This window comes from Mesoplodon mirus (assembly GCF_964341445.2).
Source record: "Mesoplodon mirus genome assembly, chromosome: 8".
Taxonomy (NCBI): Eukaryota; Metazoa; Chordata; class Mammalia; order Artiodactyla; family Ziphiidae; genus Mesoplodon; species Mesoplodon mirus.
The window spans coordinates 107,195,590-107,339,768 of record NC_138984.1 but is presented as its reverse complement, the minus strand read 5'-3'; the positions used below and the strand labels follow the sequence as shown (position 1 = coordinate 107,339,768).

At 37.4% G+C, this 144,179-nt stretch overlaps 1 protein-coding gene across 1 annotated transcript; it reads right to left on the bottom strand.

Moving 5' to 3' along the window:
* Positions 1-81,254: 81,254 nt before the first annotated feature.
* On the bottom strand, positions 81,255-84,895 carry LOC309809724 (zinc finger and BTB domain-containing protein 11-like; the record flags this gene model as incomplete). Its single annotated transcript, XM_082631120.1, is given in 4 exon segments — positions 81,255-83,346; positions 83,350-84,585; positions 84,587-84,832; positions 84,836-84,895. Coding segments are annotated over 4 exon segments (3,198 nt in total). The 3' UTR covers positions 81,255-81,690.
* Positions 84,896-144,179: the final 59,284 nt, after the last annotated feature.

Here is a 144,179-nt window from a genome sequence, read left to right as displayed (position 1 = left end):
GTAGCTGCATTTCAAAACACACAAAGCACTATGATTTTCTAGAAATTCTGCAAACTGATTAAATTGAATTAGTTCAAGATGATCACCCAGCAAAAAAGAGAAATATTAAACACTATATATACCAGGCAATTTCAAAGGTCCTGACTTTTGGTGTTTAAATGTTATCTGGTTTCAAAAATGGCACTCCAGTTAAAGCCACAGGATAACAAATAAATAGGATCAGTGATGATAAAAAAATGATACCTTATATTGTGAAATAGTTCCTAGGACTGGTGTTGTTAATAAAAAATGTAAATTACAACTAGATTTATAAAATTAAAAAAAAAACTTGGAAAATTAAAATGTTATGCTGAAATTACCATCTTCAAGAAAAAAAAAAACAAGGAAGAGAAAGTGAGAGAATATTTTTGTTACATAACCAAGTCAGAAGCGCACAGTGAACAGACTTGCTGCTAAAAGAGTATACTTATTTGTGAACAAGCTGATAGCAGCTCTTTAAAATATTTTAGGTTCTTCTATTCGTTAGAATAACTGAGAGCCCTTTCACATTGTAAAATAAGTCAAAATAAATAGTTCATTTTCTTCTGGCCAATTTAAATCCATAGACAACATAGAACTTGATTTATTTGACGAACACTTGGATACCAAAAGAACCTTGAACATATTTATTTCTCCAGACGTTACTAAAAACATTTAATAATGGTTATTTCACCAATACAGTCCATCTGAATCACCTCTCTAAGTCTCAGTTAATTAAAATGCTTGCAACTTTTCGTACAAGTGACAAATTTTTTTTTTTTTTCAGTACAGGGGCCTTCTGCCTTCCACTGCTGTGGCCTCTCGCATTGCAGAGCACAGGCTCCGGATGCACAGGCTCAGCGGCCATGGCTCAGGGGCCCAGCCTCTCTGTGGCATGTGGGATCTTCCTGGACCAGGGCATGAACCCGTGTCCCCTGCATCAGCAGGCGGACTCTCAACCACTTCACCACCAGGGAAGCCCTACAAGTGACAAATTTTTGATAATTCTCCCCAAAATCTTTACACCGTCTCCATGCTATTTTTAACTTTTCTATCCAGTGCTTAATCCATATGCTCAAACTATATCTACAAAGGCCCAGGGAAGTGAAAAAAGCAGACAATTATCTGGATATCTCAAAACCAAATTTCTACTGGAATATAAAGCTTTCTAAGGGCTTCCAAATAAGTTAAATATATTTATCAAGCTAACTACGGTCAAAAGTCTACTTGCTTGTTTATTGGCTAAAGCTGATTCTTACAAAACCTTCAATCAAACTCCAGAAGTAATTGCTAGCTCTAGTCACTGAGAGGAATGGAAGTCATGAAGTGGAGTGGTCATTGCACTAATGCTCATCACTATATACCCAAGGGAGTATAACAAATACAATTTGTTATTCCATTGTGTCATGCATAACGTTCAAAGAGATCTGTGAGACCCTAAATTCCACAATCCCAAAGCCACACTGCTCTGTGTGAGACAGTGTAAAAGACAGCAGTGTCACAGGAGTTTCAGACTCCCAGTACTCATGGAGTGCCAAGGCCTATGGACTCTATGGCCCCAGATGCCCTTGAGTCTGCCAGAAGTATGGTCTTGGTTCTCCTTTTCTCTGTCTATATTTGGTGAAGCAGGTTGTGATGATTAATTTTATGTGTAAACTTGACCAGGTTATGCTGTCCAGTTGTTTGGTCAAATGCCAGTCTAGATGTTGTTCTGAAGGTATTTTTTAGATATGATTAACATTTAAACCATTAGACTTTGAGTAAAGCAGATTACTGTCCATAATGTGGTTGAGCCTTATCTAATCAATTGAAGGACTTAAGAGAAAATACTGAGGTCTTTTTCACTTAAAAATAAAGAATTTTTCCTTGAGAAAGCCTTCAGATTTGAGGTACAATATCAGTTCTTCCCTGTACCTCCATGCTGCCATCCCACCTTACAGATTTCAGACTTGCTAACCTCACAATCATGTGAGCCAATTCCATAAAATTTCTCTCTCTGTATTTATATTGATATCTATTAGTTATACCTAATAGATATCTATATCTAATAGATACAAACATATAGACACATGTATCTACAGATATAGATATATAATTGCTTCTTTTTTTAACTGAATTATAGTCGATTTACAATGTTGCATTAGTTTCAGGTATACAGCACAGTGATTCTGTTATGTATTTATATTCTTTTTCATATTCTTTTCACTTAAAGTTTATTTTAAAACACTGAGTATAATTCCCTGTGCTATATAGTTGCTTCTTTTTCTCTGGAGAACCATGACTAATACAAAACCATTCCACCTCTGATCTGGTCCAGTCCTGTGCACGTGCTTCACACTCTATTTAAGCATACCTTGAATTAAGCTGTTACAGCTTTGCTAGGTCTTAGTTCCACATAACTTTCAGGTCCTCTGAGCTTTCAAGTTGTTCTACTATCCCCACATAGCTCAGTATACATAGACTCCTCTAACTCTAGTGTGCTCCCATCTCTCAGCCAATCTGCATACTTTACCCTCAGTAGTCAAAAAATAGTTTCTATCCTATTGCTCTGCCCACTGGCCAAAAGGAGACTTGTTGGCACATGAAGCCCTCTCGCCTTTTAGCTCAAAGCCCTCTCACCTTTTAGCTCAAAGCCTTGCAAAATGATCCTTCTAATGGGACTTTGAAGAGGTTAACCAAAGAACCCCAAATGTAGCTAGGTTAATACCAAAGCTCATAAGCAAGTATGTACAGTGACCTTGGCTTATAATCTTATTGTAATCAACATTCTTTTGGAAGGAAAGTAATGTCCCACATCTACTAAATGAATGAAGACATAATAGTATAGCTGTTACTAGGCACATACATATGAATATCATAGAATTTTTTTTTAAAAAATAACGTCAACCTCCAAATTTGAAAGTGCTATACAATTTAGTTTACCTAACCTTAAACTCAAAAGCTTTAGAATATATCATATAAATATAAATGTGATTTTAAAAAACTCAATCCATATAAGAATAATCTACTTTTCAAGGAAGCTTTTACATATTTGAAAATGCTTTAATGCAAATGATACTCCAATAACTTTAGTCTGTGTTTTCTACTAACTAAAAGTTAATAGTGATTATACAGGATACTTATGCTTATTTGTATTTGTTTGTTTAAGTTTGAGGGGATACAGAAGGAAGGAAATATTAGTGATTACACAAGAAAGCTGATGAAATCATGGACGTGGGTAATAATAATAGCTATGGACTTACCATGGGCCTGGCTTTTAAAACCTACTGATGGCTAAACCTCACCCCAAACCATCAATGTGAATCACTGCAAGGAGGGACCAAGTAAGGCATTAGAGTTTCTAAAAACCATCTGAGTCATTCTAATGTGTAGCCCTTTGCACCAGCTAGCCCAACTTGTGGAAGCTTAGAAGGTGCTTTTCCTGTGAGGATAGCATGTCGAAAGGCCAAGTACCAGGTGAATGGTGAAATCTGGCCATCATAGATGTGTGTAGATGAAGAGGTCCACTAAGTGAGATACCTAAGAGGATACTGATGATGCCTTTCTAACAAGGGATATGCTTTAGAGATAAAGTATCAGAATGCAGATCCAGTCTGGCAAGTACAGACAGGCAAAAAATTCCCCCAACAAGCCTTGTAGAGGGAAAGGGAAAGCTGGTATACTAGGACCACCTGTCTAGTGAGGCAAGATGTGTTCAGGAAAGCACTAAGGAGAACTGGGTCCCTGCCTCAAATGCATTTCAGAACAGGCAGCCTGCCTAGAATTAAGCCTCATTTTCATTAAGGCAGACAATGAAGTCTGAAGGTTCATGCCGTCAGCCAGCCTCTATGGAGGAAGCAAGGGTATTGGGAGGACCTTGCATCTGGACGGGAGTGAGTGGATGCTTCCCCTCAGTACATGCTCCCAAAGTGCTTTCTTTCAACAATAAATATAGATAAAATGTTGATATAATGTTTGAGGATAATGAAAATTTAGCTAAGGTGTAGAAAAAGTCAACTTATTCAACACATGATTGAAACCACAGGAGTTAGACCTTGAGATATGAGGGAAAAGTAGTCAAAAAGTGGTGCCTGTGCAAGGTACCAGCTTTCCCACCAACCAGCGGGGAGAGCCTTCCATATCCTACCCCAACTAGCTCTACTTCTAAGCTTTCCAGCTTGATGTAAGAAGATGAATTTCCTTCTGGAGATATTCCAGTTAGACGGCAAATTCGAGAGTTCACTGTGTGTGTGGCATGGCACAGATTCAAGATTTTACAAGCCTTCAAGTGTCAGAAGGAAGCCCAGCAACACAAGTTTGCATGTGCCCGTGATGATGGCTGTGGTCTGTGAACTTCCCGGCTGGAGATGCTGACTAAAGGCTTCTACCCAGGCTGCAGACACTCCAGTGGCAGCTTTTATCCCAGCATCAGCAAAGAAAGGCCTCCTTACATGATTCAGAAGCAGTTCTTAGAAGAACAGAAATCACATGGTTCTGGGTAAGTTAGATGAAAACTGGAAAGATTGGACACCTATTTTGGGGCTTGTAGAAAGAGAATGTGATCATGAATCAAATAAGAATCACATCTACAAAATGATTTAAAAACATTAAAGACATGTTGACAGTATCTACTATACTGGAAAGGAAGAGAAAATTTTTAAATAATTTTCTTCCATTGTTAACTGCAGTTTGTCCTTCTGTGGACTGATGCTGAGAATAAAAGGAATTTATATTTGTAGGTGTGATAAACATCAATTAATGGTCACTGCTCTGGATGAAGTTTCCCAGTGAGGGCAAGACAAGTGTTTCTATCTCTTAAAAGTCATGATATTATCAATTTCAAAAAACAATTTAGCACCCAACTGCTCAATTTCAGGAAAGTGTCATATAAAGGAAGTTTAACTCTTCCGGGTATTGGGGAACTTCCAAACTTATAAAAGATCATCACCATGAGAAAGAACGTACAGAGACTAACATCAGCACCCAAAGATGATATCCAAACAGTGTAATTTTATAGCAATTTGTAAATATGTGCAAATAGTTAGATCTATTTTTACAACATTCAGTTTAGCAGCACATGTATAAATAGACTAATTCTAATATTTAAAAATTCTAATTAATTGACAGTTTCTCCAAATTTTAATGTAAACATGATTTCTGTGTAATTGTCAACATCTAATTATTTGTCAACATCTAATATTTATGTAGTGTTGTTACTAGCCCCAGCCCAATACATATACTAAAAAAAAAAAATAAAGATCATGTTTACAAAGAATTTATAATCTAACTTGGGAATATATGAATTGCAGATTAGAAATACAAACTTCAAATCACCTAAGGGATAATTAAAGGAAGATTGGAATCATGCCTAAATATCAGTGCTAATAACAAGGGATGTTTCTGAGTTTCCATAAAGCAAAAAAGAGAATGATAATAAAAAGCATTTATCAGCATTGAATTTACAAAGTGAAAAGCTATAATGGAAAGGAAATAAACATTAATGAGGTGAGGGAAATTGGGCTTTATCGATTTACAAACTAACTAAATAGGTAACTAACCATGCATATTTATATTTGGAATCAAGAACCTAAAAGGTTTGGAATCAGCAGTCATCAATAATTTGTACTTATTTAAATATAATGAAAGGGCTGTTCTAGCTATTAAAAGGCTATTCATGCCTTGCATGATTAAGAATTTTCAAAGAATCATATCACTACAAGTGATATTTAACAAAAAATTTAACTGGGCAAGGTGACCATCTTTGGATAAGGCCAGTTCCTTAAGGTCATTATAAACATCAGCTGTTGTTCAGTCTTCCTCAACACTGTCACCTGAGCACACATTCACTATAGAGTACTTATGTGAAGATGTGAGTTAAATGAAAACAATCTTTTGGAAAACAGAGAATTTCATGTGTTATTATAACTTTTTACTATGTCTAATTAAAAAACAATGGCTCACAAAAAAAGCGTATGATTAAATGAGAGTCCTTTTTTAAGGGAATTACAAACATATTCTTTACCTTTTTTTTTCAAATAAAATGTACTTTTTTTAGAACAACTTTAGATTTACAGAAAAATTGCAAGGATAGGACAGAGAGTTACCATATATTGCACCCCCAGTTTCCTCTATTTTTAATCTTATTTAGTATCATACATTTGCTATAATTAATGAAACAATATTGATACATTATTATTAACTAAAGTCCACACTTTTTCACATTTCCTTAGTTTTTACATAAAGTCCTTTTTCATTTCCAGGATCCCATTCAGGATACTGTATTACATTTAGTTGTCATGTCTTTTTAGACTCATAGTTGAGACAGTTTCTCAATTAATAATTATCTCAATATTAAAAGTTTAATTTAAGTATTTCATCCTTGTTAGTATTTAGTTCTATAAGTTTCTACAAATGCTTACAATTCTATGACCACCACCACCAGAATCAGGATATAGAATAATTCCCTCAGCCCTCAAATATCCTCATGTCATTTTGTTATGAAATCTTTCCTCTAGCTACAGCCCCTGATAACCACAAATTTGTTTTCTGTTCTATATTTTACCCATTCCAGAGCATTCTAATATCTTATAAATGGAATCATATAGTATACTGCATTTTAATTCTGGCTTTTTGCTTTAACAAGCATCATTCTCTCTCTTTCCCTCTCTCTCCTTTTCCCAGCTTGTAACAAGATACAGATATGTATTTTATCCTTCCATTATTCAGATCTCACATAAACAGCAGTCTTAGGTTTATCTGAAGTCTCCACACAACACACTTTGATCTGAAATAGTGAATGAGCACATTCATTGGAAGATGAACTTGAATGATTTTCATCATTTAAGAATCCCCCAAAAGACAACATTATGGCTTCCCATCAATGCTAAATATACCACTGACTCCTTCACTCCTGAAAACTCGGCCTTGAAACATTGCATTTGACTTTCGCAAGTAGATAAGTGACATTATTTCACATTAAACAAATCCTAAGCCACATTTGATGAGAGTTAGGTTTCTGAGAAATGATCCTTCTATGTCTACCTGTTTTGAAGACATGGTTTAGAAACCACTTTGCTACTTTACACACCCAATGTGTTTTTCTATTTCCTGTGTCTTGTTTGTTGGGAGGTATAGAACTTTATAGTCAAAGTTCTTAGTTTGTTACAAAAATTACTTCTCAAATATGTGATTTTAATAAAAAGCAGAGCATAAATTGATCCACAAGTATATCTAATGACCTTATTCGAATTTCATGAGATTTAGTTTCTAATTCAGTATTGCGGGCATTCAGCACTGCCTTCAGCAACATGTTAGGGCCCAAGCACTAATAGATGACATTTGGTGTATAAAAAATTCTTGCTTGTCACTGAGTTAAATGTCTCTTTAAGTCATCTTCCAAATATTCAAATGCATTCCATTTATCTTGAAGGAATTTATTAAGCTCAAAATCTTTGCTAAAGTGGCTGGAGAAATAAAGAAAGACTTGATGTTTGTCTTCAAGCAGCTCATAGTCCAGCAAAGAAGAGAAACAAGTAAAGAAATAATCTATATTATCTGATGAGTGGCAGGTGTTTCCAGGGGAATCTCAAATAACACAAAGAAGGGACTTTTAACACACTATGCTAGCAGTCACATATCTTGGCTATGTGACAAGTCCCTATGCTGGAACTTTACTCATAATAGATAGAAAAAATATTTTATGCAACAAAGGAGAATGTGAGCAAAATCTGGGATTTCAATGGCTGGAATATAGATTGGTGAGAGGATAGAGGGAACTTGAAGAACAGGAGAGATGATGCAATATGAATACACAGGATTTGAAAGGTACATTGAGGGCTTGGCTGAACTTGGTGAATATTATTTCGATTTGACTACACATTTCATGGCAGGGTAAACTTTTTTTGCATGGGACCTCAGCAGCCTAAGCATAAGCGTACAGAAGAAAGATGATGGAAAGAAAGTAGTGATAGAGTTTTTATGTTAATCTGTTGGCTAGTTTGTAGTTAGATAGAAAGATAAATTGTAAATCCCACTGCCTGAGGTTAATATCATGAAATGGGAGCAACACAATCCATTGCAATCAGTTCTTTGTCATCTTTTTTAATGAAAATATTTTAAAGACTGTCAACACCAGTATTTTCTTTTAGAAATGAGCTGTCCATACTATTTGAATTACTAGTGATAATGCAAAGATCTCTGGCAAACTCTAGAAAAAGTCATCTTTCATCAATTCCTGGATATGGTGATGACAATCTAGAGCACAAGCCTTAGAGATAAAGTAGAACTAATTCAGGCTTAACTTTTGGGAACTGAAAGTGGAAAAGAAGAAAAAGCATAAGCAGAGTGCAGAAAACAGAAAACAGAAACTTAGAAACAGAAAAGAAACAAAAATGGAAAAAGGACAACACAAAAACGAAATTGCTATGGGGTGTAAATATCAGAAATGACAATAGAGAAAATCCTGTTTGAAAACCCAGTTTTTAAAATTTTCTTTCATATAGCTTGTTTGTTTTGTTTTGCATTATATTTGAGGAATGCAAAGAAGCAAATATACAGGTAGAAAAAAATTTTTGGATGGGTTAGGATTCTGGGTACCAAAATATGACAGAATCTAGCATATGTAGTGCTACTTGCAATTATTAATACCAAATATTCTCTTTTCTCTGAACAAGTTCCATCCTTGTGATATAAGCATAAATAGAATTTAAAGGCTAGTGAATAATTTTTGGTAGGTGATTAATATTTTATAAATCTTTATCAAGCATGAGAAAATGTACTTTTGGGGTTCTAGCATGATTAGAGGACTATTTTCTTCTTAATCAACCAGCTGTATAAAAACTGACTTTGTATATTAGACAGACAATTTCAATTTTCAAGGGATTAGAAAATAATAAATAAAACATGTAATAACAAATTAACCCAGTGCTTAATAAAGGCATTTAATGATTCAGAAGCATTCTACCTTAGATTGCTTCATGTTCATTATGAGGAATATCAATTAATATTGCACTGGAAAACTGCAGAAAAAAATAACCCACAGAAGGCTTTAGTTGAGAGGATATTAGCTAAACCACATTTTTGTGATTTTTTTTTTAGATAACGTGTTGAAAGTAAAAAGCAACTTGGAGATTTAAATTACCTACATCTTTTCTAAAACCATTAAAACCACTTCATGTATCCTGCCCTATTGCAAATAATTAATTACACAATGGTCATGTCTTCTTGACCTTGGGCTCCTTAACAATAAGGAGTGCTTCTTATTTATCCTTTTGCCTAATACTGTACTTCAAATATAGGTTCTTCATTAATTTGTTGACCAAAACTAATTAACAAAATCCAAACAAAGTACATTTGAAAGTGATGTTGGCCTATTAAAATGGAAGTGGATGAAGGGATTTCTTAGGAGATAAAACAATGCAAAATATCCTATTAATTTGTTTGGTCCTCAGTGATATAGCAAATGAACAAAAGTCAGTATAGAACAACAGCAGGATAAAAAGCTGATGATATGTTTTAATGCAGCTGACAGATAGTACATTGAGAACCTGTGCTACCAAATGCTTAATCAAGCTTGGATCAGATGGAAGACTCAAGGTAAGTTAACCTGTGGTGTGACATTTTATGTATGAGTGCTATGGGTAAAATCACCATCTGGAAAGCCTATGGTAAAGTACTCAACCCAAAATCATAATGAAATCTAAAGATTTATAATAATGAGTGTTTCTGCAGACTCTGTAGTTTTACTTTTAATTCATATGCCTCGATGTTTTCCAGGAGATCTAATTAAAACATAAAGAACATAATAAAATTGCAATGTTTCTACAGAAATGCATTTGTTTCTTAAAACACAACTCTATAGAATGATAGGTTCTATATAAAGTATCATTAGGTCAGGGCATAGGTTCCCAGCACTTATTAGGCAGGGTTGGAAGGGGATTGTCATTACTTTGGCAGTTGCATGGTAGGTTTCAAATTCAGGTCTAAATGCACTTTAATCATTAGTAATTTAGCAATTATAATTTAGGAAGACAAGTAAAAGAACCACAACTGTTATGACTATAGAAATATTTGAGTATAATTTTGAGCAATATGAATTTTTGAGCCACTTCTGCATTTGTTGTAACAATAATCACAATTATGGCAATTAATAGTAAGCATTCCATAGCTGTGGAAACCTTATTGCTTCAAAGTGCTGATGCATCCATCTTATTTGATTCTTATAATTCTCACATGGTAAGGCCACTTCCCAACCATTTCACATAACTCAGAAGGGCAGGAGTAGGGGCTGCAGACTTAGAAGCCTGCTGCAAAGGATCACACTGTGTAATACTCTGAAAAGTCCTTTGAGCCTTCTCTATACCCTCAAGGGAAGAGAGCAAAACATTAGCATTGTACCCATACTTAATGGGGAGAAAACATTTTTCAAGTTGGTTTCCACCTTTTTACTAAAAAACCTTTGGCTCCACTACGTTGTTCCCATTATTTCCTTAAAAATCTTCATGTTTTCTTTCCTCCTCTTCCTCCTACCAGGCTGTTGTTTCTTTGTTGTTTAATTACTTCATTAAAAAAATAATCTTGAGTGCCAGTGTGTGTTGAACAAAGATCAAGGTTTCAGCATGAGAGCATTGGAAATACCTTTCTAAAAAACATTAGAAATTTCTATCTTCTTTTTCCTCCTCATCAAAGCTCTAAACATGCTATATTTTCATAATACTAAGTATGAAAGAATAATCTATTTTATTTATCTTTTTATATGAAATGTGTTTTAAATAGTAGTTTAAACTTTGTGCATGCACGTTTCAGTATATCTACATGTGGAAATAAGTAACAGTGATATAGACATTACTCTGCTCCAATAGCTTCCTTTATGACAGCTTTTTTTCTAATAAAAAGAAAAAAAAATTTTAATTAACATAATCTCTAAAATGTTATTAACAATATTTTATTATTAACAATATTCTTTAGTACTACTAATAATGATATCTTCCTAACAAAACTAAAGTATAATAATGCCTTTAAAAATATATTTCATATAACCAGCAAAATGTATGTCATACATTCAAGCATGAAAACATCTAGGAAATATAGAGATATAGTATGATATTTTCCAAGGATAAAAGAATGTTCTTTCTATTGTATTCTCTGTCTCACTGTCTCTCTGTCTCTGTCTTTCTATATACAGCTGATCCATGAACACCTTGGGGGTTAAGGGCACTGACCCTCTGCACAGTGGAAAATCCATGTATAACTTTATGAGTTGGCCCTCATATCCACAGTTTCACCTCCTCGATTCAGTGTAGTACTGTAGCATTTACTATTGAAAAAAGCATATAGTTCAAAACCCATGTTGTTCAAGGGTCAACTGTTTATATGTTTGTGTGCATGTGTGTGTGTGTGTGTGTGCTCACGTGCACAGGTGAATTATATATGTATAGATGTGTGTATGAATTTGTATTTATTTATACACTTACATAATGTATATGTGCTCATACACACACATTGTATATAGCAAATTAAATTAATAAGAATCTTTCCACTTTAATATCAATATAGCTAACTCTTGACTATCCAGAATGTGGATATTCTCATTTTTGGCCCATTTTTTTCTCATTCCTTTACTTATTGTCAGGCATTGTATTTCTTCCCCAATCAGCAACATATACACAGAGAGTAAAGCGAGAAACAGGACGAAAAGGTGACTTTACTATAAATCTATTTTTCTGCTACTGAGAAAAGTTTTCAAGGAAGAGATGTTGACGATTGGAGATAAAGGTGAGCTTTTATCTATGGTTGGCATTTACCTTGTCTCTAGCTGTCCCTCCCTTCTATGGATCACGAAAAAGAAGACTCTATCCAAAGTCTTCTAAATACCTTCCATCTCAGTACCTCATCCACTGGTCTATAGTTTTAGGAACTGGGAAGTACATTCTAAGATTGTCTAATAATAGCTGTAAATTTAAGGCCACATTTCTTCATTTGATAGATTAAGGAAACCACAACAAACATATCTAGCCCTGAGTGGTGGGTTTTAAGTAAAGAAGGTGGTAGTGATTATGTAAATTCATTGCTATCAAGCCCCAGAAAACATACAAGAATGTTTCCTAAGGAAGGATAATACCTTTAAAATTCTTATAAATATCACCATGAAACTAGATTATTTTTTTTCAGAATTTTCAATTTCCCTGAGAATATTTTGGTCTTTAGTAATGTGTCTTTGTACATAGTGACCTATAATCCTATGTCTTTTCTAAGTTTATCTACATAAAGATGTTTTAATAAAAAATACTTGTATAAAAGTTCCATTAGTTAACACAGTAACATAGATCGCTTTAGTTGGGTCTCTTCAAGTAGGCTTTATCATTTTCTAGAAAATAATCAGGTATTAAGTTTTCTAAGATTGTCTGATAAGGGTGTTTTTGCTTTATTTTGTTTTCACCATTGATATATTTTGTTAGATTAGAATCCAAATAAAATTCACACATCACATTTATTTATAATGTCCCTTAAACATCTGTTTATCTTTTATTTTCTTGCAATGCATTTGTTGAAAAAAATGGATTTTTTGTTTACCAGAGTTTTCCACAGTCTTGATTTCACTGATTCCACACATGGGGATATTTTACTATGGATTTTAAAAATACAAATATTCTGTGACCAACATTTGCTTTAAAAATTAGAAATAAGGCTATAACAGCTATGCCATTGATGGCTCTGCAGCTGGTATAGAGGATCCCCTAAGTTGGAGATGTAAAGAGAGAGAAAAACACATCAAGCCACAGCATTTTTCAGCTATTAGGAGCATGTATGAAGCATATGCTGTGTTTAATTATAAAGGAAAAAGAATTAAAATATGGTATTAAAAAGTGTGTCTATTTGACTGCTTGAATGCTGTGTGAAAATATCTTTGGACATGTGCAGAAATGGGACAGCTGAAAGGATGTTTCAGTGAAAGACAACTCAGGAATATAAGAAGAAAAATCTTTATTTGTAGTTTTTTATGGTACAATGACATTATGCACAATCACCATTTTTCTAAACCTTCTAAGCATCCAAATGTATTAATCCATCCTTCTATCCATCCACCCATCCATCCCTCCATCCATCCATCCATCCATCTATCCAGTCAGTGATTATTGAGTTCTGCTATGTGCTGTGTACTAAGAAAGTAGAAATGATTTAATTAAAACAAGCTAAGTCCCTAGCCTCATAAGCCTTACTTACATTCTGGTGGGAGAGAAAGGTTACTTACAATTGGAAAAAAGTAAATGATATAATTTCATATACTGATAAGTGTGATGCAGAATAATAAAATCAAGAAGATAAAATATTATTAGATGTTAAGATGTTAGGGAAGAACTCTCTGGGAAGACAACATTTAATGAGAGAACTAATGATATGGAAGACCAAAACAACAATATCTCAGGGGAAAGTTCAAGAGGTGAAATCAATTGCAAAATTTTCAAGGTAGGAAGAATCTTGACCTGAGCTTTGGCTTTAATATTTGAGGCTAAAAAAAAATGAATTAATGATGATGCCATTTTTTGAGATAGCAAAAACTGTAGGAACATCAGGATTAGAGCTGGGGGAGAGGCGACCAAGAGTTCAGTTTGGGAAATTCTCAGTTTGGGGGATCTTTTAGGCATCCAACTAGAAATATGAATTTGGCAACTGGAACTCAAAATTAAAGGTGGAGATAAATGTTTAAAACATTCCTGATCTTAAGTAGTTAGGATTTAAGGGATTCTAGACATTGAACTTCAAGTCACATTGTTGCAGATGTGACTCTGACTTTTCCCTCCAGTCCTTTCCTTAGTCCCCAGCTCTGGTAACTAGGTTCTGATCTTTTTCCCTTTGCCTGAATACCTGAGTGGGTCACCTACCTCTTACCCAGACCTTGCCTTAGGAGCAGAGACCTTGCTTAGCTCCTGTGTATACTGTCCCCAGGACAAGGGTCCCATTCCTAATATACTAACCTTGCTTTGCTTTAAATGGTGTATCCCCCCTACCTCTCCCTCTTGCAGACCTTGGGAAGAGTGAGGGAATTTCTTAATGTACAGTCTCAGAAGATAGACCTATAAGTTTAATGCCTGAATCTGGCTGAAGGAGAGTTGTTCTTAAATCAGCCACCAGAGCAAAGGAGGGAGATGTAAGCAAGAGAATATTAGAGCTGAGGTGCTGAACGAAACACCAAAGAGCAAGGAAGGAGAGATTGAAGAACAGCAAGTCAAAGGGGTTGAATGTCAAATTTCAGAGACAATAAAGGAAGACAGGAAGACTGTATCTTTCAATAGAAACTAATGTTTTAAATAAGCTGGGTCAGATATGTTGCTGTGAGTATCCCCAATAAAAAAATTGCACATTCCCTTACTTCATTCCCTAAATATCCCTTACTTACATATTTCCTTATGCAGAACTCCACTGTCTGGTAGGACACCCTGTTATATTTTGAATTATTTTCTTACCAGATGATATACTAGGTTCACCTGTTTTCAACAGCCAAACCATGTCTGTTTGTGTTTCTTAAAATGTGTCCTGTGGAAGGTTAATCTTGTGAGATGTTCCAGGAAAGGTTCTGTGGTTCAGTTTGTTCAGGAAACACTGTTTGCATTATCACCACTTGAAGCATCCCAACACCTAGTAGAATATTAATAAAGTATGTCTCTGAAGCCCACTGAATTTTGTCCACAAGTTTTATTTTTTCTTCAGGAAACACGTATTAACCACCAATGGAAATGATACCTGGAGAGCAGTCATAGGTAATGCAACTGCCAGAAAAACTAGTCTTTTCCCATGCCTACGCTGAATCAGTCAGCCTAACAGCCATGCATCTCAGTCAGAAGGTCCACACGCTGGTCCCTCTCATCTGGATGTTTTAATTGACTGGTGCCCATTGATTTCATGTGGTTTAATAAGAACACTGCTAACATAAGAACCATAATGCTGAAGACATCCAAATGAATCACATCTGCTCCATCAAGCCTTCACTGAACACTGTTCTTATTAGTTTTCCTCCTTTCTAAACTCCCATAATACTCATAAGCTCTCATAATACTCAAATATTGAATGGGTAACTATTCAATATTTCATTGTACACAGCCTTGTATTTCTGGCTCATTGCTCCTATTCTTATAGTTAATCATTCCCCACTGCTACATGCATGCCCCATATGTTTCAGTCACAACAAACTCTCAGAGTCCCCAAGCATCTCTGGGTTTTTTCACTTCTGTGCTTTTAAATAAGCTGTTTGGAATATCATTCTCCCTTCTTCTCATCCTGGCCAATTACTACTGGCTCTTCAAGGCCTTAGTCAAATGTCACCTCAGCTGCAAAATTTCCCCTGGCACAGGGACTCACTCTGTGCTCTGTTTCTCGTGGAATTTTCTATAAATCACACTGTCATACTTAATATGTTATACTTTGCTATATACATGAGCCACTGTGACTATCCCCCATCTCTTGCTAGGAAAGGCAGAACTCTGTCTTCTTCAATTGTGCATCTGTTTTGAAAAGTTGACTCTTCTGGGAGAGTCAACTCCTCAGGAAAAAGGAGAGAGATAAACCAACTGATTTGGGGGGAAAATAAAAGCATGGTATATCAATAATTGTTGCTTTTTAGTGACAATTCTTGTTTTTAAATTAAAATTGTGTGGAGGAAGAGTGGCTTCAGGTTGTAAACTTTAATTTTAGCTCACAATGACACTTGGACATTCAAATAAGATATAGTTTCTTTACTCTTGATTAAACCACATATGTTCTTTTATACAAGGCTTCACACCCCGATTAGCAAGAAAAATTTACTAAATATCTAAATGGACTAAATTTTAGTCCAATTCAATAATTAAATTTCCTTAAGGGTGAGTTTTCAGTCTCTCTGGCATAAAAGTGCTCACTCTAGAATAGCCTCTTGAACTCTTTTTCCTGGTATCTAAACACATGGTAAAGCAGGCTCCATATGCTTCAGGAAGTGGAATGTAAGGGTTAACTCTGACCTCACTCCAGTCCTTGGATCTCCAGGATGATATTTCTTTGGCATTTCTGGTTGTTGCATGCTTTGCTGACAGGTGAAGAGACCTACAGCCAGTTTGACTCAGAGTCTGATCTCTCCGGGCTTCAGCAGTAGTTTGGGGCACTCTCCGTTGACTTCACTTCAACTCAGCTTTCACTGGCCCTTGTTCCTGGTCCATCCTCTATCTTGTCCCTTGGCATGGATGTCTACCCACTTTCTCCCTCTGGAGGTTACCTTTTCCTCCCACCAGTATTCATCCTCCATAGGCTACTGGCTGGCAAGTCAGCCTCCATACTACATTGGAACTGAAGGTGACCCAGAGGGCTAAGCTTCTACAGCTCCCTCTACTCAACAGTACTGCCCAATGTGACTGATGGAACAGGAAGGTTCATAAGATGATCTCCTTTCAGTAGCACAGCAAATGATTTCTCAGTGCTTCTACCACATTATCCAAGTCAGCTTTCTCTCTGAGTTAGAAATTTATCTGGCTTTTTCATTCTCCTCCTCATTTCTTTCCTTTCCTTAGTTCAAGAAAGGGCCTAATTTTCACTCTTCTTTCCATTTATCTTTCCTTATATAAAATCTAGCCTGACATGCCTGTCTATTAATATGCTTAAAGAGGAAAACCAAAAATAGAATGTAGGTAGTACTTTCTCAAGAAAGTAACTTAGATCGAACTTAACGGTCTTGTTGTAAAATCCCATTTTTAAAGGTAATAGGCTGTATATTAAAATTCCTAATTCTCTGTCTCCTTCCCATATGCCCAGAGATATGGATACCATGGGTCAATTAAGGTGAAAATCATGTAATCAAGAAATCTAAGGGAAAAAAACCACACTAATAATTGTTGAAACATTTTTTCTATTAAAAAAGTGAATTTTCTCTCTATAGAGAGGTAATCTCTGGAACAAAAGGGCAATGAGTTATTGGGTATACATCCAATAAATTTTACTAAGTACCTACTATGTATTTGAACTGTGTTAAGCTTCACTTTGGAGAAATCCATTATATATGGGTTATTATAAATATAGGCACATTCCTTCCCTCTACACTGTAACCTCTGGGTAGGATTCCAACAAGAGAATGAGCAGCACCTATGCAATATCATTCTACCAACAGATTTTACTCATAATTGTTGTTAGGTAAATATTTGTAAGAATAAACTGAACTAAAAAAGACAATGACCATGTTTTCAAGATTGAATAGCGACTTAATTCCACCAATCCATGAATTTATTCTTTGGTCTTTTGCAGTTTGAACTTCTAAAGTCTAGACTAAATTTCCCAGCATCGTTTCTGTTTTGGCATCTCCTGCTCCCATATAAGACAAGGTCACTCCTTATTTCTCATTTCTTATCTCACACAAGTATTTGTTCATTGAACCCAGAACATAACTTGAAGGGATCTTGTGAAAGCGTTTCATGAAAATACAAGAGAGAACTAGTCTGTTACTAAACATTTCTTACCAAATTTTTACAGACTAAGAACTAGTCTTCAGAAGAAAACTCAACCATATTAGCTTTCATGCCTAAGCAAACACCTGTTTCTGTGTGATTTACAGATGTTGGCATATACCTGCATTTATGTTTTCATTGTAACCCAATTCTAGCATCGATAAAGAAAGCCATTAGCTTTCCTCATTCCTGTTTAAAAGGGAGTTTATATGCAACAAAGGCAACATTCAGAAATGTGTTAGGAACTGATTATATCAAAAAAGCAAACGAGATAATCTACAAAATAAATTACATTCATGCAGAATTTTCTCATTTCCATTTGATTTGCACTGCTTCCAAAATTTCATTTTCCTTTTATTTAATTTTTTTTTCCTATCTGGTATCATCTATCATCTAGGAATGTATGCTATCTGGTTGTGAAGAATATCCACACCCCACACTGGCTTAACTCCAGGTGACAGGGCCAACGTCTCCGTAGCTAATGAAAACGCTCCCCGAATACATCTGACATACAAAGCCTCTTCTCTATTTGATTATTTTCCAGACAAACTATAAAGTCAAAATGCTGAAACCCAAGTAGAAGACACACAAAATGAATCTAATGAGAACATGTTTCATTGCCAAAGATGGGTAAAAAAAAAATACAATAAAATATTACAGTATAAAGACTGTAGGGGTTAAGAACATGGACTTAGGCCTTGAAGTACCCATGTTTATTTAAATCCACCACTTAGAAGCTGTGTAATATTGAGCAATTGAGTTACTTAGTTAACCTCTTTGAGTCTCATTTTCTTTTCTTAGAAACATAAGACAGTACGTTTTTTATTTTATAGAGTCTTTGTAAAGACTAAATGAGTGGATCTATATAAGGTGCTAACCATACTAAGACCTCAGTGTGTCATAACGACTACTCATCATGTCCCTTTCTTGCAGTCTGTACATCTTTCTTTAATTGTCAGCTTAAAGCCTTGGAGAGGAAGTACTGTGGTATTCAGGAAAAGCTGTGATATCAGTGGATGCACATGAAGCACAGAAAATCTTTGGACAGTATGCAGAATGCTTGGGTTATTTTTTGACTTTTTTCTCTAGAAATTCACCCATAACCTTTGGCATTTATTCAAATCCTCTGAGGGAATGAGAATAGATTCGGTAACCTGTGACTAGAGTGCAATCTTGAGACCTCCTTGCCAAACTACCTCATTGAGATATAAAGAATTTATAGCAGTAGAAGGTAGCAGTAGAGGGTATAGAATGAGGGAAAGATGAGACCTACAGATAATTGCAAAACGAGATGAGACCGGCCAATGATTGCAAACTCCTTTCTTGTGAACACAAGTGCCTAAGTATCATGAAAATATGCACTGCCGTTTCCCATATTTTAGAACTGTAATTCTACCTAAGTAGATAGTATAACCAAAGTTTTAAGCTTTTGTGAAAAAAAAAATAAAAATGAAAAACAAAAACAAGTCATTTTATCTGTGTGTGCTTACTTGTTTAGGTTTTTTTTTGGTGGGGGGAAATGTGATGGACATTTTTACTATTCATTTCCACAATATGAATAATTTAACTTGAGTGCTTTGTAGTGATTGTTACTGCCTCTAAAAGAGAGTTCCAAATATATATATATTCTAAATATACATTCTAAATATATAACATAAATATATATTTATATACATATATACATACATATATATATATATATATATATATATATATATATATATATATATATATATATATATAAAGCTTTTAGTTTTCTCTCTTTTCTCCCTAACTAACATTTCTATACTCTCATGTTTTAGGTCAGTGGATGAATACTAAAACTATTATCTTTCAAGTAAAAAAGTATATTTGCATATTTAATATTTGCTTTCATTTTTGATATGGCTTTAGAATCACAAACTTTATTAACATTGAATTCTTTTTTCTCTTGTCTTTAGCTAATTGTTTAGAATTAATTTTCTCTTTTCTCATGGTAAGACTAAAAACTCTTCTAAGGCAAATTTAAAGTATTAGTTGACTTAAACTTATTTTTTACCTGACTTCCTACTTCCATCAGTATTCAGAAAAGTACTGTAGTGGAATATTTTATTATTTTGGTTGCCATATCCAACCTCTCTTCCTATTTTATAAAAATCCCCATTGCTTATAACAGTGGTGGGACATAGTGTCTTCCTTCATTCACCAGAAATTGAAGGAGGATGTACTTTTACCTCCCTGCTCCCTGGCAGAAGCATTTGATCCTTGATTAACCAATTAGCCATTCCCACTAAGTAATCTAGAATCTACAGCAAGCACCACAAGCGAGTTAACAGATGGAATGTGTCCTCTATTGCCATCAAGCTCATAAAGAAGGCAGCAGCAACATCCTGGCTCAATTGCTTTTGTTGTCAAACTCTGGAATGTTTCATTTTCATGCCTCCCTCCAATTCTAGGTTCTTACAATAAATCTCCACTTTACCTAATATACCCAGAATTTGTTTCTGTTTAAAAACAATTCTGAATAATAAAAATGTTCCTCTCAAAACCATTATTGTGTGTTTAACCAAAACACTGCCTAATTCTTAGTACTGCTTATGCAGCTTTATACCTTCATTACTTATTCATTTATATCATTCAGATCATTCATTTAGTGTGTATCACTATGATTTGGTAAAAAAAAAAAAACATGGGTTTTACTATCAGGCAGGTCTGGGTTTAAATTCTCATTTAATGGGACAGCTGCAATTAATATGTACTCTTCAGTAATGTGTGACATAAGCATATAATTTATTTTGAGACTCACTGTATAAGAGAAAGCGACAAATTTGGGATCAGAAAATGCATCACTACCTCTGCCTCTAATCTAGGGTAAATGATCAGTTCTGATCTTATTGACCTTATCTGTAAAGAAAGTGTTGTCCAGCGTGATTTTCAAGCTGATTTCTAGTTCTAAAATTCTATAATTCACATAAAAATCTTACTTCACATTTCAAGACTGTGACTGTATTTTGCAACCATTCCCTACGTGTTCATATATGTTTGTGCACAGGCACCAGATGTTTTATATAAACTCATATTTTTGGTCAAGTTCCCCAAAAGTATCAGTATCATGGCATTTCATGGAAGAGGCTATTTATACCCAGAGGGCTAAGCAGCTTGCATGGCCTCCAGACCCAGCATGTTCTGGGTCTACTGACCACACTTATCAGAGCAATCTCACATGCCATTTTTTCTGCCTGGAACGATATGATCTTTTTTTATCTTATCCTTACATAACTTGTCTTTAACTGACTTTTCAAGTGTAGATTTATTTTTATTTCTCTAGGGAACCCTTCTTAAACCTCTCCCAACCTCTCCTCTTAACCTAGGTTAAGCTTCTCATGAGGAACATTTTTAAACACTCTGCTTCTGTGAAGCAGTCATCCCAATTGTATCTCAATAATTATTTTTATCATTGCTCCATTAAGCTCTATGAAAGCAGAGTCTTGGTCTTAATTGTATTTCTAGTACTTTGCACTGAGCCAAGTCCATAGTGGGTACACAACAGGTATTTGTTGAACTGAAAAAATGAAAATTACTGCCAAAATTCAAGCCTGAGTGTCTGATTCCAACTTCCAGCTCTCTATTCAACTGTGATGATTTACACTTCAGACATGTATCCTGTGCAATAAAGCCTTAGTGATATTTGCCATGACTTTGAATCATAGTCTATTTATTCCACTAATGTCCTGGCAATCCTATATTATATATCTTGGCCAGCATCTCAACCTGCAACTGCTTTCACTGTTCTCCCGGTGGCAAGCTCATCTATCTTTTGACAACTTGGATAGGCTGTCATGGTTCTGTTTTGGATAACTAATGACAACATAATGTGTAAAGACACCCTGGGGTTATGAGCCAAGGCATGGGAGCAATTCCAGACTCCATTACTTTAATTAAAGGAATAACTTTCTAAGGGTAGAATTCACAATTCCCAGGAACTGGTGGGTGATATTGGCATTTGACTAAGTCCCCTGGATTATATAAAAATGAAAGCCAACACAAATCATCTCTTTATAAGAAAATGAATAGCATTGTAAAGGAAATAAAAAGTCCATTTGTAAGTGACTTAAAGTGCCAAATAATTTGTAAGCTTCCCGAATCTTTATAAACAGCTAGAGGGCCTGATATTTTATAGGGACTCAATCAATGCTACTGAATTGTAGATTTACTAAAATAGTTATACTTAAGAGGGCTATTTCTCTACTATGTATCCCTTATTGATACTAAAGTCTTATAGAAAGAGTATTAATTTAATTCAAAAAAAGAATGAGAAGAATAAATGTGATAATAAAAGAAACAAAGTCGAAGATACATAAAAATGTGGTTAAACACTTCCAATCTCCAAGGATAAAATGAAGTACATCCAGGTGACTAAAATGATGATGGTAAAGTACCTGATACACAGTGTAACTGTGTTCATTCCTTCACTGAAATGTGATACTGACTTGTCTTATACTTGGGAGAGTTAAGAGTTTACTCTCAGGGCTCCACTTTTCATTCCAGTGTAAAACAAGGATAGCTAAAATGGAGACAAACAATAATAAACCTACAGCCACACTCAAGCACAGAATGAACTTTAGTGAAGCAGAAATGCAAAGAGGAAGGGAGACACCTGCTTGGTTCCAGGTCCATAAACTAGCAGAGAGCTGGGTATTAGCCCACAGTGGATAAAGGGACTAAAGGTATGCCCCTGGAGGGGATGACAGCTCAGAGCTCACCTTTTAAAAGGCTAGAGCTGAATTCAATCAGGAGAAGAATTGAACCAAGCTACCCACTATGATATGGCCAACATGAGTTTCTGGGGCTCTGGTTTCTGTCGACACCATAGTCTCCCCTCTTACTTTGTTGTCTCTCTGAGTCCCTTTTGTTCTTATAGTCTCATTATTTTCTTTCTCTCTCCTTTTTGCTAGAGTTTTTCTCTCACTCTTCTTCCCACATCCATCTCTCTTTTCTTCAATCTCACAAAATTTCTCGCATACAGACTATTATTTGACTCATGGAAATTAAAATTAAAGTTATAATGGCCACAAAAGAAATATCATAATTGATGAATAAAAACTATTTTGGTCAAAAAACTTATTAATACACCAAATTTTCATTAGTAATTTAATTGAGAAAATATTTGCAATAATGAAAATAATTTTAGCAGAATAAAAATTAAAAATGTTTAACTATAATGTATAGGCAATTAATCAATGAAATACAATGGTGTAAAGGAATCTTTTCTGGAAAAAGCTTTCTAGATGATATTTATTTGGCTTTATACTATTTAGGTAAAAATGTTTGTTCAAAGCACTCTCAGGGTTAAAACAGTCTCAGCTTGAAATGACATGGAAAAATGTCACTCAGGAATCCATAGGAATTACTCAAAACTTATTTTAGAGGTCAAATGAGATGACCTCTAAAACCACTTCCACTAGTGAAACTTTGTTTTTCCTATTTCCCATTATTCCAATAAAAAGTTTTTCAGTAGATAGAAAGGCAATGTCCCTTGGTAGATCAGTACATTTAAAAAATCCAAGCATTTTATTTTTAAACTCCCACAGTTCAGTGGTGTGAGATGTGAACACAGCCTGATCCTTAAGGAAATTATAAACACACGGGGTTTTGCAATAAGTTTTTCAAATTTAGATTGCCTAAACTTAGAGTCAACAAAAATTATCTATAAAAGAGAAAATAGCTTTTCTTAGAAAGAAAAAAAGTTCTCTTATAGCTTCATTCCCATTTTGAAAGCTGCTATTTTTTTTTATCAGATCACAATTGTCTCTTATTTTGCCTGAAAATGTTCATTACCAGTGGAGAAAATGAGGACGTTTCAACCTTACAAAGATGCACAGTTCCTCAAGCCAGCGTTAGCTTTCCCTGTTGGGGAGATGGAGGTGCATGATCCAATCAAGCCATCAGCAAGGCCTAGTTGTTATGATGTAGATGAAACACATGTCCGGAAGGCTGAGTTCTCCTCAGATTTGTTACAGAGAACAAAAATTTTCCTTTCAACCTAGGAAAAAATCATCAACTATTACTTCCACTTGGGAAGTCATTGAATAGATGTGCTGTTAGTTCTCGGGAGAAAAAAAAAAGCAGATTTACCAGGAAAGATATGTCAGTCATTTTTTCCACTCCATATCAAAAGTTAATGTATGTTCAAGAACCTGCTCAAAACATCTTCACTCACACTTCAGAGAAAAAAATATAGCCTCGTTGAAAATGCATCTGTTCTGTGGCCTTACCCCTTTGGGATGTCCTCTGGTCTTGTCAACCCACTGCTGTCCATATGAGGTTCGTCTTATCTTTCCCCACCTCTCATAACCCAGAAGCATCCATTATATATGTGATCTGCATCCTTTTTTTATACACAGAGGAAAGTTAAATATCTGAGTAAACATATCTTATACAAGGTTCTTAATATAACAATTGTTACTTAGGTAAGGATTGGATTTTTAGTAGTGTTATGTTTGTAAGCAAGGTCACTTCTTGTTCACGATGGGGAAGCACAGCTCAGTATGTCCAGATTCTTTCCTAACGCAGAGAATTTTCATGAGGAATATTAAATAAGTGGAGCTTGTAAGTGTATAGATGACTCTCTATGAATTAACCCTCCATGAAAGGTTAGTGGATATCTTCAGATACTTGGATAACTGACTCACAGAGCAACGAGTCTTTATTTTTTATTTTATTTTATTTTATTTTTTTGTAGTACATGGGTCTCTCACTGTTGTGGCCTCTCCCGCTGCGGAGCACAGGCTCCGGACGCACAGGCTCAGTGGCCATGGCTCACGGGCCCAGCCACTCCATGGCATGTCGGATCCTCCCGGACTGGGGCATGAACCCGCACCCCCTGCACTGGCAGGTGGACTCTCAACCACTGCTCCACCAGGGAAGTCCACGAGTATTTATTTTAAAAGCAAAAGATTCTCATTGAAGATACTTTAAAGAGAATCAAAGACCATATCCATATTATCTTTGCTTCTCCTATAAATATAAATTATCACAATTCTAAGCATATTATAGATTCCCAATATTTTTGTTATATGGATGGATGACTTACCAGTCAAGACTGCACATGACTATGAGGAAGAGAAAACCTGACAAAATATGACCTAAACAAGTAGGAGGTTTATTTTTTCCTTCCAAAGAAAAAGGTTTAGTAAGAGGTAGTTCAGGGATGATGTGGTGGTTCTGTGATGTCATAATGAGACCTAGATGTCTTCTTTTTTTTTTTATCCTGCCCCATCACCTTTAGTATTTGGCTTCCAGCTTCATGCTCTCAAGACGGCAGCAATGACAGTTGGTATTATGTCTTTGTTCCAGGAAGGCGGAAGTAAAAGCAAAGAGTAAAGGGGAAAGAGATATGAGTCAGCTCAGTCTGTCCCCTTTTATCTGAAATATAAAAGTTTTCCTAAAGGTCTTAACCAGTATTTCCACTTACATTTCACTGCCAGAATGGGATCTTATGACCAAACCTAGCTTTAAGATAGCAGCTGGGGAAACCAAAATTTTATTCACACATATTGCCTCTTTCCAGTTGAAACTGAATAAGAAAGAAGGGCAGAAAAAAATTATATATATATATATATATATATATATATGTATATATATATATATATATGGCATATATATATATATATATATACATATATATATATATATATATGGCATGAGACTCGAAAGAAAGAAAAAGAAAAAAGTCAGACTGAATGGATATAGGATGGACAATTAAACACTGAGAACTGTCTAGATGTAATGACTGATGGGTGGACAGCAGGCTGGAGGAGCATGCCTTAGCATGGCAGAGAAGACCCTTTATCATCTGGTCTCAGAGATTCAGAGGTACCCGCCTTTCACTGAAGAAGTCATGTATGTGATTGTTGACGCATATACTTCCCTGTACCTGGAATACCCATTTCTTCCTGTTCACGTACAAAACTATTTGCCATCAGGACTCAGTTTGGGTATCTGCATGGAAGCCTTATCATTCTGTATTAGAAATGGTTTGTTAATTACCTACTAGAAAGTGAGCTCATTGAGAACAAAAACTGTTTTATTTTCTTTTGTGTTTTCAAACTCTTAGACCAATGTTTTGATAGCTTACTTAGTTCTTATTACATGTCTGGAGGGCAGATATTACATGTTTCTGGTTCAGGTGCATGAATGAATAGTTATCTCACATAATCTGTCAGGGCTAGGGAATCCACAAGAAGGATCCAGATCTTTCTCTTTAGTTTTGAATCTGTGCAAATACATGAAAGAATGGTAACCAGTGCTCCAATGTTATACACAATAAAGCAAAGTTTAAGTAATCAAATACTTTGGGGGTATGAAAGGTAACCAAATGTGCAGAGAGAATGAGTCCATGGAACAGGAGTAGTGAGTGCTGTGCTGAACCAGTAGATACACACCACACCTAAAGATATTGAAATGCAAGGATGTTTATCCACTATGCCAGCCAAACAAAACTCATCTGTGGCTGAATTTGATCAGTAGGCCAACAGTTGGCAACATCTGGCAAAGGATATTACCATTAAAATGTTAGTTCAAAATTCTTGAAAAAGAGAACCTACCAATTTCACTGACCACAAATTATAAACAATCTCAGAAAACATGCATAAAAGATGCTTACTTTTACTTCATGTAGAATCCTGGTGAACTCTCTAAGAATGATCATTTGTAAGTCATATATCTAGGTCACTGAATTATTTTTTTCCACTACAGAGAATCGTTGGGTACAAGACAATTAAATTTTGGAAGATACTTACAAAATAATGTGACATATCGTAGAGGCTCAAAAATGATTTTTATTCAATGCATGAATAAGTGAATTAGTGACTCTAATTTAGTTTTCAAAACCAGAGTCAGTCTCACACTAACTTCACAGAAGTACATGACATCCCTTAAGTACCTGTTTGGTTGTTGATGTCATTACTGTGTAAATGAATTAATAAATTTTTTAAGCCTGTGGTTAGTCATGTATTAATTAATCTCACAAAAATTCATGATACCTGTGATAGTTTAAACTGTTGCTTCATTTCTTCACTTCTCCCTGCAGCCATACCCTCTGATGGCCTCATTGGGGGTGACTGTGGGTTTCTGATCCTTTTACTGAGGACCCAGCTTTCTGATTTGCTTTGGCCAGTGACATGAGGGCAAAATGACAATATGCCAGTTATGATGGGAGACCTTAAAAATTTTGGGGGGGGCTTCCCTGGTGGCGCAGTGGTTGAGAGTCCGCCTGCCGATGCAGGGAACACGGGTTCATGCCCCGGTCCAGGAAGATCCCACATGCCACGGAGCAGCTGGGCCCGTGAGCCATGGCCGCTAAGCCTGGGTGTCCGGAGCCTGTGCTCCGCAACGGGAGAGGCCGCAACAGTGAGAGGCCCGTGTACAGCAAAAAAAAACAAACAAACAAAAAAAAAACAAAAAAACAATTTGTATTTTCACTTCTTTATTTGCATCTGTGATATTTGTAGGGGTGAAAAACCTAATATATAAAGTTTTGATCAGTTTAAGAAGAGCATCTTTTTCCTTCTTTTATTTTATATTTTAAAGAAACATCAGCCACATTTAAAAAAATCATTACATAAATATTGAAACTGGAGTCCCATGAAAGAGCTAATAATACTTTTAATAAGTTTTGTTTCCTATTGAAATTTCTTGTGAGGCTTTCTCCATGAATCTTATTATTTGACAAGCAAGAGGTTATGGAAAATAATTTTAGAGAATATATGAAAAATTAATGAGCTTAATTCATTCTACATTTTTCATCCTAAAAATACCAATGTCTTCTAAATATTCTATAGTTTTGCAAAGAAAAAAAATTAATTCCGCTGTTGCATAAAGGATATTTTTTGGTTACTATTTTGATTCAAAAAATAATTTATGAGGGGAATGGAATTAGTATTTTAGGACAAAAATTCAATACAAAGCATTGTTCATAGGTTATTTTACTTGATTCCTTACTATAAATTACTGAATAAGCTTTGATATTTGAAATTAGAAACTTGAGGCTTAGTGAGTTTAAGTAAGTTGTCCTAAATCATGCAGCTGAAAAAGTATACAGGTGAGATTTGAAACCAAGGCTATCTGACACCAAAGTTTTTCTTATTTAACTGTATTACATCATAATGTCAGAAAATGAATTGGGTATAAAAGGATAAATAAATACAATATAAATTAAATCATGCCAGAAATAATATAGTCTCCTTTGTGAAGTTTTTAGGAAAGGAAAGCGGTTAAGAATGAAAAACTTATTCATTTCCCCAAAACTGAGAACTCTCAATCTGTATACAGAAATAAGGAATAAAAGAAGGTATTAATATTTTGGATGAGAAAGACCTCAGTCCAAGAAGTTTATGATGTTGAGACACAGGTTCTACATCCCCAGAAGTTGACAAGTTGACTTTCAGCTGTAATGCCATGTTCCATGGTATAGGAGATAAGATGATTCTAGGTGATGCAAAGATGTAGCTTTAATAACATGAATCACTTAGTTGAAGACATACTCCAGTGCAATTTTAATACAATATACAGAAGAGAAAATGCAATAATTTTAGGAGTACAACTCCATGAATATTCACAAGGTAAATCTTCCACTGTGACCATCAACTGAGTCAAGAGTAAGAATATCACCTGAAAAGCCCTAGTTTGTGTCTCTCCCATTCTTTATCTCTTTCTCCTTTTCAAAATCAACTACTAATCCTAATTCTGAAACCACAGATTAACATTTCCGGTTTTTGAGCTTCATTTATATTGAATCATATAGTATGTATTTGTGTCTGGCTTCTTTCACACAACATTATTGTTTTGTGTAGCAATCCATTCTTTTAGTGTATAGTATTCTATTGTTATGAAACTGAAAAAAAACAATATATGTATCCAGTCTATTGTTGATAGCTATTTATTCACATTTTTTGCTATTATGAATAATGCTATTATTAAAACTTTGATACATGCCTTTTTGTGCATACACATGTACATGTCTGTTGGGTAGGAGTGGGAGTGAAATTACAAGGAAAAATATATGCATATGTTCAACTTTAGTAGATAATAGCAAGCAGTTTTTTCAAATGTTTGTAGCATTTGAGCTACCTCAAGTAGAACAGAGGAGTATCAGTTGGACCACATCTTTGCTAAAATTTGCTATTTTGATTTTTAGTTTTAACAGTTTTGGTGTGTACCCCATTGCATTTTTTATTTGAATATCCCTGCACATTTTTCTGTTTATTAGCCATTTGGGTAATGCACTTTTTGAAGCGTCTTTTCATGTCACTTGAACATTATTTCAATTGTTTTGTCCTCTCTTACTTATAGATCTGTAGAAGTTTTTATATACTCTAGATATAATAACTTCGGTAGATATATTATTTGAAAATATTTTCTCCCAGTCTGTGGCTTGCATATTTACTTTCTTTCTTGAGTCTATTAATAAGAAGAAGTTCTTAATTTTAACAGCCTAATTTATCAATCTTTTACTTCATGGTTAGTGCTCATTGTGTCCTATTTTGGAAATCATTTCCTTTCCCCAAATCATTGGAGATATTTTTCTAACTTCTGGAAGCTGTACTGCTCTCATTAGAATTTAGATCAACAATACTTATGAAATTACTTTTATATATTGGTTGAGGTTCATATCTGCTATGGATATTCAGTTGACACAGCACCATGTATTCAAAAGACTATCCTTCCTGCCACTACTCGTCAATGATACTGTGGCATAAATCAAGCATTTCATGAATCTTAACTCACTTCCATGGATCTATCCCATCATTCTAGTGCTGAAACTACACTCATTTTTTTTTTTATAAATTTATTTATTTATTTTTGGCTGCATTGGGTCTTCGTTTCTGTGCGAGGGCTTTCTCTAGTTGCGGCGAGCGGGGGCCACTCCTCATCGTGGTGCACGGGCCTCTCACTATCGCGGCCTCTCTTGTTGCGGAGCACAGGCTCCAGATGCGCAGGCTCAGTAGTTGTGGCTCACGGGCCTAGTTGCTCTGCGGCACGTGGGATCTTCCCAGACCAGGGCTCGAACCCGTGTCCCCTGCATTGGCAGGCAGATTCCAAACCACTGCACCACCAGGAAAACCCCCTACACTCTTTTAAGTATCAGATTTTTATAAATACAGGGGAAAAATGTCTTCCCATATTTAATTATCAGATTTGCCATTTTCTATTCTCTGTCCTTTGTATTTCCTTTTACATTTTAACATTTTAAAATTTTCTAAACAATCGACTTGGAAAGAATTAACATCTTCACATTATTGATTCTTCTAATACGCTAACATAAAGTGTAAATGTGAGTCTTTGTATCCATTTAGCTAATTTTTAAAATTTCTCTCAATTATATTTTATAGTTTACTGTATTGAGGTCTTGTACCTATTTTGTCCTGGGTATTTGACTTTTTATACTACTGTAAATGGTACCCTTCAAATAGAATCCTTGGCTTATTTGTGGTGGTATTTAGTTATACACTTGATTTGTATACACTAATATCATATCTAGCAAATTTGATAAATTCTCTCATTAGTGTTAATAGTTTATGTGTAGTTCCTTTTGGAATTTTCAGTGTATGATATAATTATCTGCAAATAATAGCAGTTTATTTCTTCTTTTCCAATCTGATATGTTTTATTTCCTTTTCTTTTCTTTTTCTAATTTCTTCTAGCTTTATTGAACTGGCTGGGAGACTCAGTAAAATGTTGAGTACAAGTTGTCCTAGTGAGCATATTTTTCTCGTTCTCTATCTCAACACTTTACTATGATGGACACTATAGGTTTTTTAGAGTTTAAGGAGAAGAGAGTCCCTTATGAATACTTGTCCAAGAATTCGTTCTGTTTTGTTTTTTTCTTTAAATTTTGAATGGATGCTGAGTTCTCTCAAGTGTTTTGTCTAATCTTTTGAGATGATCATATGATTTTTTTAATATCTTTATTGGAGAATAATTGCTTTACCATGGTGTGTTAGTTTCTGCTTTATAACAAAATGAATCAGGTATATGTATACCTGATATATACATATATCCCCATATCTCTTGCCTCTTGTGTCTCTCTGCCTCCCACCATCCCAGCCCTCTACGTGGTCACAAAGTAACAAGCTGATCTCCTTGTGCTATGTGGCTGCTTCCAACTAGCTATCTATTTCACATTTGGTAGTGTATATATGTCCATGCCACTCTCTCACTTTGTCCCATCTTACCCTTCCCCCTCCCTGTGTCCTCAAGTCCATTCTCTAGTAGGTCTGCATCTTTACTCACGTCTTGCCCCTAGGTTCTTCATGGCAATTTTTTTTCTTTAGATTCCACATATATGCGTTAGCATATGGTATTTATTTTTCTCTTTCTGACTTACTTCACTCTGTATGACAGACTCTATGTCCATCCAACTCACAACAAATAAATTAATTTTGTTTCTTTTTATGGCTGAATAATATTCCATTGTACATATGTGCCACATCTTCTTTATCCATTCATCTGTCGATGGACACTCAGGTTGCTTCCATGTCCTGGCTATTGTAAATAGAGCTGCAATAAACATTGTGGTACATGACTCTTTTTGAATTATGGTTTTCTCAGGGTATATGCCCAGTAGTGGGATTGCTGGGTCATATTTTTAGTTTTTTAAGGAACCTACATACTGATCTCCACAGTGGCTGTATCAATTTACATTCCCACCAACAGTGCATGAGAGTTCCCTTTTCTCCACACCCTCTCCAGCATTTATTGCTTGTAGATTTTTTGATGATGGACATTCTGACCAGTGTGAGATGATATATCATTGTAGTTTTGATTTGCATTTCTCTAATGATTAATGATGTTGAGCATTCTTTCATGTGTTTGCTGGCAATCTGTATATCTTCTTTGGAGAAATGTCTATTTAGGTCTTCTGCCCATTTTTGGATTGGATTGTTTGTTTTTGTGATATTGAGTTGCATGAGCTGCTTGTAAATTTTGGAGATTAATCCTTTGTCAGTTGCTTCTTTTGCAAATATTTTCTCTCATTCTGAGGGTTGTCTTTTCGTCTTGTTTATGGTTTCCTGTGCTGTGCAAAAGCTTTTAATATTCATTAGGTCTCATTTGATTATTTTCGTTTTTATTTCCATTTCTCTAGGAGATGGGTCAAAAAGGATCTTGCTGTAATTTATGTCACAGAGTAGTCTGCCTATGTTTTCCTCTAAGAGTTTTATAGCATCTGGTCTTACATTTAGGTCTTTAATCCATTTTGAGTTTATCTTTGTGTATGGTGTTAGGGAGTGTTCTAATTTCATTCTTTTACATGTAGGTGTCCAGTTTTCCCAGCACCACTTATTGAAGAGGCTGGCTTTTCTCCATTGTATATTCTTGCCTCCTTTATCAAAGATAAGGTGACCATATGTGCTTGGGTTTATCTCTGGGCTTTCTATCCTGTTCCATTGATCTATATTTCTGTTTTTATGCCAGTACCACACTGTTTTGATTACTGTAGCTTTGTAGTATAGTCTGAAGTCAGGGAGCCTGATTCCTCCAGCTCCATTTTTCTTTCTGAAGACTGCTTTGGCTATCCAGGGCCTTTTGTGTTTCCAAACAAATTGTGAATTTTTTTTGTTCTAGTTCTGTGAAAAATGCTGGTGGTAGTTTGATAGGGATTGCATTGAATTTGCAGATTGCTTTGGGTAGTAGAATCATTTTCACAGTGTTGATTATTCCAATCCAAGAACATGGTATATCTCTCTATGTATTTGTATCATCTTTAATTTCTTTCATCAGTGTCATAATTTTCTGCATACAGGTTTTTGTCTCCTTAGGTAGGTTTATTCCTAAATATTTTATTCTTTTTGTTCCAGTGGTAAATGAGAGGGTTTTTTAAGTTTCCTTTCAGATTTTGCATCATTAGTGTAGAAGAATGTGAGAGATTTCTGTGCATTAATTTTGTATCCTGATACTTTATGAAATTCATTGATTAGTTCTAGTAGTTTTCTGGTAGCATCTTTAGCATCTTTACTATCATGGCATCTGCAAACAGTGACAGCTTTACTTCTTCTTTCCGATTTGGATTCCATTTATTTCTTTTTCTTCTCTGATTGCTGTGGCTAGACGTTCCAAAACTATGTTGAATAAGAGTGGTGAGAATGGGCAACCTTGTCTTGTTCCTGATCTTAGTGGAAATGCTTTCAGTTTTTCACCATCGAGGACGATGTTGGCTGTGGGTGTGCCATTTATGGCCTTTATTATGTTGACGTAAGTTCTCTCCATGCCTACTTTCTGGAGGGTTTTTATCATAAATGGGTGTTGAATTTGTCAAAATCTTTTTATGAATCTATTGAGATGATCATATAGTTTTTCTCCTTCTATTTGTTAATATGGAGTATCACATTCATTGATTTGCATATATTGAAGAATGCTTGCATTCCTGAGATAAATCCCACTTGATTGTGGTGTATGATCCTTTTAATGTGCTGTTGGATTCTGTTTGCTAACATTTTGTTGAGAATTTTTGCATGTATGTTCATCAGTGATGTTGGCCTGTAGTTTTCTTTGTTTTTGACATTTTTGTCTGGTTTTAGTGTCAGGGTGATGGTGACCTCATACAATGAATTTGTGAGTGTTCCTCCAGCTGCTATATTTTGGAAGAGTTTGAGAAGGATAGGTGTTAGCTCTTCTCTAAATGTTTGATAGAATTCGTCTGTGAAGCCATCTGGTCCTGGGCTTTTGTTTGTTGGAAGACTTTTAATCACAGTCTCAATTTCAGTGTTTATGATTGGTCTGTTCATATTTTCTATTTCTTCCTGATTCATTCTCAGAAGGTTGTGCATTTCTAAGAATTTGTCCATTTCTTCCAGGTTGTCCATTTTATTGGCATAGAGTTGCTTGTAGTAATCTCTCATGATCTTTCGTATTTCTGCAGTGTCAGTTGTTACTTCTTTTTCATTTCTAATTCTATTGATTTGAGTCTTCTCCCTTTTTTTCTTGATGAATCTGGCTAATGGTTTATCAATTTTGTTTATCTTCTTAAAGAACCAGCTTTTAGTTTTATTGATCTTTGCTATCATTTCCTTCATTTCTTTTTCATTTATTTCTAATCTGATCTTTATGATTTCTTTCCTTCTGCTAACTTTGGGGTTTTTTTTGTTCTTCCTTCTGTAATTGTTTTATGTGTAAGGTTAGGTTGTTTATTTGAGATGTTTCTTGTTTCATAATGTAGAATTGTATTGCTATCAACTTCTCTCTTAGAACTGCTTTTGCGGCATCCCATAGGATTTGGGTCATCGTGATTTCATTGTTATTTGTTTCTAGGTATATTTTGATTTCCTATTTGATTTCTTCAGTCAGCTCTTGGTTATTAAGTAGTATATTTTTTAGCCTCCATGTATTTGTATTTTTTACAGATTTTTTTCCTATAATTGATATCTAGTCTCATAGTGTTGTGGTCGGAAAAGTTACTTGATAGGATTTCAATTTTCTAAAATTTACCAAGGTTTGATTTGTGACCCAAGATATGATCTATCCTGGAGAATGTTCCATGAGCACTTGAGAAGAAAGTGTATTCTATTGTTTTTGGATGGAATGTCCTATAAATATCAATTAAGTCCATCTTGTTTAATGTATCATTTAAAGCTTGTGTTTCCTTATTTACTTTCATTTTGGATGATCTGTCCATTGATGAAAGTGGGCTGTTAAAGTCCTCTAGTATGATTGTGTTACTGTCTATTTCACCTTTTATCGCTGTGAATATTTTCCTTATGTATTGTGGTGCTCCTATGTTGGGTGCATAAATATTTACAATTGTTATATCTTCTTCTTGGATTGATCCCTTGATCATTATATAGTGTCCTTCTTTGTCTCTTGTAATAGGCTTTGGTTTAACGTCTATTTTTTCTGATATGAGAATTGCTACTCCAGCTTTATTTTGATTTCCATTTGCATTTCCAAATATCTTTTTCTATCCCGTCACTTTCAGTCTCTATGTGATCCTAGGTCTGAAGTGGGTCTCTTGTAGACAGCATATATACGGTACTTGTTTTTTTTTTTAATCCGTTCAGCCAGTCTGTGTGTTTTGACTGGAGCATTTAATCCATGTACAGTTAAGGTAATTATCAATATGTATGTTACTATTACCATTTTGTTAATTGTTTTAGGTTTGTTATTATAGGTCTCTTCTTTCTCTTGTGTTTCCTGTCTAGAGAAGTTCCTTTAGCATTTGTTGTAAAGCTGGTTTGGTGGTGCTGAATTGTCTTAGGTTTTGCTTGTCTGTAAAGATTTTAATTTCTCTGTCAAATCTCAATGAGTTCCATGCTGGGTAAAATAATATTAGTTGTAGATTTTTCCTTTCCATCACTTTAAATATGTCCTGCCACTCCCTTCTGACTTGCAGAATTTCTGCTGAAAAATCTCTTGTTAACCTTATGAGGATTCCCTTGTATGTTATTTGTTGCTTTTCCCTTGCTGCTTTCAGTATTTTTTCTTTGTGTTTAATTTTTGATAGCTTGATTAATGTGACTTGGTAGTTTCTCCTTGGATTTATCCTGTATGGGACTCTCTGTGCCTCCTGGACTTGATTAACTATTTTCTTTCCCATATGAGGGAGTTTTCAACTATAATCTCTTCAAATATTTTCTCAGTCCCTTTCTTTTTCTCTTCTTCTTCTGGGACCCCTATAATTCGAATGTTGGTGCGTTTAATGTTGTCCCAGAGTTCTCTGAGACAGTCCTCAATTCTTTTAATTCTTTTTTCTTCATTTTGTTCTGCAGTAGTTATTTCCACTATTTTATCTTCCAGGTCACTTATCCATTCTTGTGCCTCAGTTATTCTGCTATTGATCCCTTCTAGATCAATAAATAAATTTTGCATAATTAAAAATAAATTTTTAACTTCATTTATTCTGTTGTTCATCATTGTTTGTTTGCTCTTTAGTTCTTCTAGGTCCTTATTAAACGTTTCTTGTATTTTCTCCATTCTATTTCCGAGATTTGGGATCATCTTTACTGTCATTACTCTGAATTCTTTTTCAGGTAGACTGCCTTTTTCTTCTTCATTTGTTAGGTCTGGTGGGTTTTTACCTTGCTCCTTTATCTGCTGTGTGTTTCTCTGTCTTCTCATTTTGCTTAACTTACTGTGTTTGGTGTCTCCTTTTTGCAGGCTGCACGTTCATAGTTCCTGTTGTTTTTGGTGTCTGTCCCTAGTGGGTAAGGCTTGTTCAGTGGGTTGTGTAGGCTTCCTGGTGTAGGCGACTAGTGCCTGTGTTCTGCTGGATGAGGCTGGATCTTGTCTTTCTGGTGAGCAGGTGCATGTCTTGTGGTATGTTTTGGGGTGTCTGTGACCTTATTATGATTTTAGTCAGCCTCTCTGCTACTGGGTGGCATTATGGTCCTGTCTTGCTAGTTGTTTGGCATAGGGTGTCCAGCACTGTAGCTTGCTGGTCATTGTGGAGCTGGGTCCTGGCATTAAGATGAAGAACTTGGGAGATTTTTACCTTTGATATTATGTGGAGTTGGGAGGTCTCTGGTGGACCAATGTCCTGAACTTGGCTCTCCCACCTTAGAGTCACAGCTCTGATTCCTGGGTGGAGCACCAAGAGCCTGTCATCCACACCAAGAGCCTCTCATCCACACACCTCAGAATAAATGGGAGTAAAAGAGAAAGAATGAAAAAGTAAAATAAAATATAATATAATAAAATGAACTAAAATAAAGTTATTAAAATAAAAAATAATTATTAAAAAATTAAAAGTAATAAGAAAGAAAGAAAGAAGGAAGGAAGAGAACAATCAAACCAAAAAAAAGAGAAAATCCACCAATGATAACAAGCACCAAAACTATACTAAAATAAAGACCAAAAAAAAAAAAAAAAAAACGGACTGACAGAACCGTGGGACAAATTGTAATAGCAAAGATATACAGACAAAATCATACACAGAAGCATACACATAGACACTCACAAAAGGAAAAAAAGGGAAAATATATATATATATATATCGTTGCTCCCAAAGTCCACCTCCTCAATTTGGGATGATTCGTTGTCTATTCAGGTATTCCACAGATGCAGTGTACATCAAGTTCATTGTGGAGGTCTAATTCGCTGCTCCTGAGGCTGCTGGGAGAGATTTCCCTTTATCTTCTTTGTTTGCACAGCTCCTGTGGTTCAGCTTTGGATTTGGACGCGCCTCTGCATGTAGGTCATGCATGAGGGCGTCTATTCTTCACTCAGACAGGACGGGGTTAAAGGAGCAGCTGATTCGGGGGCTCTGGCTCACTCAGGCCAAGGGGAGGGAGGTTACGGAGTGCGGGGTGAGCCTGCGGTGACAGAGACCAGCATGACGTTGCAGCAGCCTGAGGCGCGCCATGTGCGTTCTCCCAGGGAAGTTTTTCCTGGATCACAGGACCCTGGCAGTGGTTGGCTGCACAGGCTCCCGGCAGGGGAGGTGTGGATAGTGACCTGTGCTTGCACATGGGCTTCTTGGTGGTGGCAGCAGCAGCCTTAGAGTCTCATGCCCATCTCTGGGGTCTGAGCTGATAGCTGCGGCTCACGCCCATCTCTGGAGCTCCTTTAAGCAGTGCTCTTAATCCCCTCTCCTCGCGCACCAGGAAACAAAGAGGCAAGAAAAAGTCTCTGGCCTCTTCAGCAGCTCCAGACTTTTTCCCTGACTCCCTCCTGGCTAGCCGTGGCACACTAACCCCTTCAGGCTGTGTTCACACTGCCAACCCCAGTCCTATCCCTGCACTCCGACCAAAGCCCGAGCCTCAGCTCCCAGCCCCACCGGCCCTGGCAGCTGAGCAGACAAGCCTTTTGGGCTGGGGAGTGCTGGGCAGCACGGATCCTCTGTGCGGGAATCTCTCTGCTTTGCCCTCCGCATCACTGTGGCTGCACTCTCCTCCACAGCTCTGAAGCTTCCCCCTCTGCAACCCACAGCCTCTGCCTGCAAAGGGGCTCCTAGTGTGTGGAAACCTTTCCTCCTTCACAGCTCCCTCCCACTGGTGCAGGTCCCGTCCCTATCCTTTTGTCTCTGTGTTTTTCTTTTTTCTTTTGCCCTACCCAGGTACGTGGGGAGTTTCTTGCCTTTTGGGGTGTCTGAGGTCTTCTGCCAGCGTTCAGTCAGTGTTCTGTGGGAGTTGTTCCACATGTAGATGTATTTCTGATGTATTTATGGGGAGGAAGGTGATCTCCACGTCTTATTCTTCTGCCATCTTCGATCATATGATTTTTTATTCAATTATTCTGATGGACTACATTTATTACATTTTTCCAGTGTTAATCTTGCAGACCTGAAATAAACTCATTTTCACTGTGATTATTTACCTTTCCTCTTTATCACTGGCTTTTGTTGGCTAAAATTTGAGATAAAAATTTTTACGTTAACGGTAACAAATGTGAGTGATGTCATTTTCCCTTCCTGCAGTGTCCTTCAAAATGAATGTATATTATCGTGGCCTAGTAAATAACTTAGTGTTTCTTTTGTGTAAAAGAAGACTTTGTGTACTATTCCTGTCCTCCCTTGTTGTTAGGAAGAATTCACTGTGGAAATCATCTGTGCCTGGTATTCTGTTTGCTTTATTCTGAGTTTTGTTTTAAATGGGAAGGTTTATGATTCCATTTATTTACTAGATTTTAAATAACTAAGATTTCAATTTCTTTTGTGTCAAATTTGATGTTAGTTTTTTTCTATGAAAGTGTACATGATACCTACATTTTTCAAATTGTATTCATACTGTTGATAATAAATATTAACTATTTAATGTTTTATTTCAGTGTACCACTTTTCATTCCTGATATTTGCTGTGTGAACCTTCATTCACACTCTTTTACTCTCTTTTCCTTGATTAATGTTATCAGGGTTTATCAAATACTTTTTTTAAAAAAATCAGTTTTGGGCTTTGTGGATTGCCTCTAGTATAGATTGCTACTTCATCAATTTATCCTTATCAGTTTGTTTCCTTTTACTTCCTTTTTGATTTAATTTTCTCCTTTTATTTTTCAGATTTTGGAGAGATACTTAGATTATGATTGGTCAGCCATTCTGCTTTTCTGACTGCCTCTAAATATAGGAATTTCCCTATAAACCCTGGTAAATCTGTAATGAATGCAACCGTGTTAACAGTCTATGGTTCAAATGAGAAATCTTCTTGTAATTTACATCAGTGGCATAATTAATTTTGATATGTCATAGCTTCATAATCTTTCATTTCAAAATAAATTTTTTCCTTATTCCCTTAGGATTCTTATATGATCCATGGGCTATTTTTAAATGTATTTCTTAAATTGAAAAATATGGGCATTTTCTAGTTATTTTTTAGTTACAGAGTTCTACTTAATTTCTAGTAGGGTAAGAAAACATAGTCTAAATTCTTTCAATTCTTTCAATTTTGTTGTAGCTTAGTTAATGGATTAGCCAATGGTCAATTTTGTAATCCATTTTGTAAATATTCCATATGTACTTCAAACATCTGAAATGTTTTTCCATTTGTTGGTTGTATCATCCAAAATATTTTGACTAGGTTGTTTCATTTATTGTGCTATTTATATTTTCTATTCCCTTAATAATTTCTTTTTGTCAGCTAGTTCTTACGAGTTTCTGTGAAGTATGCAAAAGTGTCCCACTATGGTTGAAGTTTTGTCCACTTTCCCTTTTATTTCTGATCTCTTCTGTTTTATATAATCTATAGCTATATGCTTGGATACATGCCAATTCATTATTGTTATTTTTTTCTTTGCGGTTGACATGAATCATTTTAAAATATCACTTTTTATCTCTAGCAATGCTATATGAGAGGCTTAACTCACAGAAAGCATGCATGGCAATCTATACCACAGAGCCTCTATTTTTCTCAGAATTCCCTAGCAGCACTAATAATTCCCCAGTAACCCTGAACACTTGGTCCTGCCAGAGCTTATTCATCCTGAGCTTTTCCAACTATCTGGTAGGATTATATGGCTAGAGGGAAGTGTTACTAAAGAGTAAAGCAGGTACAGACATAACAGTCCAACTAGGTGATTCTGCACTGGTCAAGCCTTTTCTTGCTACAGCTTTTATATTTTAAGTAGCATTTATCTTCTAAGTCGACATGTCTTTTGTTTTTTTGGTGTATGGTGGGGTTGTTTGTTATTTTGAACCCTCAGTCATGTATCACTCCATCATCTTTCTAATTACACCATACATCCAGGTTGTAGTGAACTTGTATTGATTAAATAATGACTCAAAGTTCCTGATAAATTTGTGGTTCAGCTGATTTCCCAGACTTTACTCTTCTTATAAGACATTTTCAAGATTTGAGGATAGTTAATATGTTACTATGTTGCCTGAGTTGACCCTACTAACATTTTTCATTTTTGAAGGCTGCTGGGGTCCCTCTCCCCTTTTGAAATATATGTATCTAATGTGCTACCTAGTTTATGTTAAAGCATCCCTCAAGTATTCTTTATGGCAGCAGTGAACATGCTCTCTCTTCATCTGAATTTTTCCACTTATTTTGGCTTGTGAAGTCTCTTTTATAGCAGATTGTGTCACAAATATTTGTAATAGGATCCCAGCTTGAGGTTAAAGTTTTTCCATATTAGGATTCAGCTATCTTTGTATATGTTTGGGATACTTGTAGGGTAAGTCTTTTAGGGCTCTAATTATATAATAGATCATAAAATTCTTGAGAAAAAACTTTCCTGTGAGTGATGAAGAAATCAAGTTTACAAACATGGTCTAAGAACCATGGGCCTGCAGAAGAGTGAAGAAGTAATGTGAACATGACAGTGCCAGTCCTTTCAATTATCTACTGGCTCAACTCCAAGACACATGCCTGAGATCAAGAGTATTTAATTAAGAACAATGAAATATAAAAATAACTGTTTCAGAAAGAATTTGTGCCAAAACCTTCTGCAGGGATGCCTGACTGGACCAGCTGTGTTGGGAGGAGATATACTTTTTGCACACATGTGCACCTTTGATACTGAGAACACAGAGCTTTGCTCCAGAAATGGGTGAGCACCAGAAGCAGCTGTGGCAGTACTGGAAGACAAGAGCCATAGTGGTACTTTTTCAGGTACTAACTCCATAACTGTTGCATTAGGTATTGTAGCTTTGGTAGATGTTACCACATAAGCCAGAGAAAGAGACGGGAAATACAGTTTATGCCATGGAACCACCAACATGGCTGGCCCATGGAGCACATAGGAGACATGCCTTAGAGAATTTTCAGAACATTCTGGGAGAATTTAAAGGGAATACAGTTTCTTCAGAGCTAAGCCATAAAAACATAATACTATATTATTATATCATATATTTTCATTACGCTATAGCATGCTATATTTAAATGTCATACATTAATTACATATATGTACATATTACATACACATACACACGTTTTTACATATATATCGATACTGTATATATATATATACACACACACACCAGATAGATAGATAGATTTGTATATGTAAGATATTTTATATATACACACACTGTAGATAACCTCTTCCCCAACACACACACACATTTACCCAGTAGGTTGTAGCCACTTGGAAAGTAGTTATGTATGCTTTAAACATTGGGAGATCCAGGATAAGGATCTAGTTGCCTGAAACAATTAAGATAAATGCCTTCTCCGAAAAGTTTAAGAACTTGTGAATGTTAATGATGCAAAAAATCTGAATTTTCATTAAACATAAAGCATACTGATTTTCATGTGCATGTTACCAATATTTAGATAAGAAATTTAAAACATCAACCCCATGATTATTTTATACCTGGTTTCTCTAAAACATAGGTTTGAAAATTGAATAAAAGTATAATAAAATGAAGTAATTTATTTCTATCATTTGTCACAATATCTTAGGATATGTGACCATTGGGATTATAAATATCACCCTAATAGATTCTATTTAGAAATGTAATTACTATACTGATCAAACACCACCTGGCTTATCAGACAGAGGTCGTAAGGGAAACTCTGGGTGTTTAATTTTGATTTTTCCATTTCAAATGTTTTAGCATTCAAAATGGAGTTTTCATGTAAAGAGAAATAAAAAGAAATAAGGAAAATAGTTAATCAGAAGAAAGGATTATTTTTTTACCCTAATCTACATTTCCGTGTATCTATAAAACTGCACAAACTGATCATTAATAAGACAATCCGATTAGAGACTAAGTATTAATAACAAAAACTTTTAGTTAATCATTCATTGTGATTAGGTTTCACATCTTTAATTCTTTATCTCAAAACAACTTTTTTCTTTAATGTCTTCAAAAACAGAAAGAGTATCATGATATCATGTAGAATGAAAATCATGATGTGCTGCTTAAAAATTTGAAAAGGAGTCAAATTCACTTAACAGAAAGAAAGCAGTAGAACCATCACAAACACTAGTCAATATTAAATTTGATTTTCAAAATACTGCAGGCCAAACCACTTGCCCAAATATGTAACAGCCACAGACAATAAAACTTACATAGAAATCCTACAGTGACATCAGTCACTTTCACAGACGTGCTCCCCAGGTTGTTAACAGGGACAAATTTTGAAAGAAAAATCTGGAAAAGAGCAGAGTGATAGACTTTACCTTGAACTTTGCTGACTTGAAGTCATTGATATGATTTTAAATTATAGAAAGTCCATCAAATTGTGCTGGCAGTGACCACTGTGTATACATTGAGAAGTCTGTGCATGGCCTTCATAGCTCTGTGGGGAAGGCTAAGGGTTCCTCACACTCAAGATGGCAAGATATCAAAGGTGTTGACTCATGATCACTTTAACACATCATGGAAATGGGAGCTGTTTGTGCACAGACAAGCACCATTCTCCTCAACATAGTTTTGGCAGATCATTACTTTCTCAAACACTGTCTAGAAAACATTAAGTTAAATAAAGTAACACAAGTCTTCTCATATAATTCTCCAACTGTTTCCCATCTGTTAATCATGTCTATCTAGGATTAAAGACTTGGAAAGCAGGAAACGTGACTTAAATTTTTGAGATTTTTCAATTACATTTGACAAGATATAGAGAGTATACCAAATCATTCCTTTTTCTCTCTTTGTTTTATAATTTTTCACAATTTGATTATAATTTTACTATTGTTAATTACAGAAAAATAAAGCATAGGAAAAAAACATGAGAAAAAAATTACCTGCAGTGCCATTACCTACAGAAGGTCTCTGTAATATCTTGGTGCATTTTTGAAGTTCCACACTCACCCATCCACCACTTCTAGGAAAACTTGTTCATTTTTTTGTTTGCTGTGTTTTTGTATAATTAAAATCATACCAAAATTTCACACATAATGTTAAATATTCTTTGGTATCACAATTACATAGTTGCATAATTATCTGTTTGTGGCAGAAACAGTTAACTCTTTATTAAAGACACACAATTCTCATTTACTGTGTAGAGTCCCAAATGGGAACAGCCCTTCTTACATCTAAATTGTGTCATGTGACTGTATTTTGGCTGATAATATGTACATAAACAATGTATGCCATTTCTGGTTCTAGCACATAAGAACCTCCTCCACATACTGCCACTCTTTCTTCTTCCCCTATCTGCCAGTTTGAAGTAAATGACCAGAGATATCTAGGAAACCACATGGTATGAGTGGCAGGACTTCCATCATCCTGGGTCCCTGAATGACAGCATGGAGTGGATTCCCAGCTCCTCTCTCACCTGCTGTATATACATTATATTAGAAAACAAAATGCTAACCACTCTGTTAATCCACTCTGGGATTTGGAGTTTATTGTTAGAACAGCAAGCATAAATTTAAACAATATACCATCATCTGTAAATGAACCATAATTTAACTCTTTTATTATTGTTAAATATAAAGTGTTTTTTCCATTTTTATTATACATAGTTATAATTATGATATTTAGAGATAAATCTTTGTGCATACATGTATCTTCAGGATACATTCCTAGAAACTGCATTGTTTCAATGAATGAACATTTTAGGCTTCTGATACACATGGCTAACTGAACTCAAGAAAAGTTGAAAGAATGTACACTTCAACAAGTTGTGTATAACAATGCCTGGTTCGACATTTTGATGGAGATTGGTTCAAGATGGTGGAGTAGAAGGATGTGTGCTCACTCCCTCTTCCAAGAGCACCAGAATCACAATTAACTGCTGAACCATCATCAACAGGAAGACACTGGTACTCATCAAAAAAGGTACCCCACACCCAAAGACAAAGGAGAAGCCACAGGGAGATGGTAGAAGGGGTGCAATCACAGTAAAATAAAATCTCATAACCACTGGGTGGGTGACTCACAAACTGGAGAACAATTATATCACAGAAGTCCACCCACTGGAGTGAAGGTTCTGAGCCCCACATCAGGCTTCCCAACCTGGGGGTCCAGCAATGGGAGGAGGAATTCCCAGAGAATCAGGCTTTGAAGACTAGTGAGATTTGATTGGAAGACTTCGATAGGACTGGGGGAAACAGTGACTCCACTCTTGGATGGCACACACAAACTAGTGTGTGCATGAGGACCCAGGAGGAAGGAGCATTGACCCCATAGGAGACTGAACCAGACCTACTTGCTAGTGTTGGAGGGTCTCCTGCAGAGGCGGGGTGGGGATGGTTGTGACTCATTGAAAGGACAATGACAATGGTATCAGAAGTTCTGGGAAGTAATCCTTGTCATGACCTTTCCCAAAGTCCATATTATTCCCACCAAAGACCCTGTGACCTCCAGTGCTGGGTCACCTCAAGCCAAACAACCAACAGGGAGGGAACTCAGCCCCACCCATCAGCAGACAAGCAGATTAAAGTTTTACTGAGCTCTGCCCACCAGAGCAACACCTAGCTCTACCCACTACCAGTTCCTCCCATCAGGAACCTTGCACAAACCTCTTAGATAGCCTCATACACCAGAGGGCAGACAGCAGAAGAAGAAGAACTACAGTCCTGTAGCCTGTGGAATGAAAACCACAGTCACAGAAAGATAGTTAAAATAAAAAGACAGAGGACTATGTACCAGATAAAGGAACAAGACAAAACTCCAGAAAAAACAACTAAATGAAGTGGAGATAGACAACTTTCCAGAAGAATCATTCAGAAAAATGATAGTGAAGATTATCCAGGACCTCAGAAAAAGAATGGAGGCAAAGAACGAGAAGATGCAAGAAATGTTTAACAAAGACCTAGAAGAATTAAATATAATATAATGCAATCAAATTACAAATGGCATTATTTTACAGAACTAGAACAAAAAACCTTAAAATTCACTTGGAAGAGAAAAGACCTCAAATAGCCAAAGCAACCTTGAGGGAAATAATGGAACTGGAGGAATCAGACTCCCTGACTTCAGACTATACTAGTATACTATACAGTAATCAAGACAATATGGTACTTGCACAAAAACAGAAATATAGATCAATAGTATGGGATAGTAAGCCCAGAGATAAACCCACATACCTATGGTCAACTAATCTATGACAAAGAAGGCAAGGATATACAATGGAGAAAAGACAGTCTCTTCAATAAGTGGTATGGGGAAAAGTGGACAGCTACATGTAAAAGAATGAAATTAGAGCACTCCTTAACACAATACACAAAAATAAACTCAAAATGGGTTAAAGACTTAAATGTAAGGCCAGACACTATAAAACTCTTATTGGAAAACATAGGAATAACACTCTTTGACATAAATCACAGCAAGATCTTTTTTGACCCACCTCCTAGAGTAATGGAAATATAAACAAAAATAAACAAATGGGACCTAATGAAACTTAAAAACTTTTGCACAGCAACAGAAACTATAAACAAGACAAAAAGACAACCCTCAGAATGGGAGAAAATATTTGCAAATGAATCAACAGGAAAAGGATTAATCTCCAAAATATATAAACAGCTCATGCAGCTCAATATTAAAAATACAAACAACCCAATTAAAAAATAGGCAGAAGATCTAAATAGATATTTCTCCAAAGAAGACATACAGATGGCCAAGAGGCACATGAAAAGATGCTCAACATCACTAATTATTAGAGAAATGCAAGTCAAAACTACAATGAGGTATCACTTCACACTAGTTAGAATGGGCATCATCAGAAAATCTACAGACAATAAATGCTGGAGAGGGTGTGGAGAAAAGGAAACCCTCTTGCACTGTTGGTGGGAATGTAAATTGATACATCCACTATGGAGAACAGTATGGAGGTTCCTTAAAAAATGAAATATCTTATATTAACAAATATCATATATTAACGCGTATATGTAGAATCTAGAAAAATTGTACAAATGTACCAGTTTGCAAGGCAGAAATAGAGACACAGATGTAAAGAACAAACATATGGACACCAAAGGGGAAAAGCAGAGGGTGGTGATGCTAATGGGATGATTTGGGAGGTTAGGATTGACATATATACAATAATATGTATAAAACGGATAACTAATAAGAACCTGCTGTATAAAAATAAATAAAATTCAAAAAAGTTCAAAATATTAAAAAATAAAGAATATTAGTAGACATTTTACAATGAAAAGGAAAATAAAATAAAAATTAAAAAATAAGAATGCCTGGTTCCCTGAAGACTCAGTCTTTCCCAAACTGATAGGTTAAAAAAATATTTTTATTTCTTGGATTATAACTTAAGTTATATTTTTCCTTCTATTCTATGTTTTATATTATAACTATGTATGTTTCCTAATTTATGCTCAGATATAAAACCGGTATCTTTACCCTGTATGCCCTGAGCCAAACTAAACCAGGTTTGCCAATAGATCAATATAATCTGACTCAAACTTGTGTGTTAGAGTTGTTTTTTTCTGCTGTAGTAGATTTAGAATGCTAGTGTGAGCCTTAGCATGTTTCTGCTATAACCTATTCTTCCTCATCTGAACTTGGGCCAAATGATCTTTCCTCTACATCATCAGCTGGGATAGAAGCCCTAACTTGAAGGCCAGACCTCCAGGATGATACCCTAACAACTTGACTGTCCCTTCTAGTCCTTCTTCCCAGAGGCCATACACTGTTGCACACACTCATAGCCAATTACTTCAGTAATGTTGCCTCCTGCATCAATGCAAGTCTTGTCACTACCTGAAGACACCTGATGCTTTCACGTTCATTCTTTTAATCATTCATGTTTATGAAGTGTCTCCTATGTCAGACATATGAGAAGCATTGATGTTACTCTAATAAATAAAAGGACATGGTTCTTTCCTTCAGAAAGCATAGAGTCTAGTGTATATGAAAGGAGAGAGACAAAAAGCTATCAGAAGAAACATATATTACCAGAAAAAAAAATACATCAGTAAATACATAACTGCCAAAGACAAAACCCAGACAAGCAAGACGATTGCTTTTATCAATGTTATTATAATAGAAAGAGTATCTCAGTTTCAAAGATCAGAGCATCTCAGCCAGGTGGTTTTGCCTTAGACTTTTATCAGGAGAAGTAAACAGGTTGCCCATGGGGTGGTTTACAATTAGGGTTGTTGTGTAGGCTAGGGAAGTCACAGTCAGTTATCTAACAGGAAATTCTTTTTCCTATACTTAGGTAGTTTCAGGATAATTACTTTAGAGCAAACAGTTCTAAACTTTGCTAATCAATCATGATCTTAGTCAATCATGAGACAAGAACAGTAAGTTGGCATTATCAGTAGATTCAGATGTTGAAATCCTAACACCTAATGTGATGGCATTAGGAGGTAGGGACTTTGGGAGGCAAACAGGTTATGAGTGTGGAGTCCCTGTGAATGGGATTAGTGCTCTTATTAAAAGAGACACGCCTCTCTCTGCTCTCCATCACGTGAGGATACAAGGTGAAGATGGCCATCTACAAGCCCAAAAGTGCACCCTTTGCCAACACCTTGATTTGGGGCTTCCCAGCCCCCAGAAATAAATGTATATATTGATAGAACATTAATTAATTAATTAACTTTAAAAATATTTTTCTACTAATAAATTTCTTCTTTTTCTCCTCATGTTAAGCAGAGGCTTAGAACATTTTTTTTTTTTTTTGTAAGGAAGAGGTTGCGTCTTGTTAGGTGGAAGCATAAAGTTGTTGCAATTGTATGGAAGTTGAAATATGTGTAGCAGGGTCTGGAAGGATGTCAAATAGTTGAAATGGCAGAATGTGCTGGATATTAAGCATTTGTCTCTCAGCTTCAAACTGAGCTTTGCAGTGCTGGAGCTGAAACTCTGCAAACCTCATTTCCAGCTTGTCACCTGGGTCCTGTCAGTTTCTGTCAGTAGGGGCTGTCAAAAGGTGATAGGAAAGCTGGAAGGCTGGAGGAGGGAGAAAACAGTTGTACATTTTCCCTCCATCCCTACTCCTATCAATCTCACTACAGCAACTATTCTTCACCCTTGCAGCAGGGAGCAGCAGTGGGTTTCTATTTGCAGCTTTCTTCCTATTCCAAAACCATCTTCACGATGCCTAAGAAATACCAGTCCTTGCCATCTGGCACCTCCTCCCAGGGTCTGGATCCCAGTTCTTCAGAGCACCTCCTCCAAGATCCTACCCTCCACAGTTGCTTCCTACAGTTACTTTCTCTGGGATACTCCATGTCCCCTTGAGCATTTTGAGTTCTCTAACAACTGATTAACAAAATTTTATATTAAATTATATCTCTGTTAAAGTAACTGTTGCAGTTTCTTTCCTATTTGGACAGTAAGTGGATACAGTAAGGAGGTTTCATGACAAGAAATGACTTTAGATTTTAATCCTGTCCATTGAAACTGGGCTACAGAATTAATTTATGGATTTCATGAATGAGACTAACTAACGACCCAGCTTTGCCATTTTAAGCAGCTTTGCACTAATCTTGGTTCCTAGGCAATTCACTTAAACTTTACTGTGTGTTTCTTTTTTTTTTTTTGGTGGGGCGGCTGTGGTGATGGTCATATCTCTACTGATCACTTGTTGGTGAACTTGTACCATTTAACAGCAAAGGTTTCAAGCTCAGACTGTCTGGGTTCAAACCATGTCTTCTCTACATACCATTTCTGTTGAACTTGGATTGATGACTTAACTTCCCTTTGCCTTGTCTGTAAAATGTGGGGTGTGGGGAGAGTTAATGATTGCCTCTAATTTGTGATTATGCAGTGAAGATTAGATGATATAATTTTAAAATAAAATTATAAATCTATCTGGCCCAAATAAGGACACAGTACATTTTTCTGTTTTTATTGCCATTTCTCATGTAAATGTGGGACTTCACAATATTTTAGTGCTAACACATCTCACATGAAAGTGTGTGCATTTCTCATTACAGTTTTAAAGAGTTCGTCTAACCTCTGAGCTGCAATTCTGCAAATCATCTTTCCTTATGGGACCGGATCCATATGCGCTTAGGACAAGTTGTGTGCTGTGAGACAATTAGTGTGAGCCCTTTCTCTGTGGTCTGTGAGAAAGGCAGTGCTTTTATTCTTGGAACATGAACACACTGTTTTGATTTCTTTTGCATATGAAGCATTAGTATATCAGCAGGGAAAGCATATGAAATACATGAATTAATTTTATTTTTTAAATTACTACATTGGATTTGTGACCCAAAGTTCACAACACAACCCTGAGTCATTGCTGTCAAATTACATGTTGAAAATAATTTGAACAGGCTGACAAACCTCTGATCAGAGGGCAAGGCCAAAGTATGGTCCAGGGTGTGAGATTGTCTAATGTTGCCAGCAGGACTGAAATATCGTGGGAAAAATATATTCCCCAGGCTTGCCCCAGTGACATCTCTCTCCTCCACCCGATGTAATCTGCCTTTCATGTGTCCAGTTCTCATCTAGAACTCAAAAAAGAATTTGAGCAAGTATGTTTTCTCTCTCTGTACTCTAGAATACTTTGTACTCTAAACATGATTTCTTGCTAATCACTCTGATTTACTGAGCACCTCTATATGACCTCCCTATGAACAATCTCATCACACACTTTAGACTTCTGGAAATGCAAATTCACACATAAACAAGATACTATTTTTAACCATCAAACTGGCAAAAATTAAGAAGAGTAAAAACAGCTAAAGTGGGCAAGCATGTAGGAAAATTGACTCTCATACATTGCTGATGAGTATGTAGATCAGTACCAATTTTTGTCAGGTTATCTGGCAATAAACAAAAATATTAAAATGTTCACAATCTTTGAGCTCAACATTTTCACTTTTAAAATGTTACCATACTGGGGGGGCTTCCCTGGTGGCGCAGTGGTTGAGAATCTGCCTGCCAATTCAGGGGACACGGGTTCGAGCCCTGGTCTGGGAAGATCCCACATGCCGCAGAGCAACTAGGCCCGTGAGCCACAACTACTGAGCCTGCGCATCTGGAGCCTGTGCTCCTCAACAAGAGAGGCCGTGACAGTGAGAGGCCCATGCACCGCGATAAAGAGCGGACCCCTCTTGCCACAACTAGAGAAAGCCCTCACACAGAAACGAAGACCTAGCACAGCCAAAAATAAATAATTAAATAAATTTATAAAATTTTACCATACTGGAAAAAAAACACGAGAACTTAAGAATGGAACTATAAGAACGTTTGTTTCAGGATATTTTTTTGTGGTTGAAAAGGGAAAAAAATCTGATTTTCCATAAATAAATTGTATTCAAATAAATTACAGAGATATGATATTTTAGAACCGTTAAAACAGAAGTATTCCTGGGACAGATATGAAAGTTGAATGAAGAGAATGGGTTGGAAAAGAGTGTGTATAGTCTGTTTTGGTTTTTTTTAACATCTTTATTGGATTATAATTGCTTTACAATGTTTTGTTATTTTCTGCTTAAACAGAAACTAACAGGCCTTGCTTTGTTATAACCAAGTGAATAAGCTATATGTATACATATATCCCCATATCCCCTCCCTCTTGCGTCTCCCTCCCTCTCACCCTCCCTATCACACCCCTCTAGGTGGTCACAAAGCACCTAGCTGATCTCCCTGTGCTACACAGCTGCTTCCCACTAGCTATCTATTTTACATTTGGTAGTGTATATATGTCCATGCCATTCTCTCACTTTGTCCCATCTTACCCTTCCCCCTCTCCATGTTCTCAAGTCCATTCTCTATGTCCGCATCTTTATTCCTTTCCTGCCCCTAGGTTCAGCAGAACCTTTTTTTTTTTTTGTAGATTCCATACATATGTGTTAGCAAACAGTATTTGTTTTTCTCTTTCTGACTTACTTCACTCTGTATGACAGACTCTAGGCTCATTCACCTCACTACAAATAGTTCAATTTTGTTTCTTTTTATGGCTGAGTAATATTTCATTGTATATATGTGCCACATCTTCTTTATTCATCTGTCGATGGATACTTAGGTTACTTCTATGTCCTCGCTATTGTAAATAATGCTGCAATGAACATTGTGGTACATGACTCTTCTTGAATTATGGTTTTCTCAGGGTATATGCCCAGTAGTGGGAGTGCTGGGTCATATGGTAGTTCTAGTTTTAGTTTTGTAAGGAACCTCCATACTGTTCTCCATAGTTGCTGTATCAATTTACATTCCCACCAACAGTGCAAGGGTGTTCCCTTTTCTCCACACCCTCTCCAGCATTTATTGCTTCTAGATATATATATATTTCTTTTGCGCTACGCGGGCCTCTCACTGTTGTGGCCTCTCCCATTGCAGAGCACAGGCTCCGGATGCGCAGGCCCAGCGGCCATGGCTCACGGGCCCAGCCATTCTGCGGCATGTGGGATCTTCCTGGACCGGGGCATGAACCTGTGTCCCCTGCATCGGCAGGCAGACTCTCAACCACTGCGCCACCAGGGAAGCCCTGTTTCTAGATATTTTGATGATGGTCATTCTGACTGGTGTGAGGTGATACCTAATTGTAGTTTTGATTTGCATTTTTCTAATTATTAGTGATGTTGAGCATCCTTTCATGTGTTTGTTGGCAATCTGTATATCTTCTTTGGAGAAAATGTCTATTTAGGTCTTTTGCCCATTTCTGGTTTTTTTTTTTTTTTGATATTGAGCGTCATGAGCTGCTTGTATGTTTTGGAGGTTAATCCTTTGTCAGTTTCTTCATTTGCAAATATTTTCTCCCATTCTGAGGGTTGTCTTTTCATCTTATTTATGGTTTCCTTTGCTGCACAAAAGCTTTTAAGTTTCATTAGGTCCCATTTGTTTATTTTTGTTTTTATTTCCATTTCTCTAGGAGGTGGGTCAAAAAGGATCTTTTTATGATTTATATCATAGAGCATTCTGCCTATCTTTTTCTCCAAGAGTTTTTAGAGTCTGGCCTTACTAGTCTGTTGATATCATGATACATGTTACAATTTTGTCAGAAAAAGAAGAGATAAAGAAAATACCCAGATATGATTTTTCCTGTGTGTTTAAGTTTAGAAGCACAAGAAGGATAGCCACGACAGGGATACTGTTGGCCATATCCATGTATGTGTTGGGTGGAAGCCCAGATGAAAAGGGGAGTTTGAGCCACTGTCACCTTTTTTTTTGTGAATATTTATAGCATTAAGAAGACTTGTCACAACACCATGCTTTTCATTTTTAATTTTAAATAAGACAAAATAAATAAAAATGTCATATAAGAGAAAAAAAATAAATCTAAGAACTTCCTAAATTTCCACATCTGATCAGGAGATAATTACGTGGTATTTGAATCCAAGTCTGTATGTTTCCAAAGCCATCTTAGGTGTTTTACCCACACTTCCTCTGGCCTCGTGAAACGCACATTTCAAGGGAACCAGTAGAGTCAGTATTTTGCTGGACAGCATACCTGGTTCCTTTAGAAACCACATCTCATGGGAAGCTATTTGTTTCATGGGGGATTCAAGGTGCTTGTTGGTAAGAAAACAGGCAGAACACATTCAGCCTCGTGCTGGAGTCTTTCTGCAACATTTAGCCACAATGAGCCACAAACAGTGGCACCCGAGATTGTTGGAATAACACCATGGCACCACCTGGAGCAGGTATAGAAAATCGTTACCCAGCACTGAGAAGATAAGAGGAAGAAGCCGTACTTGTTGTCACTTTGGTTCTTTTTTCAGGGCCAGGGTTTCCTCCTGGGCAAGCAAAAAAATCATGAGTTTGTGAGGAAGCACAGCAGGTAGAGCTATAAGCTCAGGTAAGCGCAATATGTAAATTGTACCTAACCACACACCCGTCAGCCTTCCATGTATGAGGCTTAAAAGAAATGATAACTGGGGAAGTCTTGTTTATGCAGAGGTTTGTTTTTTATGCAAATGCTATCCTGTAGGGAAAGAGGAGTCTGTGCGGAATTCATAAGCAGCCTCAGAAGTGGATGAGAAAAGCAATAAGCCTTTGTGAAAAGTCCTGCATCGTAACATATCCCCAGGGACCTCATCTTATGAGCATTACTATGCAATGTGGATTAAATCTGCTGCACAGAGCAGCTGCCTGATGCTTTGCAGCTTATTACCATCATCCCTGGAGGCTGAGGTTTTCTACATCAGAGACCTGGCATCAAGGGATCAAACTAAAGGAACCACAGGACTTACTGATCTCGGTGCCAAGGGAGCTTGGCATGCCCTTTGGCTGAAGGATGAATGTTAGAGCACAGAGGTATGTCTTGGTCTAAATTCCGATTGCATCAACTTGAGCAGTTCAGAGAAGACACGGGGTGAGAAGACACAAAGAAGGGCAGTGGTCACAGAAATGATTTTAAAATCATGGTAACTAAAGATCAAAGCATTAAATCAAGAGCAGCAGGAATCTGTAATGAAGTGTTCATGGAGCCAGAGTCAAAAAATTCAGGCAGGTCCATGCAATCCATTGTGGAAACGGATGTACTGTGAATTCAGAGTAAGCAAATGAAAGGAGCAATATGAATCCATCAGGACCGAAGGCCCTCCAGTCCAAATCTGAAATGCAAGGGGAGAGAATTTCAGATTCTCTGTTCCTTAAATCAAGCCAATTCATTTCCCCTTGAATCATCATTCTATAATCCATGTAGATATGGGATCAAAAGGGGCTCATGAAAGGAACAAAGTCCTATCACATAAAAACAAGCATTTGCAGTTTTCTTTCTCCAAGTATAATCCAGAAATGGTTCTTGTTGTTAGTCGGGAAATGAAATCATTGCAGAATGAGAAAGCACAGAGAAATAGCAAACCCAGCTAAATTTCTGGCACACTTAATTGTAATTAAAAAAATATCTTTGCTCTTGTCTTTAGGATGAAAATCTAAATGTCAACAAACAAGTGCTATTATCAGGAACTGAGTAATTAAGCAACTTTTCAGCCAAAGGCAAATATCCTCTGTATCCATAGCCCTGTGTGATTAAAGACGATTCTCATAAAGAAGTTTTTCTTCCCTTAAATAATTCCTGCCCTCAAAAGTCTATCACATCCACACCTCTCCTTTCATGTCTTTTCCCCAACATTTCTATTTTTTTCCCTACTGAATTCTACACTTTATTTTTTTTATTTTTTTATTTTTTTATTAGTTTCTGCTTTATAACAAAGTGAATCAGTCATACATATACATCTGTTCCCACACCCCTTCCCTCATGCATCTCCCTCCCTCCCACCCTCCCCATCCCACCCCTCCAGGCGGTCACAAAGCACCGAGCTGACCTCCCTGTGCTCTGCGGCTGCTTCCCACTATCTATCTACCTTACGTTTGGTAGTGTATATATGTCCATGCCTCTCTTTCGCTTTGTCACAGCTTACCCTTCCCTCTCCCCATATCCTCAAGTCCATTCTCAAGTAGGTCTGTGTCTTTATTCCCGTTTTACCCCTAGGTTCTTCATGACATTTTTTTTTCTTAAATTCCATATATATGTGTTAGCATACGGTATTTGTCTTTCTCTTTCTGACTTACTTCACTCTGTATGACAGACTCTAGGTCTATCCACCTCATTACAAATAGCTCAGTTTCGTTTCTTTTTATGGCTGAGTAATATTCCATTGTATATATGTGCCACATCTTCTTTATCCATTCATCCGATGATGGACACTTAGGTTGTTTCCAGCTCCGGGCTATTGTGAATAGAGCTGCAATGAACATTTTGGTACATGTCTCTTTTTGAATTATGGTTTTCTCAGGGTATATGCCTAGTAGTGGGATTGCTGGGTCATATGGTAGTTCTATTTGTAGTTTTTTAAGGAACCTCCATACCGTTCTCCATAGTGGCTGTACCAATTCACATTCCCACCAGCAGTGCAAGAGTGTTCCCTTTTCTCCACACCCTCTCCAGCATTTATTGTTTCTAGATTTCTTGATGATGGCCATTCTGACTGGTGTGAGATGATATCTCATTGTAGTTTTGAGTTGCATTTCTCTAATGATTAATGATGTTGAGCATTCTTTCATGTGTTTGTTGGCAGTCTGTATATCTTCTGTGGAGAAATGCCTATTTAAGTCTTCTGGCCATTTTTGGATTGGCTTGTTTGTTTTTTTGCTATTGAGCTGCATGAGCTGTTTATAAATTTTGGAGATTAATCCTTGGTCAGTTGCTTCATTTGCAAATATTTTCTCCCATTCTGAGGAATGTCTTTTGGTCTTGTTTATGGTTTCCTTGGCTGTGCAAAAGCTTTGAAGTTTCATTAGGTCCCATTTGTTTATCTTTGTTTTTATTTCCATTTCTCTAGGAGGTGGGTCCAAAAGGATCTTGCTGTGATTTATGTCATAGAGTGTTCTACCTATGTTTTCCTCTAAGAGTTTGATAGTTTCTGGCCTTACATTTAGGTCTTTAATCCATTTTGAGCTTATTTTTGTGTAGGGTGTTAGGGAATGATCTAATCTCAAACTTTTACATGTCCCTGTCCAGTTTTCCCAGCACCACTTATTGAAGAGGCTGTCCTTTCTCCACTGTACAATCCTCCCTCCTTTATCAAAGATAAGTTGGCCATATGTGCGTGGGTTTATCTCTGGGCTTTCTATCCTGATCCACTGATCTATCTTTCTGTTTCTATGGCAGTACCACACTGTCTTAATTACTGTAGCTTTGTAGTATAGTCTGAAGTCAGGGAGCCTGATTCCTCCAGCTCCGTTTTTCGTTCTCAAGATTGCTTTGGCTATTCGGGGTCTTTTGTTTTTCCAAACAAATTTTGAAATTTTTTGTTCTAGTTCTGTGAAAAATGCCAGTGGTAGTTTGATAGGGATTGCATTGAATCTGTAGAATGCTTTGGGTAGTAGAGTCATTTTCACAATATTGATTCTTCCAATCCAGGAGCATGGTACATCTCTCCATCTATTTGTACCATCTTTAATTTCTTTCATCAGTGTCTTATAATTTTCTGCATACAGGTCTTTTGTCTCCTTAGGTAGGTTTATTCCTAGATATTTTATTCTTTTTGTTGCAATGGTAAATGGGAGTGTTTTCTTGATTTCATTTTCAGATTTTTCATCATTAGTGGACAGGAATGTCAGAGATTTCTGTACATTAATTTTGTATCCTGCTACTTTACCAAATTCATTGATTAGCTCTAGTAGTTTTTCGGTAGCATCTTTAGGATTCTCTATGTATAGTATCATGTCATCTGCAAACAGTGACAGCTTTACTTCTTCTTTTCCCATTTGGATTCCTTTTATTTCCTTTTCTTCTCTGATTGCTGTGGCTAAAACTTCCAAAACTATGTTGAATAAGAGTGCTGAGAGTGGGCAGCCTTGTCTTGTTCCTGATCTTAGTGGAAATGGTTTCAGTTTTTCACCATTGAGGACAATGTTGGCTGTGGGTTTGTCATATATGGCCTTTATTATGTTGAGGAAAGTTCCCTCTATGCCTACTTTCTGCAGGGTTTTTATCATAAATGGGTGTTGAATTTTGTCGAAAGCTTTCTCTGCATCTATTGAGATGATCATATGGTTTTTCTCCTTCAAGTTGTTAATATGGTGTATCACATTGATTGATTTGCGTATATTGAAAAATCCTTGCATTCCTGGAATAAACCCCACTTGATCATGGTGTATGATCCTTTTAATGTGCTGTTGGATTCTGTTTGCTAGTATTTTGTTGAGGATATGTGCATCTATGTTCATCAGTGATATTGGCCTGTAGTTTTCTTTCTTTGTGACATCCTTGCCTGGTTTTGGTATCAAGGTGATGGTGGCCTCGTAGAATGAGTTTGAGAGTGTTCCTTCCTCTGATATTGTTTGGAAGAGTTTGAGAAGGATGGGTGTTAGCTCTTCTCTAAATGTTTGATAGAATTCGCCTGTGAAGCCATCTGGTCCTGGGGTTTTGTTTGATGGAAGATTTTTAATCACAGTTTCAATTTCAGTGCTTGTGATTGGTCTATTCATATTTTCTATTTCTTCCTGAGTCAGTCTTGGCAGGTTGTGCATTTCTAAGAATTTGTCCATTTCTTCCAGGTTGTCCATTTTATTGGCATAGAGTTGCTTATAGTAATCTCTCATGATCTTTTGTATTTCTGCAGTGTCAGTTGTTACTTCTCCTTCTTCATTTCTAATTCTATTGATTTGAGTCTTCTCCCTTCTTTTCTTGATGAGTCTGGCTAATGGTTTGTCAATTTTGTTTATCTTCTCAAAGAACCAGCTTTTAGTTTGGTTGATCTTTGCTATCGTTTTCTTCCTTTCTTTTTCATTTATTTCTGATCTGATCTTTATGATTTCTTTCCTTCTGCTAGCTTTGGGGGTTTTTTGTTCTTCTTTCTCTAATTGCTTTAGGTGCAGGGTCAGGTTGTTTACTCGAAATGTTTCCTGTTTCTTAAGGTGGGATTGTATTGCTATAAACGTCCCCCTTAGAACTGCTTTTGCTGCCTCCCATACGTTTTGGGTCGTCGTGTCTCCATTGTCATTTGTCTCTAGGTATTTTTTAATTTTCTCTTTGATTTCTTCAGTGATCACTTCGTTTTTGAGTAGTGTATTGTTTAGCCTCCATGTGTTTGTATTTTTTACAGATCTTTTCCTGTAATTGATGTCTAGTCTCATAGCATTGTGGTCGGAAAAGATACTTGATACAATTTTAATTTTCTTAAATTTACCAAGGCTTGATTTGTGACCCAAGATATGATCTATCCTGGAAAATGTTCCATGAGCACTTGAGAAAAATGTGTATTCTGTTGTTTTTGGATGGAATGTCCTATAAATATCAATTAAGTCCATCTTGTTTAATGTATCATTTAAAGCTTGTGTTTCCTTATTTATTTTCATTTTGGATGATCTGTCCATTGGTGAAAGTGGGGTGTTAAAGTCCCCTACTATGATTGTGTTACTGTCGATTTCCCCTTTTATGGCTGTTAGTATTTGCCTTATATATTGAGGTGCTCCTATGTTGGGTGCATAAATATTTACAATTGTTATATCTTCTTCTTGGATCGATCCCTTGATCATTATGCAGTGTCCTTCTTTTTCTCTTCTAGTAGTTTTTATTTTAAAGTCTATTTTGTCTGATATGAGAATTGCTACTCCAGCTTTCTTTTGGTTTCCATTTGCATGGAATATCTTTTTCCATCCCCTTACTTTCAATCTGTATGTGTCTCTAGGTCTGAAGTGGGTCTCTTGTAGACAGCATATATATGGGTCTTGTTTTTGTATCCATTCAGCCACTCTGTGTCTTTTCGTGGCAGCATTTAGTCCATTTACATTTAAGGTAATTATTGATATGTATGTTCCTATTCCCATTTCCTTAATTGCTTTGGGTTCATTATTGTAGGTATATTCCTTCTGTTGTGTTTCTTGCCTAGAGAAGTTCCTTTAGCATTTGTTGTAAAGCTGGTTTGGTGGTGCTGAACTCTCTCAGCTTTTGCTTGTCTGTAAACGTTTTAATTTCTCCATCAAATCTGAATGAGATCCTTGCTGGGTAGAGTAATCTTGGTTGCAGGTTTCTCTCCTTCATCACTTTAATTATGTCCTGCCACTCCCTTCTGGCTTGTAGAGTTTCTGCTGAGAGATCAGCTGTTAACCTGATGGGGATTCCCTTGTGTGTTATTTGTTGTTTTTCCCTTGCTGCTTTTAATATGATTTCTTTGTGTTTAATTTTTGACAGTTTAATTAATATGTGTCTTGGTGTATTTCTCCTTGGATTTATTCTGTATGGGACTCTCTGTGCCTCCTGGACTTGATTAACTATTTCCTTTCCCATATTGGGGAAGTTTTCAACTATAATCTCTTCAAGTATTTTCTCAGTCCCTTTCTTTTTCTCTTCTTCTTCTGGAACCCCTATAATTCGAATGTTGGTGTGTTTAATGTTGTCCCAGAGGTCTCTGAGACTGTCCTCTATTCTTTTCATTCTTTTTTCTTTCTTTTGCTCTGCATCAGTTATTTCCACTATTTTATCTTCCACCTCACTTATCCGTTCTTCTACCTCAGTTATTCTGCTATTGATCCCATCTAGAGTATTTTTCATTTCATTTATTGTGTTTTTAATCGATGCTTGATTCATCTTTATTCCTTCTAGGTCCTTGTTAACTGTTTCTTGCATTTTCTCTATTCTATTTCCAAGATTATGGATCTTGGAAATAGAATCTTGGATCATCTTTACTATCATTATTCTGAATTCTTTTTCAGGTAGACTGCCTATTACCTCTTCATTTGTTAGGTCTGGTAGGTTTTTATCTTGCTCCTTCACCTGCTGTGTGTTTTTCTGTCTTCTCATTTTGCTTATGTTACTGTGTTTGGGGTCTCCTTTTTGCAGGCTGCAGATTCGTAGTTCCCGTTGTTTTTGGTGTCTGACCCCAGTGGCTAAGGTTGTTTCAGTAGGTTGTGTAGGCTTCCTGGTTGGGGGGACTAATGCCTGTGTTCTGGTGGTTGAGGCTGGATCTTGTCTTTCTGGTGGACAGGTCCACGTCTGGTGGTGTGTTTTGGGGTGCCTATGGCCTTATTATGTTTTTAGGTAGCCTCTCTGCTAATGGGTGGGGTTGTGTTCCTGCCTTGCTAGTTGCTTGGCATAGGGTGACCAGCACTGTAGCTTGCTGGTCGTTGACTGAAGCAGGGTGCTGGTGTTGAGATGGAGATCTTTGGGAGATTTTCGCTGCTTGATATTATGTGGAGCTGGGAGGTCTCTTGTGGACCCGTGTCCTGAATTTGGCTCTCCCACTTCAGAGGCACAGCACTGGCTCCTGGCTGCAGCACCAAGAGCCTTTCATCCACCCGGCTCAGAATAACAGGGAGAAAAAGTAGAAAGAAAGAATTAGTAGAAGAAAGAAATAGGGAGGGAAAGAAAGGAAGAAGGGAAGAAAGGAAGGAAGGACGGAAGAAAGAAAGAAAGGAGGGAGGGAGGGAGGAAGGATGGAAAGAAAGAAGGAAAGAAAGGAGGGAGGGAGGGAGGAATGAAAGCAAAAGGAAGAGTGAATGGAAGAAGGGAGGGAGGGAGGAAAGAAAGAAAGAAAGACAGGAGGGAGGGAGGGATAAAGGAAAGAAAAAGAAAGTGGAAAGTAGAAGGGTGGGAGGGAGGGAGGGAGGAAAGAAAAAGAAAGAAGTAAAGGAGGAGCGGAGGGAGGGAGTGAGGAAGGGAAGGTAGGAAAAAAGGAAAGAGCAGGTAAAGTAAAATAGAATAAAGTATGAAATATAGTAGCGTTATTAAAATTTAAAAGTAATTATTGAAAAAAAATGGACCGATAGAACCCTGGGACATATGGTGGAAGCAAAGCTATACAGAAAGAATCTTACACAGAAGATTACATATACACATTCACAAAAAGAGAGCAGGGGGAAAAATCAAAAATCTTGCTCTCCAAGTCCACCTCCTCAATTTGGGATAATTTGTTGTAAAAAGAGGAAAAGGGCGAGAAGTCTGAAATCTTGCTCTCTAAGTCCACCTCCTTAATTTGGGATAGTTCGTTGTAAAAAGAGGAAAAGGGGGGAAAGTCTTAAATCTTGTCCTCAAAGTCCACTTCCTCAATTTGGGATGATTCGCTGTCCATTCATGCACTCCACAGACGCAGGGCACATCAAATGGACCGTGGAGCTTTAATCCGCTGCCTCTGAGGCTGCACAGAGAGATTTCCCTGTCTCTGCTCTCACAGCTCCCGGGTCTCAGCCTTGGACCTGGCCCCGCCTCTGCACATAGGTCGCCGGAGGGCGTCCGTTTTTCGCTCAGACAGGACGGGTTTAAAGGAGCCGCTGATTCGGGGGCTCTGGCTCACTCAGGCAGTGGGGAGGGAGGGGCGCGCAGTGTGGGGCGGGCCTGCGGCAGCAGAGGCCGGCGTGAGATTGCAGCAGACCGTGGCGCTCCGTGCGCTTTCCCGGGAAAGCCGTCCCCGGGTCCCGGGACCCCGGCAGTGGTGGGGCGCACAGGCCCCCCGGAAGGCGGGGCGGACAGTGACCCGCGCTCGCACACAGGCCCCGCGGCGGTAGCGGCAGCCCCAGCGTCCCCCGCCCGTCTCCGAGGTCCGCGCCTTACCCGCGGCTCGCGCCTGTCTCCGGCGCTTCCCCAAGCAGCCCTCTTAATGCCCTCTCCTCGCGCACCAGGAAACAAAAGGGAAAAAAGTCTCTTGCCTCTTCGGCAGCTCCAGACCCTTTCCCCGGACTCCCTCCGGGCTAGCCGTGGTGCACTAACCCCTTCAGGCTCTCTTCCTGCCGCCAGCCCCAGTCCTCTCCCTGTGCTCCGACTGAAAGCCGATACCCGAGCCTCAGCTCCCAGCCCCGCCCGCCCCGGCGGCCGAGCAGACAAGCCTCTCGGGCTGGTGTGTGCCTGAGGGCACTGGTCCTCTGTGCCAGAATCTCTCCGCTTTGCCCTCCGCACCCCTGTTGCTGTGGTCTCCTCCGCTACTCCGAAACTTTCCCCCTCCGCCACCTGCAGTCTCCGCCCGCGAAGGGGCTTGTAGTGTGTAGAAACCTTCCCTCCTTCACGGCTCCCTCCCACTGGTGCAGGTCCCGTCCCTATCCTATTGTCTCTGTTTATTTTTTTTTCTTTTGCCCTACCCAGGTATGTGGGGAGTTTCTTGCCTTTTGGGGGGTCTGAGGTCTTCTGTCAGCGTTCAGTAGGTGTTCTGTAGGAGTTGTTCCACGTGTAGATGAATTTCTGATGTATCTGTGGGGAGGAAGGTGATCTCCGCATCTTACTCTTCCGCCATCTTCCTCCGGGCCTTCCCCAACATTTCTAATAGAGCGACTAGGCAGTACGTATGCATTATTTTATTTTACTTTAATTTACCTTATTTTACTTTTTAATCTAATTTTATTGTTTTATTTTTTGTGTGTGTGAAGGCATAGATGTGTCCTAGATCACACAAAAGAATAATGGAGACAATAAAGATAGAAACAAGATTTGAGTCCTAAATTAATGCTTTTCTAACTAGTTCGCAGTAAATTCTGTCCAATTCCTCATCCTCTCTCCATCTGAAGCTCCTAACAGATTATTTCTGGAGTGTCCAGATTTGTGGTGTTTGATGTTTAAATAGGCAACAAATGGCAAAGAAGGCTCACAGTCTCATGCACACAAGGCGGAAAAGAAACCATCCCGTGAAGACTCACTCGTGAACTGGAGTTTGGGCAGTGAAAGGAAATCCATCCTAGAAGAGATTTCCTCTTGAACATATTCATCTGGTGGCTGACAGAGAGAATGGGAAGGAAGCTGCTTCTAAGAATGGCCAAGGGGCAAAACCAGGCAAAGAGGCTCAAAGTGTTCCCAGGATAGCAGGTCACACAAAACTCCCTACCGGCCCTCTCTGCCTGTGTTGCAACACAATCAGTGGGATTATCTGTGAATTCAAAGAACACCCTCTCCATCCTCGGGGGTTCAGGCCTGCCCTCTGTCAAGTCTAAGAACACTGCGGGTGCCCTTCAAGCTGGCTGCCTTCAGTGCAGAAATGCAAACAGAAAGGCTAATAGGCCCAGGGACAGAGCACAGAACATTTCTGCAGACACCAGCCAGACAGCTGACATTTGTTTCTAAAGTTCTCTTCATCTTAGGGTCAAAACTCCTCGGGAGGAAATGAAAAAAAAAAAAAAAACTTCTGTCAAACAGTTGCCTTTGTCTACAGAAATGGATCCCAACCTTTTGAAGCACGAACATTTTTTTTAAATAAAAATGTTGTGATTTTTTCCATGACAGTAGTTATATTCAACTATTGGTTAATAGAGAGCATTGATAGTGACCAAGTAACTACATAAATCCAATAACATATTAAAATAAATTTTTATGAAATTAATCACAAGAACCTCTGTATACTATTGATAAATTGTGCAATGTTTGTGTGAGATAGCATACTTATTTAGACTACAGAGAAAGTTCTATTTTTAATTGAAAAGAATTTTTGAAAAGCACATATGGTGGGAAAAAATTTTGAACTTTTCATTGTTATCTTTGTTTTCCAGCAGCCTTAACCCCTAGACCATGTTTGCACACACACTGGTCATGATGTTGGGGGAGGCATTGGCAGGAGAAAACCTAGAATTGAGACATAGCTGTCAAGATTCTGGGTTCTAGGTTTTATTGGCTTAACTTTTCACTAAGGGAATATTTAAGTGTTTACAAAAGCAGAGCAAACCAAAGTTATACTCGGGTAGACATCACACAGCTTCAACAACTAGATACAAATGACAATCTTATGTCATATTTTTTCTGACACTTTTTTCTCATGATTTTTTTTAACATCTACTCCAATAGTATAATTGTTTTACATTGTTGTGATAGTTTCTGCTGTATAACAAAGTGAATCAGCTATACATATACATATATCCCCTTATCTCCTCCCTCTTGCATATCACTCCCACACTCCATATCCCACCCTTCTAGGTGGGTGGTCAAAAAGCACCGAGCTGATGTCCCTGTGCTATGCAACTGCTTCCCACTAGCTATTTTACATTTGGTACTGTATATATGTCCATGCCACTCTCTCACTTTGTCACAGCTTACCTTTCCCCCTCCCAATGTCCTTAAGTCCATTCCCTATGTCTGTCTTTATTCCTGTCCTGACCCTAGGTTCTTCAGAACCTTCTTTTTTGCCAGATTCCATATACGTGTTAGCGTACCATATTTATATTTCCCTTTCTGACTTATTTCACTCTGTATGACAGACTCTAGGTCCATCCACCTCACTACAGGTAATTAAATTTCATTTCTTTTTATGGCCAAGAAATATTCCATTATATATATATGCCACATCTTCTTTATCCATTCATCTGTTGATGGACACTCAGGTTGCTTCCATGTCCTGGCTATTGTAAATAATGTTGCAATAAATAATGTGGTACATGTGTCTTTTTGAATTATGGTTGTCTCAAGGTATAAGCCTAGTAGTGGGATTGCTGGGTCATATGGTAGTTCTATTTTTGGTTTCTTAAAGAACCTCCATACTGTTCTCCACAGTGGCTGTACCAATTCACATTCCCACCAACAGTGCAAGAGTGTTCCCTTTTCTCCACACCCTCTCCAGCATTTATTGTTTCTAGATTTTTTGATGATAGCCATTCTGACTGGTGTGAGATGATATCTTATTGTAGTTTTGATTTGCATTTCTCTAATGATTAATGATGTTGAGCATTCTTTCATGTGTTTGTTGGCAGTCTGTATATCTTCTTTGGAGAAATGTCTATTTAGGTCTTCTGCCCATTTTTGGATTGGCTTGTTTGTGTTTTTGCTATTGAGCTGCAAGTGCTGTTTATAAATTTTGGAGATTAATCCTTTGTCAGTTGCTTTATTTGCAAATATTTTCTCCCATTCTGAGGGTTGGCTTTTGGTCTTGTTTATGGTTTTCTTTGCTGTGCAAAAGCTTTGAAGTTTCATTAGGTCCCATTTGTTTATTTTTGTTTTTATTTCCCTTTCTCTAGGAGGTGGGTCCTAAAGGATCTTGCTGTGATTTATGTCATAGAGTGTTCTACCTATGTTTTCCTCTAAGAGTTTGAGAGTTTCTGGCCTTACATTTAGGTCTTTAATCCATTTTGAGCTTATTTTTGTGTATGGTGTTAGGGAGTGATCTAATCTCATACTTTTAAATGTCCCTGTTCAGTTTTCCCAGCACCACTTATTGAAGAGGCTGTCCTTTCCCCACTGTACAATCCTCCCTCCTTTATCAAAGGTAAGGTGACCATATGTGTGTGGGTTTATCTCTGGGCTTTCTATTCTGTTCCATTGATCTATCTTTCTGTTTTTGTGCCAGTACCACACTTTCTTGATTACTGTAGCTTTGTAGTATAGTCTGAAGTCAGGGAGCCTAATTCCTCCAGCTCCTTTTTTCATTCTCAAGATTGCTTTGGCTATTTGGGGACTTTTGTTTTTCCAAACAAATTTTGAAATTTTTTGTTCTAGTTCTGTGAAAAATGCCAGTGGTAGTTTGATAGGGATTGCATTGAATCTGTAGATTGCTTTGGGTAGTAGAGTCATTTTCACAATATTGATTCTTCCAATCCAGGAACATGGTATATCTCTCCATCTGTTTGTATCATATTTAATTTCTTTCATCAGTGTCTTATAATTTTCTGCATGCAGGTCTTTTGTCTCCTTAGGTAGGTTTATTCCTAGATATTTTATTCTTTATGTTGCAATGGTAAATGGGAGTGTTTTCTTGATTTCATTTTCAGATTTTTTATCATTAGTGTACAGGAATGCCAGAGATTTCTGTGCATTAATTTTGTATCCTGCTACTTTACCAAATTGATTAATTAGCTCTAGTAGTTTTCTGGTAGCATCTTTAGGATTCTTTATGTATAGTATTATGTCATCTGCAAACAGTGACAGCTTTACTTCTTCTTTTCTGATTTGGATTCCTTTTATTTCCTTTTCTTCTCTGATTGCTGTGGCTAAAACTTCCAAAACTATGTTGAATAAGAGTGGTGAGAGTGGGCAGCCTTGTCTTGTTCCTGATCTTAGTGGAAATGGTTTCAGTTTTTCACCATTGAGGACGATGTTGGCTGTGGGTTTGTCATATATGGCCTTTATCATGTTGAGGAAAGTTCCCTCTATGCCTACTTTCTGCAGGGTTTTTATCATAAATGGGTGTTGAATTTTGTCGAAAGCTTTCTCTGCATCTATTGAGATGATCATATGGTTTTTCTCCTTCAATTTGTTAATATGGTGTATCACGTTGATTGATTTGCATATATTGAAGAATCCTTGCATTCCTGTAATAAACCCCACTTGATCATGGTGTATGATCCTTTTAATGTGCTGTTGGATTCTGTTTGCTAGTATTTTGTTGAGGATTTTTGCATCTATGTTCATCAGTGATATTGGCCTGTAGTTTTCTTTCTCTGTGACATCATTGCCTGGTTTTGGTATCAAGGTGAGAGTGGCCTCGTAGAATGAGTTTGGGAGTGCTCCTCCCTCTGCTATATTTTGGAAGAGTCTTAGAAGGATAGGTGTTAGCTCTTTTCTAAATGTTTGATAGAATTCGCCTGTGAAGCCATCTGGTCCTGGGCTTTTGTTTGTTGGAAGATTTTTAATGACAGTTGTAATGTCAGTGCTTGTGATTGGTCTGTTTATATTTTCTATTTCTTCCTGGTTCTGGCTCAGAAGGTTGTGCTTTTCTATGAATTTGTCCATTTCTTCCATGTTGTCCATTTTATTGGCTTGTAGTTGCTTGTAGTAATCTCTCATGATCGTTTGTATTTCTCCAGTGTAAGTTGTTAGTATTCCTTTTTCATTTCTAATTCTATTGATATGTGTCTTCTCCCTTTTTTTCTCAATGCCTCTGGCTAATGAATTATCAATTTTGTTTATCTTCTCAAAGTACCAGCTTTTAGTTTTATTGATCTTTGGTCTTGTTTTTTTCATTTCTTTTTCCTTTTCTTTTCTGATCTGATCTTTATGACTTCTTTCCTTGTTCTAACGTTGGAGATTTTTGTTCTTTTATTCTATTTGCTTTATGTGTAAGGTTAGGTCGTTTTTTGGAGATGTTTCCTGTTTCTTGAGGTAGGATTGTATTGCTATCAACTTCCCTCTTAGAACTGCTTTTGCTGCATCCCATAGGTTTTGGGTCATCGTGTTTTCTTTGTCATTTGTTTCTAGGTATTTTTAATTTCCTCTTTGATTTCTTCAATGATCTCTTGGTTATCTAGTAACCTATTGTTTAGCCTCCATGTGTTTGTATTTTTTACAGATTTTTTCGTGTAATTGATATCTAGTCTCATAGCATTGTGGTCGGAAAAGATACTTGATATGATTTTAATTTTCTTAAATTTACCAACGCTTGATTTGTGACCCAGGATATGGTCCATCCTGGAGAATGTTCCATGAGCACTTTGAGAAGAAAGTGTATTCTGTTGTTTTTGGATGGAATGTCCTATAAATATCAATTAAGTCAGTATTGTTTAATGTGTCCTTTAAATCTTGTGCTTCCTTATTAATTTTCATTTTGGTTGATCTGTCCATTGGTGAAAGTGGGATGTTAAAGTACCCCACTATTATTGTGTTACTGTTGATTTCCTCTTTTCTGGCTGTTAGCATTTGGCTTATGTATTGTGGTGCTCCTATGTTGGGTACATAAATATTTACAATTGTTATATCTTCTTGGATTTATCCCTTGATCAATATGTACTGTCCTTCATGTCTCTTGTAATAGTCTTTAGTTTAAAGTCTATTTTTTCTGATATGACAATTGCTACTCTAGCTTTCTTTTGACATCCTTGTGCATGGAATATCTTTTTCCATCCCCTCTCTTTCAGTCAGTATGTGTTCCTAGGTCTGAAGTGGGTCTCCTGTAGATAGCATATATATGGGTCTTGTTTTTGTATCCATTCAGCCAGTCTGTGTCTTTTGGCTGGAGCATTTAATCCATTTACATGTAAGGTAATTATTGATATGTGTGTTCCTATTACCATTTTCTTAATTGTTTTGGCTTTGTTATTTTAGGTGTTTTCCTTCTCTTGTGTTTCCCACCTAGAGAAGTTTCTTTAGCATTTGGTGTAAAGCTGGTTTGGTGGTGCTGAGTTGTCTTGGCTTTTGCTTGTCTGTAAAGGTTTTAATTTCTCTCTCAAATCTGAATGAGTTCCTTGCTGGGTAGAGTAATCTTGGTTGTAGTTTTTTCCCTTTCATCACTTTAAATATGTCCTGTCACTCCCTTCTGGCTTGCAGAGTTTCTGCTGAAAGATCTGCTGTTAACCTTATGGGGATTCCCTTGCATGTTACTTTTTGCTTTTCCCTTGATGCTTTCAATATCTTTTCTTTGTATTTAATTTTTGATAGTTTGATTAATATTTGACTTGACATGTTTCTCTTTGGATTTATCCTGTATGGGACTCTCTGTGCTTCCTGAACTTGATTGACTATTTCCTTTCCCATATTAGGGAAGTTTTCATCTATAATGTCTTCAAATATTCTCTCAGTTCTTTTCTTTTTCTCCTCTTCTTCTGTGACCCCTACAATTCGAATGTTGGTGTGTTTAAAGTTTTCCCAGAGGTTTCTGAGACTGTCCTCAATTTTTCTCATTCTTTTTTCTTTATTCTGTTCTGAAGTATTTATTTCTGCAATTTTATCTTCTAGGTCACTTATCCGTTCTTCTGCCTCTGTTATTCTGTTATTCATTCCTTCTAAATAATTTTTTATTTCATTTATTTTGTTATTCATCATTGTTTGTTTTCTCTTTAGTTCTTCTAGGTCCTTATTAAAAGTTTTTTGTATTTTCTCCATTCTATTTCCAAGATCATCTTTCCTATCATTACTCTGAATTATTTTTCATTTAGACTGCTTATTTCCTCTTCACTTATTTGGTCTGGTGCGTTTTTACCTTGCTCATTCATCTGCTGCGTATTTCTCTGTCTTCTCATTTTGCTTATCTTACTGTGTTTGGGGTCTCCTTTTCACAAGCTGCAGGTTCATAGTTCCCATTGTTTTTGGTTTTTGCCCCTAGTGGGTAAGGATGGTTCAGTGGGTTAGGCTTCCTGGTGGAGGGGACTGGTGCCTGTGTGCTGGTGGATGTGGCTGTATCTTTTCTTTCTGGTGGGCAGGACTGTGTCCAGTGGTGTGCTTTGGAGTGTCTGTGAATTTATTGTGATTTTAGGTAGCCTCTCTTTCAATGGGTGGTGTTGTGTTCCTGTCTTGCTAGTTGTTTGGCATCGGATGTATAGCACTGTACCTTGCTGGTCATTGAATGGAGCTGGGTCTTAGCCTTGAGATGGAGATCTCTGGGAGAACTATCACTGATTCGTATTTACAGGGGTCTGGGGGTCTCTGGTCGTTCTAGTGTCCAGAACTCAGCTCTCCCTCCTCAGAGGCTCAGGCCTAAGAGCTGGCCATAGCATCAGGACTCTATGAACCACATGGCTCAGAAGAAAATGGAGAAAATAAAAAAGAAAGAAAAAAATAATAAAGTTATTAAAACAAAAAAAAATTAATTATTAAAATAAAAAAGTAATTAAAAAAGAAGAAAAGAAAAAGTAAAGAACAACCAAACCAATAAACAAATCCACCAGTGATAACTAATGCTAAAAACTAAACTAAGATAAACATAACAATCAGAAATTGGTCAGTTGCATACAGCAAACCCCGAGTCTACAGTTACTCCCAAAGTCTACGGCCTCAATTTTGGGTCATTCATTGTCTATTTATGTATTCCACAGATGCAGGGTACCTCAAGTTGATTGTGGATATTTAATCTGCCGCTCCTGAGGCTGCACAGAAAAATTTCCCTTTCTGTTCTTTGTTTGCACAGCTCCTGGATTTCAGCTTTGGATTTGGCCATGCCTCTGCATGCAGGTGGCCCTCTGGCATCTGTGTTTCACCCAGACATGACCAGGTTAAAGTAGCAGCTGATTAGGGAGTTGTGGCTCACTAAGGCAGGGGGGAGGGAGGGAGTACAGAATGGTGGGGGCGAGCCTGCAGTGGCAGAGGCCCGTGTGACATTGCAACAGCCTGAGGCATGCCATGTGTTCTCCCAGGGAAGTTGTTCCTTTATCACGGGACCCTGGCAATGGTGGGCTGCACAGGTTCTCAGGACGGGGAGATGTGTATAGTGACCTGTGCTTGTACACAGGATTCTTGGTGGCTGCAGTAGCAGCCTTAGAGTTTCATGCCCATCTCTGGGGTGCATGCTGATAGCTGTGGCTTGTGTCCCTCTCTGGAGCTCGTTTAAGCACTGTTCTGTATCTCCTCTCCTCAAGCACCCTGAAAGAATGGTCTCTTGACTCTTAGGCAGTTCCAGAATTTTTCCCAGACTCCCTTCTATTTAGCTGTGGATCACTAGCCCCCTTCGGTCTGTGTTCACGCAGCCAACCCCAGTCCTCTCCCTGGGATCTGACCTCCGAAGCCCAAGCCTCAGCTCCCAGCCCCCACCTGCCCTGGCAGTTAAGCAGAAAAACCTCTCAGGCTGGTGAGTGCTGGTTGGCACCAATCCTTTGTATAGGAATCTCTCCACTTTGCCCTCTGCACCCCTGTTGCTGCACTCTCCTTCATGGCTCTGAAGCTTCCCCCTTGCCCACCCCCCATCTCTGCCAATGAAGGGGCTCTTTAGTGTGTGGAAATATTTCCTCCTTCACAGCTTCATCCCCAAGGTGCAGGTCCCATACTTAATTTTTTGTCTCTGTTTTTTCTTTTTTTCTTTTACCCTACTCAGGTACATGGGGGAATTTCTTGCCTTTTGGGAAGTCTGAGGTCTCTGTCAGCGTTCAGTAGGTGTTCTGTAAGAGTTGTTCCACATGTAGATGTATTTTTGATGTATTTGTGGGGAGGAAGGTGATCTCCACATCTTACTCCTCTGCCATCTTGAAGGTCTGTCCTTTACTCATTATTTTAAAAGCAATTCCCAGATATGTATTTCTTCTAGAAATATTGATATTTTCACATAGTGTTTTCATTGTTGTTGTTTTGTTCATTTGTTGTTGCTATTAAATACAATGCCATTAACACACCAAAAAAAATTTAATAGGGGCTTCCCTGGTGGTGCAGTGGTTGAGAGTCCACCTACCGATGCAGGGGACATGGGTTTGTGCCCTAGTCCGGGAAGATCCCACATGTCGTGGAGTGGCTGGGCCCGTGAGCCATGGCTGCTGAGCCTGCGCATCCGGAGCCTGTGCTCTGCAACGGGAGAGGCCACAACAGAGGGAGGCCCATGTATGGCAAAAAAAAAAAAAAAATTTAATAATGTCTTACTATTTCATAATACCCAATCCATATCAAAATTTACCTGATTGTCTCCAAAATGCTTTTTTCTTTAAAAAACATTTAAAAATGTTTTTTCTTTTCTTTTTTTTTCTTTCTTTTTTTCTTTAAGCAAGAGACAGCTAAATGCAATACGTGAGCCTTGCTTTAACTCAGGATTCAAGCAAGGCTCACATATTGCATTTAGCTGTCTCTTGTATCTCTTTTCATCTCTAGCAATTTGGGTCACCTGTCTCAGAGCATTAATCTCATGCTGGATGTGGCTGATTCTTTGTGGAATCTTTAACATGTTCCTCTTTCATCAGTAACTTCTGCAAACTGGTAGTTAGCTAGATTTAGAGGCTTAAGTAAATTGTTTTCATTTTCTTTGCAAGCACAGGTGTATTTCTATTTATAATACACCAGGAATCATGTATATGTAGTAGATCCTCTTTCAGCATGCTAGATGGAACCTTAGATTTCAGAAAGTATTAAGACAAGAGTGACTTAATGAACATGCATGGGAAAGGATAAGTGTTGCTTTGAACTGGAGTGAAGGAAGGGGAATTAAAAGAGGAAGCTAAAGTTGGACAGACTGGGACAGAGCTGGTTGGAACTTGCTTCTTCCTCAGACTGAAGTTGTGAGGAGAATAGCACCAGAGCTTTATGTCAAGTTGAGATTTGAATGGGAAAGGTGGCTTACATCCTGCTTTCCACGTTGAATTCTAAGAAGGCACTTCATCTCAGAGACAACTCCCATCACAAGACGGTAACCTTCCATAGCTTATCAGCAACTTTGGAAACACTCTGAAGTTCACCCAGTTGGGGTGCAGAAGTTAGCAAAGAGGATCAGGGCATGGAAAGGAGTATTTAGACAGGTTTGCTGAAGATGTCCAACCTGGAGGCAATTTCCTTACTTTCCCAATGAGATCATCTTTTAAATGCATTTTGGTCAACTCGAATATATAAACTTTTATGGATATAGAAGAAATCATCAAATATCCACTTATAAGAATATTTAATTCATTAATTACACATGTACCTTAAAAATTTCATATAGCAATATTTTGTTCTTATATATCATGAGACAGTTTATTCACATTTTTGACAACCCCTTCAACACAAGTGATGAACTATGGTGACACATCACTATTTTTGGTGGAATCTAATATTGGGTTCCAGAGTACACCACCTTCACTTCCATAGAAGTTGTTTGACACACAACGTTTTGAATCTTGTGCAACACTGTTACTGGAGATACAATCTTATCCAAGGTCCCAAGTATCTTTCTGCAAAACTTTAGAATAATTGCCTTTTTTTTTCACTGCAATTGGTGTAAATTTTTGGTCTCTTCAACATAGTCATTTAAGCTTTGCTTTTCAAAGATTTTTTAAAAAGCTTACCTATATTTTAGCTACTTTCAATTATGAGCTAATACCCCCAGGAAACTAAGATAAATCTGTATTAAATCAATTTGTCTATTCTGTCCATAAACACCCCCAAAATTTTAATTTCAAGCTTATGTATATACTGCACTCTCTACTTAGTATTGATACAGTGCTATTCAAGATAGAAAGAGGTAGGGAGAGAGAAAGAGAAAGAGAGAGAGGGAGAGAAACTATAATATAAGATAATTTTTGAGTGATGCAAAGTAAGATAACTTCCTCTTGGAGGAGATATGGGGATATATGTACACATATAGCTGATTCACTTTGTTATACAGCAGAAACTAACTCACCATTGTAAAGCAATTATATTCCAATAAAGATGTTTAAAAAAAAAGTAATTTCCTCTTTTCTGAGGTATAAGTTCAGAGGGAAAAAAATTGCCTTATATTTGAGAACATGTAAACAATGACTTCTCCCCATCAGCCACGTGAAAAGGTAAACCTAGGAAAGCAGAAAAAAGAAAATAATATATTTGAGTAATTTTTAAGTCTGAAATAACTGAGGAAGAATCACTGAATTTGACTGATTATTCTTGGAAGCAACTGAATTAAATATTTTGCTATTAGGCAGAATAGAGACCCTTGGCAGAAATTAAGATATTATAGGAAAATAAAATAAATTCCACTTTTAACAAATGAGCATATGACTTCATATTTGTAACTACTCTCTATATAGTGGGGTGATTATAATAGAGAAATTAATAAAATTTGCTTCAGTACAATAAAGATATATTGAGTTCCTCTTAACTTCCAGAAACTGGACCAGGAACTAAACACAGAGGGATGGCAAGATAGATCCAGTCTTAGTAGAATTCCCTCATTAAAGTTTTCAGTATTCTGATCATATCCTGTCCTTCCTAACACCATCTTAACACCAGACCCTAATTCTAGATTCAGGCATTTGGCTGCATTCAAGAATATTTTCAGAAGACTCAGCATCCACTTTTTAAGCCCATCCCACTCTTATTCATTGTAACCATTGCTGATTAGAGATAGTCATTAATTAAATTAAGACTTCAATCAACACAATAAATTAAATCATTAGCTCACTGGCTTAATTTCATTGCAAATATTACTACTTCTGCAAGTAATGGCAATGGAGTGCATACAAAGAAATTTTTAAAAAGTTTAGGATGTGTTATCTAAGCCTCAGTTTCCTCATCTTTAATTCAAGCTAATAATAATATCTAGCCTAAAGAATTGTTGAGAGGACTGATGATAAAATGCATGCAAGGCAATTAGCACAATGCCTACGTATCATAATTGTTCACATGGCTATGTTGTAGTTCTTGTAGATATTGTTGTTGTCTAAAGTAGTGGGTCATTGTTAGTGTTGTCACTGCTGTTGCTGAGATTACAGTTGTTTTGTTGTCTACAAAGGTTTCTATGAATCTGGAATCAATAATACATATCAAGGACCTATTCTCTTTCCTCACTGGCATTGGGATCAGCTCATCAAACCACCTTATTTAAGTCTGACAAACCAACTGTTCTCATTGAACCAAATCCATCATTGCTTAAAATAAAGGATATTTTTTTACTGTTGTTTCCTTTTTTTTTATTAGCTTCTGCTTTATAACAAAGTGAATCAGTAATACATATACATCTGTTCCCACAACCCTTCCCTCCTGTGTCTCCCTCCCTCCCACCCTCCCTATCCCACCCCTCCAGGCGGTCACAAAGCACCGAGCTGACCTCCCTGTGCTCTGCGGCTGCTTCCCACTATCTATCTACCTTACGTTTGGTAGTGTATATATGTCCATGCCTCTCTTTCGCTTTGTCACAGCTTACCCTTCCACCTCCCCATATCCTCAAGTCCATTCTCAAGGAGGTCTGTGTCTTTTAAAATAAAGGATATTTTTTGAAGCTTAATAGGTGAAAGCATTTCATCTGTGGTCAAAGAAAGTAGAAATGGCAGTGCATTTACTCCAGGTATGTGAATTCAATGTTTTGATTCTTAAGTATATGTAGAATTAGTAATTACTTGGAAAGATTATGTAAAATATATCTAACCTCGGCTGCTGATAGTTCTAATTTTTTAAAAAAGGAACAGTAATCAACTTAAAAAGCAAAGTTACATAAAGAAGTGTTTGTTGTAGAGAAATAGAATAAATTTCAGTCAAGTCCAACAAATTTTAACTGAGTATCTGGTAAATGCCAGGCCTTGCTCTAGGAACTAGAAGTATAAAGAAGAAAGAAATACTACCCTTGATGAACTCTGAGGAATTGTTTGTTTTAACACATTCTACCATTAACAGTATCCATTTCTGATGGATGAGCTATTTCCCTATCTTCAACTTGAATTCACACTCTTTACCTCCACCTTCCCCTAAGCCACAGGTATAAAAAAATCCTTCCTCAAAAATGCTTTCAGAATTCTAATTACTCCATTTTCCATGGCCCACCCCTTCTGTTTCAGCCACTCCTGATTCAACAGAAATCTGTAAATACAAAATTGAATTTTGAATAAGTAAATAATTTCTGCATTAGGTCATCAGTGCAAGTTCTATAGAGATATTACTGTTTTGGAAGATAAAGTCACGCTATTACTTATATGTTACAAAGATAATTTGTATGGTGTCATTTCAAAATAATGATAACTTTATAAAGGCATTAACTTGGAAGTAAAATGACAAGAAAAGATCTGACAGAACAGTAAAACAGATGGAGGGAAAGAATTCTCTGAAATAGATACTCCTGTTTGAAAGAAAAAGAAGCAAAGTACCATTTTCTGAGAAACTGTCCCCACCTCTGCTAAGCCTTCATTTGCAATTTAATCTGTGTAACAATGGCATAGACTAAATGTAGTCTACTTTTAGAGAAAATGAAGCTGAAGCCTAGGAAATGTATTTTAATCAAAGTTACATAATTAATAAATGGCAGAACCAGAATTTTGACCCATGTTTATCTGCTTCTAAGACACGTTCTATTCCCATTGTAGAGAGATTACAAAAAAACTTCAGTTACTTTATTTTGTAGTATATTTGACTATGGTGAACAATCTTTAATCACTTATTTAATTAATCACTTATTTATGCTGGGTTTTAAAAGCATTCAGTGTGGCCATATATGATAGTCATATGGAATTATTAGGCACAGGAACATTAGTCTAACCTAGATTCTCAACAGAGGGGATTCTGGGTTAATATGAATGTATCCTCCCATCTTCCAACACTGTGAATACCAAAAAGCACATTGGGTATCACCTCCAAGATCATATAATAAATATGCAGAAGAAAGGATAAAGCCTGAGGAATGGGTGAGCTAGTCAATCAAGTGAAAAGTATAAAAACTTCTGTATGAAAGCCTATAATGTGCAAAGCACTAGGACAGACTAGAGCTCTAAGTGTCAGAATCTTCCATCCAGAAAAACAAAAGTTGATGGAGCTATGGGCTACGACTAAAAATTCTGAATTGCAGTAGAGAGAGAAAAAAAACTTGAAATTTAAGAGAGTAAGTTGTTGCAAATAAAGTAAGTATTATGTCAGAAACGGGGAAGTAAATTTTTATAATAATATCTGTATAACTTAGTACAACCTAAACACACAAAGAACTATTTAAAATGTTTAGAAAAGCTCATGGGTGATAGAAACAAAATTGTTAGAAAGGATTACCTGTATGAGACAACCCTAGATCCTAAAGCTAATATTGTGAAGAATGGGCTTTCTTTTTTAATGTGCCCTTCTGCTTCCAACTGAGGTAGAACCTAGGGCATATTTGCAATAGCATTATCCTGATATATTACCCTTATATTTCCATTCACTTATTCAACAATCATTTATTGGACATCTAGCTTCTGCTCTTTATTCACAGATGCTGCTGGTATAGACTGTGCATCTGTTTTGTGACCATGAATCAAGCTAACTGGGACACAGACAGTTCTGGAGCTTATGTCCTATTGGTGGATGTAGACACTTATCTACTAATTACACTGTTAATTATTTACTTACAACTCCTAAGAGGTAATACAGCTGTGTGGCCTGATCTGGTCCAGGAAGCCAGGACTCCCTGGGGATGTGAAACTGAAGTCTGAATTAACTAGTCAATGAACTGTAAATTGGGGAGGACACAAGAGCATTCCAACTGCGGATGACAGTGTTGAAGTTGTCACATGAATACCAATCTCATTAGAGCACACACCGAGAGAGGAAGAGGAAGGTGGGAGGCGAGGCTAAAAAGATCAGATGCACATCCTTGTCAGCCACAAGAGGAAGTTTAGAATTTATACTGTGAACAAAACAAAGCCATTGTGGGACTTCCCTGGTGGTACAGTGGTTAAAAGTCTGCCTGCTAATGCAGGGGACACGGGTTCGAACCCTGGTCCAGGAAGATCCCACATGCTTTGGTGCAACTAAACCCATGTGCCACAACTACTGAGCCTGTGATCCACAACTACTGAGCCCACACACCTAGAGCCCATGCCCTACAGCAAGAGAAGCCACCACAATAAGAAGCTTACAACGAAGAGTAGCCCCCGCTCGCCGCAACTAGAGAAAGCCTGCGAGCAGCAGCAAAGACCCAACTCAGACAAAAATAAATACATAAAATGTTTTTTTTTTAAAGCCATTGTGCTAGTCCAAGGGAGGCAGGAATGCACAGGTGTTTACTCTCTCTCACATTCCTCAGTAACGTGAGGAGGAGGAAGCCATGAAAAGGCAGATTAATAGGGAGAGAAGGTTTACAATGAGTGACGCACTCAACATGTTTTATTTATCTAATCCTCAACAAAAAATAATCATCATTTCCCTTATACTGAAAACTGAGTCTCAATACCTTGACATAGATCTTACTTCTACAAAGTGAGTGAGATGTGATCTGACTCTTTTCTGCTTGACTCCAAGTCTTGCACTCTTTCCCTTTGCATCTCCTTCTTGTACCCACTCCTTCTTAGCAAGAAATTCTACCATCTGTCTCCTGTTACTCCCTCCTTTTACCAAATCATCTTCTTCACCTCACTTGCACACCAGCCACATTCCTCAGGAAAAAAGGAACTTGGTCTACTTCGTTCACTGCTGTATCCCTGGCATTAATGAGTTCCTGATAACGTCACATGTTCGATAAATATTTGTTGGATGAATTCCAACATCCTGTCCTCCACCATCTGTCCTTTTCCCGTTCCTTCAGTGTTATTTGACACTTCTGTGCTAACAATTTACAAGTCCTCATTGTTAACCTCGGCTTCTAACTGGAGCTCCAGATTGGTATTCCTAGATACCTTTTAATGTCTCACTAGCACTTCTAGGTCAACATACTCCTCTTCTTTGCTTCAACACTTTTATCTAATCTTTCGTCATTTATTAAAAATGAATCACATTTTCCCCAGGAACTTAATCTCAAACACTGAGATATCTTCATAGACTTTTTGTTCCTTACTTCTCACATCAAATGGGATTTCTCTACATCTAGCATATCAATGTGAACATAACCTGAACTTTTTTCTACCAACTCACATTGTCAAGTACCTTTTAATGCTTTGCTCTAACTCCAAAGCATACTTCCTCAGGCCATTTCAACACTGTTTCTTGTTCTGCACATGTCATCTTGATTTTTTTGTGTGTGTGTGCTGTACGCGGGCCTCTCATTGTTGTGACCTCTCCCATTGCGAAGCACAGGCTCCGGACGCGCAGGCTCAGCGGCCATGGCTCACGGGCCCAGCTGCTCCGCAGCATGTGGGATCCTCCCAGACCGGGGCACGAACCCGTGTCCCCTGCATCGGCAGGTGGACTCTCAACCACTGTGCCACCAGGGAAGCCCTGTCATCTTGATTTTATCCTACACTGGTTTATTCTCTTGTGTTCTTCCGTAATGAGGGGGGAGGCAGCCATTTAAAAGAAGGACACAGGGAGGGGGAAGGGGAAGCTGGGATGAATTGAGAGAGTGGCGTGGACATATATACACTACCAAATGTAAAACAGATAGCTAGTGGGAAGCCACCATGTAGCACAGGGAGATCAGCTCTGTGTTTTTTGACCACCTAGAAGGGTGGCATAGGGAGGGTGGGAGGGAGACGCAAGAGGGAAGAGATATGGGGATATATGTATATGTATAGCTGATTCACTTTGTTATAAAGCAGAAACTAACACATCATTGTAGAGTTATTATACTCCAATAAAGATGTTAAAAAATAAAAATAAAAAAATAAAAATAAAAGAAAGACTGATGTGGATGGAGTGTTTGCAAGGACTGAGAAAATCAACACACTTTATTTATCTAATTCCACTGACCCCAGAAATGTTTTCAAATCAACAGTCTTGTGCACACTGTAAATTTCCTGAGGATTTGGGAGTGTCCCATAGGCGAGACCACCTCCAGCATGAACCAGCATCTACCCTTTTGGCCCCCTCTCTTCCCACATGCTGGGAGTGGCAACTTCTTCACATTCAGCTCCCACACCCCACATACCCTCCTACTGCTTCTTCTCAGTGAGTAGTCCCACCCAGCAGTGTGCCTTCTCCTGGATTCCTGGAACCCCAGTGAATGACCTTTTTTCCATTTTGATACAACCCCTTGGACTTCAGGTATTCTTCTTCCTACTCTGTGAGATTTTCATCTTTTTGATTTATCACCATTTCCTACCATTGGTCTGCAGAGAATCTCTTTCCAAATACTTCCATGCTTCAGAACTCTGTCCCCAGTTTCTACCCCCTTTACATGTCTGTCTCTAAAACACAGATTTGCTCAGACCATCCGAAAGTCAGGACTCATTATCATGGTACTTAACCCATCCACAAACTGACACCAACCTCTATTTCTGTTACCTCCAGCCCACATTTCTACTGTATGTTGCTCTTCCTGTAGCACTCAAAGTGTTGGTCCTCTTAAACCCATTGTCATTCTCCTTCAAAGCAATATATTCACTGATTTTCCTCATTTTTTCCCTTCCAAAAATGTTTTCCTTTTTTCAATTCATATCCAAACACCAATATTATTTATAGTCTTTTGAGAATTCGATTTCACTCTTTCATGAAACCTACCCTAAACCTCACTTTCCATTTATTTTTCATTATCAGTACCGTGTAACTCTCCATTATAATACTGTTTACTGCTACCTTAAAGTTCACTGTGCTTTATAATTCACACTTTGCATTTGTCTCTCTATATTTTAAGATCCATAAAGTCAGAAAATGTATCTTATTTTTCATCCCTAGTTCTTAACACATACTAAGTGTTTAATATTTTTCAATATTATTTGATTAAAACATACTGGAAAAATATTCATCTGAATACTAATAACTGTTATAGGAAGAGTTCCAGCTCATTTTCTTACCTGTAGGACCAGAATTGTTCTCCATGAAATCAACTTCAAAGGTTAATTTGATGTGACTTTTTTTCCCCCCGGGTCTTTCTACACATCTGAGGGGACCAGAGTCAATGGGAGTTTGGTGGGGGCAGGTAATTGTGGCACAAGGAATTTGCTAAGTAACTTCAGTTGAAATGCCCTATGATCTTCTCAGTGGTTGGAAAATCCAACCTGAAAGTCTTCTCTGTAGCCAATAATTCCAAAAGGTGAAGATAGCTTCTGGCACAATTACAACTCATTACACAAAAAATATATAAATAGAAACACCTCAGGACCAAGTGAGCGGTTTGCAGTTGTTTTTGGTGGTGGGCAACTGTACTTCTACTTAATAAGGCATGTTCATTTCACTCAATTTGTTCTTGGTTCCCCATAGATAAGCACACTGTGTGTGTCATATGTTCACTGCTCATTGAATTACATTTAAATGTTCAGTTTCCTCTAAAACCTCATTTTACAGCCAAAACTTATAACCAACTGGATATGTTGTGCTCAGTTCTCCCTGACTCCTGTGGCTTTCTGATTTTGCATTCAGTGTGGGTTGAATGGATGATAAGTAGATTTCAGAAGCTTTGATTTGAGCTTTTTGAAATTTATTCACTCTGAATCTTGAAGATCTCTGTTAGGCAGAAGTAGCTTAGGTGGGCTAAACATGTTATTTTCCCTTTTACCTGTCTATTAGAGTGATTCCCTTCAAGCTGATGTTTTTAACGTAGTTTGGACCACTTAGTCATTGCCACTTCCTGAGTGTCCTGGGCTCCCACATTTTTTAAATTAATGTTTTAAATTAATTTTTTTTATGCCTTAAACAAGATTCAACATCTTTTATTTACATATTTATGACATACATTAATGGGTCTTATACAATTAACAATCTAATAACAATGGTGACAAGGGAACATAAAGACACAATTCCAAATTTTTGTCAGGTTGAAATACATTTTCACTAACTGAAAGATATGATAAACAAGCAGCCATTATAAAGTTATAGACTGTATGTTAATCCACTTAAAATTGAAAGTCAGCCACACAGCTATCAAAACAATGGGAAATTTGCAAATGCAAATATTACATATACAGGTATAATGCATGCATGGCATCACATTTATTCTTCATCTTTTAAGCCACTTTTAAAGTAAACTGGAATAAGCATTTTAATAATATATGTACATCAAGGCACATTCTTTTCTTGTGCTTTAGGAATGACTTACATGTGATCTGCTTGTATCTTAATTTTACAACTTATATTAGCTTCTAATACTTAGAAGTTTAATTTTAACAATTACAGCTCGAGTGGTAGTTTCCCAGGAGAGAAATGTGGCATCTCCCCGTGGTTATTTTGAAAAACGAGAAAACTGGATAGCTTAAAGAGGTGGGAATTTAAATATCAAACACACAAATTAACTTAACTCTCAGGCAACTTTCTTTTTTTTTTCTTTTTTTTTTTTTTTTTGCGGTACACGGGCCTCTCACTGTTGTGGCCTCTCCCGTTGCGGAGCACAGGCTCCGCATGCACAGGCTCAACGGCCATGGCTCACGGGCCCAGCCGCTCCGCGGCATGCGGGATCTTCCCAGACCGGGTCACGAACCCATGTCCCTTGCATTGGCAGGCGGACTCTCAACCACTGCGCCACCAGGGGAGCCCTCAGGCAACTTTTAAAAAGAATTTACTTTTAACAATTTGGTGGGCCACGATCAATTTCTTTAAGTAGTATACTGTAATGAGGGCTGAAGAATTTTCAATATTCTGAAATTACTTGACAATTACATAGTATCCACAGGACCGCTGTAGATGTCTATATCGCTATCCTACTTCTAAACTGTAGTTTTTCAACAAAATTGAACAATTAAACATGATACAAAAGCTGCAAACATACCAAACCTAGTTTTAACTTCTTTTTTCCCATTTATTATCTTATGTTATCAAGGAGAAATTTCCCATCAACAGTTTAATAAGTGTTCTTTGCTCGTGGTCAATTTACTTGCCTTGAGGGATAGTAGAGTAAGGCTTTAATAGGCATTTCATGCATTTTAATGGCATTTTTAAAAATCAGCTATTCATTTAAGGGTTCCCCATATAGATTAAGTACACTGTGCAAACTTGATTACGACATGTAACTCACTAAGTGCTTTAAAATAAAGAATCCCTGACTTTATAAGGGGTTAAAATAAATAGTAAGTCAAGGATCACAGATCTGAAGCATTTAAAAAAAAGTAATATACTTATGCATCGCACTAAAACGTTTTATATTAGAATTTTTAATCCATAAACAAGGCAAATGAAATCACAGAACCTCTATATTTTGAGAATAAAAGAAGAAAAGCCAATTAGTACATCCTTTTAAACTCAAAGTATATAATAATGTCAAAATGCAAATGAAACTGTACGGTTTTTAATTTAGTACAGTTCTTTATAAACATTAATTCATAAAAAGTATACCATGATAATCCACTGCCAAATAGATTTGTTTTCAATTTCTTTACAGTAAATGGACTTTTCTACAGAACCCATTAGCCAGACAAACCGTTTAGAAATGTTAAAACACCACCAAAACAGCCCAGAGCCTTGACATACAAACTCTAGGCGGATAGCCACATAGTACTGTAAACAAATGTTCTGTGAGTTCAGTTTATGTGAGATGTCCCTTCTGTTCATCTCCATTACTACATTCACTCTGTTTCTGAAATATGGGCCACCTCTACTTCAACAGTTTGAATAGCTTCTGCAACTTCAGATAGCTTCTGTCCTTGCTGTTGTGCTAACACATAGTTAACCACTTGCATAATACTTTGGTCAGAAAGTGTAGATACTGACGGACATTCTTCAGTAGCTGCAACAGCTTCGAGAGCTTCCATAGTTTCTCCTGTCACTACCACAGTTTCAAGTTCTTGAGGACCGCTGTTTTCTTGTTCCTGCATATCTGCTGTTAAGATGCTAACAGCATGCTCCACTTGAGTTCCTTGGTTATGAAACTGAAGGGTATCTTTTTCCAGCATAATTTTGCAAGGCACATAATCTCTGTGGAATTTAGTCATATGTTTACAGAGTGTTCGAGCATCTATGTAGGCTTCACTACATACGGGACAGACATAGGGCCGTTCACCTGTATGTGTTCTGACGTGGCGTTTTAGAGATCGGGCATCAGCCCAAGCTACTCCACATGTTAAGCACTCAAATGGCTTAACTCCTCCATGGTTGTTCATGTGTCTCCTATACTCTCTCAGCTGAGTGAATTTTCTTCCACATTGTTCACACACCCGTTCCAGGTTTTGCTTTGCTCTTCCTTTTTTTCCATGGGTAGCTTTCTTTACATGTCTTCTGAACAATGCCTTTTCATAAAATTCTTTGCCACATATATTACACCTGTAAGGCTCAGTGACAGAGTGAGACTTCACATGGGAATACCAATCTTTCTTCCAACTATAGCACTTATCACAAAATTGGCACTGGAATGGCTTCACACCAAGATGTTTGTTCATGTGCTGGCGAAGATCTCTAGCTTCAAAGAAACTTTTCTCACATTGAGTACAATGATAGCCTCGAACTTCAGGCTTTGGTTGGTGTTTCTTTAGGTGCTTGCTGAGCCCAGAGCCCCTGTGAAAAGACTTTCCACAAACTGAGCAAAGGTACTTGGACTCTCCTGTGTGAATACTCATATGTTCCTGAAGACTCCGTTTGGTAACAAATGACTTAACACATAGTTCACACTGGAACTGCTTTTGTGATTGATGGAGACTCTGGTGTAATTTTAGACCGTGCTTGTAGATGAAAGTCTTTCCACAGACCTGGCATGCATGTGGTTTTACCCCTGTGTGCTTTAACATATGTATTCGAAGAGAATATAGTTTAGGTAATGTCCTTCCACATATCGAACATATAAATTCTCGTTTGGTTCTGCCCTTCTCAGACGATGATCCTGATGCCTCATTAGATGCAGAATTGGAAGAGGATGAAGTAGCTGCATCTTTCCTGGTATGTCGAATAAGGTGTGCTCTCAAGGAGGCACTGTACTGAAACTGTTTCTTACACAATGGACACTTGTAATCTCTAGCTCTTTCATGTTTCAGTATGTGCTTTATAAGAGCATATCGTCTCTGAAAAACCATTCCACATTCCCCACATTTATGGGATGCTTCTTCTTCGGTATTCTCTTTAGCATCCCTTTTTGGTTGTTTCATCTTTTTTCCTCTTTGAACTAATTTCTGAGCCACCTGTTGAACTGCTGACTTGGGAATGGCTTTCCGTTTCTGCAGCTTCTTCTCCATTCCTTTGTGTAGTCGGATATATCCCCCTTCGTTAACAGAACTCTGCCGAAGCCTGCTTCTCTAAGTATCATCATCATCGGGACTATGGTCTGTCTGTGCTGTCGGTTCAACTAGATTTTCCTCATCTTTTAAAGACTGGCCAAGGTTCTGCCTATGCTCTGAAATATCTTCAGCACAGATATCCTCTGTTGCTGTATCATTTCCCATATTACTGTTTTCTGGAGAGCTACTGATTACATTCTCTTTTGAAAGCTTAGGATGAGTATCAGAGACTGTGCCATCTTCTCTGCTGTTTAAAGTTTCTAGTTCTGTCTGGCTGTTTTTTGTTACTAAATCAACAGACTCCATTTCAGGATGAGAATCAGTTACACAGCCTACAGGTGACAGAGCAGCTTCGGTCTGTGAAGAAACCTGGGGCTCAGGCTGTTGTCCTAGCTCTCCATTCTGCTCTGGCAATTCTCCATTCACCAGCAGTACAATTTCACAATCCCCAAGTTCAGTGGATACAGTTGTTGTAGTTCCCTCGTTGTTAGCCACAGGAGGTGCTGTACCTCCATTTTGTTCTGGTAAGTCCTGTGTAGATGTAACTGTTTGTACCTCACCCTTCTTATATACTGTTAGCTGCTTCTCTTCCATTAGTTTATGTACACTTTCACAGATTTCTAAAACTTCTGACATGAAAAGATGACGAGCCAAGATGGCTACATCAGCCATGCTACAGAAGTCAAAACTTAGCACAGAAGTATAGGCAAATTCCAGTAAAGGAAGGAAGCTTGCCTTACAAAAGCCAGAAAGATCCACCACTGCCTCATGACTGGAAACAGCTCCTTTCTCAATAAAAAGATCTCGAAAATATTCGCTATTAGCTGACAGAACAGATTTATGAGCTTTGTACTCTTCTCCTTCAATTAACAAAGTAACATCACAGAACTGGTTAGAGAGTCTCTGTTCGTTCAGCTGTTTTAAGACAGCCTGACAATGTTTTGGAGAAGAACGTTTCACCACTCCTTTGGTGTCAACAAATACAAGTTCATGTTTGGATACTGGCTTCTTTTTTGCAGGCTTGGAAGCTGTAGTTGGAGGCGAAGTAAAGTTGCTCAGGTCATCCTCTGATTCATTACTTTCTTCTCCAGATTCAAGGTCTAGTCCCAATTCTTCCAACATTTCTGAAGTATCTGATATAGGACGGGATCGATCTAGTTTCTCCTGGCATTTGCTACACTGTTTAATGTAATCTTTGACTTGCTTTAATATACCTTGAAATGTAGATGAAAAAAACAGGTGGAGCCAATCTGCAACCTCGCCACCAGTACGTCTTGGACAAGTCGTGCCAGGTCTGATGCTGGGTGTGGTGAGTGCCGCCCGGGCCCAGGTGCGCAGCCTCGATAAGCCCCCGGCGCCGCTCCGGCTGCAGCACCACCTCCAGCTCGGCGAAGGTCTTGCGGTGCCGCTGCCGCCGCTGGTAATACAGCGTTCCATCGCGCACCACGTAGCAGGCGGCCGCCTTGCGGATTTTACGCTTGACATTACCCTCGGTGCCCGGCGCCTACGGCTCGCACTCGTTCGTCAGGTAGCGCAGGATGGCCTGGTAGCTTTCCTCGCTTGACATCGCTGACGGCGGCTCCCCGAGGGCGCCTGCCAGTGGCAAGGGAAGAAGACAGCGCACTAGTTTCGGGCGGATGCAACAGCAGTAGCGGCACTGTAGGGAGGCCTGGCTGTGTCTGTGGTGAGTGCTCTTCGAGGGCGCCCGCACCGCGGAGGGAGAGCGGACGAGTTGGTAACCAAGAGGAACTGCACTTCTCCAGCGCGCGGGATCCGCTGGCGACTGACAAAATGGCTGCTGCACCACCCTTAAATTAATTTTTATTGGAGTATAGTTGCTTTACAATATTGTGTTAGTTTCTGCTATACAGCAAAGTGAATCAGCTATACGTATACATATATCCCTTCTTTTTAAAAATTTCCTTCCCATTTAGGTCACCACAGAGCACTGAGTAGAGTTCCCTGTGCTATACGGTAGGTTCTCATTAGTTATGTATTTTATACATAGTAGTGTATATCTGTTAATCCCAGTCTCTCAGTTCATTCTGCTCCCCTTCCCCACTTTGTATCCATACATTTGTTCTCTACATCTGTGTCTCTATTTCTGCTTTGCAAATAAGTTACCCACATTTTTAGATGTTGTGTTATCAAGTGGTGGGTACACACATCAATTGCCAAAGGAGAGATTACACTCACTCAGGTTGTTACTAACTTCTCTTTCTCCCCTTATTGCCCATATTAACATTGCCCATATTCACATTAATTTATCTTATATGAATATGACCATTCAAAACTTATGCATATCTTTGCATTCCCACATTCACTCCAGAAAGCTATCTTGCTTTTACTCCCAGGAGAGTAACTGGGTGACCGCAGGAGAGTGTCTGCTCCATCTCAACCATCTGCATTAACAGATGTGATTCTCCTTCTGATATATTAAGGGAAAGCAGTAGCCCAGAAAAGCACATTAAACAATGGCATAATAATGTTTGTACTTTCTTCCTCAAGTTGCTTGATGCTTAAAGCCAAAGATAGGCTAAGAGAGACAGTTTGTTTTGTGAGTGATGGATACAGGATGTGAAAAGAGGGAGAATATCTCTAAGCTACTAAAAATTGATGTTACATGTAGTATATTATTCCTTTCAACTTCCATGTTTGAAATATATTTGATATGGAGGTAAAAGAAGCATGCAGCCATCACAGCTTCAACTCATTGGTGATATCTTTCACAGGGCTCAATACGCATTATGGATCTGACTTTTCTTTGCCCCAGTATCAAAAGAGCACTTTAGCAGAACAAGATAGAATATTGAATGGCTTAGAGAATAGCAACTGCTACTTTCCTCATCTTCCACAATTGGCAGCCATCATGGGTACCTAAATATAGGCTTTAGATTATCTTGGAAAATGATACATTTTGGGAATGAAAGGCAAGCTTTCTCTCTCGCTCTCTCCTTGTGTTTGCCTTGCAATCCCTAAAAGAAAAACCTAGCTTCAGTCTCTTTACCATGTGGACACAGCTGCGTCCTCCCCCACCACCCTGAAACACACAGAAGGGCTACTTATCAATATGTGGCTTGTGACTGTCTTCATCAGACTTACCTTGTAATTTTGTTAAACATGCCGATTCCAGGATCCCATGCTATACACACTGTATGAGACTCTCTTGTTCCCTGAAATTGAAATCCTCTGACTTAAAATTAACACCAAACTCTTCTGATCCCTGGAATTTACCAAAGATATATATTGTGTGTGTATGTATTGTGTGTATATATGTATATGTGTGTGTATATATCTACACACACATATATACATTTCTTCCAATTGATCAAAATATTAAAAAGGTCTCACTTCCATACTTTGCAGCCTGTTCCAGACTTTATATGCTATATCTTCTTCTTTTCATTTCTTCTTGATCCCAAATTGTTTTAATTCCTTTGTCTGTTTACAATAGCAATCATAAAAACTGTTGGTCTCTACCTTCAGTATAATAAATATCATTTGCTGCAGTAGAAAATTCTGCATAAGTTCTGTCTGAGTTGTCTGCTATGAGGAGGAACAAGTGCATGTTGGGAAAAGTTTTGTGTGACACCAGTTCATGTGCTGAAGTTTTCACTCAGGTGTCAGGCAGATAGAATCTCTGAAAGGGAAGGTTAGAGCTTATGTCATTGATCTCCTGTTCACTTGTTACATTTTAAAGCATTTCTCTAAATATATCATACCCTCCAAGTCTTTAATATTTAAGTTGAAAAGAACACCGCAAAAAATGTATATAAAATAAAACCAACACGATTTTACATACTTATATGTCATATTGCTCAATAGAACACATTTTATAGAACCATAAATAGAGAAATATAAAAAGATCTGATACACATATTTATGTCTACTTCTACTACAGTGAATATTCAAATAATTACTCTGGAAGTCAAGACATGTTCATCTCACCACATCTGGGGGTCTTTTAGTAAAATAATAAATTAGCTGCCAGCAAAGGTAAAAGGCACAAAGTATCAAAGGATATCCAAGGATTTTACTGAGAGACTGTTTCAATTTGCAAAGAGTGGAACAATGAAGGTATAAACAGCAGGGGTTTAGATGTGAGTTCTTCAGGACAAAACAGAGTTCTATGAAAAAATTGTCCTTGGAGAAGAGGGATCATGCGCAGCCCCACAGGTGAGAAAGGGAAGGATAACGAGTTGTGGGAGGTTTTGAAAGTGGAAGGTACAGAGGAGAGGTATGCCTCTGAGCTTTGCTGAAGAAAGGTATGGTCTAAGCAAAGTGCTTTCCCAGCCATTCTACCAGTGAGTCATAAATCCTCTGAATGCCTCCAACATATGGAGAATATAAGAGCTGCTGAAAATCAAACCCCAAAGGTCCACAAGTAATCTGTCTCCTTTCTATCTTAAAAAAATATAAAGCTGACATTTCAGGAGACATTCAGTAATGAACCTATAACTGAGGCACCAGCAAGTTCTAGGCAGCAGGATTAGAAAAATCCATGAGGGAAGTTTCTGAGGTGAAAGAAAGTTTGGGGTGTTGGTTATGATACTAACCAGGATGAATACATTTGTTAAAACTCATTGATGTGTATGCTTGAGATCTATTCAGTTTACTGTATGTAATTTTACCTAGATTTTTAAAAATCCTGTTGAATATTGTTTATAAAAATTTGCTAGGCTGCTTTAAACAATTTTTTTTAACATTTTTACTGGAGTATAATTGTTTTACAAAGTTGTGTTAGTTTCTGCTTTATAACAAAGTGAATCAGCTATACATATACATATATCCCCATATCTTCTCCTTCTTGCATCTCCCTCGGACCCTCCCTATTCCACTCCTGTAGGTGATGACAAAGCACCGAGCTGATCTCCCTGTGCTATGCGGCTGCTTCCCACTATTTTACATTTGGTAATATATATAAGACCATGCCACTCTCTCACTTCTTCAGAGCTTACCCTTCTCCCTCTCTGTGTCCTCAAGTCCATTTTCTACATCTGAGTTTTTATTCCTGTCCTACCCCAAGGTTCTTCAGAACCTTTTGTTTGTTTGTTTGTTTTCTTGGTTTCCATATATATGTGTTAGCATACAGTATTTGTTTTTCTCTTTCTGACTTACTTCACTCTGTATGACAGACTCTATATCATTCCACCCCACCACAAATAACTCAATTTTGTTTCTTTTTATGGCTGAGTAATATTTCATTGTATATATGTGCCACATCTTCTTTATCCATTCATCTGTCGTTGGACACTGAGGTTGCTTCCATGTCCTGGCTATTGTAAATAAAGCTGCAATGAACATTGTGGTACATGACTCTTTTAGAATTATGGTTTTCTCAGGGTATATGCCAAATAGTGAGATTGCTGGGTCATATGGTAGTTCTATTTTTAATTTTTTAAGGAACCTCCATACTGTTCTCCACAGTGACTGTATGAATTTACATTCCCACCAACAGTGCAAAAGGGTTTCCTTTTCTCCACACCCTCTCCAGCAGTTATTGTTGGTAGATTTTTTGATGATGGCCATTCTGACTGGTGTGAGGTGATAGCTCACTGCAGTTTTGATTTGCATTTCTTTAATGATTAGTGATGTTGAGCATTCTTTCATGTGTTTGTTGGTAATCTGTGTATCTTCTTTGGAGAAATGTCTGTTTAGGTCTTCTGTCCATTTTTGGATTGGGTTGTTTGTTTTTTGATATTGAGTTGCATGAGCTGCTTGTAAATTTTGGAGGTTAATCCATTGTCTGTTGCTTCATTTGCAAATATTTTCTCCCACTCTGAGGGTTGTCTTTTCATCTAGTATATGGTTTCCTTTTCTGTGCAAAACCTTTTAAGTTTCATTAGGTCTTATTTGTTTTTTTGTTTTGTTTTGTTTTCATTTCTATTTCTCCAGGAGTTGGGTCAAAAAGGATCTTGCTCTGTTTTATGTCATAGATGTTCGCCTACATTTTCCTCTAAGAGTTTAAAAATGTCTGGTCTTACATTTAGGTCTTTAATTCATTTTGAGTCTATTTTTGTGTATGGTGTTAAGGAGTGTTCTAATTTCATTTTTTCCCATATAGCTGTCCAGTTTTCCCAGCACCACTTATTGAAGAGGTGGTCTTTTCTCTTATCCCATACAGGATAAATCCAAGGAGATACATGCCAAGACACATATTAATCAAGCTATCAAAAATTAAACACAAAGAAAAAATATTAAAAGCAGCAAGGGAAAAGCAACAAATAACATACAAGGGAATTCCCATAAGGTTAACAGTAGATCTTTCAGCAGAAACCCTATAAGCCAGAAGGGAGTGGTAGGACATGTTTAAAGTGATGAAAGGGAAAACCTACAACCAAATTACTCTACCCAGCAAGGATTTCATTGAGGTTCTACAGAGAAATTAAAACCTTTACAGACAAACAAAAGCTAACAGAATTCAGAACAACCAAACCAGCCTTACAACAAATGCTAAAGGAACTTCTTTGGCAGGAAACACAAGAGAAGGAAAAGACCTACAGTAATAAACCCAAAACAATTAAGAAAATGGTAATAGGAACATACATATCGATAATTACCTTAAATGTAAATGGATTAAATGCTTCAACCAAAAGACATAGATTGGCTGAATGGATCCAAAAACAACACCCCTAAATATGCTGTCCAAAAGAGACCCACTTCAGACCTAGGGACACATACAGACTGAAAGTGAGGGGATGGAAAAAGATATTCCATGCAAACGGAAATCAAAAGAAAGCTGGAGTAGAAATACTCATATCAGATAAAATGCACTTTAAAATATAGAATGTTACAAGAGACAAAGAAAGACACTACATAATGATCAAAGGATCAATCCAAGAAGAAGATATAACAATTGTGCATATTTATGCACCCAACATAGGAACACCTCAATATATAAAGCAAGTGCTAACAGCTTTAAAAGGGGAAATTGACAGTAAGACAATAATAGTATGGGACTTTACAACCCACTTTCACCAATGGACAGATCATCCAAAATGAAACTAAATAAGGAAACACAAGCTTTAAATGACACATTAGACAACATGGACTTAATTGATATTTATAGGACATTCCATCCAAAAACAACAGAATGCACTTTCTTCTGAAGTGCTCATGGACCATTCTCCAGGATAGATTATATCTTGGGGCACAAATTAAGCCTTGGTAAATTTAAGAAAATTGAAATCGTATCAAGTATCTTTTCCGACCACACCACAATGAGACTAGATATCAATTACAGGAAAAAATCTGTAAAAAATACAAGCATATTGAGGCTAAACAATATGTTACTAAATAACCAAGAGATCACTGAAGAAATCAAAGAGGAAATAAAAAATACCTAGAAACAAATGACAATGAAAACACGGTGACTCAAAACCTATGGGATGTAGCAAATGCAGTTCTAAGAGAGAAGTTGATAGCAATACAATTCTACCTCAAGAAACAAGAAACATCTCAAATAAACAACCTAATCTTACACCTAAAGCAATTAGAGAAAGAAGAAGAAGAACAACAAAAAACCCCAAAGTTAGCCTCAGCTCCCAGCCCCTGCCCGCCCCGGCAGGTGAGCAGACAAGCCTCTCAGGCTGGTGAGTGCTGGTCAGCACCGATCCGCTGTGCGGGAATCTCTCCGCTTTGCCTTCTGCACCACTGTTGCTGCACTCTCCTCCATGGCTCTGAAGCTTGCCCCCCCCACACCATCCCTGTCTCCATCAGTGAAGGGCTTTCCTAGTGTGTGGAAATTTTTCCTCCTTCACAGCTCCCTCCCAGAAGTGCAAGTCCTTTCCCTATTCTTCTGTCTCTATTTTTTCTTTTTTCTTTTGCCCTACCAAAGTATGTGGGGAGTTTCTTGCCTTCTGGGAAGTCTGAGGTCTTCTGTCAGCATTCAGTAAGTGTTCTATAGGAGTTGTTCCACATGTAGTTGTATTTCTGATGTATTTGTGGGGAGGAAGGTGATCTCTACATCTTACTCCTTCACCATCTTGAAGGTCTCTCTGCTTTTAATATTTTTTATGGAAACTCAATGGGTCAGATAGATCCCAAATATCTTGAGGAAGAATTGATTTGGAGAGCTTACTCTACTGGATAGAAAGTCTTCTTGTAAAGATATATTAATTAAAATGATTTGGTGCAGAGAAATACAAACAGAAATAGGATGGAGACCCACATTTTTATGGATATTTGAGCTCTGAAAAAGTGGCACTGTAACAGAATAACGAAAAAGCAAGCTTAACCATAAATTATTTTTGTTTAAGTGGATAGTGATGTGAAAAAGAATGACTCAAATCCCACCTAACATCATAATAAAAAATGCATTTCTGCTGGATTGTAGAATTAAATACTGAAAAGTAAAATAACAAAATCTTCAAAAGATAATATAAAATAATATCTCTATAACCCCATGTTTGGCAAAGATTTTTCTATTAGAGAAGACTGTAAAAAAGTAATGAACTAAAAAAATCCAAATTGAGAAACAAGAACAAACTGAAGACAGTAAGAACAAATCCCAAATTAACAAAAGGAAGAAAAAACATCAGCCAAAATTAATGAATTAAAAAAACAAACAAGCAAGAGAGAACAAGTATAAAAGTTTATTCTTTTAAAAATCAAATAAAATAAACTTCCAGAAGAAGTACTTTTAAAAATAGATAAGAGATTTACAGACAGAAAGAGAATCATCCCCCAAAAAATATAAGAAATGCAAGTAAACTATAAGTACAAACACAACAGAGTTAAAAAGGCAATGAGAATTCATCATAAGAAACATTTTGCCAGCAAATGCAAAGGGTTAGATGAAATGAATTAATCCCCTGAAAATTATGAATCATAAATTGTTGCACAAGAAGAAATAGGCCTAGAGAATTTTCTTGATAAGTTCTACCACACATTCAAAAATCTTATGAATTCTGTCTCATAATCAAGGAATTGATAATCCAAAAATTAGATAAGCTCCATTGTGAAAATAATGAGATGAAATGATCCTCAGATAATTTTGTGAGTCTAATTTATCCTTGGTAACAAAATCAAACAAAGATGTTAATGAGAAAGTACTCTTATCGGTCAATCTCACTCCTGATTATAGACAACAAAAATTCCAAATGAAACATTAGCAAATAAAATGCAGAGGTACCTTTCTATTTTTTTAAAATTAAATACAATGTATCAAAGTGGGTTTATTCCATAAATATAAAATCACTTCCAATATTAGAAAGTGCATTAGAGTATTTTTTCAAATTAGCATATTAAAAGAGAAAAATCATATGATTTTCTAAATAAACACAAAAAGCAAACTCAGAATAGAAAGTAACTTCCATAAATGGCTACTGCAAACTTCAATCTGACTTTTCAGCATCCTTGGTCTCTGCTTATCCCAGCAGAGAATAAGATTATCTGTGTAGCCTCTCTTGCTGCTGGATGTGATCATGTGACAGAATTCTGGCCGTTAGATTAAGAGAGGAAGAAATGTGCATATTTCCAGGCTTGGACCACAAAAACCTCTCTCGTGACTTATGCACTGTCGTTCTCCACCTGTTTACTGAACTGGCTGGCCATGAGGATCAAGACCTACAAGATAGGAGTTATTAAATGTGTAGCAAAACACCTACCACCACAACTAGCAAACAGAACTAGCTGTCTCAAGAGCAAGAAATAAACTCCTATCTTTAAACAGATTAAATCTTGAAGTTGTTTTAGCAGCTAAGGTTATCCTAACTGATACACTTGATAAATGATATCTAAGTTCAAAGTGAGGATTCTACTACATGTAAATATACAGGTCACAGTCAGCACAATAAGACAGGTAAAAGAAACAAGGATTAGAAACAAGGATTAGAAAGGAAGAACGGTGTTTGTTTTTAGTCACAGAATGCATGACTCTCTGCGTAGTAAATCAAATCAATTTCAACAACAAACAACAAGAATAAATAAAAATCATTTAAGAAAATTTCCAGGGCTTCTCTGGTGGCTTAAGTGGTTAAGAATCCGCCTGCCAATGCAGAGCACACTGGTTCAATCCCTGGTCTAGGAGGATCCCACATGCCATGGAGCAATTAAGCCCATGCACCACAACTACTGAAGCCCACGTGCCTACAGCCCGCGCTCCACAAGAGAAGCCACCGCAATGAGAAGCCCACACACTGCAACTGAGTAGCCCCCACTCGCCGCAACTAGAGAAAGCCCGTGCATGGCACTGAAGACCAAATGCAGCCAAAAATAAAATAAATAATAATTAATTTTTTTAAAGAGAGCTTAAAAAAAAAGAAAAGTTTCAGATATAAGATCAACGTAGAAAACCCTATTGCATTTGTACACACTAACAATAAACTCCTCAAAACTGAATTTTAAAAGATACCATATATTATTGCAACAGAATATAAGTAACCTAACAGTAAATGCAAGAAAACCCCAAAAGATACACACATTGCAAAATTTATAAAACCTAATTTAAAAGTATTTTTTTAAAGTGAAATAAATAGAAAAATATACTATGTTCATAGTTGTGAAAACTCAATATTGCAAAATGCCAATTTTTCCCAAGTTATCTACAGGTTCAAAGAAATCCTCAACAAAATTGCAACCTGATTTTAGTAAGATTTGAAAAGCCCCTCTAAAATGTACATGGAAAACAAAAGTGTCTAAAATACCAAATACATTCCTAGAAAAGAATAACCATGCATGGGAATTGCCTTGAATGTTATCACTTTGCTTTAAAACTATAATAACTGAAGACATGTGGTGGTGGCACACAGATAGACTAATCCATCAAGGAGACTGAAAAGACTCCAGAAACAGAAAAACAGGTATATGTAAGTTAAGCCAAAATTAGAGATCATTGGGTATAGCATAGAAACAATTGATTACCCATAAATATATTAATAGTCATTTGTATCATATATCTACACACATGTGTTCGCACACAAATTCCAAATGTAATGAACACTTAAAAGTGAAGGGAAAAACATGATATCAAAAAAAAACTTTAGAAGAAAATCTAAAACAGTTTTGGATGATCTTGTGCTTACAAAGCATAAACCATAAAGGCAGAGCTTGATACTTTCAACTATATAAAATATGAGAAATTCTGCTTATCAAAAGGAAATATATAAAGAAGCCACAACTGAGAAAAGCTATTTGGAACGGACATAACTGACAAAGGATATCTGTCTAGGCTTTTTAAAATCCTATGAATCAAAATACAGTCAACCTAAATAGAAAAGGACACAAGATGTGGACAAAGATTTTTAAAGACAAAGCATGAATAAAGATATAAATGTAAATGATCTATTTCATTATTAATCAGGGAAACACCTTTCTTGTTTGACAAAAAAAATAATGTCTACCAAAGCACACTTCTGAAGAAAATGAAAAATTTGTAACAAATGATTTCAAAAAGAAAGTAATATTATCTAATAAAGCTAAACATACACATACCCTACAACTCAGCCAGGCACACCCAATGCTCATAACAGCCTTGCTTGTGATGAAACACCCACACAGCTGGAAAACACCTAATGTTTCTTAAAGGTAGTTGGACAAATATATTGTGATTATACATACAATGGAATATCCTACAGCCATGAAATTGAATGACCTGTGGCTACATGTCTACACAGCCAATTCTCAACAGCATTATGTTAAGCAAAAAGTGAGAAGGACCTAAGAACACACATAGTAAAGTTCCATTTGTTTACATTTCAAAAGGCAGAACTAGAAAATATATAGTTTATAAATACACATGTGGCAAAGCTTTAATAAAAATAAAGGAGATTATTAAATAAAAATAAGGCTTGTTGTTACCTTTGGGAGGGATGAAGGAGATATGACTGGGGAGAGATATATTGGAAGTCTCAAAGATACCAGTAAAATGGATAATGGGATTCATACTATTAATATTCTTTAAATTATACCTATTCTCTGTGCATGTCTTTCGTGTGATATATTTTATTATTAAAAATATTAACACAAATAAAATCTCAAAGTATATGGAACAAAAACTCTTACTCCATTGCTATTACCAGGAGTTTTCTCTCTTTTTTTTTTTTTTTTTGCGGTACGCGGGCCTCTCACTGTTGTGGCCTCTCCCGTTGCGGAGCACAGGCTCTGGACACGCATGCTCAGCAGCCATGGCTCACGGGCCCAGCCGCTCTGCGGTACGTGGGATCCTCCCGGACCGGGGCACGAACCCGTGTCCCCTGCATCGGCAGGGAGATTCCCAACCACTGCACCACCAGGGAAGCCCGATTTTTCTCTCTTTATATAAATGAAAGCTCAAATTTTATTTATGTGTTAATTAATTGCACAAATTTAAGCCAAAAATTTAAAAGAATTTGATGGTATAACTAGAAATGGCAAATAAAAGTATGCTTAAGGCTCACATTGACACTCAATAGAGCAGACTTCTTGAATTCTACCACAAAGCATTTTCAAAACTCTGTTTCTGACAGGTACTGTACATAATATTGTTGAATTTCGACATCATTTTCATGTAACCTGTAATCATTGTACGTCAAATTTTTCCAGCCTGCTTAAAATAGTCTTACAAACTCTCACCTTTCAGAAATACATTAAATCAGACCAGTCTCTGAATGTAGCCCAAGAGGGAAGAATTACCCATAATTTTTGGCATTTGTGTGATTCTTTACAGGTTGTACAGATTTGAAATGTTACAGTAACAACTCCAGCCCTGGATGCCAGGGGAAAAAGTCCCACAGCTCATTGATTTATTTAATTTATCTTACTTCCAAAGGTCCCTGCTTTATCTCCTGTTCTTTGTATTGTCCAGAAGCATTTGTGCCCTGTGCATTACTCTGTATCTTTGTACCTGCTCTTTCCTTTATCGGAATTCCTCCCTTGGTGTTTCACTTATCCTTTTCAACTTGCTTGACACCACTTCTTCCATAAACCATTGTCAGTGTCCCTAAGGATAGGCCACTGGCCTTCAAAGCAGGGTTCCTGCAGCAGCAGCAGCAGCAATATTACCTGGGAGTTCATCAGAAATGCAAACTCTTGGACCCAGCCCCAGACCAACTAAATCAGACACTCTGAGGGTGGGTTCCATAGGGCTTTAGCCAGCCCTCTGAAAGATTCTGATGCACATTAAGATTTGAGAATCATTGGGTTAGACAAAATGACTCTTTCCTGTGTTTCTATACCAGCGTCTACTCACCTGTATCACTGAACACTCACCATATTATGTTAAAACTCTACATTTTCCTGTCTGACTCTTTACATGAGATCCAGAGGTACAGGCTGTGTCTTATTCACCTTGGTATCCACAGCACCTGGTTCATGGGAGACAATTAGGAAATGTTAACTAAACTGTAAGAACTAAAAAGTTTTCAAGATGACAGTCAGAGACACAAAGAAAATAAACCAACTCCTCAGGACCCTGGGGCTCACACCCATCTTACTACTAAGGACTCCATCTGAGAGCCTCTCTCTCGAGAAGTGATAAGTCATCTTAGGAAAACTTTCTTATAAGAAAATAAAAATGAGTCAATGTGTTTGCAAAGGTTGGTTCCAACGCTAGGCAAGCCTATTTTCCCAGCCACAAATGCAGCAGGAGAATGATGATTTTAGATTCAAAGGGAATCCATCCTAGTCAAAGGCCTCGACGGAGCTTGAGGGTATGGCAATGAGCCTACTCCTCTTTTATTCTTCTGTCACGTCTGAGGCCATGAGCAACTGTGGATCACAAATCCATAGCAAGGAAACCTCTACACTGAGAGTTGGAAGAGAGGGAGAGTGTGGCATTATGTAGACCTGGAGGTTGTATTAGAATCATGGTAAATAATGGTTGAAAATAGTTGGATAGCCTGAAATTAGGAGGATGTAGAAGTGTAAATTATGACAAGACAATGTCTCAAAGTCTGGACAAGCTAGCATAAACATTCTAGAATCCAAAGGGACCTACAAAATTCAGTAGTAGGTATGAAGATCCTTGTCTCTGGCCCAATCACATATGTTTCATAAATTTCTTTTGGGAGCAGGAAACTTGTTCACATTCAGGATTTTCATAGGCAGGAAGTGAGGACAGGTAAGAAAATGCACTTGATAGAGGTTGAGGTTGGAAGCATAAAGAATCTCAGGTCAGAGGGAGAATAGAATGGTTAAAAAAAAATCTGAAGACTGATTAATATCAATATTTCTGAACATTAAGCCTACATCAGGAGGCAAATCTAGTATGGGTTGCAATATTAGTACTAGGTGCTGTAGCAGGCACTGAAGTCCAAAGAACCAGGTCAGATGTAGTCACTGTCCTCAAAGGCATCACAAGACAGTAGACAGGGAGGTGGATTCCAGGCTGATGTTCCTCATCTTCACATGTATTCATTCCTCACTTCCAAACAGTGCTAATGCCTCCAAACTCAGACCCTTACTCTCCTACCAAGACCAGTGTTTCTCAAATTTTATTAGATTGTAGTGAATTTGGGATTCATGATATTTTTGGCAAAATAACACATATTGTTATTTTTTACTTAAGTTAACTAAAACTATCAGTTTACACTAATTCAAATAGTACCTCATGTTAGCATTTATTGTTTGTTCACCATTTATTTATTCAACCTAAATTTATTAAGAGATCACTTTGTACTAGGCCCTATGCAAAACACTAGCGATATGATGGCAAACAAGAAAAACACAGTCCTTGCTCTGAGTCTCATGAAACTCTGTCCTGTATAGACAAGTGGTGGGTCATGAAATAACTGGAAGTAGGGAGGAAAGAGGAAGAAGATGTACATACAAAAGAATGAGTGAGTCAAAAAATCTGCCACACAAAGGTGATGGGTGAGTCAAGTCACAAAGAATGAGTTGCTGCTTACCAGCAGACACTGAGGGCAGGGAGTAGCATGGGAAATTATTCTTGAGCTGAGAAAAAAGCAACTCACCAGAGAGAAGAGCACCTCCAGACAAGACTAGTGGTTGTGGCTAGAAGATACTCGGGTCTGGATAGCAACAGTAGGTGAGACTAAAACACAGGCTGATGAAAAGGCCCTAGTAGCCCAGGCCAGGAGTTTGACATTGATCTTGTATGTGAGCAGGGGCCACTGAAGGGTCTAACAGAGAAGTGACTTGTTTAGTTTGGATTTTAGACACAGCCCTCAAGCATTGGATGTCTTGTGTGATGAAGTTCTGAAAGCAGGCATTAGCCAGAGACCTGAGGGGGATTTAGGGCAAAGAGGGAAGTTATTGGAGTTCTCCTGGGGTTCCTGATGCCACAACAGAATGCTAACCTCACCTTTCTCTGGCCTCAGGTAAAGATAGCCATTCAAGAGTGGGCACACACAGCCAGCCCTGGCTGGCTGCCTGACTACAGCCTGAGGGATGGAGGCTGGCCCGCAGACCAGCAGAGTGGTGAATAGAAGACAGACCTGTTATAAGAGGTGCTTCTTTGTAGGGTGGAAAGGAAAAGTGTGTCTCTGCACACCATTTATGTCTCTCTGTGTTCTGATACAAGACCTCTTCATCTCCCTTACTTACTTACTTATCACTTACATATTTTTTCACTTTTATTGAGATATAATTGACTTACAGTTTTGTATAAGTTTAAGGTTTATGGCATAATGACTTAACAAACATATATTGAGGAAAGATTACATCAGTTTAGTTAATATTCATCTTCTCATAGTTACAATAAAAAATTATTCCTTGCATTCAGAACATTGGGGATTTACTCTCTTTGCAACTTTCAAATATACCATATTACCTTCAGTGTTAACTACAGTCATCATGTTGTACATTACATTCCTAGTACTTATTTAACTGGAAGTATGTACCTTTTAATAGTATTGAAAATAATTTACTGGTTCTGGTCTAGTCAAGCAAGACTAGATAATATATGGTTATAATAATATATTATCTAGCATTATAATTTTTCAGGATGAGTTATATAATAATTACAGAGCCTATGATTTTTAATGTATGAGAAAATTCCTAAGGTACAATCTAACAGTACATTAACGGTGAATATAAAAAGCAGAGAATGTGAAATAACTGATTTAGAACTTCCACATAACCCTTTCAAACTTCTGAAATATAAGTACATCTGTGTCCTTCCTTTTGTGAAATAGGCAGTTTTATTAATTCTCTCTCATTTGAAGATAGAACTGGTTCAAATAAAATCCACGTCAAAGACAAAACTTGTTTTATTGGGGATTTTTGGGGAGGATGTTTCCTATTCCACTAATCGTGATTCTGCAAAATACCTATAAGTCTCTATTGCTTCTCCTTAAGGCCCCTGGAAGGGATGAGTTTTTTAAAGCTATAGAGTCATGCCAGGGGAACGAATATTGAAATGAGGTCAGATAACCTAAACATTTTAGTCCTTATATGGCTTTTTACAAGTTTAACATGACCTCAATTTCTAATTGATAACACTTGCCTCCCAGAATTTTTACAAGGTTTAAATAAAAAGTAGCTGATAAAGTGCTCAGTAACATATAATATGACATACATATTTTAACATCAGTATCATCATGATCAGCAATAGACACTGAAAAGTCAACATAATATATAAATAGCTCATTAGAGTGTAAGAGATCAAGGGAATGAGGAAGATGATATTGTCCATAAACTACTAAAAGCTTAAGGTCAGGTAACTCTCTGAGAAACAGACATGGAATAATTACAATGTTCTACAACCTGTCCCGTTGTTAGCACAGTCAGTCAAAAATAAGTTATTTGCCAGATTTTAAATCTCTGCAGAAATTAAAGACTGTTCATTTAGCACTAGGGTCCATAAACCCCCAAAGGCAAAATCTAAATTTTCTGTGCAGTGGAATAAATGATTGTAGGCAATCTCAGTCATCCAACAAGATTTATTGTTGGGGATTGGAGTAGATGGGCCATAAAACCCGCCTCTGTCTATACAGACAAATTTACTTGGTATTTGCTGAATTTTTACTTTAGTGAGAACTGTTTAGATTGAATGCATTAGAAATGATAGAGAAACTAAAAACAGAGTTATAGTAAAGTTTTTTTGTTTATTTGTTGTTGTTGTCTCCCAATGCTAAGTTTTGAAAACCACCCTTCCCCCACTTTTAACCCATGAACACAGGTAAGACTGAATCAGTCCTCAATTCCTGGAGAGGAGCATGTGACTTAGACTTAAGGAAATAGGAATATTTTTCCAATCCATGTTTATCAGTTCAGAGATAGACTTGTTTCCCAGTAGAACTAAAAATATGCAATGAAATTTGAGCAGAAACTTCTAGGGAAGAGCAACTTAAGTGCTAGTATTAATACAGTGCTGCTGAGGCTGTCTTACTTCAAAGGGCGGAAATTTAATCCAAATGAGAATAGAGCCGGGTCAGCAAGATAAAAGTCAGGAAGAGGAAGAGAGAGAAACTGAATTCTGCAGTAAACTGTTCCTGAGACCTGTCTTTACCTCAGGAATTTTCAGGTAAGCTCACCTTTTGCTTAAGCCAGTTTGCATTGGGTTTTCTTTGGCTTGCAATGGAAAGAGGTTTAAACGATAGAGAAATGGAAAATTTGATTATGAGAATCAGAAAGTTATGAATAATCAATATTCCCAGATTTAATAGAAATAAAAATTAATCACATGCCATCAAAAGCCACTCACATACATTCAGGCAAAGCCACGGTAAGAAATTAAACTAACCATAGAAAGTTAGAGAAGAAATCATATGCTACCAGGAAACCCAATGTGCAGGTGCTCAAAAACTAAACAAGCAAGCAGATGAAAATCACATAAATTTAGTTGCTAATGGGCAAGGCAAACCCAGAGTAGCAGTTTAACAAATATTTATTTAATGATTTTTATTAAGAGTAAAACAAGTGATCAAGAATCTGTTTAGTCAGATGAATCAAAAGGACATGAAAGAGCTAATAATGTAAAAATAATAAAAGTGCAGAACTTTAACTCTTTAATTGCAGGGGTATATGAACTGAAGATGGTTCTGCGTGTTTCCTTCAGATAGAAAGATACAAAATAGAATAATAAAAGCTAGCATTGATTGTCTATTATGCCAGTTATTATTCCCTGCAGTTTATATCTACATTGTCTCATTTTATACTCACTAGATCTCCATGAGATAAATGCTGTCACCTACATTTTAGATAGATAAAGCCATGCCATAAGAGTATGGGCTTTGGAATTAATGCTTGGTTTTCAGAAACTGTTTCCACATTATTCTCAATTCTTTATTCCCTCCTTGTGTTAGAATAATATATCATGCCTTCAACATGGAGCTTTGCAGTGCCTCCACTATGGTGGAGAATATATTCCCATGCCACTTATAGCAATTTGCTTTGGCCATGTGAGTAGAAGTGACAGTGGGCCAGTTCTGGACTGAGGATGTATAAGCATCCCATGTCTCCGCTCTCTCTCTTACACTCCTGAGATCCACCATGAGAAGGATATGTTCCGGGTAGTGAAGACACAGACCTGAACTCAGCCAGAAGTCTAAAGTCCAGCTGGGCTCAACCAAGTCCTGCCTCAGTCAACCAAATCACATTCACACCCTAAGAATAAAATAAATGTTTACTGTTGGAATCCACTGGGGTTAAGATTATTTTTGTCATGGAAAATAAAAAAGATATTGATATTGAAGCACATACCTGTTCACACCAGGAAATGTCTTAAGGAGGTAGCCAATAATCCAAAGGCAAAACCAGAGCTGACTGACAGGTGGGATCAAGAAAGTCTTTGCACATGGCTGAGAAGAAATGGTTCTGAACAACCGACCCTCTTTGTGCCACCAATAAATTGTGAATCCATCTACTATCAGATGTGTTTTACAAAGTGATTCAGGTTCCTGTTGGAAGGCATTAGAGCAAAAGCCCAGGCCTTATTATCCAGGCAAGTTCAGTATGAAATCCAGACTCTGCCCCTTCTTAGTTAGACTATCCTGTCATGCTTTTTTTTTTTACACCCTCAGAATGTGACAAATAACAGAACATCTAACTCATTGGGTTGCTGTGAGGCTTTATTGATGTAACATTTATCAAACTCTGCCTAATCCAGAACTAGCACTTAACAAGCACTGGCTCTTTCTAGGGTAGTTATGTATGTCAATATTGTTTGTTAATAGCCTTCCCAAACAATCATACTGACCTATTTTGACATGGGGGTCCACCAGTGTAGTAAAGTGTATTTGAGCTGGAAAATATATTTGGCAAATGTAAATCAATTCAAAGATTTGGTTATTAGGTAAAAATTATGTTTCTGCCTTTTCTTTACTCTTCCCTTTAGATGTCGGCACCACTCCTAATTACCAAGCCCAATTTCCACTGCTCTCTACAAACATAACATGACCGCAAAGGTTGAGAGAGAGTTGAAAGTTTTTAACTTTAGCTAACAGAACTTTAACTCTTTAATTGCAGGGGTATATGAACTGAAGATGGTTCTGCGTGTTTCCTTCAGAAAGAAAGATGCAAAATAGACGCAGTTATACATCTGGCAATGATAGTAAATATCTTCATTCCAGAAACTCAAGTTTCTCCTTGAAGATGTTGACTTCAAATGGATTTTAAAGATTTATTTTCTTTTAGTTTTACTATTCCCTGATTTGATTTCAATGACAAAAAAAAAGCCAACAAGGTCAGAGGTTGTATCTTCATTGATTGTAATCAATGGCTTAGTAAAGTGAGATGTGCATTACAGAGATAAAATATCTGACAACAGTTTTGTAATAACAAAATACTACTTGGGAACCCAGATGACAGATGGTTATGACATTAAGATGTCCTTGGAGAAGGGAAGAGGGTGGGTGGCAGTGTGTTCATCTCCCCTGAGAGGAGAGTTCAGTGCTCTGATATTCTTGAAGTAAAGATGCAAATTCAAAGGGCAGTAAGAGATGCAGGAGTAGCATCACTCTACGTGAGCATTTGCTACTGGTAGATACTTTGATAAACTCTTTACCTAATGAATAATTTAATTCATACAACTGGTCTATGAAATCGATATTATTGTACCCTCTTGCTGAGGAGTGCTTTTCACATGATTACACAGCCACTTGATCCTACATATATTTACACCAAAATATGTTTTTAAACACTTTGCTAACATCTTTCCTTTTGTGCATTTATTTATTCTTTCAATAAATATTTATTACGCCCCGTCTATGTGCTGAACAAAAATCCTTGCTCTAGTGGAATTTACATTCTAGGAGGCATGAGAGAGACAGACAGTATATGAATAAATAGATTCATATAATACATGTTATGTGGTGGAGGAGTAAAGCACAGTAAGCAGGAACAGGCAGTGTAGCAGAGATTGATACTATTTTAAGGAGGTGGTCACCTCAATGCAGGCTTCATTGATAACGTGATTATTGAGAAGCTCCTAAGGAAAATGTTCCCTCCAGTCATGCATATATTTGGAATAAGATCATCCCAGGCAGAGAAATAACATGTGGAAAGGATCTAAGACAGGGCCGTGTTTGATGTGTCTAAGAAAAAGCAGAGAAACCAGAGAGGGTAAGAGTGGTGGGAAGATAAGATTAGAGAAATAATGGAAAGGCATCACGTAAGGACCTGTAAGCCATTGCAAGGACTTTTCCTCTGAGTGATGTGGGAAGTCACTGGCAGGTCTGGAGAAAAGCCATGGTATGATCTAACTCACATCCTAAAAGGTTCACTTTGGACTCTATACTAACAATAGTGGGTAAGTGTAGAGGCAGGGAAATGATTTAGGAGACTACTGCGATAATCCAGGTGAGAAATAATGATAGCGTGTATCACTGTGATTGCAGTAGAAAAACCTGCAGAAGGTAGAACCGCACAATTTACTGAACGTTGGACATGAGATACGAGAAAAGGAGAGGATTCAAGGATTATTCTAAGTTGTATGGTTTAAGCAACTGAATTGAGTTAATTAAATCTGGAGTAGTATGTCTGTAGGGTTAAGACATGGACTTAATATAGAAGCACCGAGACAGCACAAGAGGTGGAAGGAATGGATGAAGGGATAAGGAGATGATGGATGGAATGAAGAGAAAAAAGGAGAGATGGATTCTGAAACCACCTACTTATCTTGACATTGAATTTGAAAGTAAGGTGGTAATATTTTTTGAGGCAACATGAAAATTCTGAATAAATTCTATGTGTTTGGAACTTTGAAAATCATTACAAAAAGCAACTTTAGAAATAGAAATAAATAAGATGACATTATTCCATTCAAAAGATGAATAAAGTATAAGTGAAGATTTTCCTCTATTTCATGCCATTCTCAGAAGTGCACTTAAGCTGATGGTTTACATTTGCTTCCTGAAGACATGGTCCCACAGATGTTTGCCACTGTGAAGCATGTGCACAGGTACATACGTGTCTTTAGAGCTTATTAATAATTACCTACAACAAATTTCATTACAGACCATCACTGATATCACTGACTGCAAAACTTTGTTCCCATTGGTGCATATATGTTTGATTTTTACAAATATTCCAAGATGATTTGGAGGTCACCCTCATGTCAAGGTCAGTCAGATCATGATGGGGGCCAAGAGTCAGAAAACGAGATGCCATCATAAAGCAATGGAACTACTTTCCTTGTGTGGCTCAGAAATTATTTCCACACACATCTTGAACAACAAAATATCAAGACAATCATCCAGTCTCTCAATTATGATTTCTTTTAAAAATAGCTCTACTCTGAATATATCAATTAATGTGTTATTTAATAAGCTTGACATTATAGTCATAAGTTTAATGAGGAATTGGCAATAAAATGTGGTAAATTAATTAGTACAAATTCCTCTTATTTTACTTCTTGATTTATTTTGATGAGTCTCTTGTATAGCATTTTTAAGTGGGTAGACGGTATATTAGGGAGGCCTTTAGTAACTGGGAAATGTCTGAGATTTCAAGTTTAATCCCCGATTTAGGAGATTACTCTTCACTTACCCTAAAATGATTTACAAGATAAAGAAGATTAAAAAAAGGAAGACACAGTGCCAGCCAAACTGAGATTGACTTTTCACTCTTTACAAAAAGGATGTTTTCTTCCTCTCTCTTGTATTTCCTCTTTATTTCCCTGGGAGAAATAGTATGAGAAAAACACATTACTCAAAATAAGCCCGAGACTGAAAGAAAATAATAAAATCGAGTGATAGGTTACAAATGAGAAAAGAGTCCAGCAAATGAAATATCTAATGACAATGAAGATAAAGAGAATGTGTAGGAGCAACAAAAAGCAAAAGTGGTGGAAGGGAAGACATATAGATTCAATCACAGAGAGGGCCTGAAAATTAAATGCCCCCAACAAAAATTGGCTTGCAGAGAAATAAAAAGAAAATGGGGATTGCAGTTGGGAGGGGATAAGTAGTGCAGTCTTTTCCTTCACAGAGTAAAACCTGGCTTTAGAGAGAAGAGGCCATTAATAAAGCTTATCCACTCAAACAGCATCAAGAGAGATCAATCCAACATGGCCCTTCAGTAAAAGCAAAACCCAGTGTTTGCACAGCTGACTGTGTGTCCACAATAAAGTCAACATGTAGGAAGAGCTCTGGATTGACAAACAGGAGCTCTAGAATCTAATTCCAAGTATGTAACAGCTCACCAATGTCCTTCAGGAAATCCCTGGACCTCAGCATCATCATCTATAAAATGGGAGAATCAAACTAAATGGTTTCTAAGACCACTTCTGGCTCTAGTATTTAATGACATATACAATATCTTCCATTAAATGTCAGGAATTTGGGCTTCCCTGGTGGCGCAGTGGTTGAGAATCTGCCTGCCAATGCAGGGGACAGGGGTTCGAGCCCTGGTCTGGGAGGATCCCACATGCCGCGGAGCAACTAAGCCCCGTGAGCCACAAATACTGAGCCTGTGCGTCTGGAGCCTGTGCTCCGCAACGAGAGGCCGCGATAGTGAGAGGCCCGTGCACCGCAATGAGGAGTGGCCCCCACTTGCTGCAACTAGAGAAAGCCCTCGCACAGAAACGAAGAGCCAACACAGCCATAAATAAATAAATAAATAAATAATTTAAAAAAAATGTCAGGAATTTGAGCCAAAAATGGTAGAAGGACAAACTAATCAATGTCAGACTTCTTGATCAATCTTTTTGATTTCTCTTCACTTTTACTCCTGGAGAGCAATCTTTTCCAAAAAAAGCAAAAAAAAAAAAAAAAGCAAAAGCTTTTCCAAAAATAATGTTCATTACCTTACTAACTTGTCCATCTTTCAAATCTCATGACTTATTAAATCCCATCAGCCTGGAAATACCCATAATGAAAATGTAATGATTCTCCCTTGTGTCTCTCTAGGATAGGATCACAAGGTGTACACAACTGTCACTTACTAGAGCAGTATCTGTGAAATGCCAGAGTCCTCTGCATCTGGAACTTCTTAATTCCAAAGAATGTTGGAATTGGAATGATCTGAGAAAACATCTAATGATCACTTCACAAAGGATTATCAAATAATCTTTTGTAAACAGCCACTTTCTTCAGCACATTTAAAATATGTTACATTTTACAGACTAAAACAGTTTTTAAAAACAGTTTTTAAAAACTCAGTTTACATGTAACTTTTCTATTTCATCAGTTACTTAAAAAAATCCACACTTCCCACTCACATATTTCACCAAAGTGAATTATACCTGTCACGTAAAGACACTTAATTTTAAAAGATGATGATTTGTTTATGGGTCTAAAGCTCTAATGGATATAAGAAAATGCAGCAGTAAGAGTGGAGAGAGGGGGACTTCCAGGGAAGATGGCAGAAGAGTAAGACACGGAGATCACCTTCCTCCCCACAGATACACCAGAAATACAGCTACACGTGGAACAACTCCTACAGAACACATACTGAATGCTGGCAGAAGACCTCAGACCTCCCAAAAGGCAAGAAACTCCCCATATACCTGGGTAGGGCAAAGCGGAGAGATTCCCGCACAGAGGATCGGTGCCGACTGGCACTCACCAGCCCAAGAGTCTTGTCTGCTTGCCCGCCAGGACGGGCGGAACTGGAAGCGGAGGCTCGGACTTCGGTCAGAGCGCAGGGAGAGGACTGGGGCTGGCAGCAAGAATTCAGCCTGAAGGGGTCTAATGCACCACAGCTAGCCGGGAGGGAGTCTGGGAAAACTCTGGAGCTGCCGAAGAGGCAAGAGACTTTTTCTTCCCTCTTGGTTTCCTGGTGCGCAAGGAGAGGGGATTAAGAGTGCTGCTTAAAGGAGCTCCACAGACGGGCGTGAGCTGCGGCTGAAAGCGCGGAGCCCAGAGACGGGCGTGGGACGCTGGGTCTGCTGCTGCCACCGCCAAGAGGCCTGTGTAAGAACACAGGTCACTGTCCACACTACCCTTCCAGGAGCCTGTGCAGCCCATCACAGCAGGGGTCCCGGGATCCAGGGACGGCTTCCCTGGGAGAACGCAAGGCGCACCTCAGGCAGGTGAAAAGTCACGCTGGCCTCTGCAGCTGCAGGCTCCACCCGCACTCCGTGACCCTCCCTCCCCCCCGGCCTGAGTGAGCCAGAGTCCCCAAAGTGGCTGCTCCTTTAACCCTGTACTGTCTGAGCGAAGAACAGACACCCTCCGGCAACCTACATGCAGAGGTGGGGCCAAATCCAAAGCTGAGACCCGGGAGCTGTGAGAACAAAGAAGAGAAAGGGAAATCTCTCCCAGCAGCATAAGAAGCAGTGGACTAAAGCTCCACAATCAACTAGATGTACCCTGCATCTGTGGAATACATGAATAGACAACAAATCATCCCAAATTGAGGAGCCAGGAGTCAGTGCTGTGCCTCTGAGGTGGGAGAGCCAACTTCAGGACACTGGTCCACAAGAGACCTCGCAGCTCCACATAATATCAAACGGCAAAAATCATCCAGAGATCTCCATCTCAACAGTAATACCCAGCTTCACTCAACGACGAGCAAGCTACAATGCTGGACACCCTATGCGAAACAACTAGCAAGACAGGAACACAATGCCATCCATTAGCAGAGAGGCTGCCTAAAATCATAAAAAGTCCACAGACACACCAAAACACACCACCATATGTGAACCTGCCCACCAGAAAGACAAGATCAAGCCTCATCCACCAGAACACAGGCACTAGCCCCCTCCACCAGGAAGCCTACACAACCCACTAAACCAACTTTAGCCACTGGGGACAGACACCAAAAACAACGGGAACTACGAACCTGCAGCCTGCAAAAAGGAGACCCCAAACACAGTAACATAAGCAAAATGAGAAGACAGAAAAACACACAGCAAGAGAAGGAGCAAGATAAAAACCCACCAGACCTAACAAATGAAGAGGTAATAGGCAGTCTATCTGAAAAAGAATTCAGAATAATGATAGTAAAGATGATCCAAGATTCTATTTCCAACATCCAAAATCTTGGAAATAGAATAGACAAAATGCAAGAAACAGTTAACAAGGACCTAGAAGAACCAAAGATAAATCACGCATCGATTAAAAACACAATAAGTGAAATAAAAAATACTCTAGATGGGATCAATAGCAGAATAACTGAGGCAGAAGAACGGATAAGTGAGGTGGAAGATAAAATAGTGGAAATAACTGCTGCAGAGCAAAATAAAGAAAAAAGAATGAAAAGAACACAGGACACTCTCAGAGACCTCTGGGACAATATTAAATGCACCAATATTCGAATTATAGGGGTTCCAGAAGAAGAAGAGAAAAAGAAAGGGACTGAGAAAATATTTGAAGAGATTATAGTTGAAAACTTCCTTAATATGGGAAAGGAAATAGTTAATCAAGTCCATGAGGCACAGAGAGTCCCATACAGAATAAATCCAAGAAGAAATATGCCAAGACACATATTAATCAAACTGTCAAAAATTAAACACAAAGAAATCATATTAAAAGCAGCAAGGGAAAAACAACAAATAACACACAAGGGAATCCCCATCAGGTTAACAGCTATCTCTCAGCAGAAACTCTACAAGCCAGAAGGGAGTGGCAGGACATAATTAAAGTGATGAAGGAGAAAAACCTTCAACCAAGATTACTCTACCCAGCAAGGATCTCATTCAGATTTGATGGAGAAATTAAAAGCTTTACAGACAAGCAAAAGCTGAGAGAGTTCAGCACCACCAAACCAGCTTTACAACAAATGCTAAAGGAACTTCTCTGGGCAAGAAACACAACAGAAGGAAAATATCTACAATAACGAACCCAAAACAATTAAGAAAATGGGAATAGGAACATACATATCAATAATTACCTTAAATGTAAATGGACTAAATGCTCCCACCAAAAGACACAGATTGGCTGAATGGATAAAAAAAAAAAAAAAACATATATATGCTGTGTACAAGAGACCCACTTCAGACCTAGAGACACATACAGACTGAAAGTAAGGGGATGGAAAAAGATATTCCATGCAAATGGAAACCAAAAGAAAGCTGGAGTAGCAATTCTCATATCAGACACAATAGACTTTTAAATAAAGACTACTAGAAGCGACAAAGAAGGACACTACATAACGATCAAGTGATCGATCCAAGAAGAAGATAAAACAATTGCAAATATGTATGCACCCAACATAGGAGCACCTCAATACATAAGGCAAATACTAACAGCCATAAAAGGAGAAATCAACAGTAACACAGTCATATTAGGGGACTTTAACACACCACTTTCACCAATGGACAGGTCATCCAAAATGAAAATAAATAAGGAAACACAAGCTTTAAATGATACATTAAACACAATGGACTTAATTGATATTTATAGGACATTCCATCCAAAAAGAACAGAATACACATTTTTCTCAAGTGCTCATGGAAAATTCTCCAGGATAGATCATATCTTGGGTCACAAATCAAGCCTTGGTAAATTTAAGAAAATTGAAATTGTATCAAGTATCTTTTCCGACCACAATGCTATGAGACTAGACATCAATTACAGGAAAAGAGCTGTAAAAAATACAAACACATGGAGGCTAAACAATACACTACTCAATAACGAAGTGATCACTGAAGAAATCAAAAAAGAAATTAAAAAATACCTAGAAACAAATGACAATGGAGACACGACGACCCAAAACCTATGGGATGCAGCAAAAGCAGTTCTAAGAGGGAAGTTTATAGCAATACAATCCTACCTTAAGAAACAGGAAACATCTCGAATAAACAACCTAACCTTGCACCTAAAGCAATTAGAGAAAGAGGAACAAAAACATCCCAAAATTAGCAGAAGGAAAGAAATCATAAAAATCAGATCAGAAATAAATGAAAAAGAAATGAAGGGAATGATAGCAAAGATCAATAAAACTAAAAGCTGGTTCTTTGAGAAGATAAACAAAATTGATAAACCATTAGCCAGACACATCAAGAAAAAAAGGGAGAAGACTCAAATCAATAGAATTAGAAATGAAAAAGGAGAAGTAACAACTGACACTGCAGAAATACAAAAGATCATGAGAGATTACTACAAGCAACTCTATGCCAATAAAATGGACAACCTGGAAGCAATGGACAAATTCTGAGAAATGCACAACCTGCCAAGACTGAATCAGGAAGAAATAGAAAATATGAACAGACCAATCACAAGCACTGAAATTGAAACTGTGATTAAAAATCTTCCAACAAACAAAAGCCCAGGACCAGATGGCTTCACAGGCGAATTCTATCAAACATTTAGAGAAGAGCTAACACCTATCCTTCTCAAACTATTCCAAAATATAGCAGAGGGAGGAACACTCCCAAACTCATTCTACGAGGCCACCCTCACCTTGATACCAAAACCAGGAAAGGATGTCACAAAGAAAGAAAACTACAGGCCAGTATCACTGATGAACATAGATGCAAACATCCTCAACAAAATACTAGCAAACAGAATCCAACAGCACATTAAAAGGATCATACACCATGATCAAGTGGGCTTTATTCCAGGAATGCAAGGATTCTTCAATATATGCAAATCAATCAACGTGATACACCATATTAACAAATTGAAGGAGACAAACCATATGGTCATCTCAATAGATGCAGAGAAAGCTTTCGACAAAATTCAACACCCATTTATGATACAAACCCTGCAGAAAGTAGGCATAGAGGGAACTTTCCTCAACATAATAAAGGCCATATATGACAAACCCACAGCCAACATTGTCCTCAATGGTGAAAAACTGAAAGCATTTCCACTAAGATCAGGAACAAGACAAGGCTGCCCACTCTCACCACTCTTATTCAATATAGTTTTGGAAGTTTAGCCACAGCCATCAGAGAAGAAAAGGAAATAAAAGGAATCCAAATTGGAAAAGAAGAAGTAAAGCTGTCACTGTTTGCAGATGACATGATAGTATACATAGAGAATCCTAAAGATGCTACCAGAAAACTACTAGAGCTAATTAATGAATTTGGTAAAGTTGCAGGATACAAAATTAATGCACAGAAATCTCTGGCATTCCTATATACTAATGATGAAAAATCTGAAAGTGAAATCAAGGAAACACTCCCATTTACCATTGCAACAAAAAGAATAAAATATCTAGGAATAAACCTACCTAAGGAGACAAAAGACCTGTATGCAGAAAATTATAAGACACTGATGAAAGAAATTAAAGATGATACAAATAGATGGAAAGATGTACCATGTTCTTTGATTGGAAGAATCAACATTGTGAAAATGACTGTACTACCCAAAGCAATCTACAGATTCAATGCAATCCCTATCAAACTACCATTGGCATTTTTCACAGAACTAGAACAAAAAATTTCACCATTTGTATGGAAACACAAAAGACCCCGAATAGCCAAAGCAATCTTGAGAACGGAAAATGGAGCTGGAGGAATCAAGCTCCCTGACTTCCGACTATACTACAAAGCTACAGTAATCAAGAAAGTATGGTACTGGCACAAAAACAAAAAGATAGATCAATGGAATAGGATAGAAAACCCAGAGATAAACCCATGCACATATGGTCACCTTATCTTTGATAAAGGAGGCAGGAATATACAGTGGAGAAAGGATAGTCTCTTCAATAATTGGTGCTGGGAAAACTGGACAGGGACATGTAAATGTATGAGATTAGATCACTCCCTAACACCATACACAAATATAAGCTCAAAATGGATTAAAGACCTAAATGTAAGGCCAGACACTATCAAACTCTTAGAGGAAAACATAGGCAGAACACTCTATGACATAAATCACAGCAAGATCCTTTTTGACCCACCTCCTAGAGAAATGGAAATAAAGACAAAAATAAACACATGGGACCTAATGAAACTTCAAAGCTTTTGCACAGCAAAGGAAACCATAAACAAGACCAAAAGACAACTCTCAGAATGGGAGAAAATATTTGCAAATGAAGCAACTGACAAAGGATTAATTTCCGAAATTTATAAGCAGCTCATGCAGCTCAATAACAAAAAAACAAACAACCCAATCCAAAAATGGGTAGAAGACCTAAATAGACATTTCTCCACAGAAGATATACAGACTGCCAGCAAACACATGAAAGGATGCTCAACATCTTTACCCCTTAAAAAAAATCAAATCCAAACTACAATGTGATATTATCTCACACCAGTCAGAATGGCCATTATCAAAAAATCTAGAAACAATAAATGCTGGAGAGAGTGTGGAGAAAAGGGAACACTCTTGCACTGTTGGTGGGAATGTGAATTGGTACAGACACTATGGAGAACGGTATGGAGGTTCCTTAAAAAACTAAAAATAGAACTACCATATGACCCAGCAATCCCACTACTGGGCATATACCCTGAGAAAACCATAATTCAAAAAGAGTCATGTACCAAAATGTTCATAGCAGCCCTATTTACAATAGCCCGGAGATGGAAACAACCTAACTGTCCATCATCGGATGAATGGATAAAGAAGATGTGGCACATATATACAATGGAATATTACTCAGCCATAACAAGAAACGAAATTGAGCTATTTGTAATGAGGTGGATGGATCTAGAGTCTGTCATACAGAGTGAAATAAATCAGAAAGAGAAAGACAAATACTGTATGCTGACACATATATATGGAATTTAAGAAAAAAAATGTCATGAAGAACATAGTGCTAAGACAGGAATAAAGACACAGACCTACTAGATAATGGACTTCAGGATATGGGGAGAGGGAAGGGTAAGCTGTGACAAAGCAAAAGAGCGGCATGGACATATATACACTACCAAACGTAAGGTAGATAGCTAGTGGGAAGCAGCCGCCTAGCACAGGGAGAACAGCTTGGTGCTTTGTGACCGCCTGGAGGGGTGGGATAGGGAGGGTGGGAGGGAGATGCAAAAGGGAGGGGATATGGGAACATATGTATATGTATGGCTGATTAAATTTGTTATAAAGCAGAAAAAAATACAACTCGTTAATCAACTATACTTCAATAAAAAATAAATTTGAAAAAAAAAGAGTGGAGAGAGTACAGAAATATATGTCATTAATTAGCATTGCTATCATTTTATGGAATTATTTCAGTGTAAAATATAGCAAATCCAAGCATCCACAGAGGTAAATTCCCCTCTTGCCATACACGCTGTCACCCTATAATTTATTGAGGTATCAGATGTGTGTGTATACAATGTGCTATACACAGAATGTAAAGAACAATTAGAATAATTGAAAGAAGCTGAATGTTTATTATACTGATGACTCTAAACCAGTGAGTGTTTTACAAAATGTCAGAACTTAGAAAATTAATTTTCTGTTACCTGGCAAATTTAACTATTACCACGCCTCATTCTGACCCCACCCTAATACCCCCCAGACCCCCACCCAAGTAAGACAGATTAATGATGTTTTTTGCATTACTTCCTTTAAACTTCAAGGAAAGTTCCTACATGGGTCTTGAAGAAATTATTGACTTTGAAGATCTAATCAGAAGTTCAATCTGTAGGAAATTGTTCTAAAGAAATAATCATAGATGGCTGCAAATACATCTTATATGCATAATTAAAAATTTTTAAGTAACTACATATCAAAAAAGAATATATATATAGAAATAGGTTTAATTACATTCATATCATGTAACATTGTGTAAAAAAAAAAGTCTCAGACTTTTAATAGAGATGCTCACAAATCAAAAGCTGCCCAGAAAATAATGTTTAAGGGGATAAGTAAATTGTAAGAATATGAACTGTATTATTCCATTGTTTTGTTTCGGTGTTTTTAACTGCATATGAAATAAATACATAGCACACTGTTAGCAGAGGCTGTCCTATTGTGTCTTATCTGCTTGAATATTTCTCTTCCATAGATCTCATCATATTATTCAGGCCTTTCTTTTCTCCAAAACAGGTCAAGCAGCTCAAACACATTATCTGGCTACAGCAAAAGTATACCTTTCAATTTTAGTTTCAATATTTTTTATCTTCCTATAGGAAAACAAAGTCGACTTCAAATACATTGAAGAAATTGAGGTCACATACCTCTCATTCGATCAGTCCTCTATTTCTCAAACTGTCCATTGATTTTAAATATTTAAAACCTCAAGTACTCACTTCAAAAGATCAAACTAACATAAAGGCAGTCATTTCAGGCCCAGGGCCAACCAATTTGGGAGAGACCATAACATAGGTCAGAAAAAGGGCAGAACACTTCAATGCACCAATAGTCACAAGGACTCATAACATTTAAAGCCAATTATGTAGCTTGCCTTTCTCTCCACAACATTTCTGAACAGAGGAAATTAAAGCATAAGTAACTTCTAGAAAAGGGGGGAAAGCATTAAAAATAAGACCATATGACTTTTAGGTATGACATTATGTGAAAAAGGGAATGGCATTTACATTGGTACACATGATGCTTAAATACCAGCCAACTTTAATTTTTCTAAGTCAAACTTTCCTCAACCTTTCAATAGAAATAATACTGCCAGCTTCATAGGATTATGGTAAACCATAAATGAGCTAATGACTCTACAGTACTTAGCAAGTACAAGAAAAGAGCAAGCTTTCAAATCGTAGGTAATGGTGGCAGTTCTGGGAATGATGATATTAAAGGAATCTTGTAATCCTAGTGCTGTTTATTTCGGTCATGCTGCTGAGAATTAATAGAGGTAGGAGTGGAGATTATACGTACAGCAGCAGAAACAGCCATAGTGGGAGTAGCTTTAGCAATAATCATATACTGATTATGTTCCCATTCCTGAAAACCGATGAAGGACCTAATCCCATAATGATCTATATCAAGAAACAGCAAGTTATAACCTGCCTCCTGGTTTAGTACATCCTGGGAGCTAAGAATATTTATTACATATCTTAATGGTTGCATTTTAAATGATTATTTAAGCAACTACATAATATCCTTAACTTTGCCTCTTGACCTACAAAGTCAAAAATATTTACCAGCTGGCTCTTAAGAGGAAAAGTTTACTGATCTCCACCCTATATTTTTGATTACTGTAAAACTCCCAGGACGTCCCTTATCCTTTGTCCAAATGTTCCTCATATCCCCTAATCTGACCCACTTTAACAACCACCTTCAAATACCCATAACTTAGCAAAGTCCCCTAAATTCTCAAAATCTGTTTCCCCACCTTCTTAAATCATAGATTCCTCCCTTTTCTCTTCCACACAGCTGGTAACTTTAAGCCTAGAAAGGGAAATGCTATCCTCCCTGCTCTTCATGACCATTCCAGGCTATCCTCCTTCTCTCTGAAAATTTCAAGTTTCTTTGAAGTTCATACTAATTAATTAAGTATATTAATTAAGATGGTCTTAATTATGATTCACTAACAACCAACTCAGTATCTTACTGGCTTAAATCAACAAAGGTTTATTTCTCATTCATTGAATTTCTCATTCATTCATTTCTCATTCACCAAATGCATCCATCTCTGGTTACTGGAAAACTTTATGTCACTGTCATTTAGAGGCCAGGTGGGTAGAACCTATATCTGGTCACACATGGTGACAGAGTTAAGGAGACATGAAGACTCATTTACTAGCTCTTGAAGATTGCCTTCCAGAGGTGACATTTCATGTTCACATTAGTGGACCAAAATGACTCATATGAACAGGGGTAACTTCTTGAGGGTACTTCTACCAAGCAACTTGAAAGAGGGAATGGAAACTGTTTCTGAGCTTCACGAGAACTCTCATACTCCACCATCTGCTCTCTATCCTTATGGCACTCAGCTGCAGATCTCAAGGTAATTGCCTAATTCCCTGAAGTTTTAGCACATGGTCCATCTCTGCCTTGTCCTCATTTTTCCCAGTACTTAGCTTTCTAATATCTACTACTCAGTTAGCTGACTTTGTTATCATTCCACCTCTATTATTTATCCCTATGGTTATAGCCTATACTGTGAAATTACTATAAGTCCGATCCCTCTTTAACCACAAGCATGTCATACTCCCATTAACACTTCCAATCTTTCCATCTCAGCCCTTCTTGTCTCCCAACCCTAACATTCTCCCAACTACTGGAACCTCCAATCCACTGACCCTACCAAATTTTCACTGTTGATCACTCACCCCCTATGTGTTCATTTCTTTCTCTTTTGTTCTTATATTTCGTAGTCAATCATTATAATCATTCCCTTGCATACTCTGTCAGCTCTTTTGTCCCTTTCCCCCTCCTTCCTACACTCATTTAGGAAAATGCAACCCCGGTTCAATCCTGATCTCTACCTACTCCACACCTGGATCCAAATAGCTAAGTGGCCTTAGAAAAACACAAAACCTTGCTGACTAATCTCACTTTAAATTCATGATCACAAATTTTAAGTGGATCTTTAGAACTTAAATACAGAGATACAAGACTATTCCCCTAGTCAATTTACTCTGCCATCTCTCCTAGGTCCTTGCTACTCAATGTATGAGTAGCAGAATAGGCAATGCCTGGGAACTTGATGTTATAAATGCAGAATCACAAGATGCGCCCATACTCAAAATGTCAGAATTTGCATTCTAACAAGAGGAATCAGGTGGTTCATATGTACATTAAAATCTAAAAATCTCTACCCTAGATAACTGCTTCACATCTGTCTTCTTTGAGGATTCCTATTTTCCTGCCTAACTTCTAACATTAGAAAGCCATAGGGCTCACTCTTCAGACAAGTCCTACATCTTTACTCAACACCTTATTTTAGATTATCCAGTCTCATCCCTTTAAATACTTTGTAAAATCACAGTGGTCAAACATATACCACCAGTCACATCCTCTTCCTTATGCCTCGGATGTTTGCATTCAGTTGTCCTTTACTGTATATCCCTACTGGGATGTCTAATAGGAACCTTAAACTAAACACATTAAAAACAAGATTCTTGTTTTTCTGTCCACCCCTCCCCATCTACCAATCTGTTCCTCCAAGAGTATTCTTTATCAGTAAATGAAGCTTCGTTCTTCAAGTGGGTCAGACCAAAATATTGGCAGGATCCTGACTTCTCTCTTTTGTTCTTTATATCCAATACATCAGAAAATCCTGTTGGCTGTATTTTCAACTACATCCAGAATCTGACCATGTCTCACTTCCTCCATTGCTACCCTAGTTAAAATTATCATTATCCTTTACATGAATTATATTGAAAGCCTCCTAACTGGTCTTCTTTCTTCTACCTTGGCCTCTTCTACAGCCGATTTATTCACTCTGTAGTTAGTTAATCCTTTTGAAACCAGTCAGATAATGTCACTCCTCTACTCAGAATTTTCTAAGGGTGTCCCATTGTCACTCAGAGGAGAATACAATGTTTTCATGGTCTACAAGGTCCTATATATTCCAGCTTCAGCTTTACTTTTTGCCTTTTTCCTAATTTTTACCTTGTTCAGTTCTTTCTAGTCATGTTGACCTATTTGTACACCTTGAACATGCCAAGGCCACTCTCAACCCAAGGACCTTTTTACTTGTTCTTCTCTCTGCTTAGAATATTCTTCCCCCAGATAGGTGTAAATCTGACTCCTCATTTCCTTCAAGTCTCCTAATAAAGGCTTTCCCTCACCACAAAAGTCATAGCATCCTGACCCCATCACTCTCTATTACTTTATTTCTTATACCCAACATTTACTTCTCATAATATTTTACTTATTACTACCTGAGATAATTTGTGGTGCACGTGTATTTTTGTGCTTTGCACATTGTGGGCACTCAACATATATAGTTTTATAAAATAATGAACAAATAAATTATTGGGCCTAATCAAGAGGCTCCTGAGGGAAATTTCAATATTTTTTAATAAAATGGTATATGGCTTTGTTTCTGACTTTAAATGTAATAAATTACTAATTTATAAATATTAGAAACTACAGAGGGAATATATATTTAGGAATGTGATACTAAGTCTTTTGCTTGAAGAAAGTGATTAACAGCATTTTGATATGTGTTATTCTCCTCTATTTTATTATAAATATATGTGTGTATATTATATATATATATATATACACACAAAATAGAGACTTTTATATGTACAATATTCTCTCCTGCTTTTCTATCTCCCATTATATCATAAGAATCTTACAAAAATTATTTAACATCCATATAATAATTCTGACTTATAAACACTATAATTTATTTCACCATTCTCTTACTGCTAGACATTCAAGATAGCTATTCCTAAATTTTCACTATTTTTAAAATGTCTAAACAAACTCCTTGTACCTAACACTCTAGTTATTTATTTAAGACAAATTACAGTAGATTGAATTACTGAGTCAAAGGGAACATTTGAAAGACTTTTGATGTATATAATAAAATTAACCTTTATAAAATTTGTGGTAATTAACATTCCTTTAAGAAGAATCTGATAATTTGGATTTCATTACATCTTTGATGGTCCAAACTTCATTTATTTTTTTAAAAAATTGCAAATAATATAGATAAAAATGCTATCTCATTATTGTTTTACTGAGAATATTTTTATTAATAATGAGGTTGATCAGTTGTCCACATGTTTTGAGACCAATTCTTAAGTCTATGCTTTGCCCAGAATTCCTGACTCTTGGGCAAAATATCTGTCCTGGAAACATGAATTCTGCTTCTAAAGTAAGAGAAATCACTTTAACTTTATTCATTAGAACTGGTATCTAGCCAAGCAACCCTTCATCATTCTTTTTCTAATGTTGACCTGACCCAATGCTGTCTTGCAATTGATCCAGTCAACACCTAATTAAGGAGGTGAGTATTGATGGTAAATAGCTACACTTTAATTTATAATGAATTTATTTCAAGAATTGTTTACCTGTGGGAAAATGAGATTCCTTCTCAGTGAATTCAAACAGTGTCTATCAGAATCTCCAAATCAACCCGAATGGATTCGCCACAAGTATTTTATGTCTCAGATTTCCCCAAGGCAACAGACCAAAAGTACAATTTATGCATAGACATGATAAACTGTTACTTGTTTCAATGTGATTTGCAGGCTACTGTTAAATCTTTCCTAACTAAAATAATTTATTTAACTTACCTTCTACAAAATGACTTAAATTTTACCATTATAGAGACCCCTTGGCTAATGAATTTCAATGCTTTCAGGTGTAAATTTATGGTACCAAGAACCAGCATTAACACATGAGATTCTTTTAATTCACTATCAGCCTAGGCCTTTTTGATCCATCTCTGAAGAAAATGTATAACTGAAGAAATTGTAGGTTGTAAGGGAGGATACTTCAGAATACAAAGCAATATTCTAGAGAAAGTAAGTTTTATTGAGATTCCAAAGTTAGGGATGAAAAGTTGGAAGTATATTCTGAGACTAATAATGTATTGGGAAATAATTAGTAGTGTCTGCCTAAAGAGCCATAATAAAACATATTCCAGAACTAGACACAGATATAGTAGGAAATACTACAGTCATAAATGAAAACTTCCAAAATCCGTAGAGAAATAAGAAGTAACATTACAGGTGCTCTATATTTGACTACAGTAGGGCAGTGGCTCTCAAATTCCAGATTGCATTAGAATTTCCTGGATGGTTTGTTAAAACAAGTTTCTGATGCAGAAGGTCTGAGTAGGGCTTGAATATCTTTATTTTTTAACAAATTCCCAGGTGATGCTGATGTTGCTAGGTAGGGACCACACTTTGAGAACCATTGGCCTAAGGTGTTAGGTGCCATCCCCTTCACATTGGACTGAAGAAACCTAGGAAAGGAACATGGAATTTCATGTCTATTATCTTTAATATCTTTAATCTTTAGAAGATTATACACATTTAAACTGTTCTTAGACCTGTACCTGTAAAGCCTCATATAATACTGCTATAGTACAAGAAGTTCTTAGAGAAACTCTTTCCTCAACTTCTTAAACTAGAGTTGTCAGATTCAGCAAAATAAAAGAAAATCATATATAGATACATATATATGTATAAGATACATATGTGTATACATATACACATACCCGCTTATGTATACATATATGTATATGTATATACAAGACATCCATTTAAATTTGAATTTTATATAAATAATATTTTAATTATAAGTATGCAATATGTATCTGAAATTCAAATTTAACTAGGCATTCTGTGTATTATCTGGCAAACTTATCTCTGAAAAGCCAATGTGGGAAAGCTTCTAGAAAAGCAAAATGCAATAATTCCATCTCTTAAACCAGAGATATAGAAGAATTTTAAAAGATGATTTCAGAAACACCATAGTACTGATTATGAGTACTTTGAATTAATGATCCATCTCTCAAATAGATGGTGCTTGGTTCTGTTTAGCAGGCTGCAGAAGTAATAAGGCAATAAGGGATAGAGACCTAGAACTGAGTAGAAAGAAACCAAGAAATGAGCTGGGTGGGACTAAATGTGTGCCATACCTCTCCACTCTATCACTTTGACCTTGTTCTGTAGTAGTCTTAAACACTCCTAACAAGACAAGGAGGGAAAGCTGAAAGCAGTATGAGGCTATGTGAGGCTATGTCCAATATCCAATATTGGATATGTCCATATCCAATAAGGAAAATTCCAGCTACTTTTAAAAACTGAACTTAATGCAAGAATTTTGTTACAAGGAGATGGAAGATCTGGAGGAATAAAAGAAGAAGGCAAATGTAGCAGGAGGCTGCTAACTCCAAGAGAGCTGAAGAAACAGAGGTCTGCTACCACCCTGAACCCATGATCTCTGTCCCATTGAAACTGCCACGGTTGGATGTGAGTTACCTTATCTGGAACCAATGCACACAGCCCACTAGTAACCATTGCTAACATCTCCATTTTTTCTGCCGATGGCACCACTGCCAGGTTATAAAACACTGCCAGAAACTAGAAGAAAATGCCTCTCCCTTCCTCTTAATTTCCAGCCTCACTCCAATATCTGTCATTGGCTGAACTTAACAGGAAGTCAGCTGGCAAGGGAATCTGGAGACACACAGTCTAGCCTTCCACCCTCGTCGGCAAGAGAAGAGTACAGAAGGGTTAGCACAAAGCTGAGAGAGTGGTGTCTAGCCACCACTTGGCACAGTTCACTCCTAGCAACGCGTTTTCATGCCCACTGATCTTTCTCTATTTCACTTTCCACACAGCAACCTTCACAGTACCGGGTTTCAACACAACAAAAAGCAGTTAACTTTCATAAATTTGAGTACACACTGATTCATTTCCCCACTCAGTCAAATAAGTGCCTGGATAATATTAATTCCCTTTCTAATCTAGTTACAAGCCCACTTAGCTATACCATTACTTAAAGAGGAAATTGCAACACTTCTTACATTTGATATTTATAACTTCCTTAATCAATGACCTATGGCATGTTCTCTTTGCCCCAGCCAATACCTCCGCAGGCTGATATTCTTTACCCACTGTTTGACCTAAACATTTATTCAGGAAGTTTCTGTTTACTTATTGGCCCTGCTTTTACTGGATTTCTATAATCTTCCATTAATGTTTACTACTGTATATGGAAGTACTAAGAACCACCCCAGATAATGCCCTGGATTTCGTAGTTCCTCCTGCCTCTATTAGCAAAATTTTATTTCTACCTCATAATCAGAACAAGCCACAGCCTGTATAGTCATCCTATTCTCTTGGTTAGATGAGGAGGTCAAAATAACCAAGCAGCAGTCTCAACTTTGACTTTATTGAAAATAATACAGTGATTCTTTTTTTCTTCTTCTTCTTTTTTTAATCTTCTAGGAAGTTGTTTGTTTGTTTGTTTTTGTTTTTTTAACATCTTTATTGGAGTATAATTGTTTTACAATGGTGTGTTAGTTTCTGCTTTATAACAAATGAATCAGTTATACATAAACATATGTCCCCATATCTCTTACCTCTTGCATATCCCTCCTTCCCACCCTCCCTATCCCACCCCTCTAGGTGGTCACAAAGCACCGGGATGATATCCCTGTGCTATGGGGCTGCTTCCCACTAGATATCTATTTTATGTTTGGTAGTGTATATATGTCCGTGCCACTCTATCACTCTGCCCCAGCTTACGCTTCCCCCACCCCATATCCTCAAGTCCATGCTCTAGTAGGTCTGCATATTTATTCCCATCTTGCATCTAGGTTCTTCATGACCAATTTGTTTTGTTTGTTTGTTTTTAGATTCCATATATATGTGTTAGCATACGGTATTTCTTTTTCTCTTTCTGACTTACTTCACTCTTTATGACAGCCCCTACTTCTATCCACCTCACAACAAATAACACAATTTCATTTCTTTTTATTGCTGAGTAATATTCCATTGTATATATGTGCCACATCTTCTTTATCCATTCATCTGTTGATGGACACTTAGGTTGTTTCCATGTCCTGGCTATTGTGAATAGAGCTGCAATGAACATTTTGGTACATGACTCTTTTTGAATTATGGTTTTCTCAGGGTATATGCCCATTAGTGGGATTGTTGGGTCATATGGTAGTTCTATTTTTAGTTTTTTAAGGAATGTTCATGATGTTCTCCATAGTGGCTGTATAAATTTACATTCCCACCAACAGTGCAAGAGGGTTCCCTTTTCTCCACATCCTCTCCAACAATTATTTTTTGTAGATTTTTTGATTATGGCCATTCTGACGGGTGTGAGATGATATCTCATTGTAGTTTTGATGTGCATTTCTGTAATGATTAATGATGTTGAGCATTCTTTCATGTGTCTGTTGACAATTTGTATATCTTCTTTGGAGAAAGGTTTATTTAGGTCTTCTACCCATTTTTGGATTGGGTTGTTTGGTTTTTTTTTAACATTTAGCTGCATGAGCTGCTTGTAAATTTTGGAGGTTAATGCTTTGTCAGTTGCTTCATTTGCAAATATTTTCGCCCATTCTGAGGGTTGTATTTTCATCTTGTTTATGGTTTCCTTTGCTGTGCAAAAGCTTTTAAGTTTCATTAGATCCCATTTGTTTATTTTTGTTTTTATTTCCATTTCTCTAGGAGGTGGGTCCAAAAGGATCTTGCTGTGGTTTATGAAATACAGTGTTCTGTGTATGTTTTCCTCTAAGAGTTTGATGGTGTCTGGCCATCTATTTAGGTCTTTAATCCATTTTGAGCTTATTTTTGTGTATGGTGTTAGGGAGTGTTCTAATCTCATACTTTTACATGTACCTGTCCAGTTTCCCCAGCACCACTTATTGAAGAGGCTGTCTTTTCTCTACTGTATATTCTTGCCTCCTTTATCAAAGACAAGGTGACCATATGTGCATGGGTTTACCTCTGGGCATTCTATCCTGTTCCATTGATCTATATTTCTGTTTTTGTGCCAGTACCATACTTTCTTGATTACTGTAGCTTTGTAGTATAGTCTGAAGTCAGGGAGCCTGATTCCTCCAGCTCCATTTTCCATTCTCAAGATTGCTTTGGCTATTCGGGGTCTTTTGTTTTCCCATACAAATTGTGAAATTTTTTGCTCTAGTTCTGTGAAAAATGCCAGTGGTAGTTTTATAGGGACTGCATTGAATCAATAGATTGTTTTGGGTAGTAGATTCATTTTCACAATATCGATTCTTCCAATCCAAGAACATGGTATATCTCTCCATCTATTTGTATCATCTTTAATTTCTTTCATCAGTGTCTTCTAATTTTCTGTATACAGGTCTTTTTTCTCCTTAGGTGGATTTATTCCTAGATATTTATTCTTTTTGTTGCAACGGTAAATGGGACTGTTTTCTTAATTTCACTTTCAGATTTTTCATCATTAGCCTATTGGAATGAAAGAGATTTCTGTGCATTAATTTTGTATCCTGCTACTTTACCAACTTCATTGATTAGCTCTAGTAGTTTTCTGGTAGCATCTTTAGGATTCTCTATGTATAGTATCATGTCATCTGCAAACAATGACAGCTTTACTTCTTCTTTTCCAATTTGGATTCCTTTTATTTCTTTTTCTTCTCTGATTGCTATTGTTAAAACTTCCAAAACTATGTTGAATAATAGTGGTGAGAGTGGGCAAAATTTTCTTGTTCCTGATATTAGTGGAAATGGTTTCACTTTTTCACCATTGAGGATGACGTGGTCTGTGGGTTTGTCATATATGGTGTTTATTATGTTGAGGATATTTCCCTCTATGCCTACTTTCTGGGGAGGGAGTATTGTCATAAATTGGTGTTGAATTTTATCGAAAGCTTTCTATTGAGATGATCATATGGTTTTTCCCCTTCAATTTGTTAATATGGTGTATCACGTTGATTGACTTGTGTATATTGAAGAATCCTTGCATTCGTGGGATAAACCCCACTTGATCATAGTATGATCCTTTCAATGTGCTATTGCATTCTGTTTGCTAGTATTTTGTTGAGGATTTTTGCACCTATGTTCATCAGTGATATTGGCCTGTAGTTTTCTTTCTTTGTGACATCTTTGTCTGGTTTGGGTATCAGAGTGATGGTAGCCTCGTAGAATGAGTTTGGGAGTGTTCCTCCCGCTGCTATATTTTGGAAGAGTTTGAGAAGGATAGGTGTTATCTCTTCTCTAAATGTTTGGTAGAATTTGGCTGTGAAGCCATTTGGCCCTGGGCTTTTGTTTGTTGGAATATTTTTAATCACAGTTTCTATTTCAGTGCTTGTGATTCATCTGTTCATATTTTCTATTTCTTCCTGATTCAGTCTTGGCAGGTTGTGCATTTCTCAGAATTTGTCCATTGCTTCCAGGTTGTCCATTTTATTGGCATAGAGTTGCTTGTAGTAATCTCTCATGATCCTTTGTATTTCTGCAGTTTCAGTTGTTACTTCTCCTTTTATGTTTCTAATTCTATTAATTTGAATCTTCTCCCTGTTTTTCTTCATGAGTCTGGCTAATGGCTTGTCAATTTTGTTTTGGTTTGTCAATTTGTTTATCTTCTCAAAGAACCAGCTTTTAGTTTTATTGATCTTTGCTATCATTTCCTTCATTTCTTTTCCATTTATTTCTGATCTGATCTTTATGATTTCTTTCCTTCTGCTAACTTTGGGGGTGTTTTTGTTCTTCTTTCTCTAATTTATTTAGGTGTAAGGTTAGGTTGTTTATTTGAGATGTTTCTTGTTCCTTAAGGTAGGGTTGTATTGCTATAAAGTTCCCTCTTAGAACTGCTTTTGCTGCATCCATAGGTTTTGGGTTGTCGTGTCTCCGTTGTTATTTGTTTCTAGGTTTTTTTTGATTTTCTCTTTGATTTCTTCAGCAATCTTTTGGTTATTAAGTAGTGTATTGTTTAGTCTCCATGTGTTTGTATTTCTTACAGATTTTTTCCTGTAATTGATATCTAGTCTCAGTGCTGTGGTCAGAAAAGATACTTGATACGATTTTAATTTTCTTAAATCTACCAAGGCTTGATTTGTGATCCAAGATATGATTTTTCCTGGAGAATGTTACTTGAGCACTTGAGAAGAAAGTGTATTTCATTGTTTTTGGATGGAATGTCCTATAAATATCAATTAAGCCCATCTTGTTTAATGTATCATTTAAAGCTTGTGTTTCCTTATTGATTTCCACTTTGGATGATCGGTCCATTGGTGAAAGTGGGTGTTAAAGTCCCCTACTATGATTGTGTTACTGTTGATTTCACCTTTTATGGCTGTTAGCATTTGCCTTATGTATTGAGGTGCTCCTATGATGGGTGCCTAAATATTTACAATTGTTATATCTTCTTCTTGGATTGATCCCTTGATCATTATGTAGTTTCCTTCTTTGTCTCTTGTAATAGTCTTTGTTTTAAAGTCTATTTTGGAGAACTGCTCCTCCAGCTTTCTTTTGATTTCTATTTGCATGGAATATCTTTTTCCATCCCCTCACTTTCAGTCTATATGTGACCCTAGGTCTGAAGTGGGTCTCTTGTAGACAGCATATATATGGGACTTGTTTTTTATCCATTCAGCCAGTCTATGTCTTTTGGTTGGAGCATTTAATCCATTTACATTTAAGGTAGTTATTGATATGTATGTTCCTATTACCATTTTCTTAATTATTTTGGGTTTATTATTGTAGGTCTTTACCTTCTCTTGTGTCTCCTGCCTAGAGAAGTTCCTTTAGCTTGTGTTGTAAAGCTGGTTTGGTGGTGCTGAATTGTCTTAGCTTTTGCTTGTCTGTAAAGGTTTTAATTTCTCCATCAAATCTGAAAGAAATCCTTGCTGGGTAGAGTAATCTTGGCTGTAGTTTTTTCTCCTTCATCACTTTAAATATGTCCTGCCACTCCCTTCTGGCTTGCAGAGTTTCTGCTGAAAGATCAGCTGTTAACCTTATAGGGATTCCCTTATGTGTTTTTTCTTGTTTTTCCCTTGCTGCTTTTAATATTTCTTCCTTGTATTTAATTTTTGACAGTTTGATTAATATGTGTCTTTGCATGTTTCTCCTTCGATTTTTCCTGTATTTTTCCTGTCTCTGTGCTTCCTGGACTTGATTAACTATTTCCTTTCCCGTATCAGGGAGGTTTTCAACTATAATCTATTGAAATATTTTCTCAGTCCCTTTCTTTTTGTCTTCTTCTCCCGGGACCCTTATAATTCGAATGTTGGCGTGTTTAATGTTGTCCCAGAGGTCTCTGAGACTGTCCTCATTTCTTTTCATTCTTTTTTCTTTATTCTGCTCTTTAGTAGTTATTTCCAATATTTTATCTTCCAGGTCACTTATCCGTTCTTCTGCCTTAGTTATTCTTCTATTGAGCCCTTCCAGAGAATTTTTAATTTCATTTATTTTGTTGTTCATCACTGTTTGCTCTTTAGTTCTTCTAGGTCCTTGTTAAACGTTTCTTGTATTTTCTCCATTCTATTTCCAAGATTTTGGATCATCTTTACTATCATTATTCTGAATTGTTTTCAGGTAGACTGTCTATTTCCTCTTCATTTGTTAGGTCTGTTGGGTTTTTGCCTTGTTCCTTCATCTGCTGTGTTTTTCTCTGTCTTCTCATTTTGTTTAACTTACTGTGTTTGGGACCTCCTTTGCTGGTTGCAGGTTCATAGCTCCTGTTGTTGGTGGTGTCTGTTCCCAGTGGTTAAGTTTGGTTCAGTGTGTTGTGTATGCTTCCTAGTGGAGGGGACTAGTGCCTGTGTTCTGGTGGATGAGGCTAGACCTTGTCTTTCTGGTGGGCAGTTCCATGTCTGGTGGTGTGTTTTGGCATGTCTGTGACCTTATTATGATTTTAGGCATCCTCTGTGCTAATGGATGTGGTTGTGTTCCTGTCTTGCTAGTTGTTTGGCATAGGGTGTCCTGCACTGCAGCTTCCTGGTCGTTGAGTGGCACTGGGGCTTGGCGTTGAGATGGAGATCTCTGGGAGATTTTTGCCGTTTGATATTACATGGAGCTGGGAGGTCTCTTGTGGACCAGTGTCCTGAACTTGGCTCTCCCACCTAATGGCACAGCCCTGACACCTGGCTGGAGCAACAAGAGCCAGTCCTCCACATGGCTCAGAATAAAAGGGAGGAAAAAAAGAAAGAAAGATAGAAGATTAAATGGAATAAAATAAAGTAAAATAAAATGTTATTAAAATAAAAAATAATTATTAAGAAATTTTAAGTAATAAAACAAACAAACAAACAAAAACAGACAGAACCCTAGGACAAATGGTAAAAGCAAAGCTACACAGACAAAATCACACACAGAAGCATACACATACACACTCACAAAAAGAGAAAAATGGAAAAAAAAATCATTGCTCCCCAAATCCACTTCCTCAATTTGGGATGATCGTTGTCTATTCAGGTATTCCACAGATGTAGGGTACATGAAGTTCATTGTGGAGATCTAATACGCTGCTCCTGAGGCTGCTGGGAGAGATTTCCCTTTCTCTTCTTTGTTCCCACAGCTCCTGTGCTTCAGCTTTGGATTTGGACCTGCCTCTGCGTGTACGTCTCCTGAGGGCATCTGTTCTTTGCTCAGAAAGGACGGGGTTAAAGTAACAGCTGATTCAGGGGCTCTGGCTCATTCAGGCCGGGGGGAGGGAGGGGCTCAGATTGCGGGGCGAGCCTGTGGTGGCCGGCATGACGTTGTACCAGCCTGAGGCGTGCCGTGCGTTCTCCTGGGGAAGTTGTCCCTGGGTCACGGGACCATGGCAGTGGCGGGCTCCCAGGAGAGGAGGGGTGGAGAGTGACCTGTGCTCGCACACAGGCTTTTTGGTGGCGGCAGCAGTGGCCTTAGCATCTCATGCCCGCCTTTGAGGTCCGAGCTCTTAGCCATGGCTTGCGCCCCTCTCTGGAGCTCCTTTAAGCAGCGGTCTTAATCCCCTCTCCTCACGCACCAGGAAACAAAGAGGGAAGAAAAAGTCTCTTGCCTCTTCAGCAGGTCCAGACTTTTCTCCGTACTCCCTCCCGGCTAGCTGTGGCACATTAGCCCCTTCAGGCTGTGTCACACCGCCAACCCCAGTCCTCTCCCTGTGCTCTGACCGAAGCCAGAGCCTCATCTCCCAGCCCCGCCCGCCCCGGCTGGTGAGCAGACAAGCCTCTCGGTCTGCTGAGTCCTGGTCAGCACCGATCCTCTGTGTGGGAATCTCTCCGCTTTGCCCTCCGCACCCCTGTGGCTGCGCTCTCCTCTACGGCTCTGAGGCTTCCCCTCTCTGCCACCTGCAGTCTCCACCCGCGAAGGGGCTCCTAGTGTGTGGAAACCTTTCCTCCTTCATGGCTCCCTCCCACTGGTGCAGGTCCCATCCCTATCCTTTTGTCTCTGTTTTTTCTTTTTTCTTTTGCCTTTCCCAGGTACTTGGGGAGTTTCTTGCCTTTGGGGAAGTCTGAGGTCTTCTTCCAGCATTCAGTAGGTGTTCTGTAGGAGTTGTTCCACATGTAGATGTATTTCTGGTGTATTTGTGGGGAGGAAAGTGATCTCCGCATCTTACTCTTCTGTCATCTTGAAGCTCCTCCCTCAATACTGTGATTCTTTTTTTTTAGGAGTTTAATTAATTTATCTATTTTTTCTGTGTTGGATCTTCATTTCTGTGCGAGGGCTTTCTCTATTTGCGGTGAGTGGGGGCCACTCTTCATCGTGGTGTGCAGACCTCTCACTATCGTGGCCTCTCTTGTTGCAGAGCACAGGCTCCAGACACACAGGCTCAGTAGTTGTGGCTCATGGACCCAGTTGCTCCGCGGCATGTGGGATCCTCCCAGACCAGGGCTCGAACCCGCATCCCCCGCGTTAGCGGGCAGATTCTCAACCACTGCACCACCAGGGAAACCCAATACTGTGGTTCTTACAAGATTTTCTCCTGTGAACTAAAACTCTTAATTGAGAAAAGTCCAAAGCTGTGGGAAAGGGAAGCAAACATGTGTGAGTGTTTTGTTAGGTTTATTAGTGACATGAGTCATTCTTGCCTCCACTCTTAACACCTAGACTTTTGTATTCTCATTGAGAAGAAAATATCATGACATATTCATCACCGGGTCAAAACATATATCACACCCCATTGGAAAACAGCCTAACTATACAAGGTGTTGTCTTCCAACACGTGTCAAAAGTGTCCTCTCCTTCCTTAATGCCAGCTGCTTCAGAATGTTGTGATACATGCTTTAACCAGTGGCTTCCGCAAAGTAAGATTGCCGGAGAGTCTGACACACTTTCTCCTGCAATTTATTTCTGTGTTGAAAATCTGAAGAGACCAACCTCACATAGAGCACTGTGGTTTGAAGCTAAGATATTGATGCTACTGCCATACCAACTGCCATCACTGATTGGAGACACCTTCTTTTCTCCTTGTCCTATCTTCCAATCTCCTTCCAGTACTGCCCACTGGCAGAACCTAGCAGAAATCTGTCAGGAAAAAGAATCCTAAATGTAATAAGCAGTCTTCTGGCTCCAATGACAGAGAAGAGTCTATAAAAGGGCAAGTATGGAGCTGAGGAACAACAAAAACCACCCAACACAGGCACAGTCCTCAAAGAATATCAAGGTGACAAATTCATAATCATTCATTCCTTCTCCCAATCTCAAAATTACCATTAACTATTCAATATAATTCTTTCTTGATCTAAAGCCCAGGCTAAAGCCTAAGAAGAAGGAAACGTCTAATTTTTCTTTTCAAGGACAAAACAGAGTTTTATAGAATAAAAAATGAGGCTACTATATTAGTAATCTAAGGATTACTGAACCCTTAATACGGACCAGACACTTTTCTAAGCATTTTACTTCTATTGACTCACTGAACTCTCAAATACTCCTGTGCTTAAGCACTATGATGACCCTAATCTCAAGGATGAGGAAACAATGTTGCAAAGAGGTTAAATATTACATTTTGCCCAAGGTCACTGGTTTGTGTTAGTTTCACTCTATCAATAACCTGTGTTGTGGCTGGACCAGCCCTTGTGGTTCTTATTATGATTGCAAGGGGCCCTTCATCAATAACCATCAGGAAACTTTGAAAAAAATATAAAAGGGTTATTAGCCATAGGTCCTGGAAAGCACACAGCACACCTGGGGCTATCAAGCAAGGTCAGGGATACAGAGAGAAAAAGAGAATGCACAGGCCTGGGGTACTGATTTTATTAGAGTTGAGGATAGGGACCAAGGGATTCAAAGACTCACTCTTCACTGTTGAATTTAAAACATAAGAACAGGAATTTACAGCACAGGAAGAAAAAAAAAAAAGGAAAGTGGCTCGAACAGTCAGTTATCAAAATCAGCCAAGATCTCTAAAACAAAGTGTCTGTGCATTGGGGGGGGTATGGAGGAGGGTGAGGTTAGCCTGGCTTTTTATCTAGTCATGTGGCTGGCATTGTGTTTATTCCAGATAACCGTCTTTCTCTGAAGCAGATGCCTCTTTGAAGTGGATACTTCTACAGTCAAAGCTCAAGTCAGGCACTTGCAATACAAACAAACAAACAAACAAACCCACCAGGTCTTACACTATAGTTACCCAGGTAGCAAATGATTCGGATACAAGTTCAGCCTACCTGGCTCCAAAGTCCATATGCTCAATGACTACAACTACCCCTCTGATTTCATCTCACTTTAACATGCAGGACCCCTTATAACCAAGCTGACATTTTTTTTTGAAGCAGTTTGCTAGGACTAAATTTAGCTTAATTGTCCTATTGAGCTTTATTATCAACATACCCAAATAGACTAATGAATTAAATGAACATATACTAGTGTTGACTTGAAACAAATAAACTGTCAGATGTTTCACCAGAAAAGATGGGTCTATTTGGCATCAGCAAAGAATTACAATTTGGGGTTTAAAACCATGGTGAGCCATGTGCAAGTCCCCAAAGGGCAAGGGAATGAGAACTCTTTTATGGAGGCGAAAAGGAAGTGGAAGGGCTCTAGTAAACAGAGTCCATGTTATTTTATTGGCTGAGTCCTTGCCAGGGAAGGAGAGGAGTCTTTCTTCTTCCTGTTGGACTCTGCTATTGCCTCAGGGTGCTCCACCTTCTTGTCTCCTGACCTATTTAATTGAGGTTTCTTTTTATTAAATTTTTACATGAAAGTCACAACCTCAGCCTGATTTCTTGCTATATGAACTTGGACCTAAAACACAGGTAAAGTGAAAGGAATAGCTAACAATAAGTACATATTATATGAGTGGATTAATCATTTCCCTTTGCAAAGGTGTGCAATGTACCCACCATGTATGATACAAAATAAGCCCACTCTTATCTGTACAGTATATAAGAAACTTCAAATATGAGGTATTTGGCAACTTCCTCTTCTGTTCTGCACCAAAGGAAGAAGAGCTACCAGAGTCCAATGTCTATGTTTTAGAAGGGAGAAAGGCAAAACTTACCATCTCTCTTAAGGAAGCTAGACAAGGTTATTGAGTTACAAAGCCCAAGAGATATTATATTGGCATTTTCTGAGGTCCGACACCATGGAAGCAATATATCAGGGAGCCCTGAGTAAGGGTTTGACCTTTGGTGCCCTCTCTAAAATCTTGAACACACTTTAATTACCTTTGAGTTATGAATAATATTGAAGCCAATTAGAATAAGGTTATAGTTTCAAGGGTGGACCCATAAAAAGAAGCCTTTCATTCTTACAGCAAACACCAAGAGAGTCTTTAGATGTCAGATTTCCTGGTCCAGGACTTATGTATAATCAGGAGCCCAACATCTCCTTGTCCTTAGTTAATAAAAATTGAAATTGTAACGTGGACCTTATTAACCCTCCATGAAAAAAATAATTATTAATGAATATCCTCATTGTCCTTCATCCTAGAAGTGTAACTGGACCAGAATAAAAGACAAAGGAGTCCTCTGATTAAATTGGTAAGATAGAAACAATGTCCCAAAATGTCCATTTTTCAAGTTATGTTTTTTCTTCTTGTCATTCTTCTTTTTCTACAGCTCCCATTCCCCCTTTGTGCTCTTACTCTCATTCACTGCAAGACCACTTTAGTCCTGCCATTAGTAAGAAGTTACTGAGGATACATGTTTAACTATAATTTTGGTTCCTTTTTCTACCAGGCTCTATCAAATACCTTCATGAACTTCTCCTGTGCGCTTCATCCCCAACCCTAACCTAACCTAGAAAGCTGGGTTCTTATGGTATTCTCTTGGAAAATGACTTTTAATATACCACCAAATCCTTAGTTCACTGTTCTCTTTCTGGTCCTTAAGATACAAAAAGTCAGACTGAGAGAGTGTCTAGTCTTTCATCTGCAGAAAACCTTAACTTATTGACCAGTTACTCAGGTGCTGATCTTCTATTTTATTCCCTAAAACATCCATGTTTTGATATTTTTAAATGAAATCTTAAGACATACCCTTCATACCTAAACTACCAGCTGCATCCCCACAGCAGGCATCTCCTTAAGTGAGAGGCAAGCATATTATGCTAAGTAGCTAATCACAACAATTAACTGAAAAGGTTATAATTTCATCCTGTTGCATATAGTTAGCCTGTCAAAAATAATTAGATTAAAATAGATCTCAAGGCTCCCTCTGCAAAACTGAGAGGAAACAAAAATAGAAAAAGAAAAAGAAGACAACTAAGAACTATTAAGCTGGACAAACTAAATGTTCTGTAATTTCACTGTTGGCTGAAACACTAGAGAGATATTTAGTAGAAGAGTCCAACTCAGTTGGAAGTGTTTCATTTTTGTTTCAGTGATTCTCAACATAAATATTGAAAAAAAATCTATATGGCAGAATTTCAAGGCAGAAGGACTGGCCAAAAAGAATCTCTCAACATTCACAAGCAAATAAGAAAACATATAGACATATATAGAAATAGTTCTATTAACAGTTCTGAATACTACCTTCAATTTTGCTTGCCCTCATGTTTGGCATTTTAATTGAGCAAGAGCCAGCTGTTTGCATTCTGGTCTCTTGTCTCCTCTCACAATCTAATTATGTGTGGGATTTGGAGCACCTCACTTTACCTCTTTAGTTGCTACTTTCATTACTGATAAAAGTAAAAGTTCAACCTGAAGTGCAAAAGTATTACCCAGTTTAACATTCTTTAATTCTACTAAAATTCTCTACACCAAAGGTGAAAGAACAGACTTTAGTGACAAAAGTTTGACTCAATCACAGCATGGTCACTGCCACCTGAAGAGAGATTTTCATTCTTCAAGAATTATGCCATTCCTTATTTCTTTCAATTCCCACTTTATGTCCTGCTGTTACAGGTAAAATATAGATCATCATTATCTTCAAATGCTTGCCCCCAGAAAACTTTCAGTATAGTTAATGAAGCAGAATTGAAACACATGACACAATTAGAGAAACAAAATAGAGTGGAAAAAATATGTGAAAGTAAATACTAGCATATCAAAATCTGGCTAGTCTAGGAAATGAAAGATCACTGTGGCTTACATCATTAACTGCTTGGAAATTTCATTAAATATTTTTTATATCCTAAAACAAACCATGTATATTATATTTAAATAATTTGGACACTTATATAGTGTGAAAGATCACAAAAGTACAAGAAGAGCATTATAGACACAAACTGTATTGATGATGCCTCTTTTCACAGAGGTTATTTTTATGTTTTCTTCTTGTAGGGTTTTTAAGTACTGTTAAACTGTTCATCCTGATTTTTTCCAGAAAGAATCTGAGGATGTGTTCTTTGCCTTTTGAATTTATTTCTCTTCCAAAATTTCCCCATCAAACATTTTTTATCTTTTACCAAATCATGATGACCAAAACATGATAATTTCCTATTTTCAACTCCTAGATCTATTTGTATGTTTGACCTGCCTGTTTTCAACTGTTTCTTGCTACTAAAGAAATCTATTATAGTCCGTAACACACCAAATCACTCTGCATGATACATTCTTTATTCATGGACCCTGACAGTAAACTAGGACCTCCATGAACAAAAGAATTCTGTCATATTCATCTTTAAACGCCAGTTCCTGTACAGTGTTTTCCATTTAGTAAATATTAACAGCAGATATTTTCGGTTTCCTACATAAGAAAGATTCTTCCCCCTTTGGCATTTCTAACAGAGCTTAGAGTTCATTTAAGCACCCACTCTTTTCTACATTACCATGTGCTTCAAGAGATGAATCATCACCCCGGTCCCAGTGAGTAAATCACATTCTAAAAGGAACAATGGTCTCATTCCTTTTGCCAATGATTGAGGTTAGGTGGTAATTGGAAAGAACATTTTATTTCACACAATAAAAATTTCCATGGTATGGTATGTCTAAGGTCAGTTAACTGAGCAATGAAATGAGGTCATTGAGGACACAGGTCCTTTCTATCTTTTTCCTTCTACTATCCTCAGCAGGTTGGCTTTATCCTCAGACTGGATCTGCCTCTTTGTAAGATGACAGCTCCCAGTTCTCTGATGTCACCTACAAACAGGAAAATGCAGAACAGAAATTTTAGCTAATGAGTTGATAAGAAAAGCCCTTTGGCATTATGTTAAAGATTTTTCTTGCCAATTAAAATAGACAAAGAAAGAAAAGACCACTCTCCTCTTCTACATATTTGTGTTCTTCATATGTGACATTTGGAACTATGACTATCATTTTACAACCCTAAGTAGATCCAGCTTGAAGACAGAAGGAACATTTTGAGAAAAGCAGAGCAGAAAAATAGAATAAGCCTTGCTGATTTAACCAAACTTGACAACTGCCCCACTGCAGGATTTACAATATAAAATTTCCTTTTTTGTTTCACTGTCTAGGGTTTTTATCTTACTTACTGTCAAAATCACCACAAAAATATATTTTATTAATGAATAATTTCAATCCTGTAAAAATCACTGAAGTGTAGAAAGGAATCAAGATACTTCACTTAAGCCAGGGTTTCTCAACTGCAGCACTCTTGACATTTTGAGTGAGAAAATCCTTTGCCATGGAGGTGGTAGGAGGCATTGTACGATGTTTATAAGCATCCTGGTCTCTACCCACTATATGCCAGTAGCTGACTATCACTCAAGTGTGACAACCAAAATGTCTCCAGAAATTACCAAAAGTCCTCTGGCACAAATATTTGATGCCAGTTAAGAACCACTGGTCAAAACCTATCATTTTGTAGATAAGTAAACTTAGATTCAGAGAATGAAGTTTCTTTCTTCAAGAAACTTTCTCAAAGTCATACAACTATAAAGTAATAGAGGGAATAGAAATCCATGTGTACCAATTTTCAACAAATGCACCTTGTGTGGCTACTCCTCTTTCATCAATAGACCACTATGTTTAATGGATTAATGAATCAATCAACAGTATGTGAATGAAATGATGGAGATGCATTAGTATTAGGTTTACTGTTCATGACCAAAAGTCAAAATAAATGTTTCAAACAAGATTTTTTTTCCTCACATAAGCCCAGACCTAGTAGGAAGATTCTTACCAGAACCCTGGTTTCTTCTATCTCTTTGTTTTATTAACCTAAATACACAGCTTCTGCGTCACAGTCTAAGATAGTTTCTCTAGTGCTGGCCATCATATCCTCATTTGAGTCATGGGAAGAAGGAAAAAAGGAGGCAGGAAGTGGTCACAGCATCCCACCTCCAATGATGTATCACACTTCCCACACCATTTCCATTCCCTCCCATGGTGTAGAACACCAATGCAAGGAAGGCCAGAGGCAGTCATCTTTATTTGGGGCAGCTGTCTCCAGCTTGCATTAATTGTTCTACCACTGAAGAACAAAGGGAGATATGATTTTGAGAGACAATGAGTGTCTGAGCTACAGGAAGAATGACAAAGATAGAAAGACAGAACAAAAGAAAGCAGAAGGGGGGAGGAAAAAGGAAGAATATTAATGTAAACTGCCTAGAACCTAGTAGATCCTCAATAAAGATAAGTTATCTTTCCTCTTCCAATGCTCCTTTGGAGTTGATTATGTACTATCACTAGCTGTTCTGATTATAAGAGGAAGTGGCCAATTATTTAAAACTAATACCAAAACCTAGATGCAAAACTTAAACTAAATTTAAATTAAATGCAGACCAGAGGGCAGAGAGCAGAAGCAAGAAGAGTTACAAAACTGCAGCCTGTGGAAGAAAAAGCACATTCACAGAAAGATAGACAAGATGAAAAGGCAGGGGTTATGTACCAGATGAAGGAACAAGATAAAACCCCAGAGAAACAATTAGATGAAGTGGAGATAGACAACCTTCCCAAAAAAGAATTCAGAATAATGATAGTGAAGATGATCAAGGACCTCGGAAAAAGAATGGAGGCAAAGATTGAGAAGATGCAAGAAATGATTAACAAACACCTAGAAGAATTAAAGAACAAATGAACAGAGATGAACAATAAAATAACTGAAATGAAAACTACACTAGAAGGAATAAGTAGCAGAATAACTGAGGCAGAAGAATGGATAAGTGATCTGGAAGACAGAATCGTGGAATTCACTGCTGTGGAACAGAATAAAGAAAAAAGAATGAAAAGAAATGAAGACAGCCTAAGAGACTTCTGGGATAACTTTAAATGCAACAACATTCACAGTATAGGGGTCCCAGAAGGAGAAGAGGGAGAGAAAGGACCAGAGAAAATATTTGAAGAGATTATAGTCGAAAACTTCCCTAACATGGGAAAAGATATAACCACCCAAGTCTAGGAAGTGCAGAGAGTCCCATACAGGATAAACCCAAGGAGAAACACACTGAGACACATAGTAATCAAACTGGCAAAGATTAGAGACAAAAAAAATTATTAAAAGCAGCAAGGGAAAAAAGACAAATAACATACAAGGGAACTCTCATAATGTTAACAGCTGATTTCTCAGCAGAAACTCTACAAGCCAGAAGGGAGTGGCATGGTATACTTAAAGTGATGAAAGGGAAGAACCTACAACCAAGATTACTCTAGCCGGCAAGGATCTCATTCAGATTTGATGGAGAAATCAACAGACAAGCAAAAGCTAACAGAAATGAGCACCACCAAACCAGCTTTACAACAAATGCTAAAGGAACTTCTTTAAGTGGGAAACACAAGAGAAGAAAAGGACCTACAAAAACAAACCAAAAACAATTAAGAAAATGGTCATAGGAACATACATATCGATAATTACCCTAAAAGTGAATGGAATAAATGCTCCAACCAAAAGGCACAGGCTCGCTGAATGGATACAAAAACAAGACCTATATATATGCTGTCTACAAGAGACCCACTTCAGAACTAGGGACACATTCAGACTGAAAATGAGGGGATGGAAAAAGATATTCCATGCAAATAGAAATCAAAAGAAAGATGGAGTAGCAATACTCATATCAGATAAAATAGACTTTAAAATAAAGAATGTTACAAGAGACAAGGAAGGACACTACATAATGATCAGGGGATCAATCCAAGAAGAAGATATAACAATTATAAATATATATGTGCCCAACATAGGAGCACCACAATACAAAAGGCAACTCCTTACAGCTATAAAATAGGAAATCGACAGTAACACAATAATAGTGGGGGAATATAACACCTCACATACACCAATGGACAGATCATACAAAATGGAAATAAACAAGGAAACAAAAGCTTTAAATGGCACAATAGACCAGATAGATTTAATTGATATTTATAGGACATTCCATCCAAAAACAGCAGATTACACTTTCCTCTCAAGTGTGCATGGAACATACTCCAGGATAGATCACATCTTGGGTCACAACTCAAGCCTCAGTAAATTTAAGAAAATTGAAATCATATCAAGCACCTTTACTGACCACAATGCTATGAGATTAGAAATGAATTACAGGGGAAAAAATGTAAAAAAAACTCAAACACATGGAGGCTAAACAATACGTTACTAAATAACCAAGAAATCACTGAAGAAATCAAAGAGGAAATCAAAAAAATACCTAGAGACAAATGACAATGAAAACACTATGATCCAAAACCTATGGGATGCAGCAAAACCAGTTCTAAGAGGGAAGTTTATAGCTCTACAAGCCTACCTCAAGAAACAAGAAAAATCTCAATTAAACAATCTAACCTTACACCTGAAGGAACTAGAGAAAGAAGAACAAACAAAACCCAAAGTTAGCAGAGGGAAAGAAATCATAAAAACCAGAGTAGAAATAAGTGAAATAGAAACAAACAAGCAAACAAAAACAATAGTAAAGATCAATAAAACGAAAAGCTGGGCTTCCCTGGTGGCGGAGTGGTTGAGAGTCTGCCTGCCGATGAAGGGGACACGGGTTCATGCCCTGGTCCGGGAAGATCCCACATGCCACGGAGTGGCTGGACCCGTGAGCCATGGCAGCTGAGCCTGCGCGTCTGGAGCCTTGCTCCACAACAGGAGAGGCCACAACAGTGAGAGGCCCGTGTACCACACACACACACACACAAAATAAATAAATCAAAGCTGGTTCTTTGAGAAGATAAACAAAATTGATAAACCATTAGCCAGACTCATCAAGAAAAAGAAGGAGAAGACTCAAATCAATAAAATTAGAAATGAACAAGGAGAAGTTACAACAGACACGGCAGAAATATGAAGCATCCTAAGAGACTACTACTACAAGCAACTCTATGCCAATAAAATGGACAGCCTGGAAGAAATGGAGAAATTCTTAGAAAGGTATAACCTTCCAAGACTGAACCAGGAAGAAATAGAAAAAATGAAAAGACCAGTCACAAGCAATGAAATTGAAACTGTGATATAAAATCTTCCAACAAACAAAAGTCCAGGACCAGATGGCTTCACAGGTAAATTCTATCAAACATTTAGAGAAGAGCTAACAACCATTCTTCTGAAACTCTTCCCAAAAATTTCAGAGGAAGGAACACTCCCAAACTAATTCTAGAGGCCACCATCACCCTGATACCAAAACCAGACAAAGATACTACAAAAAAAGGGAAATTTCCAGAGAAATATCACTGATGAATATAGATGCAAAAATCCTCAACAAAATACTAGCAAACAGAATGCAACAACCCATTAAAAGGATCATATACCATGATCAAGTGGGATTTATCCCAGGGATGCAAGGATTCTCCAATATATGCAAATCAATCAATGAGATACACCATATTAACAAATTGAAGAATAAAAACCATGTGACCCTCTCAATAGATGCAGAAAAAGCTTTTGACAAAATTCAACACCAATTTATGATAAAAACACTCCAGAAAGTGGGCATAGAGGGAACCTACCTCAACATAATAAAAGCCATATATAACAAACCCACAGCAAATATAATTCTCAATGGTGAAAAACTGAAAGCATTTCCTCTAAGATCAGGAAGAAGACAAGGATGCCCACTCTCACTACTATTATTCAACATCATTTTGGAAGTCCTAGCCATAGCAATCAGAGAAGAAAAAGAAATAAAAGGAATACAAATTGGAAAACAAGAATTAAAACTGTCACTGTTTGCAGATGACATGATACTATACATAGAGAATCCTAAAGATGCCACCAGAAAACTACTAGAGCTAATCAATGAATTTGGTAAAGTTGAAGGATAGAAAATTAATGCACAGAAATCTCTTGCATTCCTATATACTCATGATGAAAAATCTGAAAGAGAAATTAAGGAAACACTCCAATTTACCATTGCAACAAAAAGAATAAAATACCTAGGAATAAACCTACCTAAGGAGAAAAAAGACCTGTATGCAGAAAACTATAAGACACTGATGAAAGAAATTAAAGATGATACCAACAGATGGAGAGATATACCATGTTCTTGGATTGGAAGAGTCAATATTGTGAAAATGAGTATACTACCCAAAGCAGTCTACAGATTCAATGCAATACCTATCAAATTACCAATAGCATTTTTTATGGAACTAGAACAAAAAACCTTAAAATTTGTATGGAGACACAAAAGACCTCGAATAGCCAAAACAGTCTTGAGGGAAAAAAAACGGAGCTGGGGGAATCAGACTCCCTGACTTCAGACTATACTACAAAGCTACAGTAATCAAGACAATATGATACTGGCACAAAAACAGAAACATAGATCAATGGAACAAGATAGCAAGCCCAGAGATAAACCCATGCACCTGTGGTCAACTAATCTATGACAAAGGAGGCAAGGATATACAATGGAGAGAAGACAGTCTCTTCAGTAAGTGGTGCTGGGAAAAATGGACAGCTTCATGTAAAAGAATGAAATTAAAACACTCCCTAACACCATACACAAAAATAAACTCAAAATGGATTAGAGACCTAAATGTAAGACCTGTAAAAGACACTATAAAACTCTTAGAGGAAAACATAGGAAGAATACTCTTTGACATACATCACAGCAAGATCTTTTTTGATCCACCTCCTAGAGAAATGGTAATAAAACCAGAAATAAACAAATGGGACCTAATGAAACTTCCAAGCTATTGCACAGCAAAGGAAAGCATAAACAAGATGAAAAGACAACCCTCAGAATGGGAGAATATATTTGCAAACGAATCAATGGACAAAGGATTAATCTCCAAAATATATAAACAGCTCATGCAGCTGAATATTAAAAAAAAAAATCCAGAAGTGGGCAGAAGACCTAAATAGACATTTCTCCAAAGAAGAAATACAGATGGACAAGAAGCACATGAACAGCTGTTCAACATCACTAATTATTAGAGAAGTGCAAATAAAACTACAATGAGGTGTCCCCTCACACCAGTTAGAATGGGCGTCATCAGAAAATCTATAAGCAACAAATGCTGGAGAAAGTGTGGAGGAAAGGGAACCCTCTTGCACTGTTCGTTGGAATGTAAATTGGTAAAGCCACTATGGAGAACAGTATGGAGGTTCCTTAAAAAACTAAAACTAGAATTACCATATGACCCAGCAATCCCATTACTGGGCATATACTCAGAGAAAACCATAATTCAAAAAGACACATGCACCCCAATGTTCATTGCAGCACTAGTTACAATAGCCAGGTCATGGAAGCAACCTAAATGCCCATCGACAGATGAATGGATAAAGAAGAAGTGGTACATATATACAATGGACTATTACTCAGCCATAAAAAGGAATGAAATTGGGTCATTTGTTGAGACGTGGATGGACCTAGAGATGTTCATACAGAGTGAAGTAAGTCAGAAAGTGAAAAACAAATATTGTATGTTAACACATATATGTGGAGCCTAGAAAAATGGTACAGATGAACTGGTTTGCAGGGCAGAAATTGAGACACAGATGTAGAGAACAAACGTATGGACACCAAGGGGGTAAAGCAGAGGGAGGGTGGAGGTGGTGTGGTGAATTGGGAGATTGGGGTTGACATGTATACAATGATGTGTATAAAATGGATGACTAATAAGAACCTGCTGTATAATATATATATATATATATATATATATATATATATATATACACACACACATATATATATATATACACACACACACACACACACACACACACACATATATATATATATATATATATATATATATACGTATATATATATAATTAAATGCAACTTTCCTGGTATTTTTATTCAAACAGAGAACTAAGGGTTTCATCTCATTCTCTTTCTGACAGACCTTTCATGTGAAACATCGTTATTATTATTTTTTAATTCTTGAGTTTTATTCTGCTGCTTTCTGGCACTAATTTATCATACGTAAGCATACATAAGCATACGTAAGCATACGTAAGCATATCATGCTTACGGCCTTTACTTCTAAGCTGGTTTCCCCTCAAAGCTGTAGGAACACAATATATTATTAATTTTTTAATATCATGCTCATTTCATAGTTGATGGGGTAGGAAATATATTGCATGACAGATGGTTATTAAAGAAGTTTGCTGGTCAATCACAACCCATGTGGACTTTTTGCTTACAAGTCTGATCATGCACTGAAAGGATACATTTAGGAAATTCTCAGAATAATTTACATTGTTTTCAGTAACTAAAACTTGAGGCTGAATTACTTTTCAGTTACATGTTTATCATGGATAATTTCATTATGTTTTTGGTATTTAGCAAACTATGTATCAAGAAAAAATACTTCATGCATTTATTCTATTCATTCAAAAAGTTTTCACTGTGTATTAGACGTTGTTCTAAATGCTCAAGAATATTGCATCTTTTGGGGAGGAAATGAAAGGTAGAGGTAAGACTCTCAGATCTGCATTATCTCCTGTAGAAGTTTCTTGTGGACGCCAGGTTTGAGGTTGGCATCTTTCCTCTGCACTCACACATCAGTCTAACCATGACCCTCTCATGGAACTTTCCCCACAGAATCACAGTGCTGGTTCCCTTGCCTGTCCTCCTCTTAGTTTGAAAGCTCCTTGAATAGAAGAATCATCTTTGTCACCGCTCAGTACTCTGTACCTAACACTGAACACAAGTTGGTTGGATGAATAAAGAAAAAAAAATCGCAAGAAAATTTACAACTCGTATTTTATTTAATTCAACAAAAATGCAAACTATGGGAATATACACTAAAAATTATTCAAAGAAACAAGGAATGATGTAGATTTGAGAAGCCACGAAAGGCTTCAAGAAAAAAAGCAATGAAAATCTTTATCTAAGTAAAGGCATTGGCTCTGTCTCACAAGGAACCATTCTCACTACTCTAATATTAAAGTTTCAAGTTGTCTGTAACTTGCATTGTTAAAGGCAGAGGCAGCTCTGAGATAGTCAACTCCCTCTTCAGTGAGTAAAATTCTACTACATTTGCAACTCCTAGAACTGGCTCTTGAAAAGTTACCATTTTCTAAAGAAATAGCTATGTAAGAGATACCTACTTGAGTGGCTAATGCTTTCTCTTTACTCTGTTGGATACGCTGTGCTGGGATGGCTGAATTCACACTGGCTGACAGGCTGACAGCTCTGCAGCTGCAAATGTCACCAAGAGATAGATCTGATCAGGCAGACTTCACAGTGACCTGGTAGGAGATGAATCAAGAATCATGAAATGATAAATTACTTTGTTTTATAACAAAAAAATTTAAACCAAGTGAACTGTTATGCAAATTTAGCACATTTTGGAGACATTAAAATTTGATATTGGAAATAGTTTAAATGGCTTCAAAACTCAGTGCTTTTTTCTCTAGAATACTGTATTATGTTTTACTCTATATTTATTACTAATATAATGCTATAAAAAACACCCAGAATTTGGGAAACTGTACTGTGCAATGTGATTGCACTAATAGATTTTGTAGTGCTTGGTAGGCAAGCAGTAGGGCCCTGAGCAAGCCAGTAGAAATTTATGCCTTCTTTCCTTCTCTCCATCATATCCTTTGTTACTTTATTTGAAACTGACTGTAAGATGTACTTTGTACTTTTACCCGTTTAAGTGACACTTCTGAAGAAAATTATT